At 38.3% G+C, this 144,179-nt stretch overlaps 2 protein-coding genes and 1 long non-coding RNA gene across 4 annotated transcripts; all 3 read left to right on the plus strand.

Annotated features, from left to right (window-relative positions):
• Nucleotides 1-21,332: 21,332 nt before the first annotated feature.
• On the plus strand, nucleotides 21,333-29,057 carry LSM8 (LSM8 homolog, U6 small nuclear RNA associated; the record flags this gene model as incomplete). Its single annotated transcript, XM_061415364.1, has 4 exons — nucleotides 21,333-21,501; nucleotides 22,683-22,723; nucleotides 25,684-25,811; nucleotides 28,394-29,057. Coding segments are annotated over 4 exons (429 nt in total), but the record flags the coding sequence as incomplete, so codon positions are not given.
• A 68-nt stretch (nucleotides 29,058-29,125) lies between these two features.
• On the plus strand, nucleotides 29,126-61,058 carry LOC133246334 (uncharacterized). 2 transcript variants are annotated; one of them, XR_009736013.1, is made up of 2 exons: nucleotides 29,126-31,342; nucleotides 59,616-61,058. It is a non-coding gene; the product is annotated as an uncharacterized LOC133246334 (long non-coding RNA). The 2 variants fall into 2 exon arrangements; XR_009736012.1 differs by lacking the exon at nucleotides 29,126-31,342 and adding an exon at nucleotides 31,350-36,068.
• ANKRD7 (ankyrin repeat domain 7) lies at nucleotides 37,036-50,175 on the plus strand. The gene is given in 6 exon segments (XM_061414522.1): nucleotides 37,036-38,071; nucleotides 47,283-47,396; nucleotides 47,554-47,731; nucleotides 48,952-49,058; nucleotides 50,038-50,060; nucleotides 50,063-50,175. Coding segments are annotated over 6 exon segments (768 nt in total). The 5' UTR covers nucleotides 37,036-37,838.
• Nucleotides 61,059-144,179: the final 83,121 nt, after the last annotated feature.

The following is a 144,179-nucleotide window of genomic DNA, read 5'->3' on the forward strand; positions in this document are numbered from 1 at the left end:
TGGGATGATGGTAGTGATGATGGATCTTTTCTATTCAATCTTGTACCTGATCTTTTACACCTTTCTCTCCCAGCAGGTGTCCCTGTCCATATTTTATTGAGAAGATGGAACAGAGCAAAAAGATGCAAATCAGAAAAGGCTACAGGCTATATTAATCAAACTATATTATCTTCTAATCAAAAGACAAAACTATGGAAACAGTAAAAAGATCAGTGGTTTCCAGGGGTTTGGCTTGAGGAAGGGATGAGCAGGATGAACACAGAGGATTTTCAGGGCAGTGAAACTATTCCATACCATAATGGTGGATACACATCATTATACATTTTCCAAGTCCATAGAACATACAACACCCAAAGTGCATGGTGATATAAACTATGGGCTTTGTATGACTAAGAAAATTAGAGATACCAAGGGAACATTTCATGCAAAGATGGGCTCGATAAAGGACAGAAATTGTATGGACCTAACAGAAGCAGAAGATATTAAGAAGAGGTGGCAAGAATACACAGAAGACTGTACAAAAAAGATATTCATGGCCCAGATAATTACGATGATGTGATCACTGACCTAAAGCCAGACATCCTGGAATGTGAAGTCAAGTGGGCCTTAGAAAGCATCACTATGAACAAAGCTAGTGGAGGTGATGGAATTCTAGTTGAGCTATTTCAAATCCTGAAAGATGATGCCATGAAAGTGCTACACTCAATATGCCAGCAAATTTGGAAGACTCAGCAGTGGCCACAGGACTGGAAAAGGTCACTTTTTATTCCAATCCCAAAGAAAGGCAATGCCAAAGAATGCTCAAACTACTGCACAATTGCACTCATCTCACACGCTAGTGAAGTAATGCTCAAAATTCTCCAAGCCAGGCTTCAGCAATACGTGAACCATGAACTTCCTGATGTTCAAGCTGGTTTTAGAAAAGGCAGAGGAACCAGAGATCAAATTGCCAACATCTGCTGGATCATGGAAAAAGCAAGAGAGTTCCAGAAAAACATCTATTTCTGCTTTATTGACTATGACAAAGCCTTTGACTGGGTGGATCACAATAAACTGTGGAAAATTCTGAAAGAGATGGGAATACCAGACCACCTGACCTGCCTCTTGAGAAATCTGTATGCAGGTCAGGAAGCAACAGTTAGAACTGGACATGGAACAACTGACTGGTTCCAAATAGGAAAAGGAGTTCATCAAGGCTGAATATTGTCACCCTGCTTATTTAACTTCTATGCAGAGTACATCATGAGAAACGCTGGACTGGAAGAAACACAAGCTGGAATCAAGATTGCCGGGAGAAATATCAATAACCTCAGATATGCAGATGACACCACCCTTATGGCAGAAAGTGAAGAGGAACTCAAAAGCCTCTTGATGAAAGTGAAAGTGGAGAGTGAAAAAGTTGGCTTAAAGCTCAACATTCAGAAAACGAAGATCATGGCATCTGGTCCCATCACTTCATGGGAAATAGATGGGAAAACAGTGGAAACAGTGTCAGACTTTATTTTTTTGGACTCCAAAATCACTGCAGATGGTGACTGCAGCCATGAAATTAAAAGATGCTTACTCCTTGGAAGGAAAGTTATGACCAACCTAGATAGCATATTGAAAAGCAGAGACATTACTTTGCCAACAAAGGTCCATCTAGTCAAGGCTATGGTTTTTCCTGTGGTCATGTATGGATGTGAAAGTTGGACTGTGAAGAAGGCTGAGCGCTGAAGAATTGACGCTTTTGAACTGTGGTGTTCAAAACTGAGAATCCCTTGGACAGCAAGGAGGTCCAACCAGTCCATTCTGAAGGAGATGAGTCCTGGGATTTCTTTGGAAGGAATGATGCTAAAGCTGAAACTCCAGTACTTTGGCCACCTCATGCGAAGAGCTGACTCTTTGGAAAAGACTCTGATGCTGGGAGGGATTGGAGGCAAGAGGAGAAGGGGACGACAGAGGATGAGATGGCTGGATGGCATCACTGACTCGATGGACGTGAGTCTGGGTGAACTCCGGGAGTTGGTGATGGACAGGGAGGCCTGGCGTGCTGCGATTCATGGGGTCACAAAGAGTCGGACACGACTGAGTGACTGAACTGAACTGAACTGAACTGATGTGTCAATGTAGGTTCATCAACTATAACAAATGTAACTCTGTTGGGAGATGTGGATAATGGAGGATGTTAGGCATGTGTTGGAGAAGGCAATGGCACCCCACTCCAGTACGCTTGCCTGGAAAATCCCATGGATGGAGGAGTCTGGTAGGCTGTGGTCCATGAGGTAGCCTAGAGTCGGACACAACTGAGCGACTTCACTTTCACTTTTCACTTTCATGCATTGGAGAAGGAAATGGCAACCCACTCCAGTGTTCTTGCCTGGAGAATCCCAGGGGTTGGGGAGCCTGGTGGGCTAATGCCTATGGGGTCGCACAGAGTGGGACACGACTGAAGTGACTTAGCAGTAGCAGCAGGCATGTGTTGGTGGTAGACTGTATATGGGAAATCTCTTTCCCTTCAATTTTGCTGTGAACCTAATACTTCTCTGAAAACAGTCTTAATTTTAAGAGTCTGTATTTAAAGGGTAGTTGAAACTGACATTAATTCATAAACAGATTACATTAATTCATAAACAGAGAAATTAAAATGAATGAAATCTAGATACATCAAAACAGATAAATCTCAAATACATAAACTTCAGCAAAAGCAAGCTGCAGAGATTCTGTATATGTGAGTTTTAATACAAAGTAATATACACTGTATGCAGACACACAAATGTAGAAAAGTATATTAATGATAAAACAACTTCAGAATAGGAGAAATGAGAGGGAAAGAATAGGAGTGGTATATTAGCTTGATCTGCTGTTATATTTCTTTTAAAAAAATGCTTCCAGTAAAGATGCCAAAAAAGAGAGTATAAACTGAAAATGTGGGGAATGTTATAAAAAGGAAAATTAAACAGAGACAGTGGGTCCTAGACATCAAGAAAGGAAGGAGGTATATTTTCAAACAAAGGACATAAAACACAGCATCCAATTTTTACAGACAAGTGGAATGAGAATTAAGAAGCTCTGCCTATTATCAGTCATAATTTTTGAAGAAAGTTTCAGCAGAATACTGGGGGTACAAGCCAGATGGTGGGAGGTGGAGGAGAGACTTGGCACTAAAGAAGTGGAGGCAGTGAGAGCAAATTGCTCATTCAAGAAAGTTGGCAATGACGAAGAAAGGGGTAGAGAAAGATATACAGGAGTTGGAATGAGAAATTTTTGTCTGATGCTTCAGTTTTGGGCCAGGTGGGTTCTCAAATAACTCAACCATTTTGCAAAACATTAAGTCTTTATATTATCAAAAATAAAGGACAGAAATAAATATCTTTTTCCTTAAGGGAATATCTGAAAACTATCTTATCTGTTAATATAGCATAACATAACACTAGGAGCTTGGTTCAGTTGACAAAGAAAATGAATAACAGAGTTGGAAAAATTGAGACAAGAAGATCTGTGAGATCTAGAATTTCCTGGGTGTGATGCTAACACAGATAGATCTCCACAAAGTGGGCTTCTTGATATTGTTATCCAGTTGGGATCTGTCCTTCAGCCTTTCAAACTTAGAAATTTAACCTCATCAATGTGAATATAATTAGCAGTCTCAGGAAGCTGATTCCACTAAAGAAGCTCATCAGATCAAGTTGATTTGGGATGAGAGAAAAAAAAAAAAAAGACTTAATTTCTTTAAATTTTCATCAGAAATGTACTTATACAGATCAGAAATGGCATTAAATTATTCTATTCCTATAACTTTTCCTAACTGTAAAAGTGCCCCTTCTCTAATGATTTCCTTCGGGTAATTTTCTAAAAGAGAAAATATTGTTAGAGAATACAATGAAAGATCTCTATACTGCTAAATTAACCAGTGCTACTCTAGATTATCTGTCCAAATGTGTATGTTATTACATTTTTGGGTAATAAAAATATCTGAAAATTAAAAAAAAAAAAGCTTATCAGAGACTACTGTTTAAGCCACTTATTTATATGTATGCCAACGTTTACTATCGCAGCTTCTAAATTATGATGTATCTCAGTAAGGTCTAAAACAGCCCATGCCATCTTGGCCTGTTACTGAAGATTGCAAAAGTATTATCTTGTTGTAACATCAGCCCTGGTCTGATTCAGGAAACCCTGATATGAATGCTAGTTCAATCTTTAAAAGAAACTTAAAAAAAATAGACTATAGAAAATATGAGTTGTTTGTATGGAATATTCCTTAGTGTAATATCTTTAAAAAGAAACCAATTCTCCATGGAAATAAACTAGTGAGTCTTTCATATAATTCTATTAAAAAAAAAAAAAGTTCTGATGGCAAACTTAAAGAAGTCACGTTAAACTACTTACTCCTGTGTATGTGGTGAGTTTTAAACCATTTTCTCAGATATAAAAAGGTATAGTTCTTTTGGACCTACACCAAAATGTTTATTTTGCACAGGTCATTCTATTCAACGTGTAGCTTTGACTTGCAATGGTCCTGGGCAATGTTCTTTGTCCAGAAACTTTGTAAGCATGGGTCTCTGGAAAAAATTATTAGATTCTGAGCCATAAGATTTTAGGATTTCTCTCTGAAAGGATAGAAATGATAAGTGTCAGATATCTTTAAACCTTTATTTCCAAATTGAGGTTCATGGTTATATTTTAAAAACATCAAGCAAACTCATAAAGGAAAAAGACAGTTATCATATTTTAGATATGATAGCTATTATATACAGGGGCTATGATTCAGCTCAATATTAATTTATAAGCTACTTGGGCATCTTCATATTGGACCTTTGTTGCATCCTAAAGAAGAGTGGATACTTGTTGGCTTCTTCCACAGCATCCACTTCCCCTTTTTTCCCCTTGGACCTCATTTTCAACAGAACACCCCCATCCCCAGCACAAAGCAGCTGTGTGGTTTGAGAGGGTGGATCCCACCCCTGTGTTAAGTCCAGCAAAGCATGTTACACCTGATCACAGTGGCTAGTTCAGGGAAGGGCATGTATCACATTTTGACCAATGAAATATGAGACTTATTAAGTCCTCCAAGAAAGTTTCCTTGCTCTTCTGTAGGAGCTTCAGGGACTCGTAGACTATGTGAGAAGACTGTCCGGCCCCATAACGCTACCATGAGGAGATCTAGGGTATAAATGAGTCCAGCACCCAGAGGAGGACAGAGCTCCAAGAATCAAAATGAAGCTGGTGTTCATTTTGGCAACATGAACCTATAAATCAAGATTCCCACAAAGCCTAAAATTAGAAGAGTCTGTGGACAATTCAGTTACATTAATTGATATACACCTTTGCTTAGGCTGGTTGCGCTTTGCTTTCATTCACAGTGAGCTAGAAATCTGCCTCCCTCAGGCTTCCCAAGAGATGGGTGAATGTTATGGAAGCCCAAGTCCCTGTCCTAGGGTGAGGACAAAAATACATGGTGTCAACTCACACACTAACATTCCCTGTGGGTCAGACTGAAACTACCCTCGGTGAGACCTTACCTGGGAACTCATCCCTGCTTGCTCTCCCTCCCTTCCCCTCTTACTTCTTTCACTTCCTTACTGGTTTCACTTGGAAACACTTCCTTAGTACATCTGCTGCTGCTGCTGCTAAGTCGCTTCAGTCGTATCCGACTCTGCGAGACTCCATAGACGGCAGCCCACCAGGCTCCCCCGTCTCTGGGATTCTCCAGGCAAGAACACTGGAATGGGTTGCCATTTCCTTCTCCAATGCATGAAAGTGAAAAATGAAAGTGAAGTCACTCAGTCGTGTCCGACTCTAGCGACCCCATGGACTGCGGCCCACCAGGCTCCTCTGTTCATGGGATTCTCCAGGCAAAAGTACTGGAGTGGGGTGCCATTGCCTTCTCCGCCTTAGTACATCACTGACATACAAATAAATACTTGCTTCAAGCTGTGTTTCTGGGGACTCTGTCCTAAGACACTCTTCTAAACAGAAAGATCTATAGATTGCCAGACTCAGAGGGGTAATATGATAGGAACAATGTCACAAAAAGGTGGGTAAACTGTCACCATCCCAACATGATTTGAGGAAGGCTTTAGTTTAAGGATTTGATTGCCACTAGGACTGGAAATGCTTACATGAATGACTTCTCTGTAAACTTTGGGGCCTTACAAATTTACCATTCCACACCGTTATCCCAGGAAAGAGGCATGGGTAGCACAAATCTTGTTCTTCATGACCAAAATCACCAAGTTGAGTGTAGCCCAGGCTTCTGGATGCCACAACTAGATCACTATGGGGTTAGGGAAAGGAGGGCTCCTGAGGCACAGTCATAACGGGGTCATCCTTGTGCTTCATTTGTTGCTACATCATGGATTCTGACTGAAGTGTCAGGCAGCAGCCTGATTAAGGGACCAGAGATGGGTGTTTCAGTTGTTCAGGTGTTCAGACCAGTTCAGGTTGTTAAGTAACAACCCACTTTAAACAAACTTAGGTAGCAGCAGTGATTGCTTGCCCAGGGATATTTGAAAAGGCAAGGCAATGGCACCCCACTCCAGTACTTCTGCCTGGAAAATCCCATGGACAGAGGAGCCTGGTAGGCTGCAATCCATGGGGTCGCTGAGGGTTGGACACGACTGAGAGACTTCACTTTCACTTTTCACTTTCATGCATTGGAGAAGGAAATGGCAACCCACTCCAGTGTTCTTGCCTGGAGAATCCCAGGGACGGGGAGCCTGGTGGGCTGCCATCTATGGGGTCGCACAGAGTCTGACACGACTGAAGTGACTTAGCAGTAGCAATAGCAGTATAGACAGTGGGGTGGGGCAAAAGACCCATCTTATCCTTTGCATCATGTGAAAAAGAGATGGTCAGGTGAAATCAGACGATGACTAGGACTGCAGTTAGGGTATGGCTATCCTCAAACTGGAAAATTCTTAAAGAGATGGGAATGCCAGACCACCTTACCTGCCTCCTGAGAAATCAGTCTGTAGGTCAAGAAGCAACAGAAACAGACATGGAACAACAGACTGGTTCCAAATTGGGAAAGGAGTATGTCAAGGCTGTGTATTGTCACCTTGTTTATTTAACTTATATGCAGAGTACATCATGCGAAATGCCAGGCTGGATGAAGCACAAGCTGGAATCAATCAGATATGCAGATGACACCACCCTTATGACAGAAAGCAAAGAGGAACTAAAGAGCCTCTTGATGAAAGTGAAAGAGTGAAAAAGTTGGCTTAAAACTCAACATTCAAAAAACAAAGATCATGGCATCTGGTCCCATTACTTCATGGGAAATAGATGGGGAAACAATGGAAAGTGACAGACTTTATTTTCTTGGGCTCCAAAATCACTGCAGATGGTGACTGCAGCCATGAAATTAAAAGATGCTCGCTCCTTGGGAAAAAAGCTAAGACCAACCTAGACAGCATCTTAAAAAGCAGAGACATTACTTTGTCAACAAAGGTCCATCTAGTCAAAGCTATGGTTTTTCCAGTAGTCATGTATGGATAAGAGAGTTGGACTATAAAAAAGCTGAGTGCCAAAGAATTGATGCTCTTGAACTGTGGTTTTGGAGAAGACTCTTGAGAGTCTCTTGGACTGCAGGGAGATCCAACCAGTCAATCCTAAAGGAATAGTCCTGAATATTCATTGGAAGGACTGATACTGAAGCTCCAATACTTTGGCCAACTGATGAGAAGAACTGACTCATTGGAAAATACCCTGATGCTGGGAAAGATTGAAAGCAGCAGAAGGGATCAACAGAGGATGAGATGGTTGGATGGCACAAGCTCTGGGAGTTGTTGATGGACAGGGAGGCCTGGAGTGGTGCTTGCTATTTAAATGGGGTCTCAAAGAGTGAGAGACAACTGAATGACTAAACTGAACTGAACTGAACTGATCCTCAAACTCAGATAAGATATAGGCTTTGTTGAAAGGAAGTATTCATGACATCTAGCTTAGTCTGTGTTGCCCCAAAGGTAGACCCTGAGGCAAGAATTCCAGTGCAGTTAGTTTATTGGGGGAAGCCAGTACTGGAGTGAGAAGCATTACAAGGAAGGCAGGCAGTGAAAAGTGCAGTATACGCTGGCTAAGACATTGAGTGACTGGAGATAACCATCTGAAGTATCCCACCTGGTTGATGACTGGTATCTACAAACCCTTCTTGACAGTCACTGACTGAAGACTACTTTCTGGGGGTGTTAATTCCCCAGCATTTCCAACCTGCCACACATACGTAAAAAAAATAAAAAAAAAAAAGCCCTCAGAGAAGCACATATCAACAACTCCAAGTGACCGGTGCACACTGAAACAGTTTTGAAAGAATTAAAAATGGTTATTATATACTACCTTCCTAGAAGTTGAGCTGAACAGGGTGTACAATTAGCTCAGGTTTAAAAAAAAAAAGTGACCAAGACCTCACATTCACAGAACATCCAGAAAAGATGTGCATGGATTTTCAGAGTTCATGATAGATTAACTTTCCAACAGTTTTCACGGAATGCATGGTAACATTTTTTTTTTAAGTGAAAATAAAATCAGTTGATGCGTTTTATAAGTGTGGGTTTTGGTAAAAACTTTAAATCTGCAACTCCAAGGTTTAAAAGAATAAATCTTTTAAAACACAAACAAAATACTATGTGACAGGAATTATATCCTTTATAATTAATAAATTTATAATGCAAAAACTTAGGATTTTAAAGTAAGTTTGTATAATGCTGCTGGTGCTGCTAACTCGCTTCAGTCGTGTCTGACTCTGTGCGACCCCATAGATGGCAGCCCACCAGGCTCCCCCATCCCTGGGATTCTCCAGGCAAGAACACTGGAGTGGGTTGCTACTTCCTTCTCCAATGCATGAAAGTGAAAAGTGAAAGTGAAGTCACTCAGTTGTGTCCGACTCTTAGCGACCCCATGGACTGCAGCCTACCAGGCTCCTCCATCCATGGGATTTTCCAAGCAAGAGTACTGGAGTGAGGTGCCATTGCCTTCTCCGTTGTATAATGAGGTTTTGGTTTAAACTTTTTTTTAAAGTGTTTGAAGATCATTGTAGACCACTTCTAACACAACACTTCCAGAAGTTTCTGGATTCAGAATTCCTAGTTGCCAACTTGACACCAGAAACCAACTTGAGCTGATTCAAGTAGGAAGGGAAGTAACTGATGGATATGCAGGAACTCACATAACTGTGGGACAGGCTGGAGGACAAGATCCAGAAGTTACATAACCATGTAGCATGTCCCAAACACATAGCAAAGCTGGGTTAGTACCCTGTGGACAGCACTGCAAAACAATACAGACTCGGGCTTGCACATCAAAATACTGCTGGTGTGACCACATGCTCTGGATGCCACCAGGAACATCAACGCATGGCTCCTTTATGAATTTGCTCTTGCTGAAGGTGTATGACCACAAGAGGGTGTTCTCCTTAGGTCAGGTAGTCATAAACCTGAGTCTAGGTCTCTCTTGTTATAAGAAACAGCAAAAAAAAAAAAAAAAAAGGCACTGATATAACGAGTTATATGTCCCACTCAAACTCACAAAGTAGGAAATTCTCAAGAAATGAGAGCTCTGCTGTTGAACAGCTGGAAAACAAAGATAAATACCCCTTAAAAATGGTTGTTTTTCATTTGAATTACTACCTTCTGCTTTCCAAAACAACTGTATGCTTAGAATTTCTTTTAATCCACTGTGCTATGACATGTCTGTGGTTTTTAATTGAATTTCTGATGCATATGTTAAAAAGCAGATCATTATTTTCTATCATTATTCTTATGCATGAAAAAATCCCATTACAGGAGTTATCACATGGGGTAATGACTTGGAAAACATTTCTCTGATTCCAGAGTGACAATTTAACAATAGGAAGAAAGGGAGAGAGGGAGGAGACACCACAGACATTCTTCTGAAGTCTTATATCTGAGTTTTGGTTTGTTTGTTATTCATGATGTGAATTGTTAAATTCAGAAAAATGGAGGGACCATATCTCAAAGCTGGTCAAAATGGGCATTAGGGTCATATCTGAGGCTGACCAGGATGATGAATTAGCTTACTTCCCTGATGGGAGAATGCGTGTGCCAACTTTGTAGAGACAATTTGGCAATATGGATATAAATGGTAATATGGATATTTAGAAATCTCATTTGCTGAAATTAGAGAACAGAGGTCTGCAAATTTTCTGTTAAGAGCCAGATACTCATTATTTTGTGGACCATATGGTTTCTGTCACAGCCACCCATTGTCATCCCAAAGCAGCCAGCATACATAACACATACACTAACATGTGTGACTGTGTTCCAACAAAACTTTCTAAAAAAATTTGGTCTGTGGGCTGGTTAGAGATGTTTAACATTAACAATGCAGATGCCTACTACTGAAGAAAAATAAATGTACCAGAGGCATTTATTACTGAATAAAATATTTAAAATTGTTGAATTTGCCTCTTTGTAATAGTCCTCAACAAGAATCTGAAGGAAAACTCACAGTGCCCACATCTGGGCCAGTAACTTCACATGACCTCTTGTTTACATCACGGTCTTTGTCATTCTATTGGGCATATCTCTGGGACGATAGTGTTAAGATTGCAGTGCAGTGCTTGACCACTTAGGTTCAAAAACTGGCTTTGTCATTTACTAACAAAATGACTTTGAAGAAGATAAAATCCAGAATAGAAACCAGCAGAACCACAGACACCTTCGTAAGTGAGATGGAGGCTAAGAAGAATACAATGGAGTAATTCATCAAGATTTAAGATTTCAGTGAAGGTTGAACACATACCACTCCTCCTTGCCCTGGCAGTAGAGCCTAAACCTTATAACACCAGTATAATGAGTAAGAAACATACATGAAGTAAATGGCAATCTAGGTTGAAGAAACCAATGCTTACACCTAAAAATTCTGGGGAGACGCTTAGAATTTAGAAGGACTCTGTGCCTCAGAGAAAGATGGTCATGAGCAATAGTACTTACATTGTTTATAAAGGGTCAAATATGCTCCAATTCTCCTTCTATCTGATAGTACAGTTACTTTTCTCAATGAGTTTCTTTAGTCAAAATCCACAAAGATAATAATTAAGTGGTTGTGCATCTCCATTAATTTTTTATTGCTGCCATAACAAATTATCTCAAATTTCATGGCTTCAACAAAAAAACTTTATCACTTTAAACACTGTAAGGTCAGAAGTCTGGTATGGGTCTGACTGGACTAAAATCCAAGGTGTTAGCAGAATGTCTTCCTTTCTGGAGGCTCTAAAGGAGAATGCATTTCCTGTTCACTTGTTTTTTGGGCAGAATCAGGTATGCTTCTCTTCCTGGAACCAAGATACTTGTTTTCTTCCTGGCTGAACACTAAGGGCTGTTCTCAGCAAGAAACCAGCACAGTCCTTGGCTCCCAGCTGCCTCCTTCTTCTCCAACTTCAAAGCCACCAGCAGCAGAACCAGATCTCATGTAGGACTCTCAGACCCACTCTCTTGCCTCCCTCTTCCAATTTTAAGGATTCAAGTGATTAGAGTCAGGCCCACTCAGATAATTCAGAATATTCTCTGCACCAAACATCCTTAATAATAACTACATTAGAAAAACCCATTTTTGCCATATAAGGTAGTAGTCACAGATTTCAGGACATCCCTGGGTGGGTAGGGGGGCATGCATTATTCTGCCTACCGCAATCAGATCAGATCAGTCACTCAGTCGTGTCCGACTCTTTGCAACCCCATGAATCGCAGCACGCCAGGCCTCCCTGTCCATCACCAACTCCCGGAGTTCACCCAGACTCACGTCCATCGAGTCGGTGATGCCATCCAGCCATCTCATTCTCTGTCGTCCCCTTCTCCTCCTGCCCCCAACCCTTCCCAGCATCAGAATCTTTTCCAATGAGTCAACTCTTCGAATGAGGTGGCCAAAGTACTGGAGTTTCAGCTTTAGCATCATTCCTTCCAAAGAAATCCAGGGCTGATCTCCTTCAGAATGGATTCCTTGGATCTCCTTGCAGTCCAAGGGACTCTCAAGAGTCTTCTCCAACACCACAGTTCAAAAGCATCAATTCTTTGGCGCTCAGCCTTCTTCACAGTCCAACTTTCACATCCATACATGACCACAGGAAAAACCATAGTCTTGACTAGATGAACCTTTGTTGGCAAAGTAACGTCTGTGCTTTTGAACATGCTATCTAGGTTGGTCATAACTTTCCTTCCAAGGAGGAAGCGTCTTTTAATTTCATGGCTGCAGTCACCATCTGCAGTGATTTTGGAGCCCAGGAAAATAAAATCTGACACTGTTTCCACTGTTTCCCTATCTATTTCCCATGAAGTGATGGGACCGGATGCCATGATCTTCGTTTTCTGAATGTTGAGCTTTAAGCCAACTTTTTCACTCTCCACTTTCACTTTCATCAAAAGACTTTTGAGTTCCTCTTCACTTTCTGCCTTAAGGGTGGTGTCATCTGCATATCTGAGGTTATTGATATTTCTCCCGGCAATCTTGATTCCAGCTTGTGCTTCTTCCAGTCCAGCGTTTCTCATGATGTACTCTGCATATCTGCTTCTCCTACTCTTCCCAGTGGGATTGACATCTGAAAAATGTTGAGCTGCCTTTGTTTATTCTTGGATATCAATTCCTTCTGATCTTTGAAAAAGTCTACCTTACAAGGGCACACAGTGATATATCCATGGACGTGCTGCTGATCATCTGTAGGTACAGACTCAAATTTTGTCTTGTGAGTAAAAATTACTTTATTTCTAATTACTGTAAAGAGTACTGAACTAGAATCAAGAAGGCGTTCACTGTTGGCTCTGCTATGTGACCCTCAGAGACTCTCAGCTTCTCTGGGACTCAGTTTCCTATCCACCAAGAGAGAGAAGTGAACTTGGAAATTCCTAGATTTCCTTCTAGCTCTTAAAGTCTAAATGAATGGTTTTGGGGAAAAAAAGGCAGCAGAGGTTGGAGAGCAATTATAGGTAAAAAATCAAACAACTCCAGCAAAACTTATAAAATGAAAAATTTTCCAGAAAAGCATCTTGCAGAAAAACCCAAATTAACTTTTTGACCAATCCAATAGTAAGGTAAAGCTTTGACTTTTTCTTTTAACTCCATACATATTTTAATGTAATTTTAGGCATTTGCTTTCCATTAGTGACTCAAGGTAACTTGGTTTTGTCAAGACAGTTCTTATATGCTTCATGCTACCACTCCATTTTTAAGAGCTCTCCCTTGTGGCTCAGAGGGTAAAGAATCTGCCTACAATGTGGGAGACCCAGGTTCAATCATTGGGTTGGGAAGATCCCCTGGAGAAGGGAATGGTAATCCACTCCAGTGTTTTTGCCTAGAGAATTCCATGGACAGATGAACCTGGTGGGCTACAGTCCATGGGGTCCCAAAGAGTTGGACATGACTCAGCAACTACACTTTCTTCCTTTCACCACTCCATTTATCTTTCTATACTTTCTCACATTATTCATACCTCATAGGCTAACCTCAGTATATCAATGAATTAGCTTTGATCTCTCTCACAACATTATGTCTGCAACAAATCTAAATCAATCTATGCTTTCAGTGTGGATTATAACATCAGAAGCAAGTTTAGGTTGAAGATCGCAGATGTAAGTCAAGTAGTTTCTGCCATCAACATCATTTTTCAAGTCCATCATGCTAAAATCACAGTGAAAAGATAGGATAATTTTATCTGTACTGCAATCCAAGCTGCTAAAGACAGTTATATTTAAAAGACAAGCAAAAATTACAAAAAGGTAAGCACTCAGCTTAAAAGAATGTTCCTTAATCTACCTTGTAATAGTGATTACACAAAAATAGTTGTTTACACACACAAACAAAGGATATTGAAAAGGCGCAAGTCTGGGTGCTCCATTTAGATTAGTCGCACTCTTGACTTGCTATTTAAATCAAGTTACCCCAAGTTGTATGAATCAAGCACGCTCTCAGGCCAAGGTCAGAGGAGGCATAAGACCAACCTGCCTGGTGGCTCAGTGGTAAAGAATCTGCCTGCAATACAGAACATGTGGGTTTGATCCCTGGATTGGGAAGATCCCCTGGAGAAGGAAATGGCAGCCCATTCCAGTATTTTTGCTTGGAAAATTCCATGAACACAGGAGTGTGGCAGGCTATGGTCTAAAGAGTCAGACATGAGTAAAGCGACTGAGCACACAGCCCCAGCCACAGGAGATTAGTAAAATATGGGCAGGTTAACCAAAGTCAAAGACCAGATATGCAGTGGAATAGTAGTAGTCTGCTGTCCTAGAACACTGTTTTGTGTGGTATAAATTAGCTCACATGAGATTGTTAAATAGGGGAGTGATGTTAGAATAGTGCAGAAAGCAGGTTGGTATCCAGGTAATTTTTCCAAGCACTTTAATGTCCCGTGCTACCAAGAACCAACAGCTAAAAGTCACATGGCTGACTGATGGATTACTCCTGGCCTGGAAGAACATGGTACCCAAATAACACTTTTTCACTCTGGCATCCCGCTGTCCCCTCAGCTTAGCTCAGCCATGTACTCCATTTTGATAGTGCTTATTTTGCATTTCTCCTAGATCTGCACAAAAGCAACAACAGACAACAGGTCAGAGCCATCTGTCTCTGGCATCTCTAATTTTGTGCAAAGTCTGCAACTTCTGAGGGCGATGCTCTTCTGCCCTTGCTTCATCACTTAGCAGTGTCTCTCTTCCATAAACTGTCGTTTGTCAAGATACCTCCAACTTTTTTTAAAGGTACAGCTCTCTAAGTTACTATAGCATCTCATTGCATGCATGCTCAGTTGCTTCAGTCATGTTCAACTCTTTGCAATCCAACTGACCATAGACTGCCAGGCTCCTCTGTCCATGGGATTCTCCTGGCAAGAACATTGGAGTGGGTTGCCATGCCCTCCTCCACAGGATCTTCCCAACCCAGGGATGAACTTGCTGTCTCTTGCATCTCCTGCATTGGCAGGAGGGTTCTTTATCACTAGCGCCATTTGGGAAGCCCTAGCATTTCTTTACTTGTAAGGAATTTCACATATCATGTCCTTTTAAATGTGTTCTTGTTTGGACTGTTATTGTCTCTGTTAATGCTGTCCACTGGTTCTCAAACTTCGCTTCCTGTTACCATCACTTGTGGACCTTTTAGAATCCAGATGCCTGGGCTCTCCCCTCATATCATTTAATTAGAATGTCTGGGGGTGGAAGCCAGGGCATTAGTAGTTTTTAAATATTCCCCATGTGTTTTCAATGAGCAGCAAAATTTGAGAACCACTGCTCTAGTTCAGTTGTTCAGAGTTTGAGTGGTCTTTCCTAGACCCATGTTTTCCTTAAGGTCTGTTATTTTAAGTGAGCTTTTTTTTTGAACATGAGGATTTTCAGGAATGTACATGTCACACTCGGAGAAGGCAATGGCACCCCACTCCAGTACTCTTGCCTGGAAAATCCCATGGACGGAGGGGCCTGGTAGGCTGCAGTCCATGGGGTCGCTAGGAGTCGGACATGACTGAGCGACTTCATTTTCACTTTTCACTTTCATGCATTGGAGAAGGAAATGGCAACCCACTCCAGTGTTCTTGGCTGGAGAATCCCAGGGACGGAGAGCCTGGTGGGCTGCCGTCTATGGGGTCGCACAGAGTCGGATATGACTGAAGCGACTTAGCAGTAGCACATGTCACACTGTAGCCAAAATGTTTTGTTTTACCATTTCAAATTTCCAAAATATAAATAATTTAAATAATTCATAAAAGTATCTTTAAGCATTTATTAATATGCACTATTGAAGATCCTCTGGAGAAGGAAATGACAACCCACTCCAGTATTCTTGCCTGGAAAACCCCATGAACAGAGCAGCCTGAGAGTCTATAGTCCGTGGGGTCACAGAGTCAGACACAACTTAGCGACTGAACAACACACAATAATCTATAAATGACACAGTGGGTCTCCTGAGATAGACTGGCTCTCCAGATCTTTAGGATAAAGTGTATGCCACAGCTGGTGTACCCGGTATGTTCAGTGACCTCACCACTGGCTGGGGCACAGTGTGTGTCACACCTACACAGGTCTACAACTTGGCCCCCCTCTACTTTATTTACAAGCAGCCCTGTCTTTTCCTGGGTCTCCCTACTCTTGCCATTCTTCCAATTCACCAACACTATCATTATGCTGCTCTTGATTTGCTGGCTGCCTCTCCGCCTGTCTTAACCATTATCTTTGAATCACATGTTTTCGGCCTTTCTACTCCTGCTGCTACAAATCAGAAACTCACATCTGGAGTCTTGCTAGTCTTCTAATCCTCGCTTTCTACCTCCACTAAATAATGAAAGTCAGATTAATTTTCCTAAAGTGCATCTGTACTTTTCCTCAAGCTACAACTTAACTCTTGGCTTTTTCATAAAATGGTCCAAGATTCTAACACATATCCACCTTCTTCTTCCTGAATCAATTAAAATGCATACTGCTCTCTTTGTCCAATCAGAAAAAAAGAGACAGTGAGCAAAATACTTTAGTAGTACAAGCCCTGGGACTGAGTAAAAGGTTACTTGTGATATAATCTATGTCCATGAGCAATAAGAACTGACATTAATAGAGTGCTTATTACATCTCAGGTTTTATAAGAATTTTAATCTGCCAACAATTTGATAAAATAAGATATTTTACAGATAAGAAAACTGAGGTAAGAAGGTTAAGTAATCCACTCAGAGCCTCACTGGATCCAAATCCAAACAGGCTAGCTCCTGAGGTAGTGTTCTTAATCAAAACCCTATACTGCTTCTCAAGTAGCAAGTTAGTTAAATATAATTCTTCCCAAATCTTAAAAAATGGCATAAAAAATGCCTGCTCTAATACCTAAAAGGAAAAAACCCATAATATTTGAAAAAACACTTTGTAATTTACACTATTAAATGAACTAATGTTTTCCCATCAATTATCTTTCTTTATAATTTGGGATATTTATTATTTTTCCGTACACTAATTATTTCATGCTTATAATTAAAGCTCTGTACCTATTCAGGAATTTCTTTGTAAGGAGAAATCAGGGTTTATTTATGTCCTTTTTGGCCTTGGAAAATCCTAGAAAGATCTATTTAATATACATTGCTAATTGGTTGACACTTTTGGAACTTGTAGGAATACAAATTGATATAAATAAAAGCTACATAATATTAGATTAAAAGTAATATTTTAATTTTCTATTATTGTCATTTTTTTCCTATGAACCATTCTAATTCAGTTTCCTCAGAATCTACCATGAGTCTGATTCTTTGGGTTAATGAAAGAGAACAGGATACAAAGGGAAATGAGTTATGTCCTGCCTCTCAAGGGAATTAACCAGAGCGAGACTGATTTTATATACTTTGGTTTCTACTAATGGAAAGTAAGTTCAGGAAAGTCAGATATCTAGCAAACTCCTTTCTACCCTTTCCCATTTCTTTTCTGCCCTATTCTTGATATATCTTGATTGCAGTTCTAGATACATGTAGTTGGATTACTAGTGAGAGACAGATTCATGAATGGGTTGGCAGAGATAAAATATTGAGCCAATCTTAACTGAACTAAATATAAAAGAAAAAGATTTCTGCTCAAAGTTTGAATTCAGAACTAATGGACTAAAACGAGTGCTCTTAGTAAAATAAAAAGCATTCCAGCATACTTTGATGTTTTAACAGTGACAGAGTTTCATTCAAATGAGTAGTACTTTGAGATATTTTATTTTAAGTTCAAAATTTCATTGTGCCCCTTGGTAAAGAAACCACCTGCCAATACAGGAGATGTAAAAGACATGGGTTTGACCCCTGGGTCAGGAAGATCCCCTGGAGAAGGGCATGGCAACGCACTCCAGTATCCTTGCCTGGAGAATCCCATGGACAGGGAGTCGGATACAACTTGGAGACTGAACTTGTAGTTTAGGTATGTAGTTTATGATGAAATTAGTTCTGTAAGTTACTATACAATGTTAATAAACATTGTCACATATAAATACACTCTAAGAGATGAAACACTACATGGGTTATCCATTTTAAATACTTAGTATAATTTGCTGCTGTTGTTCAGTCGCTCATCCTATAGGACCCCATGGACTGCAGCATGCCAGGCTTCCCTGGCCTTCACTATCTCCGGGAGTTTGCCCAAACTTAGCACAATACTTTTTAAAAACTCCTTACTAATGATACTACATTTATCACTAGATAGTACTTTGGTTTTCTTTTAGTTCAGTATCTAACATCTGCACATCACATGATAGCTTCATTTTTCTTTTAATTTACGGAAGATACTGCACTTGCATTTACCACCACCACCATCCCCCCAAACAAACAAAAAACTGGGACATGCACCACCTAATTCCTCACTACATGTGGTTCAAACAGGTCAAAGTAAGTTTCAGTATATAAAATACTAAACATTTGGGAATGATCTGTAGGTAATTTTGTGAGTATGCTGTAATGAAAACAGATGCTTTTCAGAAGAAAACTGCTGACATCGCAAGAGTTTTTAAACCTTCAGTTAAGAAACAGCACACCTGTGAAAATGACTATATACTACCAAACGCAATCTACAAATTCAATATGATCCTTATCAAATTACCAATGGCGTTTTTCACAGAACTAGAACAAAAATTTCACAATTCATATGGAAACACAAAAGACCCTGAATAGCTAAAGATAGTCTTGAGAAAAAAGAATGGAGCTGGAGGAATCAACCTTCCTGACTTCAGAGTATACTACAAAGCTACAGCCATCAAGACAGTATGGTACCAGCACAAAAACATAAATATAGACCAGTGGAACAAGACAGAAAGCCCAGAAATAAACCCATGCACCTATGGGTACCTTATTTTTGACAAAGGAGGCAAGAATATACAATGTGGCAAAGCAGCCTCTTCAATAAATAGTGCTGGGAAAATTGGACAACTACATGTAATAGAATGAAATTACACTTCCTAACACTACACAAAGACAAACTCAAAATGAATTAAAGACCTAAATTTAAGACCAGAAACTATAAATCTTTTAGAGGAAAACATGGCAGAACACTCGATGACATAGATCAAAGCAAGATCCTCTATGACCAACCTCCTAGAGTAATGGAAATAAAAACAAAAGTAACAAGTGGGACGTGATTAAAATTAAAAGCTTTTGCTCAGAAAAGGAAAATAGAAGGTAAAAAGACAACCCTCAGAATGGGAGAAAATAGCAAATGAAACAAATGACAAAGGATTAATTTCCAAAATACACAAGCAGCTCATACAACTCATTGCCAGAAAAACAATCAATCTAATCAGAAAGTGGGAAAAAGACCTAAACAGACATTTCTCCAAAGAAAACATACAGATGGCTAACAAACACATGAAAAGATGCCCAACACTACTCATTATTATAGAAATACAAATCAAAACTACAATGACCTATCACCTCACACTGGTCAGAATGGCCATCATCAAAAAGTCTACAAACAATAAGTGCTGGAGAGGGTGTGGAGAAAAGGGAACCCTCTTGCACTGTTTGTTAGTGGGAATGTAAATTGATATAGCCACTATGGAAGACAGTGGCCTTAAAAAACTAGGAATAAAACCACCATATAACCCAGCAATCCCACTCCTAGGCATATACCCTGAGGAAACCAAAATTGAAAAAGACACATATATACCATTGTTCATTGCAGCACTATTTACAATAGCTAGAACATGGAAGCAACTTAGATGTCCACTGACAGATGAATGGATGAAATTGTGGTACATATACACTATGGAATATTATTCAGCCATAAAAGGAACACATTTGAGTCAGTGCTAATGAGGTGGATGAACCTAGACCCTATTACACAGAGTCAAGTAAGTCAGAAAAAGATACATATCATATACTAATGCACATATACAGAATCTAGAAACAAGGTACTGAAGAATTTATTTGCAGGGCAGCAATGGAAAAACAGACATAGAGAATAGACTTATGGACATGGGGAGAGGGGAGGAGAGGGTGAGATGTATGAAGAGAGTAACATGTAAACTTACATTACCATATGTAAAATAGACAGCCAACAAGGAATTTGCTTTATGTCTCAGGAAACTCAAATATGTGCTCTGTATCAATCTAGAGGGGTGGGATGGTGAGGGAGATGGGCGGGAGGAAAAAAAAGAAACAGCACCCCTAACTGACATCATAAGGCAATTTTGTACAAAGGAAAAATAACTCTGGTATTTTGTACATGGATTTTTTTTTTTCTAACTTCAAGTCCTTTGAATCTAAATACCACAGTAAAATAAATATGTTTTGTAGTAACACACATAAATATCCAAAATGATAAATGGGGTAGAATTTAAGGAAACTGCGGCCCAGATGAGCTGATGTCACTTGTGCAAGGATACACAATTTCATTAGCACAGCAGGACTAGAATCCAGTCTGCTGCTTATTTAGCAAGCTCTTCCAGAATCAGTCCTTTCCAGGAATAAGCAGCGGACCTGCCAGCCTTTTAAAAGTAACTGATTTTATAACCTGAGGGGAGGGAGACTTTGTGGTGGGGTAAAAGACTGTTTCCTAAGGGAGACTCACATTCTACCATTTGGATTCAGTCCCTGGTAGCTCAGACGGTCGAGTCTGCCTACAATGTGGGAAACCTGGTTTTCATCCCTGGGTCCGGAAGATCCTCTGGAGAAGGAAACGGCAACCCATTCCAGAACTCTTGCCTGGAAAATCCCATGGACGGAGGACCGTGGTAGGCTACAGTCCAGGGGGTCGCAAAGACTCGGACACGAACGAGCGACAAAATAAATGAGTGACAAAGCCGCCGCGATGCACATTTTTTTTTTTTTTAACAACAAAAACATTTGTATTGGGGCATAGCCCATTAACAATGATTAGCAATGTTTGACAGTTGCAGGTGAACACGAAGCAGCACTTTTAGAAGTAAATGCAAACTGCGAACATGCTTTTAACTATTGACTTCTCCAGATATATGTACCATACAGTTACAACTTGTGGAACTTTGTCCGGGGTCGTTTAGCTTCTAAAAGGTTAATTTTCGGCCTCTGTAGCACAAAATTAGGGATTCCACATCCCAGCGTCTACACTTCATACCAGAACAGCACTCATCTCTCTACTTCACTTGTGACAACACCACCTTATTCGGTTTTCTCCTGCCGTCCCCATCTTCTCTCAACATTTCCCCATAGTAACTTCTGCCACTAAAGCCTCCCATTCAGCTATGAAACGCGCTCGCCCACCTTCTCCCCATCTTCAGGGAGCTTCTTTCTTTCTTCCACTGCCCACTCTCCTTAGTTCTCTCCGGCTTCCAATACCACCCGCAAGAAACACTGCAGAAACATACTGCACACGCGCATTAAGGTCGTCGTCGCTTTGCATCTCGGGAATGCTTGGCCGGTTTCTATCAGTCTCTGATTCGTGGAGCCTCCCTGCGGTAGTTCTCGCGGTATTTGCTGCCGCCAGTCTGCGGGAGAGGTTGCTGTTTCCTGGCGGTCCGTTCTAGCTCATCTGGTCGCCGCGGCTGTTGTGTTTCCAGTTGCCAGGTCGCGTATCATGACGTCCGCCTTGGAGAACTACATCAACCGTATCCTTCAGCCGGCTGCCGCGGGCATTAGCAAAGGCCTTGGTGAGGCCCACGTCTGCCCGGAGTGGACCAGTGCTGGAAAAGCCAGGGTTCGGGATCGGCGGAAGGTTGGGGCACCGGGCCACTGACGGGCTTGGGGCCCGGGGTGAGGATACAGAGATTAAGGATCTGAGACCCATCAGGCTCACCCCCGGGACTGGAACTCGGAGCTCCTGCGGGCCCAAGGCGTCTTTTAACTTGAGAGAAAAACCGAGCAAAACCGACATGATTATTCCGAACTTTTCCGTGTCTCTAGAAATCAATTATTGATTCACCCTTTCCATTTCCCTCGGGCCTATACGTTCACGTTTGGGAATAAGATAAACAGTTTTACCAGCTGCGGCGGTGGACTCGTAAATCTATGTGTTTGTTTTATTCATAGGCTTTGCTCAGTCTTCGAGGATAGCAAAAACTTTACAGATAATGCAAAAATTGAATATCTGCCCCTTTACCAGTTGAAATCTCAACTTTATTGTTGATGGAATTAAACTAATGCTTGCTGTTGTAATAGTTCGCCTTATGGGGCAAATAACTTTAAAAAGCCCCTGTAATAGTACTGTATGCACCATTTTAAAGTCTCGGGACAGAACCATTACGTTGTGCTCTCATGTACAAATTTGGGACAAAAGTGGAATGCTAAAGCTTTTTCTTTTTAAATGATGCAAGCATTATTGGTACTTCTGACATTGATTATAGTTTCTTTTGAATTCCAGAAGGCAGGTCCTGGAAGACAGTGTCTTAACGTACATTAAATCATTTGACATGGAATAGTTTAGCACTGATCCAATTTTCGTTTCAGAGATGAAGAAACAGGATTAAGAAAAGGAAAAATATCTTGCGCAGTTTTCGTATTTGCAATATTCCCCCATTAAAAATGAGTACCAAACATCCCAGCTGTTTTAAGATAGAATACACTGATCTCATAAAAAGGATGTTCTTTTTCTATTTTTCCTTTTTTTAGATTGTGTAGTTGTCACAGAGAATTAAGAACATACAGTTTTATGTTGTAAATGTGGCTGTGTTAAATAGTTGTATTTTAATTCTGTCACCTTTTTTCCTAGTAATTTAAACCATTTCCTTACCAGATTTTAAGTTTTCAGTTTGCATTCCCTCAGAAATGCTTTCCTTGATTCAGTTGTCAGGAACTGTTGCTGTCATTACTTCTGATGGGAGAATGATTGTGGTAAGTATTTGGCGTATTCATTCTCTGCTTTCTTTTAGGCTTTTCTGCCTGCAATGCTCAGTTGTCCCAGACTTTTTTGTGACCTCATGAAGTGTAGCCCGCCAGGCTCCTCTGTCCATGAACTTTTCCAGGCAAGAATACTGGAGTGGGTTGCCATTTCCTACTCCAGAGGATTGTCCCAACTCAGAGATCAAACCTGGATCTCCTGCATCTCTTGCATTGGCAGGTGGATTCTTGACTGTGGTGCCAACTGGGAAGCCCACTCTTTCAGGCTTATTGGTTGTAAATTTTTATGTACAACCTCTGATCTTCAGTGCCTAGGCATCAGAGTACACCTGCATTGCAGGTTTCTTATGATTCAACTCTTTATCTCTTTGATAAATAGCTGCCAATCCGTTTTTGTTTTTTTTTCATTAATAAACATTGACTGTAAGTTACATACAAGGCTTCTTCTGGAAGCTGGGATGAATAACAGAATCTGCCCTCAGAGAACTTCTGGTCTAGTCTGCAGATATCTGTCTATATTTTGTATTTATCTTCCTTCATCTTTTATTTCCTTCCCCATTCAGTGCTCTGACATCTACTACATGAATCATACAATTTTTTTTTTTTAATTGTGTGTGTGTGCTTCATGGAAACTTTTTTTAAGATTTAGGTACTACCTCTATAAAATGAACATTTAAGACATGTACAGTGTTAATCTTCAGATATTCTTAGGTTGTAGTATCTTGTGCTTCTGTAGAATAAATTATGATGAATATCTAAGTTTATTCATCTCATTTTTCCTTTTATCACTGTATCCCATTTTAATTCCAGGAAAGTCTTGGATTTTATTCCATGATTTTTGGCTGCTTAATTTCATTTATATTCATGAGTGTTAACTTTCAAAAAAGTTTTAAGGCTGCTAAACTTTATTGTCTTATATAATTCATAGAATTTGTTCTTCTATCTTCCCACTCTGCAATTGCTGTTTTTGTTTTCTTTTTAATCCTTGGGATTTTTCTCAGTGGGTCCTTAAGTGGCAATTACCAAGTGTCAGACTTTGCCATTTATTAAACATATGTCATGTACCACGAATGTCACATGTGTTATATCACTTAATACTAGTACAACTCTGTGAAGAAGAATTAGCCCTGCATTCTAAGCTAAGTACCTGGATCAGAAAAAGAGTCACTTTCCCAAAGTCATATGAATGTATGTGGCAGAACCAAACTGGGATTTAAACTGGATTTGACTCCAAAGCCTAAGGCTAGTGGTCTTGCTTCCTTCTTAATCAGTAGAGCTGTCATGGTTTTGTTTATTTTTTTAAGGTACCTCACATTGTATTTTGTCAAATTAAGAGAGTTTGAAATATGTTAATCTCATCTTTGAGAAGCCTATCGCTATTAAGAAATATTTGTAAATAGGTTTTTAGTTTGTGGAATACTCTAGTTAAAATTTTTTTTTTTTACAGGATAGATGATAAATTGGAAACTTGTTTTAACTTTATAGAAAGAAAGCCATTTAAAAAGAACATTTTGAGAACTAAAGTTCAGCAGTTCTGTATTCCTTTGACACATAGTTCACTTAATAGAATTTGTTGAGTTGCTAAGTTATGTCCGACTCTTTTTGACCCCATGGACTGTAGCCCACCAGGCTCCTCTGTCCATGGGATTTCCCAGGCAAGAATACTGGAGTGAGCTGCCATTTCCTTCTCCAGGGGATCTCCCCAACCCAGGAATTGAACCCACATATACTGCATTGGCAGGCAAATTCTTTGATGCTGAGCCACCGGGATAGCCCACTTGATAGAACGTGTGTGTCTACTCAGTTGTGTCCAATTCTTTGCAACCCTGTGGATTGTAGTCTACCAGACTCCTCTGTCCATTGAAACTTGATTAAATAGTTACTTGTAAGATGAAGCCAAGAAGCTATGTATGAGTGTGGTAACAACTATTTGCTAACTAGTTTAGTATAGTAAATACTCCACATTTTGCTTCTTTTCCAAATTTTAAGTTAACATTTTCTCTTTATCTTGGTCTAATTTTACATATTTTGAGTTTTAAAACATGAAACTGTAATAAGAGATTTAACCAACCAAAGCCATCAGTATAAGTTGATGTTCTTCAGAAACTGAAATAGCATGAGATACTATGTTGTAATATGCCCATGTCTTCCTTTATTAGGAGCCATGATTCTTCTGTAAAACTCTATTTCCTTCAAGTTGTAGAACTTTCCAGTTGTTGTGATCATATTTATGTCTACTGTTATTGTGTTATTAGGGGGATTAAATAAGTAAATCCATATGCAGCCCATAGAACACTTTGGCAAGTACTAAGTTCTCATCTAGCCTTAGCTATTACTACTACCAGTTGAAGCTTGTGTATGTTTATGGGATTGATTTGAATCTCTGAAAAGTGGTAAATTATATTTGTTTGTTCATAGTAGTGTAATGTAGAAGTTCAGTGGTCTGGCTTTGAAGCTAGCCTTTCATGGTTTGGATTCTAGCTCTGCTAATACATATAATATCTACTACAAAGGGTAGAGATTGGTTGAGATAATGTGTGTAGCATGTTTACTGGCATGTAACATGTGTGATACTGTTACATTACTATAGCTGTTGTGTATAGGAGTATTTCCCTTAAGTTTTCCTTGTTTTAGTTTGTATCTTTAGAATATTCGCTTCTGGACAGCCTGAAGTTTTATACTACTTCCTTGGAAGTAAACTAGTACATGGGGTCCTTTGTAATTCTCAACAGCTCTGAGCACTAGCAGAAGCTTGGTGCCCCCCTCCCCCTTAAAAAACCAAGAGGTAAGTTTTGTGCCAAGAGTACTCTTGGTCATAAAGAGATATTTTATAGTAAACTTGTATGTATATTAAAATAGGTCCTCCTATTGGAATACCTGGCAGCTAAAATGGTGTGGTTGAATTTACACATTCAGATAATTTGTCTTTTTTCTCTTGAATATTTTCTTTACAGGGAACACTGAAAGGTTTTGACCAGACCATTAATTTGATACTGGATGAAAGCCATGAACGAGTGTTCAGCTCTTCACAGGGAGTAGAACAAGTGGTACTAGGGTTATACATCGTAAGAGGCGACAATGTGTAAGTAAAATGTCTTTTTTAAGGCAAGTAGCTCAGACTGTAAAAGCATCTACCTGCAATGCAGGAAACATGGGTTCAATCCCAGAGTCAGGAAGATCCCCTGGAGAAGGAAATGGGAACCCACTCCAGTATTCTTGCCTGGAGAATTCCATGGATAGAGGAGCCTGGTGGGCTACAGCCCATGGGGTCGCAAAGAACTGGACACTACTGAGAGACTAACACACAGCAATATACAATAGATGCACTGCTTTGCTGTGTGGAGAAGAGGTTTCTATCTACTGAGATTTGTCCATATTTCTCATAGTTAAATAGCCTGAATAGGGTCCAGAAAGAGCCCTGTCTTAACACTGGATACTTCACTGGAGGAGGTTCTTAAAATGTTTTTCCAAAATACCCCTAATTTCAGAGGAACATAAATACACCTCCGGGCTAGAGTTTGAAAATGTCTTTGAAATCTCTTGTGTGAACAGTTTTAAATAATGCTTTATAACATAGCTGAATTTATCCATTTTTTCTTTTAATTGTTAGTGTAATTGGCACACTTAAGCTGTCCCATGTTTATGTCGTGGCCTCTGTTAACTTGTGACACTGATAATGGCAGTTTGAGAAGATATATTTTAGTGGTGACAGTATAAGAAAAGTGCAACAGTGTAGAGCAATACTGTCCAGTACAGTTTTAGGGGATGATGGAATGTTACATATCTGTTGTATATCTGCATTGTCCACTGTAGTAGGTACTAACCAAGTGTGTGGCCACTGGGTACTTGAAAAGTAGCTGGTGTGACTGAAGAAATGAATTTTAGGTTTTACTTAATTGTACTTAATTTTAATAGTCACATGTGGCTAGAAGCTGCTGTATTTGTACAGTTATAGAGACTGGAAGATTGTTGAATCACTTTACTAGTGAGTACTGTTTAAAATTAAAACGGCTGGAAGGCAGCGAAAGATATATTAGCATCTCAGATTACTTTGTTGGACAAGTAGAATATGGAAGAAAATCACCTTTAGATGGATAAATTATTTGATCTTTAATCAAAACCAGAGGTTTATAAAATAATCCTATAGAGATAATATTTAGGTGAAGTGAGCTGTAAAGAATGGCAGGTAGAGCCCAGGTCTCCTGACCAGAACACACTGATTGTATTGGGACTCTGCATAATAATTGAGTTTAAGACGATTTCTCTTACTTTAATTTTAAAAAATTTTCTTTTTGAACTTCATTTTTAAAAAATTTAAAACATTGCTGTAGACCCAGTGATATGCTAGAGCCATCTTATACTGCTCACCAAAGCAGATTTTTATATTTTGGGAAATTTTGCAAGCTGATTGATTGACATCTTGTTGGTAGCTTAAAATTGGTTGTAGTAGGATTATTTTGCACTATGGCTATCAGTCAACACTGTGGATCAGCCTACCCCTTTTCCTTGGAGAACTGGTTTTAAAACATTTTTCAGCACTGTACTCTCCATAAGGATTTTAAATGACACTAGATTTTTAAAGATGGAACTGAGGTCTTGATTTGTTTCATATTGAGGAAACTGAACATATTCTTCTACAGTTTGGTATTTCTCTTTTATTAAAGAACTGAAGACTTTATATAGGTTCAAGCAAAATCAGGCAAATTCTGTGTAACATATTTATCTGTAGAACTTACTTTCAGGAAAGCCAGACAAATTTGAACAACCAGTCTCTTATGGAATAATGTTTCAAATATGTCCCCTGGTCTGAATGTAACAATACCTATATCCAGCTAGAGATATTGGCTACCTAGCATGGCATTATGAAATTAATGTTATACGTATTACGTTAGTGTTGAATCAAGGAAAAAATTTGCTGACTTTTAACCCTAGTCAGTCACAAGTCATTCACATCAAAAATCATTTGTTAGATACCTAAATATCTGTTTTGTCATCTTTGTGTGGAAGAATTGCACTTCTTTTTATTGTTGGGTTTACACTGAGTAGATTGAGAAACCATGAAAGGGAAACTAATAGATATTATATTGATGGATTTAGTTCATTGAAGTTACTCAAATAGACACTTTTATTTGCTTATTTAGTAGTGATTTAGATTTTTGATCCTCCCCCAACCCCACCGCACCTCGCCCATTCCCAGAATAGTCCTTCGGTTCAGTTCAGTCACTCAGTCGTGTCTGACTCTTTGCGACTTCGTGAACTGCAGCATGCCAGGCTTCCCTGTCCATCACCAACTCCTGGAGCTTGCTCAAACTCATGTCCATCGAGTCGTTGATGCCATCTAGCCATCTCGTCCTCTGTCATCCCCTTCTCCAATAGTCCCTGGATTCAGTGAAAATCAGGATTGAAACTCTGGGGTTTTATACCATTATCTATCCCATATGTGGTTTTTTTTTTCCTTTAAAGACTTGTGACTTTCCTTTAAAGACCAGTCACACTATGCAGTTCATCCTTTAATCTTCATTCCTGTAACAGTGTTGCCTTCAATTTGAGTTTTGTGACTTAAATATGAAAATGTTTTTTCACTTAACTAGTAGTTCTCTTTATTATCTCCTCTCAGTTTGTCAGAAATGAGATTGTTCTGATTTTTTTTTTTTCCCTTAACAGTGCAGTCATTGGAGAAATTGATGAAGAGACAGATTCTGCACTTGATTTGGGGAATATTCGAGCAGAACCTTTGAACTCTGTAGCACACTGAGGAAAAACTACATATATCAGACAGCTGTAAATCTTTGTACAGAAACTGATTATTCTGAGATTGATGGTCAGAATTTTTAGGAATGTGTAATTGTGGATTTTGACTCCATGTTGATTCATTGTAATATGATATGTAAATTAAAATATTTCTACATTTTCTTGAAAAAAACTTTTTTTTGGCCTAAATAATACACTTGGTAGCTTGGTTTTTATTTTTTTATTAAATATTAATAGTAAAGAAATCTAATGATTATTTTGAGAACTTTTAGAAAAGATATTCTACTATTTTAATATTTATGGAAAATTAGTTGAAAAGAGAAATTCATGTACTATATAAATTAAACATACAAATCAATAGTGAAGGATACATATTTTTTTTCCCTGGTTTTTTAAGTCATGGAAGGGTAAATCTTGTCTTGTGCAGCTATCTGAACCATCCCCATTTATCACACTGCCCTGCTGGTTGCTCTGTAGCACTTTAGAAATGTGGATAAAAGTGTATTTGATTGAGAAAAGGAAAAATGCTAACACAGTTGTGTATATTACCTGACAAAAATTTATTCCATATAGTCTTTTTATTTTTTTCCAGAAAAACATCTATTTCTGCTTTCTTGACTATGCCAAAGCCTTTGACTGTCCATATAGTCTTAAAAACCATCTTACCTTTTAAGAATTGGGGAATTTCTAGTATTAAAGGAAATTTTTTGTTATTTATAAATGTGAGTAAATATATTTTGAGGCAGTGCTTGCTATTATTATCAACAGCTTTTCATGACTCCCTAGTTCCGTAAACCTATTTTAAAAAGATGTAAACATGTTTTCTCCAAGCTTGTCAGGCCTATTCTTTGGTTGATTCTTGGAGTGAGTCAATTAAATTGATAAATATTCCTTCTTTGCTCAACTGGTTGTGTATACTTTTTAAAGGATCCCTAGAAACAGAGCTATAAGCGGTGTTTAGATACCCAAGCTAGTCTGCAAAAATTCTCAAGTCATATGTAGGCCAAAGTGCATAACTTTGTGGTAAGAATAGAAAAGTATTTATTTTCTTGTAATTCAAAATTTCAGTAGTTTCTTTTTAATGAAAGTATTTAAAGTAGAAGTTGCCAAGCCTTTTTTGTTAAGATGCAGGTAATATTTTAAGCTTTGAGGGCTGTATGGTCTCTGTCACAGTTACTTAAGTTTGTTGTTACAGCATGAAGATAGCCAAAGATAATACATAATAGATGATAGTTGTAGCTGTGTTCCAATGTTTCAACAGAACTTTATTTACGATAACAGGTGGCAAGCTGGATTTGGCCTGTAGGCCACAGTTATTGATCCTTGGCTCAAAATGAAAAATTCAGGCTCAATAGGAAGAGATGGTGACTGATTTGTATAAATTCTGGAAAGGGTTTCTGGAATGGATCCTTTCAGAGTTCAGAGGTGGATTTTATTGTATTTATTTTGTAATATTGAAATCCCTACTTATTAAACATGGTAGTTCTTTTGGTTCACAAATAAAACATTTTCCAGAGGAAAATATCTTCACATTTTCACAAAACCAAGACCTGTAAGGAGAGAACTGTTAGAAAGTTTTCTCCCTTGGTCATGAAGCACCAATACCCAGAATAACTTGGTTGATGTTCTGAAGTTCAGGGCTGTCTCTGGGAGGATTAGAGGAAGGTTAGGTAGTATTGGCTATCCATAGATATTTGGCTTTTGTAGTATAAGGTTTTATAATCAATTTAGTTATAAAATGAAAACAATGCAAAGTGGGTAAAGCAAATAGGCCACTTTAGTTAGGGATTGTAAACCAGATGTTCTGTTTAAATATATAATGTATTTTAAATTGGTCAACTAATTCCAAAAGGAAGGAATACAGCTCATTCAATGGCTAAGTAAAATGTATTCCAAGTATAAATGATGTCCAGAATCTGATGCTTTCTCCACAAACTTGACCTAACACAAATAACACACATACCATAATCCCTCTCCCTCATAGTAACAATTTTCCTCTATATGATGTGTCCTGGGGGTAGCAGGGGATAAGATGGTTAGATAGCATTACTGACTCAACATGAATTTGAGCAAACTCTGGGAGATAGTGAAGGATAGAGGAGTCTGGTGTGCTGCAGTCTATGGGGTCACAAAGAGTTGGACACAGTGACTGAACAACAACCTTTTGAAATCTAAAATGCCTCATAAAGATGTATTTTCCTAATTGATGCCAGAATAATCATTCCCAAAATATAAATTGAATGTCTTTATTAATGCTTGGTAGGGGAAGTGAATGAAAACACACAAGTGAAGTGAAGTCACTCAGTTGTGTCTGACTCTTTGCGACCCCATGGACTATAGCCTATCAGGTTCCTCCGTCCATGGGATTTTCCAGGCAAGAGTGGATTGCCATTTCCTTCTCCAGGGGATCTTCCCAACCCAGGAATTGAACCTGGGTCTCCCACATTGCGGGCAGACGCTTTACCGTCTGAGCCACCAGGGAAGCCCAAAACACAAAAACACAAAAGGGTACACGTAATTCTTCATTCCTGGGTGCACATGGTGGGCCTTTTATGCTCAACAAATTCAAGTTGGATTTCATATTGCATGAACATTGTAAGGGAGCCACAATTATGAGTGCCAACTTGATTAATATGTGGTGTCAAGTCTTATATTCATAAATAGGACTTTATAATTTCTTTATAAAAAGGCTGAAATCAATTTAACCTGCAATTGTCTCTGTGCTTTGACTCAGACTAAGTTGAACTTAATAATGAAACAAGGAAATTCGGGGCAAGATATTTTCACTGAAGTTTTTTGTAAAGGGCAATTAACTGCAAAAAGAACTTGTTTTTTAACTGAAAAGATACCAACAGTTTAAAGGTAATCTTATTAATACTTGCTTTACTTAAACATGTATTTAGCACCTTTATAAAATTCTGGATTTTTAATGTGAAGTAGAAGTATGACAAAAACAGCTTATAAGTAGTATTCATTACACAAATGTAGGCTGTCTTTGTCAACATTTTTCTCAGATGTGTAACATGGAAGGTTTACCATGTAGATGAGAGAGTATAGTGTCCCTTTATAATGTGAATGTACTTGTAGTCACAGTTAAGAAGCAATCTGTAACTGGCAATATAGTGTATTCTGGGCCTTCACTTTTGAAATTAGTAGGGAGCATTTACTGAGTGCATAGCATGGACTAGGCATGATACCAAGTGTTTACATTACAGATCATTTTACATGTGGAGAAACAGACTCAACAGGGTTAAGTGTGTGAGGTCATACTTGTAATAGGCTTTTAATTGAAGCAGGTTTTTTGTATTCCTTATATACCCTCTCAGCAGCAAGTATAATCTCCAGGTCTCTGCTGTCTAGTGTCTCTCAGAAGCCTGGAGGAAACAGAAATATTTCCTGGAGGAAATAGAACTAAGGCAGTTCCCAAGGCTGCGTGTGCACCATTTTCATTTGGTTACATGGGATGCTTTAAGTACTCTTGGGCCCTACTCTTGCTGATTGTGGCTCAGTAGATCTGAAATGGGGCAAAAAGGAATACTAAAAAGCTAAATCATGAAATTGTGGTGGGATTAAAAGACCTAGCACTTGTCATAAGCCAGATGAATCCCCAGTTATACCTCAGAACCCTTACCTTGAAGACAGTGATAATACCTATCTTCCAGGATTGTGACAAGTGAAATTAGACTGCATTTAAAACACTTGGTATGATGTGCTAGCTATAACAGTACACTATTCTAGGTATCCAAAGACCAATGTGGAAAAGTTATAAACATGGGTCATATCACCTTAGTTTTTCAGAGTCCCACTGGCTATCATATCTCTATAAGAGATATCTCAGTATATAAATTAGGATTTCAGGTTTAATAATAATAATGTATAATAAATTTACATTGTTTTAACACATATACAGGAAGATTGATTTGTTTTATGAGGAGCCCTATGCCAAAGAAAACCTTTTCCATTTAATTGCATTTTTTGTTTGTTTTTCAAGCCATTTAAAAAGCTATCCATTGATCTTTTATAATAGAATGTTGTAGCGTGACTTAACAGCCTTGAAAATTTAACAGAGGTTAAAGTAAGACAATATAGACATTACTCCCAAAGTAGAAGCATACGAAAATACAGAACACAATATTAAATGTATATTTAGGTAAGAAAAAGACTTTTTAAATACTCCAATATTAGAGCAATATCAGTACACCTAAAAGGCACAAGAATTATTTGTTAAGTTAGCGAATGAAAACTATGTTTTTCTTAGGAAAGGATTTTTGAAAAACCACAGAAATTATGAGTACCTTGTTGACTAAAACTACATCTATTCCATGCTTCTATTTTTGACATCTAATAAAATGCCTCATTTATGTAAGGGCATTTTATAAATTTATAAATTTTTAACTACTATTTTAACCTAATGGTGGCCTCAGGTCATGCATTACACAAGTTACCACCTTTAAGGGGAACCGTTTTCATTGCAGCATTTTTGCTTTTGTGACATATTTTTCTACTTCTATCAAAACTCTGAATTAGGTCCAGAGATGGGCTATTTGTAAACTATTATACAAACATAACTCCTCTGCTTGATGGCAGTTAAGTATCTTGTTCTAACAAAATCAGTAAACATTGTGGACTGGATCAGACACGACTGAGTGACTAAACCACCACCATGGACCGGATGGTGTGTCCCTCCAAAATTCATGTGTTGAAACCCTAATTTCAATGTGATGGTATTTGGAGGTGGGAACTTTGGGAAGTAATTAAATCATAGGAGCCCTCATGAATGGGTTTAGTGCTCTTATATGAAAAGGCCAGAGATAGCTTCCTCTTTCAGCCACATACGGACACAGCAATTAAACCAGAAAGGGCTCTCACCAAGAACCCGCTCATGCAGATGCTCTGATCTTAGACTTCCAGTCTCTGGAATTGTTCTAACAAATGTTTATTGTTTGAGCTACCTAGTCTATAGTAATTTGTTACAGCAGTCTAAACTGATTAAGTAAATCATGATGATTAGCCAACAAACAGAAGAAAAGTATTTTCTTCTAAGAGGAGCAAAACATTCTCTTCAAATTATGAAAGAAAGATCGATAATAGATTAATATAACCACATATAAAATAACTTGTGATTCTCAAAAAAGAATTGCTTTAATAACATCTATACTGATTTTCAAAAGTAAATTAAAATGTAATATTAGTATACACCATCTAAACCTGACATTTCTTTTGCAGTTCATATAATTTTGTTTAAAGTCCCAGTTTAAAGAGACAGGTGTTTTTTTTACAAATAAATGACTCTGTAGATTTTTACAAATGATTATCATATAATAATCATTTATTAGAAATAATGTTATAAAAATAATGAACTCATTATATAATAAATCCAAATTGTAATTATAGAGAAACAAATGACATACTTCTAGTTTGTACAAAGGTACCATATGGGTTTAATGAACTTAGTGAACTTTTGAAACTAAATATAAATCTCTCTTCAGACATTATTATTTCAGAATTTCAGTTACCTTCTTAAAGAATCACAAATTGTAGAATTTCAAGAAAGAAATGCTAATGACAACATTTATATATTGATCTTTAAACAGCTCTTTTGTTATCAAAACTTTCATAAGCCCACTCTCTGTATCTTTGGCAGGACCACCAACAGAAAATCCACTGTGAAAAGTCTTAACTTGATAGGTACATTTGAGATCAAGGATATTTGGATGTCTTTTATTATTTTTCCTAAGAAATTACATGGGGGTTGTTATATAGAAAAAAATATAAATAACATTGCTATTTTAATACTGATATAGGTACCAACCATGTTACATAATACTCATGTGTCTGATAATAGAAGAGACAGCAGCTCATAACCTATTGATAAAAATTATATAAAATTAGCATACAATTATTCATATCCGTCAAATTTCTGAGCTCTATTAGCTTTATCTTAACATTTAAGGGAAAAATTGTTCTCAAGTCATCCTGAATTGAAGGGGACACAGCTCATTAAATTAACCAGAGATAGCATGATATGAGAAGTGTCCTGAAGCTTATCAGTTCCTGTCCCAGTTCTAACACAAAGCTTTTTTCCTTGGTCAAGTAATGAAAATGAGAGAGATGATGTTGGCCTGGACTACAGTGATGGCCATGGTCAAATTCTGTATGTATTTGGAAGCACTTCATACAGTTTTTGCTAACTGATCATATGTGGCCTTTGAAAAAGAAGGAAGTCAAGGATGACAGTAAAACTTTTGACCTGAGCAACATGAAGAACGGAATTACCTGCCCTTAAGTAAGAAAGACAGTGACAGATTGGAATGTCAGGAGAGCACTTGAAAAATGTTAAGTTTGAGATGCCTATAGAAGCTATAGACAACTGGATATATCAGTCTGGAGTTTAGCAGAGGGAACCAGACTAGAACTCCCAAATTTGGCGTTGACTGTCTAGATATGTTAAAGTTTTGGAACTGAATGAGATCAACCCAGAAGGGGATATAGATGGTGGAAGAAATCAAATGGATTCTGGACATATTGTGTAGTTAGACTTGACAGAATTTGCTGTTAGTTAAATGTAGGTGTAAAAGGTAAGATTCAAGAATGGCTCCAAGGGTTTGGAGGGAAAAAAATGAAGCTATGGATTGACTGATCCTGAGACTCTCCATTATTGGAGATAAAGAGGAATCAGGGAACTAAACAGTAGGACTGGTTAGAAAGGAAGGAATGAAACCAGAAATGGAAAATGTCTTGGAAACCAAGTGAAGTGTGTTTTGAAGAATAAGCAATGAATTGACTTGGATTTACATGAAAAGTGAGAAATGACCCTTGGGTTTCATGTGATGGAGATCACAGTCAATCATATTTAAAGTAGTGCAGATTGAGCAAAATTGGAAAACAGGGTAACTATGGCAGTTGCTTTCAAGTGAGAACAGAGGAAGAAAAATTACAGAGATTACAAGATTATAGATGATTCTAAGGCTTTTGCTGTAAATGAGAGAAATGAGGCAATGATTGCAGGGGGAGGTGTGGTCAATTTTTTGTTTTTAGGATGGATACTAGCACGTATTTATGTCAATAATGTCATCAGAGAGAGAAACTAAAGACATGAGAAAGCAGGGGAAAGGTTGATGAAGCAATACAGAAGATGGGGTTCTAGAAAATAAGAGAAGTGCTGGCCTTTGCTAGAAACATGGACATATTAGCATATGAATAGAAGAGAAGGTAAAATATTTTTTTGGCAAGGTGTAGATAAGTGGATGGGCTTCCCAGGTGACTCAGTGGGATAAGAATCTGCCTGCCAATGCAGGAACCCTAGGAGACACGGGTTTGATCCCTGAGTCAGGAAGATCCCCTAGAGTAGGAAATGGCAATCCACTCCAGTATTCTTGCCAGGATAATTCCATGGACAAAAGAGCCTGGAAGACCACAGTTCACAGCATCACAAAAAGTCAGACACGACTGAGCAACACAGCACAGTGGAGAGATGTCCTGGTAGCCGATAGAATTGCTTTTCTGATTCTTTTCTCAGTGAATCAAAAGCCAGGTCATCAATCAAGAAGTTTGAAGACAGAGAAGATATGAAATATTCAAGGAAAGTGTAAGTATGAATGGATGAGGGAAATACCTAAGAATTGCTGGGAAGTATAATCCATTTTGGAGAAGTCAATGGCAACCCACTCCAGTACTGTTGCCTGGAAAATCCCATGGATAGAGGAGCCTGGTAGGCTGCAGTCCATGGGGTCGCTAAGAGTCAGACACAAGTGATCGACTTCACTTTCACCTTCCACTTTCATGCATTGGAGAAGGAAATGGCAACCCACTCCAGTGTTCTTGCCTGGAGAATCCCATGGATGGAGAAGCCTGGTAGGCTGCAGTCCATGGGGTCGCTAAGAGTCGGACACGACTGAAGCGACTTAGCAGCAGCAGCAGTAGCATAATCCATTTCAAGTGAAATCCATTTCAGGGTTTTCATGAACTGAAAATGAGAAAAGACATCACAACTGTGTATTTTCCTTTAGTCACATCCAGTGACTCAGGGCTAGACAAATTTAGATAAGAATTTTACTATTTATTTATGCATGTACTTATGTATTTATTTGACATTAAATTTATGTATTTATGTATTTATTTATTGTTGCAGCATGTGGGATCTTTAGTTGCAGCATGCAGGATTTAATTACATGACCAGGTGTCCAGCCTCAGCTCCTTTCATTGGGAATGCAGAGTCTTAGCCACTGGACCACCAAGGAAGTCCCTAGATGGGAGTTTTAAATGTAACTAGGTCTATGATTCGGAGAAGGCAATGGCACCCCACTCCAGTACTCTTGCCTGGAAAATCCCATGGACAGAGGAGCCTGGTAGGCTGCAGTCCATGGGGTCTCTAGGAGTTGGAAACGACTGAGCGACTTCACTTTTACTTTTCACTTTTATGCATTGGAGAAGGAAATGGCAACTCACTCCAGTCTTGCCTGGAGAATCCCAGGGACGGGGGAGCCTGGTGGGCTGCCGTCTATGGGGTCGCACAGAGTCGGACACGACTGAAGCGACTTAGCAGCAGCAGCAGCAGCAGCAGGTCTATGATTTAGGCAGACAAGTAAGAAAAGGAATAGGGGCAAACTTATTGTAGGTGTATGCATGGGAGTGATAATCATTAACTGTGGAATTTAATCTAGTTATGCAGAGAAGTGAGAACACAGAGTGGGGTGGTCAAGGTCACTGAAAGGTGGCAGAATTAATGGGACTGTGGGTGTAAAGAATTAGAAGGATTTTTGGAGTTTTGTGATGAGTGAGTTGAAATGAGAGGTGGTGTTCAAACGTATGTTTGAAATTGATATTAGGAAGGGATTTCAGTTATTATTAAAGGCTAGTTGTATCATGTGAATCATGTTAGAGAGGCAGGGTGTAGGCTGGAGGCAAGGTCTCTGGAGGAGGTTCATCTCCACCAGGAAGAAAGTAAATCTTGGTTTATAAGAGTTCAAGCCATTAGGTCTATCTTTCGAGGAAAAGGGATTATTTGTAAGGAAGTTGGTAGATTTCTACCCAAAGGCTCTCGATCTAATAGGAAGACTGAGAGTGTTTCAGTTAATCTAAGATCTTGGGGGAAGAATCTGGATTTGGGGAACACTGGGTGCCAAGGCCCTGCGTGTTGCTAGGCAACTGAGAAAAGCTGCCCAGCCTAGTTCTGGTCTTTGGTGCACTTCCTGCCTGCGACACACTTCAGAGCTCTGGTCGCTTTGACTCCAGCGTTATGGGGGAGGATCTGGCCAGAGGGGTCTGCAAGCCAGAGGCTCAGGGCCGAGAGGTAGGTGGGGCAGTTAGGAGTTCCAGGACTTCCTGGTCCCACTGAAGGGCTGCCTCCTGCACCGCCATGAAGAAGCTTTTTACCTTACCAAGAAGTAAGGATGAGCCCCGCTGTTCCTGCTCACCCCTGCTTGTAGGCAGATGGGCCAGTATTGGTCTCCTTGCCCAATCAGGCTACACCCTTCGAGATAAGAATTTAAAGAAACTTCACAGAGCTGCCTCAGTTGGGGATTTAGAGAAGGTGAAGGAGTGTCTTCAGCTCAAGAAGCATGATGTAAACATGTGGGACAGAGAACTCAGGTGATCAGAGTGACTGAAGGGCAGCACGGTGGGGAAGCTGGGGCCACTGGGTCCTCTAACCAGAATCATGACTTGTCTGGGCCCCCCAGTGCTTGTCACTCCATGTTTCCCACAGCAGAGAGGTCTGGTAACCATTGGCAAAGGGTCACACCCCCAACTTTCAGCTTCTTCCCTTTAGAAAGGCTCTTCTGGATATCTGAGGGCATTTGCCTTAATCTCCACTGCTTACTCCACCCTCTCCCTGACCTACAGTTTGTCCCTGTGGCACATCTTGTCCCTAGCCACTAAGATTTTCCATGTTCCTAACGTACTAATAGAAAAAGAGTAGAGGCAATGTTTCAGAAGAGTAGTTGTTAAGATTTTAAGACTCTGAAAGAACAAAACTTTTTAATATAGATATCCTATGAAAAAACTTTTTTTTTTTTGAGTTATAGAGGATCTTCAAAAAGCTCATCAGCAACCACTTACTGCAAAAAACAAAACTAATTTTATAAAGAAATGAAGAAGTTATGTATTTGACATTAATAACAGAAAATGTGTTCTATATGTGCCACCCTTAAATCTCGTGGGGAGTTTTCAGGTCATTGAGTGTGTAAAATGTCATGTTTCATCACTATGGTTAGAGGATTTGTGTTAACTTATGGATACGTTTACCTCCTCTTTTAATAAAATCAGAGTTATCTAATTTATCTGACTTTTATCCTGTACCACTGCTTTGAATTTCTTTACAAGGTCATGAATAACCTCAGCATGACTTTATTCAGTGGTCAGTTCTCAGTCTTACCTGGTAGGCATCTCAGCCAAGTCTCTTACTTCCTTATCAATAGTATTTGAAATACTGTATTGTCTTGCAGGACAACTGGTTTGCCTGGCGTTTGTCCTACTTTTGTGTTCAGTTCTTTTTAGACTCTTTTGCTGGTTTTGTTCATCTTCCTGACTGGTAAATATTTGAAGCCTCAGACCTTGAAATGATTCTCTTTCTCTTAATCCTCACTTGACTGGTGAAGAGAGATCATCTGTATCTGATTTCCCATGCTTCCCAACTTTTTATCTCCAGCTGGGTGTCCCCCTGAACCCTAGACTCAAATATACAAATGCGTAGAGAGATCATCTGTATCTGATTTCCCATGCTTCCCAACTTTTTATCTCCAGCTGGGTGTCCCCCTGAACCCTAGACTCAAATATACAAATGCCTACACTATCACTTGGATATCTAATAGACTGTGGTGTGCTTGTAAATGTTAAATAACAGGCTTTTGAGTCGGGATAGGGGTGAGGAGAAGGGAAGAGAAGCCCTGATTTCAAGCTACAAATGTGATATCAGTTGGCTTGAATAATTCCTGAGAATTTAACAATCAGCTTGTGAGAGCCACTAGCTCCACTCCATCACTGCTTTGGGATCTCACAGATCCCCATACTGCACTCCTGTTACTTCTCAGATCTGCTCTTCTCTTCCTATAAATGCCAAATCCTTTCTTTCAGTTGTTTAGACCAGAACCCCTAGAGTCATTCTTGACTAATCTCATTCTTTCACATCCTCCATTTCTTTCGACAGGAAATCTTGGTTTTGCCTTCAAAATAGATCTAAAATCTAGCCATTTCTTGCCAGCTTCACAGTTACCACCCTAATCAAAACCACCATCCTACTTCACCGCAGTGGCCTCCCAGGTAGTCTTCTGTCTTCTAACATTTTCAGTTTATTCTCCACACATTAGCCAGAATGATCCTCTAAAGTGTAAGTGAAGTGATGCTTTCCTTGCCTAAACAACATCCATTGGCTTTTCTTCTCATTAGGGGTAAAAGCCAAAGTCCTTCCAAGGCTCATAAGCCCTACACAACATTCACCCCCACTTCTTGGTATCTCTCTGATCTTGCCTCCCACAACTCTCCCTTTCATTCGTCTCCAGTTCCCCCTTGCCTTTTTAGTGTTCCACAGAAATGCCAGACATGTAGTTAGAGCCTTTGGACTTGCTGGTTTCTTTATCTGGGGTACTTTTCCCTCCCAGATAGTCACATGGCTTGGTCTCGCTTCCTTCGGGTTTGTCACCATATCAGTGAAGGCTTCCCTAGCTACACTACCTGCAATTGAACCCCCTCTCCATGCTGACATTTTCTATTCCTCTTCTCTGCCTGATTTTTCCCTTTAGCACTTAATACTGTCTGTTGTACCTTGTATTTTTTTTTTTGTTGACCTCTTCAACTAGCCAGGTATGATTCATAAGGTCAGGTATTTTTGTTTTGTTTGCTGCTGTGTCTTCATCACCTACAACCTTGCCTAAGCCATCAGATCAGATCAGATCAGTCTCTCAGTCATGTCCGACTCTTTGCGACCCCATGAATCGCAGCACGCCAGGCCTCCCTCTCCATCACCAACTCCCGGAGTTCACTCAGACTCACATCCATCAAGTCAGTGATGCCATCCAGCCATCTCATCCTCTGTCATCCCCTTCTCCTCCTGCCCCCAATCCCTCCCAACATCAGAGTCTTTTCCAATGAGTCAACTCTTTGCCTGAGGTGGCCAAAGTACTGGAGTTTCAGCTTTAGCATCATTCCTTCCAAAGAAATTCCAGGGCTGATCTCCTTCAGAATGGACTGGTTAGATCTCCTTGCAGTCCAAGGGTCTCTCAAGAGTCTTCTTCAACACCACAGTTCAAAAGCATCAATTCTTCGGTGCTCAGCCTTCTTCACAGTCCAACTCTTACATCCATACATGACCACAGGAAAAACCATAGCCTTGACTAGACGAACCTTTGTTGGCAAAGTAATGTCTCTGCTTTTGAATATGCTATCTAGATTGGTCATAACTTTCCTTCCAAGGAGTAAGCGTCTTTTAATTTCATGGCTGCAGTCACCATCTGCAGTGATTTTGGAGCCCAGAAAAATAAAGTCTGACACTGTTTCCACTGTTTCCCCATCTATTTCCCATGAAGTGATGGGACCGGATGCCATGATCTTCGTTTTCTGAATGTTGAGCTTTAAGCCAACTTTTTCACTCTCCCCTTTCACTTTCATCAAGAGACTTTTGAGTTCCTCTTCACTTTCTGCCATAAGGGTGGTGTCATCTGCATATCTGAGGTGATTGAGATTTCTCCCGGCAATCTTGATTCCAGATTGTGCTTCTTCCAGTCCAGCATTTCTCAAGATGTACTCTGCATAGAAGTTAAATAAACAGGGTGCCAATATACAGCCTTGACGAACTCCTTTTCCTATTTGGAACCAGTCTGTTGTTCCATGTCCAATTGTAAGTGTTGCTTCCTGACCTCCATACAAATTTCTCAAGAGGCAGGTCAGGTGGTCTGGTATTCCCATTTCTTTCAGAATTTTCCACAGTTTTTTGTGATCCACACAGTCAAAGGCTTTGGCATAGACAATAAAGCAGAAATAGATGTTTTCTGGAACTCTCTTGCTTTTTCCATGATCCAGCGTATGTTGGTAATTTGATCTCTGGTTCCTCTACCTTTTCTAAAACCAGCTTGCACATCAGGAAATTCACAGTTCACATATTGCTGAAGCCTGGCTTGGAGAATTTTGAGCATTACTTTACTAGCATGTGAGATGAGTGGAATTGTGCGGTAGTTTGAGCATTCTTTGGCATTGCCTTTCTTTGGGATTGGAATGAAAAGTGACCTTTTCCAGTCCTGTGGCCACTGCTGAGTTTTCCAAATTTGCTGGCATATTGAGTGCAGCATTTCACAGCATCATCTTTCAGGATTTGGAATAGCTCAACTGGAATTCCATCACCTCCACTAGCTTTGTTCATAGTGATGCTTTCTAAGGCCCACTTGACTGCACATTCTAGGATGTCTGGCTTTAGGTCAGTGATCACACCATCGTGATCATCTGGGTTGTGAAGATCTTTTTTGTACTGTTCTTCTGTGTATTCTTGCCATCTCTTCTTAATATCTTCTGCTTCTGTTAGGTCCATACCATTTCTGTCCTTTATCGAGCTCATCTTTGCATGAAATGTTCCTTTGGTATCTCTGATTTTCTTGAAGAGATCCCTAGTCTTTCCCATTCTGTTGTTTTCCTCTATTTCTTTGCATTGATCGCTGAAGAAGGCTTTCTTGTCTCTTCTTGCTATTCTTTGGAACTCTGCATTCAGATGTTTATATCTTTCCTTTTCTCCTTTGCTTTTCACTTCTCTTCTTTTCACAGCTATTTGTAAGGCCTCCCCAGATAGCCATTTTGCTTTTTTGCATTTCTTTTCTATGGGAATGGTCTTGATTCCTGTCTCCTGTACAATGTCACGAACCTCATTCCATAGTTCATCAGGTACTCTATCTATCAGATCTAGGCCCTTAAATCTATTTCTCACTTCCACTGTATAATCATAAGGGATTTGATTTAATTAATATTTTTGATGAATGAATACATACATATATATATCCATGCAGATAAATATAATTTAAAGATATTACTCAGCAATAAAATGATATCTCATTAATATAAGAAATGAAATTACTGATACATGCAGCAACATGGATGAATCTCAAAAGTGTCATGCTAAGTCAAAGAAATCAGATGATAAAGACTATATATCAAGTGACTCCTTTTCTATGAAATTCTCAAAAGGCAAAAGTATAGCCAAGGAAAGCAAATCAGTAGTTACCAGGTGCTTCATACAGGGACTGGAGGAATTAGATTTATTATAAAGGGATATGAGTGATAGAAACATTCTTTATCATGTTTATGGTGGCAGTTATATGACTATATATTGGTCAAAACTCATAAAATTGTACATTTAAACTTTTTGTATATTATACTTGAATAAAGCTGAATAAAAAAGTCTCAAACGGTATATTCTATTTGAATATTTGTGTGTGTGTAGAAAGACTGAGAATGGGATAAAGTATGAGTGGATACATACTAAACTTAAAATCACTATTTCTGAAGAGTAGATGAGATTTGGATAGGGGAAGTAGAGAGAGTAAGAATGGTTATGGGAGACATGCCTTGTGCTGTTTAATTTTGTTAAGTGATTTATAGTTATTTATATAATGCTGCATAAACTCATTTTAGAAGCATTATGCTAAAGGTCTCCGATGCCTCATGTAGGTATATGTACATATAAATAATGGCCTTAGGAAGTAATATTCTATATATGTTTTCTAGTAAACATAATGATACTACAAGTGGAAGTTTCTGGTTAGGAGAGAACAAGAGAAACACCATGACAGTTAATGAGCAGGTTGTTATGAAGGCCATAGTAACCCAGTAGGAAGAACATTGTTTTGGGAAAAAAATTCTGAATTTGCAGCCTGTCCTGCATTTGTATGACCTTAACCCTAAATCTCATCTTGTCAAATCAGAACTATTACTAGATAAATGTTTTTTAAACCAAGATCTGCAAGCCCTGTTGCAAACTATTTTTTATTAAACCAGAAGACCTCCTTATTAATGTCCTTTGTTTATTTGGCTTATATTTATGTTTTTATTTTAAAAGAAATGTACCTAATAAGTATAAAAATGAATGGAAGATGTCTAATATCTCTCCCAGCAATAAAAATAAATTACCTTCTGTGTGTTTGTTTGTTTTTTTTTTTTAAAGTCCCTCAGATCTGTAGATAGCCTGGTCAGTGAAGGCTCAATTACAAATGAACACTTTCTACCATACTACTCAAACCCAGATTAGCTCTAAAGTGCTGGTTTACAGTTGAAAGTAGTGATCTAGTGTGAGGTAGCTTCCTTGGTTACTTCTTCACTCACCCTGAATTCTAAGTTATCATCAAGAGCCCAAGTCAGTTGATAAGGGGGGTGTTCTCACGATGACCTAATTTAAGACAGCAGCTGTATTCTGGTCTTGCACCCTGTGCAGCAGGTAGCACTTCTCTTCAGTTTCTGGAATAGTGACTCTTCATACCCATCTGAGTCACTCCTTTTGCTAAAGTTCAGTTAAAGATTTCTGGGATCTGATAATTCTTCATTTGGCCACAATCTCTGCTGACAGTTCTTTCACTGGTATATGAGAGAGTGAGAGACTGGGAGGAAACAAAACTTGAATCAAACAGTAGGATACCAGCTTACCTAAAACCGTAGAAACCAGCACTAGGCCTTGCAGGGATTTAAATTTCTTGTAAGTACCATGAGTTAAAAGGTAACAATATAAATCAGAGTCTTCACTTCGCAATATGGTACACTAATAAGAGTTGTGTATTTTTGAGAAATGGAATAATACACTTGGTTTTAAAGTGTGTAGCTAAGATATTTGTAAATACATGTTTTGCATTCAGCTATTTCAAAAAATAGGATGGTTTTTGACATTAGGTGAAAAAGTATTGATATTGTAGAAGCTCTTGTATGTGTAAACATTTGGTAAATGATCATAACAAAGGCATTACTTGCTGCATATTTCAATATTCCATATTCTTAATTATCTGAAATTAAGACTAGTTAATCTAAAACTTGAAATGGAGGCAATCTGTATATTCTTGAGACTTTTTGTCTTTTCAAGCCAGGATGACTCATTTGAAAGGACTCCAAATATTCTGAGAAAAAAATCTTTTTAAGACTATTTTGAAGGTTGATTAATATTATAACCTTTGTAAGGTTTCATGCCTACTCAGGATAGATTAGTCTTGTTTTCAAATTTTGTGTAAAAGACCATAGGACTATATTTCGCTCAATGCTTCCTTAAGAAACTGAAGCTTTCATAGCTATTTTATTTTATTGACTCTGTGGTTGATTTCCTGTGTTCCTTGGGGCATATAGATGTGCTCTGTGATCTTTATAAAAGTTTCATTGTCATGTAGGGTTTAGACTTAAATTGGAAGAGTGAAATATTCAGCAGGCATGCATCGGCTACTTTTGGAAAACCTACTGGGAATTACCCAAATGCCATTTACTTTCTCTCAGAGAAAGAGAAATTGGCATTGTTTTTGCTTGTTTTCATGAAAAAAGGAAATCAGAGCTGGAGAGAGAGGTAGATCTAAAGGCTGAGTAAAAACCACCTAAGTTCCTTGAGACTAAATTTTTGAAATAGGTGTAACAGTAGGTGAAAGAGACAGATCAATATATCTGTTAAGATTTGCTATGCTATCACAAGGAGTTATTTTAGGTCAGCTTAAAGCCTTTTGGCCCTATATATTTGGGTTGAAGACTGGAGAAATTTCCTATTACATAAGAAAGTTTACCATTAAGCCAAATTATGGATGGCAACAAAAAGGCTGATCAGTGCTTTTACTGTTTTGTAATTCCTGAGAAATCAAATTAGTTATCAGAAGTTTGTTTGGTAAGGATGGAATCACAGCAAACAAGGTAGATCATTTTGAGGGATATTTTCATCTAGATCATGACGTCTGAGGAATCATTTTTGTTCTACACAAAAACAAAGTAATCCTTTCCAATGACTGGGAAATGTGGGTTCCTTAAATTCACATTTTCTTTACCATGGAGGATGTTAATCACGAATAACTTCTGGTTTCCGTCTATTACCTAGCTGACTATCCTCTTTCTGATTATAGTCTTTCTTCAGATAGGATAATATAATTGGTTAGGTTTCTGTTCTTTTGTATTATACTTAGTCTTGCCTTCCAGAGATTATATTCAGATAACTTTGATTGGAGTTTGTGTATTTCCAAATTGTTCAAAATTATTTTTATTTTCTCCCATAAATGGTAAAGTATAACATCATCTATAGATTTTATGTCTAACTCTTTGGAAGTTACCTTATTTTCAAGTCCTTATGGGCTACCTTTTGCTCCTCTTAGTATAAATACAAGTACTGTTTAGGTACATACCCATAAAGTACTTTTGAGAATCTAAAATAAAGTGGAAAATGGTGTCTAAAATCTTTTGTTTAGGACCTGAGCTATCTATATATAGATTTTATATTATAAAATTATCTTTGCTGCTGCTGCTGCCAAGTCGCTTCAGTTGTGTCAGACTCTGTGCGACCCCATAGATGGCAGCCCACCAGGCTCCCCCGTCCCTGGGATTCTCCAGGCAAGAACACTGGAGTGGGTTGCCATTTCCTTCTCCAATGCATGAAAGTGGAAAGTGAAGTCATTCAGTCATGTTTGACTCTTCGTGACCCCATGGATTATAGCCTACCAGGCTCCTCTCTCCATGGGATTTTCAAGGCAAGAGTACTGGAGTTGGGTGCCATCGCCTTCTCCAAAAAGTACCTTTAGTAAGAATATAATGATATCACCGTCACAAATAAATAAAAGATTATTGATGTCCAGTTCAGGCTAAAAACTACAAATTTTAAAAGGAGTCATTAGTACCTGTTATGTTATACTTCATGAATATGTGCTTGATTTCTTGGAGGCCACATAGAATATGGCTTTTTGAGAAGAAAAAAATATTTTAATAATTAAAAATTAGGCTGAGATCTACAACTTAAAGAGAACCCTTAGGCTTTTCACCTTTGTGTTTACTTCTTAGAGCAAATATCAACTTTAATAGCTAAGCAGAGAGAAATACACACAACTTAGGTGTAGCATGCTGTGGAACAGGGGTTCCAAGCATAGGCAATGTCCCTTCTTCCTATTAGCTGGAACAAATATCTTAGGTTTTAGAGATCATTTCTAGATTTTTTTTGGATATCTAATTTTATCATTCATTCCAAGGCTTAGACTCACTTTGGTGTTTGAAAAAAGCTATTTTTTTTCCAACATAAATTCTCTTGGAAGTGAAACCAGTTAAATAAGTATCTTCAGGGCATTTATATGGGCCTTTTAATTCAGTAAAATTAATTATAATTAATATGAATTTTATGTAAATATAAGTAAGCATATGAAGCAAATACCTTAACAATATATGATCCAGCATGTTCTTGGGCATAGTAGGTAACTTATCAAACTAAGACTTATCTCTACTTCTGTAAAAAGTAGTTATAATTAATATGAATTTGGTGTAAATATAAGTAAGCATATGAAGCAAATCAGTCAGCTCAATTGCTAAGTCATGTCCAATTCTTTGCGACCTCATGGACCCCTCACTAGGCCTCCTTGTCAATCACCAACTCCTGGAGCTTGCCCAAGCTCATGTCCATCAAGTTGGTAATGCCATTCAACTATCTCATTCTCTGTCATCCCTTTCTTCTCCTGCCTTCAGTCTTTCCCAGCATCAGGGTCTTTTCTAGTGAGTCATCTGAATGTATATGAAGCAAATACCTTAACAATATATGATCTGGCATGTTCTTTGGCATAGTAGGTAACTTCTCAAACTAAGCCTTATCTCTAACTTGTGCTTCATTATGTTGATACAGAACACCTTTGCACCTGGTCTGTGCTAATGGATATTCAAATACTGTCTCTCTTTTAACTGAGAAACTGGGCAAAGTAAATGTCTGGGATGGTGAAAACAGATCTCCATTGACTAAGGGGTGTTGATTTTTCTTTTTTGATTGAATTGCATTTGAATTCTTCTCCTAGTTAACCTTTGTTATATTTCATATTTTAAAACATAGTATTAAATATTAGTTTAATATATTAGATCCTAAGTAGTAAATTTGTTGGCCATCTATCGCTTTTGTGTTGACAGGCAGTACCATGTGACAAGGAGAGTTGTGCTACTGTTCTTCTAGAACACAGTGCAGACCCCAATCTGGTGGGTTTAGATGGCAACACTGCTCTTCATTATGCTTTCTGTTGTCGAAGTGTCTCATTAGCTGAAAAACTGCTGAAACACAAAGCTAACCTTGAGGCTCAAAATACGGTAGCCTTCTATTAAAAATGATACATGATATTTTAGAAAGCAGTAAAAGACGATATTCATTGCAGATAATTTATATCAGTTGAGACATATGTTATATAAGGCATGAGTTTTACAAAATGAAATTAGGGAGAAGGGGAGGAAAATGAGATTATCAAATACTGACAAGTTTTCTTTTTATAAAAAACGTTCTCTATTTCATTTTAGATTATAATCCTGACCTCCAAAGCAACATTATGTTTAACAATTAAAATTGTTCAAAGGACCACATCAAATGAGAAATACTTGATTTCACTATAAATGAACATTGATTAGAAATCATAAAGACTATATCTTTTTCTATTTATATGCTCATGAATAAGTATAAGAATAGAGTAAAATTAGAAAGGCACTTGTTATACTAAAAGTAATCCAAGTCCCCTATTAAGATATTATGGATAATTGATGAGCATACCTTTTTAAGCTTCCTAACACTTCAGTTCACTGATATTTTATCCTCATGAGAGGCCAAAATAAGTGCCAGCCTTGCAAGTTTAAAAGAAACCCTAGCAAACCAACTGTGTATTGTGAATTAATGTTTTGTAATATTTATATATATTCTAGGTGCTCATTAATTAAATGTTCCATACTGGTCTGCCCACAATTTGAATTAAGCCTGAAGTAGAAACTTTAATTTTATTTTTTAACTGGTTAGCAATATTTTATGTTTTTATTATTTTATTTATTTGTGTGTGTATGTGTTAGTAGCTCAGTTGTGTCTGACTCTTTGCGACCCCATGGACTATAGCCCACCAGGCTCCTCTGTCCATGGAATTTTCCAGGCAAGAATACTAGAGTGGGTTGCCATGCCCTCTTCCAGGGGATCTTTCCAACCCAGGGATCAAACCCACATATTTTACATCTCCCGCATTGGCAGGCAGATTTTTTAGTACTAGTGCTTCTTGAGAAGCCCTGGCATACATATTTATAAATATATTCATGTATGTGTGTGTTAGTCCCTCAGTTGTTTCTGACTCTTTGCAGCCCATACACTGTAGCCCACCAGACTCCTCTGTCTATGTATACATTCTTTTCTAGATTCTTTTTCATTTTAAGCTTTTCATTATAAGATATGACAGAGGTTTCTTATAAGCACACTAATTTTTTTAAATTGAACTTAAATCTAAAAGGCATGTAATGTTGGTACAGTATTTAAAGTAATCATTTTGAAATAGTTTTTCCAGGATGGGTTTATTCCACTTCTACTTGCCATTACTGAAAATAATGCAGAAATAGTAGAATTTCTTTTGAAGAGTGGGGCAGATGTGAATGTTTCAGATAAGAATCGAAGGTATAATTAATGCTAAATAAGATCATTTAACCATAGTTCAGAGAAGGCAATGGCAAGCCACTCCAGTACTCTTGCCTGGAAAATCTCATGAACAGAGGAGCTTGGTAGGCTGCAGTCCATGGGGTCGCTACGAGTCAGACACAACTGAGGGACTTCACTTTCACTTTTCACTTTCACACATTGGAGGAGGAAATGGCAACCCACTCCAGTGTTCTTGCCTGGAGAATCCCAGGGATGGTGGAGCCTGATGGGCTGCCATCTATGGGGTCGCACAGATTCAGACACGACTGAAGCGACTCAGCAGCGGCAGCAGCAGCAACCATAGTCATCTAATAGGAATACACACACACACACACACACACACACACGTGTGTGTGTTAAATGCTAGGTGTTCATTTCTTAAATATACCAGGCTGCTCTTGTCCACAATTTGAATTAAGCCTATATTATATATGTATATATGACATATATCTGATATTGAAAAGATTTGGCCATAGGATTTTGGACAAATTATCTAGATTCCAGGATCTATCTTTCTATCTGTAAAATCAGTTGGGCCAGATTTTTAGGTTATTGTTACTCTTTTTTTAAAAAGTAACGTTAGAATCTTCTACAGAAACCCTATCTATAAATCCCATATGCTAGTTAAATAGAGATGGGGACTCAGAGTCCCAGACACTCCTCTCCATAGAATTTTTAACACATTTTCTGGAAAACATTACAGTTCTCTGGAGCAGGGATTGAAAACCACTAAACTAGTTGCTTCTAGGGACTCTTATTTTCAGACTCCATAATATGTATGGTCTGTGATTACCACACCTTTTTGAGAAGATTTGCCCCACATTTTACATTCTTGCCCTCTTTTCCTGATCATACATTTGAACAGTAAATTTAGAAGATTTAGAAGACTAACTTAAAAAAAAATAAAAGACATTGTTAAGATTCATAAATGGACATATATTTATATCTCTTCCTCCAGAACAGCCCTTATGATTGCTCCAGTGATGAACCCACAAGTTTAGTCAGTCTTCTTCCGCAAGAAGTGGACCTATCTTGCCAAGATATTTATGGATTCATAGCTGAGGAATATGCGTCTTTCAATGGTTTTACTATGTAAGTGATATTGTGTATCTTTTAACAATTGTGTGGAATTTGAGCATAAGGAAAGAAACAGTAGCCCCAAAGTACAAAGCCCACAGTAGGGGTAAACACATGATGAACTCTGGACACAAGCATCTGGGGATGCTTGATTTCCCCATCAGTGTAAGAACCACAGGTTCTTCTATTGAGGGGAATAGAGACTTCTCTCTTAAAGGGCACACACAAAATCTCACACTCTCCAGGACCCAGGGCAGAAGCCGTAACTTGAAAGGAGCTTAAGTCAGACCAACTGCTGTTCTTGGAGAACCTCCAGGAGAGGCAGGAGGCAATCAGAGGTCACCGTGGGGACACAGACACTGGGGCAATCATTTTGGGGAGCTCATTCTATCACCTGGACACTGGTGCTGGCAAGCACCATTTTGGAATTCTCCCTCTGGCTTATTAGCCCCAGGACCAGGGCAGCCCTGGCCCAGTGGTCTGCAGGCACCAGTGCTGGATGCCTCAGGTCAAGCAACTAACTGGGCTGGGACACAGCCCCACCCACACCAGACAGGCTACTTTAAGGCCTCCAGATATATAGATGCAGATATACCATATCGATTACAGTGTATAAGCAAACTCTTCTTTCTTGAGATTTTAACAAAATAACTTATTCATATATTCCTTATGGAATAAATAATTAAAATGAACAAGAGAAAAAAAAAAAAAAGCCAAAGACACCCCTGAGCCCACAGCTGCCCCTAGACAGGGCCATGCCCACAGAAAGCACAGACTCAGACCCGCACTCCAGTGCATAGGTACTAGACCTGGGATTCTCCAGAGCCCTCCAGCCAGAGATCCTGGGACCCAGCTCCACCCACCAGTGGGTAGACACCAGCTGCAAGACAGCACCAGCCCTGCAGCCTGCAGCCCAGGTCCACCTACTAGCCAGCATGCTCTAGCTTGGGGACAGACCTCACCCATCAGCATGCAGACAACAGCCATAAGACAACCTCAGCCCTGCAGCCTATCAATCTGGCCCCTCTATCTGCAGGTTAACAGAAGCCTGAGGACAACCTGGGCCCTGTGGCCAACTATGTCAGGAAGTGGCCCCACCCACCACCCATCATGAGCCAAGTGATTTAATACCAGCTCTGGGACTCCTGGACCCTGCAACCAGGCCCCAGGATCCAACTCTGCCCACCAGTAGACTGGCACTTGCCCCAGGATCTGGCTTTACCCACCAGCAGGCAGGCAAGAGCCCTGGGGTCTTCTGAACCCTGACTTTACCCGCAGGGCCCCCCAGAGTTCATTAGTCAGCTACCTCATAGCATGGCCCTGCCAACTAATGAGGCAGGGCCTGGCGACTAACCAGGCCAGGAGCCAACCAAGTCCACCAGACTGCCCATAGTAATCAGTCTGCCACAACAGAAGGACCCATACACTCCACATTGGGGGAGGGGCTACCCCTAGAGCATAAGCAGCTCTGGTGCTAAGAGGGGAGTGCACTGCTGGGGTGCACAGGCCTACGAAAGGCCACTTATCAAAAGAAATGTAACCAAACTACCAAATACATAAAAATAAAAACAGCAAGTTATGCAAAATGAGGTAAAGGAACATATTCCAAGTGAAGGAACAGGATAAAACCTCAGAAGAGGAACTACGTGAAGTAGACGGGGAATCTACCTGAGAAAGAGTTCAGGGTAGTGATCGTAACAGTGATCCAAGAACCTAGGAGAAGGATGCATGGACTAGGCAGTTAGAAGTTTTTAACAAGGAGTTAGAAAATACAGAACAACCAAACAGAGCTGAAGAATACAGTGAATAAATTTAAAAATCCAGTAGAAGGAAATAATAGTAGACTAAATGTTGCAGGTAGGTGAGCTGGAAAATAGAGTTGAAGAAATCACTGATTCTGAACAGGAAAAAAAAGAGAGAGAGAGAAAAGAAATGACAATTTTAAGAGATCTCTGGGAGAATATTAAGCACACTAATATTCACATTAAAGGGGTGCCAGAAAGAGAAGAGAGAGAGACTAAGAGGCTGAGAACATATTTGAAGACATAATAGCTTAAAACTTACCTAACCTGGGAAAGGAAACAGCATCCAAGTCAAGGAAGGGCAGAGTGTCCCATACAGGATTAACCCAAACAGGAACATACCAAAACAGCTTAGTGAAAATCATTTAGTTGTGTCTCTTTGTGACCCCATGGACTATACAGTCCATGGAATTCTCCAGGCCAGAATACTGGAGCGGGTAGCCTTTCCCTTCTTCAGGGGATCTTCCCAACGCAGGGATCAAACCCAGATCTCCCACATTGCAGGCGGATTCTTTACCAGCTGAGCCACAAGGGAAGCTCCAAGACAGACTATAATTAAAATGGCAAAACTAAAGATAAAGGATAGTGGTGGTTGTTTAGTTGCTAAGTCGTGACTGACTTTTGTAAACCCATAGACTGTAGCCTGCCAGGCTCCTCTGTCTATGGGATTCTCCAGGCAAGAACACTGGAGTGGTTTGCCATTTCCTTCTCCAGGGTATCTTTCTGACCCAGGGATTGAACCTGCATCTCCTGCATTGCAGGTAGATTCTACCTCTGAGCCACCAGGGAAGCCCAAAGATAAAGAATATTTAAAAAACCGCAAGGGAATAGCAACAAATTATATACCAGGGGACTCCCATAAGGTTATCAAATGACTATTCAGCAGAAACTCTGCAGGCCAGAAGGGAGTGGCACAATATATTTAAAGTGATGAAAGGGAAAAATCTACAACCAAGATTACACAGTAAGGCTCTCATTCAGATTTGATGGAGAGATCAAAAGTTTTATAAACAAGCAAAAGGTAGAAGAGTTCAGCACCACTAAACAGTTTTACAAGAAATGTTAAAGGAGCTTCTCTAAACGAAAAAGAAGAGCCTGCAACTAGAAACATGAAAACTATGAAAGGAAAAAGAACATCAGTAATTTAAGTGTAAATAAATGACTATGGAATTTTTATCATCTCAATACTACTTTATTATTTTTAGTGTTGAAAATTATAAAAGCATTATATTATTGTTCTTTTTCCAAAAAGGTAAGAGGGGAGAGAGATAACTTCCTAATGACTAAGCAGTTACCTTTAGGATATGAGAACTATCAAAATCTATTAAAAAATGCAAATAACTTTAAACTTCAATCTAATGCCTCTATCCTCTTTTTTGTTTATGCCTTTCTTTTGTGATGGGAACTAAGCTTTTTGTAATTGTGACTGTTGCTGGGTAGCAGCTATTGCCTATCTACAATCTCTGCTTTTTATTATCATTTGTTAGCTCGCTTTCCTGGTATATCAGTTCAGTTCAGTTCAGTTCACTCGTTCAGTCGTGTCTGACTCTTTGCGACCCCATGAACCGCAGCACGCCAGGCCTCCCTGTCCATCACCAACTCCTGCTGCTGCCGCTGCTAAGTCGTTTCAGTCGTGTCCGACTCTGTGAGACCCCATAGACGGCACCCCACCAGGCTCCCCTGTCCCTGGGATTCTCCAGGCAAGAACACTGGAGTGGGTTGCCATTTCCTTCTCCAATGCATGAAGGTGAAAAGTGAAAGTGAAGTCGCTCAGTCGTGTCCGACTCTTAGCAACCTCATGGACTGCAGCCTACCAGGCTCCTCCGTCCATGGGATTTTCCAGGCAAGGGTACTGGAGTGGGGTGCCACCAACTCCTGGGGTCCACCCAAACCCATGTCCATCGAGTTGGTGATGCCATCCAACCATCTCATCCTCTGTCATCCCCTTCTCTGGCCTTCAATCTTTCCTGGTACATAGGGTCTATTATTTGGTAAGAGTGGAAGCCTAGAATAGGCTTTTTAAAAAATAAAGGAAACCATCTCAAATGAGGGAATTATATTTAGATATTTGTTTTACAGTTAGCTTTAACCCATACATTGCCTCATTCCTTTCACTGAAATTCTGAAATCATATGCCTATTAATGAGTGGCTAGAATGGGCTCTTTTCAGGCATGGAGACAAGGTTTCTTCTTTGCTAGATATGGTTTATTGGGGTGGGCCCTAATCCTATCTGACTGGTGTCCTTATAGAAGGAGATTAGGAATGCAGAGGTACACAGAGGACAGTTATCTACTAGCCAAGGAGAGAGGCCTGTAACTGTTACAGCCTTCCTGTATGGCCCTCAGGAAACCAACCGTGCTGACACCTTGATCTTGGACTTCCAGTCTCCAGAATTGTGAGAAAATAAATTTCTGTTGTTTAAGCTACCCAGTCTGTGGTATTTTGTTACAACAGCCCTAAAATCTATATACCAACCTATATACCAAGTATAACCTAAAGCCCCTTTTTCTACCTTGTGAGTGTTTTTTTGTGGTTACAGGAATAAAAGAAGTGCCAAGAATGGGAATATCTAAAACAAAAATGGTGTCTATTGATGCAGTTGACTTGAGAGGAGGTTGTGTCAGCAGTTGAGTGTGTGATGTAATTGGGAAGGCATTATTAGCTAACATCCATGGTTTTCACTTGAGAATTATGTATTATGAATTGAACTGAATATTTATGAACGTTGGAATTCATATATTTAATATATTTTCTCTTTATGGAGTGATATCATCAATTAATTGTTAATAATGAAAAGGAAAAAAAATTTAAAACAGATATCTAACTCTATGAACACAACTTTGGGTACTATATTTGATACAGAAGAGCTGCAGGAAGGTAAGAATATACAGATTGAACAAGTAGTTTTCCTTGTTGATTTTTATTTGTTTGGTTTTTAGGAAGGGACACTGCTTTTGCAAATAATATATAAATTTGAAATTTTCTCCTATTTTGAAATGCTAAATATCTTAAACACTATCCTTAAGAATATTAGTGATTAAAACATTCTGACACTGTTGAGTGAAATGTAATATAAAAACATACTGAATGATTAAGACATTTTTATTCATTGTCTTGAATAGTTTAAAAAAACACATTTTTGCAGGCAATGGCAACCCACTCCGGTACTCTTGCCTGGAAAATCCCATGGACGGAGAAGCCTGGTAGGCTGTAGTCCATGGGGTCCCTAAGAGTCGGACACGACTGAGCGACTTCACTTTCACTTTTCACTTTCATGCATTGGAGAAGGAAATGGCATCCCACTCTAGTGTTCTTGCCTGGAGAATCCCAGGGACGGGGGAGCCTGGTGGGCTGCCGTCTATGGGATCGCAGAGTCGGACACCACTGAAGCCACTTAGCAGCAGTAGAGATTTCCAAAGATAAAAAACTATTAGTATATTTTTTATTTTATTCTAAAATCACTTCACATAAATACATATGCTATCAATTAATGGGATTGCAAGGAGTTTGTCACGACTCAGTCACTAAACTACTACTAATATAACATATCATGAACTCCTTATTGCCAAATTCAGACTGAAATTGAAGAAAGTAGGGAAAACCACTAGACCATTCAGGTATGACCTAAATCAAATCCCTTATGATTATACAGTGGAAGTGAGAAATAGATTTAAGGGACTAGATCTGATAGATAGAGTGCCTGATGAACTATGGATGGCGGTTCGTGACATTGTACAGGAGACAGGGATCAAGACCATCCCCATGGAAAAGAAATGCAAAATAGCAAAATGGCTATCTGGGGAGGCCTTATAAATAGCTGTAAAAAGAAGAGAAGAGAAAAGCAAAGGAGAAAAGGAAAGATATAAGCATCTGAATGCAGAGTTCCAAAGAATAGCAAGAAGAAATAAGAAAGCCTTCTTCAGCAATCAATGCAAAGAAATAGAGGAAAACAACAGAATGGGAGAATAGAGATCTCTTCAAGAAAATTAGAGATACCAAGGGAATATTTCATGCAAAGATGGGCTTGATAAAGGACAGAAATGGTATGGACCTAACAGAAGCAGAAGATATTAAGAAGAGGTGGCAAGAATACACAGAAGAACTGTACAAAAAAGATCTTCGTGACCCAGATAATCACGATGGTGTGATCATTCATCTAGAGCCAGACATCCTGGAATGTGAAGTCAAGTGGGCCTTAGAAAGCATCACTATGAACAAAACTAGTGGAGGTGATGGAATTCCAGTTGCCCTATTCCAAATCCTGAAAGATGATGCTGTGAAATGCTGCACTCAATATGCCAGCAAATTTGGAAAACTCCACAGTGGCCACTGGACTGGAAAAGGTCAGTTTTCATTCCAATCCCAAAGAAAGGCAATGCCAAAGAATGCTCAAACTACTGCACAATTGCACTCATCTCACACACTAGTAAAGTAATGCTTAAAATTCTCCAAGCCAGGCTTCAGCAATACGTGAACTGTGAACTTCCAGATGTTCAAGCTGGTTTTAGAAAACACAGAGGAACCAGTGATCAAATTGCCAACATCTGCTGGATCATGGAAAAAGCAAGAGAGTTCCAGAAAAGCATCTATTTCTGCTTTATTGACTATGCCAAAGCCTTTGACTGTGTGGATCACAATCAACTGTGGAAAATTCTGGAAGAGATGGAATACCAGACCACCTGACCTGCCTCTTGCGAAACCTGTATGCAGGTCAGGAAGCAACAGTTAGAACTGGCTGTGGAATAACAGACTGGTTCCAAATAGGAAAAGGAATTCGTCAAGGCTGTATATTGGCACCCTGTTTATTTAACTTATATGCAGAGTACATCATGAGAAACGCTGGACTGGAAGAAGCACAAGCTGGAATCAAGATTGCTGGGAGAAATATCAATAACCTCAGACATGCAGATGACAGCACCCTTATGGCAGAAAGTGAAGAGGAACTCAAAAGCATCTTGATGAAAGTGAAAGAGGAGATTGAAAAAGTTGGCTTAAAGCTCAGCATTCAGAAAACAAAGATCATGGCATCTGGTCCCATCACTTCATGGCAAATAGATGGGAAAACAGTGGAAACAGTGTCAGACTTTATTTTTTTGGGCTCCAAAATCACTGCAGATGGTGAGTACAGCCATGAAATTAAAAGATGGTTACTCATTGGAAGGAAAATTATGACCAACCTAGATAGCATATTCAAAGGCAGAGACATTACTTTGCCAACAAAGGTTCGTCTAGTCAAGGCTATGGTTTTTCCTGTGGTCATGTATGGATGTGAGAGTTGGACTGTGAAGAAGGCTGAGCGCCGAAGAATTGATGCTTTTGAACTGTGGTGTTGGAGAAGACTCTTGAGAGTCCCTTGGACTGCAAGGAGATCCAACCAGTCCATTCTGAAGGAGATCAGCCCTGGATTTCTTTGGAGGCAATGATGCTGAAGCTGAAACTCCAGTACTTTGGCCACCTCATGCGAAGAGCTGACTCATTGGAAAAGACTCTGATGCTTCGAGGGATAGGGGACAGGAGGAAAAAGGGACGACAGAGGATGAGATGGCTGAATGGCATCACTGACCCGATGGATGTGAGGCCTGGTGTGCTGCGATTCATGGGGTCGCAAAGAGTTGGACACAACTGAGCAACTGAACTGAACGAACTGAATCATCTTTTTGTGTTTTGTCTAGTCTTCTATTGTTAAAAGAGTTACTTCCTATGCTCATTGATTCCACTCATAGCCCCTCTGCTCCTTAGTGTTTCAACTTTTCTTAATACTACATTCCTGAATTACCATCACAGAACACAAACTATAGGAACTTTTGTAAGAATCTTAATCTTAACATTTCTGAACTTGTTTCCTCATCTGAAAAACTTACTGTGAAAGTAAATGAGAATGAAAGTATTCAGCACAGTAGCTGATAAAGAGTTGTTGCTGATAAAAATGTTAGTTTACTTTCCTTTTACTTTGGGTTGAATAAATAAAGCTGTAACCGCTTTTTTTTTTTTCCTCCTGCTGCTGGTTTTCATATTTTCCTGGGCCTACTTTTCCAGTTCTGTGCAGACCTTAATATAAAACTCACTATACACTCTGGCTTTCACCAAATTTCATGTGATATCAGATTTTTCATTATTTTCCTACTTCGACTATAGTTCTATAGCATATTATGTAGTAGATTGTAGAGCTTCCCTGGTGGCTCAGTGGTAAAGAATCCACCTGCCAATGCAGGAGACTCACATTTGATTCCGGGTCAGGATCCCTAGAGAAGGGAATGACAACGTACTTCAGTATTCTTGCTTGGGAAATTCCATGGACAGAGGAGCCTGGTGGAATATAGTTCATGGGGTTGCAAAAAGAGTTGGACACAATTTAGCAACTAAACAAGCAATAGTAGATTGTAATATTGTTCAGCAAATATCCACTCTTTCTCCCTGACCCTATTTCCTTTCAAACTGACTTGGTTTGACCATGTGACTTCCATGGATGGGAATGACAGGTTGCCTTTTTCTTGCAGAAGCCCATCACCCTCTTTCACTCTTATCATCCTCCATCAGAACATCATGATTAGATAGCAGTTACCTCTTCAGCCTGGGTCCCAGCATGAGACACAGTGCGGATCTGCACTAAAGCCCAGCTGATGCCAGGAACCCAGGTAGGCCCAGTAGGGCCACAGCCAACATTCAGAAGTGAGAAATAACTGTTCATTTTTCAGGCCACTGGGACTTTGGGATTATTTATTATCCCAGAAAAAAGTTGACTAATAAACCATAGGGAAAGGGTCATAACATGTAGCTCCTGGCGTTTCATTCACACAGGCCCCAGGACATGTACTCTGTGTCCTATTCCTGGATTCCACATCCCGTCTCCCCCAATTGTCCCATAGAAGCTCAGTCTTGCATCCCCTCATTGATCTCTTTTATTACGCAGGATTATTTTTTTCTTGCCAGTGAAACTTGGAAAAGACTTGTTACTTCCACAGTGTATATCCCTAGGAAAGACTGAAGGCACAAGGAGAAGCGAGTGGCAGAGGATGAGATGGTTGGATGGCATCATCAACTTAATGGGAATGAATTTGAGCAAACTCTGGGAGATAGTGGAGGACAGAGGAGCCTGGTGTGCGGCAGTCCATGGGGTCGCACAGAGTGGGACACGACTTAGTGACTGAACTACAATAGCAATGTGCTTATCCAACTAGGTGTGTGTTGCATGCTAAGTTGCTTCAGTCGTGTTTGACTCTGTGTAACCCTTGGACTGCAGCCTGCCAGGCTCCTCTGTCCATGGGATTCTCCAGGCTAGAGTACTGGAGTGGGTTGTCATGCCCTCCTCTTTCAAGGGATCGTGTCAACCCAGGGATCAAACCTGTGTCTTTTACGTCTCCTGCATTGGCAGGCGGGTTCTTTACCCCTAGTGCTCCAGGCCTTTCTCCACAAGCAATTATTTTACCAGTTACAAGGAATTTCCACTATGTGTAACGTCAGATGAATGCTTTTATCTTGCAATCTTTTCTGAGATACAAGTGAATCTTACTCAGGTTTAGGTAATTACCATCTCGCTTTAAAATAAATACCGGATATTTCTTTTCTAAGGAGTTGTATTAATTTCTTATTGTTGCAGCAAATTACCACAAATACAGTGGCTTAAAACACCACAGATTTTTTTTTTTTGTCCTACAGTTCTGGAGGTCCGAAGTCCAGATGGATTTCACGAGGCTAAAAGCAAGGTAACAGAATGTACTCCTTCCTGGAGGTTTGAGCGGAGAATCTGTTCCCTTGTCTTTCTACCTTTCAGGTGCTGCCCACGTTTCTTGGTTCCTGACTGCCAGAAATCGAATTAATCTGTCCTCTGCTTATATCTCACATCTGACTCTCCTGCCTCCCTGTATGAACCTGTGTATTTGCTTTGGGTCCAATCTTGTGGAGAACTACTTTTTGATGATAGCCATTCTAACAGTTGTGAAGTGATATCTCATTTTGATCTGCATTTTCCTGATTCTTAATGATATAAAGCCTCTCCTCATGTACCTGATGGCCATTGATATGTTCTTTGAAAAACTGTCTATTCAGTTCCTGTGCCCATTTTTTACTCAGGTTGTTAGGTTTTTTACTGTTGAGTTGGATAAGTTCTTCATCTGTTAACTCATCAGATATATGATTTATAAATATATTGTCCCATTCATTTTGTCGATCATTTCTTTTGCTGTGCAGAAGATTTTTCGTTTGATGCATTCCCACTTGTTTATTGATTTGCATGAATATCTGAAATATGAAGACCACTGACTGATTATTTGTCACCGTATTGCATATATGCAGAGTATGCAGATACTTTTAATTTGTTTCAATGGATCTTATGTCAGTGATTCTTTGTAGTAATTGACTCTACCCCTAATAATATATTAATCCTTCACTGAACTATTGTTATTTGAATATTTTCTCTTATGATCATTGATATTTCCCCTGTATGCAAAGTTTTTACTTATAAAGTGATTCTAGTGTTTTAAAATCTAGACAATTTTACTCATAGCGGGGCTCATGTACATTTCTATTTTATTTATTACTACTTCAAAGATTAATAATTATGAACTTATTGCTTAGTCCCCATGACTGGGAAACATTTCTTTTATATAACCATTCTATTTATTTTTGTTTGTTTCTGATTCATAAATAATTATAAGGGAATAGGAATTTGGAAGGATTTTTTTCCTGGATAAAAATTTTAGGTGGTTTTAGGATATTTTATTTTGTACTTACTTCATTTTTAAGACACAGAAACTCTGTCTTTTGTTTATAATAAGATATATAATTTTAAAGGAAATCAACCCTGAATATTCATTGAAAGGACTGATGCTAAAGCTAAAGTTCCAACACTTTGGCCAGGTGATGCAAAGAGCCAACTCACTGGAAAAGACCTTGATGTTGGGAAAGACTGAAAGCAAAAGGAGAAGGCGGCAGGAGAGGATGAGATGGTTAAATAGCATAATCAACACGATGGACATGAATCTGAGCAAACACCAGGAGATAGTGAAGGACAGGGGAGCCTGGTGTGCTGCAGTCCATGGGTTCACAAAGAGTCCGACAAGACAGTGACTGAACAACAACAATAAAGATAATTTTATAAAATGTTTTCTGTTGTCTATCTCTTCATAAAATTGTTTGCCATCTAGTGGACAATCTAAATACTGCTTAGTTTTGTAAGACAGGATTCTATGTAGAGTATCTAGAGAGAGAGAGAAGGAAATTAATCAGAGGTATTCTGTGGCAAAATCTCAATAAATGAAAAGATGTAATATGTTTATAGATGGAAAGACTCAACATAGTAAAAATGAAAGTTCTCTTGAAGTAGATGCAGGTTTAGTGCAATCTAAGCAATATCCAAGTGAGGTTTTTTTATAGGTATAGACAAGATTCTAAAATTTATATGGAAAGGCAAAGGAAGTAGAATAGCTAAAACAATTTTTCCAGAAGAATAAAGTGTGAAGAATCAGTCCACCTGATTTAAGGACTTTTTATATAGCTACAGTAATCAAGAATCTGTGGTACTGATGGAGAGAGAAATACAGAGCAATGGAAGAGAAGAGAGAACAGAAATATAGACCCACACGAATATGGTTGACTTTTGACAAAGTTGTAAAAGCAATGCAATGGATAACCTTTTAAAAAAATGGTACTGGACCAACTGGACATCCATAGGCAAAAAAATAAATACTGCCTTAAGTTTCACACTTTATATGAAAATAAACTAAAAAATAGGTAATGAATTAAATATAAGATGTAAAGCATAAACATTTTAGGAGGAAAAAAAAAGAGGAGAAAAACTTTGTTCTCTAGGACTAGATAGAATTCTTAGACCTGACACCAAAAGCATGGTATATAAAAGGAAAAATTGATAAATTAGACTTCATAAAAGTTTCAAACTTTTGCTCTGTGTAAGACTCTTCTTTAATCTCTGTTTAGGACTAAAGTAAGCTACAATCTGGAGGAAAATATTTACAAACTTCATATCTGACAAAACACTATTGTATCTAGAATTTATATAGAACTCCTCTATCTCTACAGTTTTTTTTTTTTTAAGAAAAGCAATTCAGTCAGAAAAAAGGATGAAATACATGAAAAAAAAAAAAACTCACTAAAGAGGAGATACAGATGGGAAGTAAACACATGAAAATATTTTCAACATTGTTGCTGCTGCTGCTGCTAAGTCACTTCAGTCGTGTCCGACTCTGTGTCACCCCATAGACCGCAGCCCACCAGGCTCCCCCGTCCCTGGGATTCTCCAGGCAAGATCACTGGAGTGGGTTGCCATTTCCTTCTTCAATGCATGAAAGTGAAAAGTGTTAGGGAAATGCAAATTTAAACTACAATGAGATACCATTACACATGTATCCGAATGGCTAAAATAAAAAACAGTCAATGTCAAGCGCTGGTTAGGATACAGAGAAATTGGATCACTCATACATTGCTACTGGGAATGTAGAATGGAAGAGCCATTCTGGAAAATAACTTAGTTGTTTCCTTAAATACTAAACATGTAACTACTATACAAACCAGCAATAGCACTCCTGGGCATTTATCCCAGAGAAGTTGAAACTTATGTTCACACCAAAATCTGTACACAAATGTTCATACAGCTTTATTTGTGATAGCTCCAAACTGGGAACAACCTAGGTGTCCTTCAAGGGGTAGGGTGAATGGTTAAATAAATTGTGATACATCCATATCAAGGGATACTATTCAGTGGTAAAACAGAATGAACTGTTGACATATGTATATACTACAATCTGGGTGAATTTCCGGAGAATTATGCTGACTGAAAAAGCCAGTCCTCCAAGATTGCATACTGTATGATTCCATTTATATAACATTCTTTAAATGCAAACTTATACAAATAAAGAACAGGTTGCAAGAAGTTAAGGAGATACTGGGGGCATGTGAAGAAAGTGGGTGTGGATTTTTATAGTCACATTTTTATATGCTACATAAGGTATCTGTGATGATGAAAATGTTTTATACCTTGCTGATATCAATGTCTTGGTTATTAAAGTATAGTTTTGCATGTGGGAAACCAGAGTACAGGATAAATAAGACCTCTCTATTATTTTTTACAACTGCATTATTTTTTATGAATGATGATGATCTGCAAATTAAAAGTTTAATTAAAATATATACATATAAAAATAATTCCTAGGGCAAAATGCACTATTTTGAAGGTATGAGTACTTAAGGAATCATTGTTTATTTCTTAAGGAATCAAGATCTCTTCTTATCTCATATAAATTTGATTCACTGAAGTTTTTATGTCCTTGAAACCTCTAACTATTCTATACACTTGAAGAGTTGGGCTCTGTTCAGTATGTACAATATTCACATTTCTCCACAGACATATAATTGTTACTAACATAATATCCTTAGTCAGAATAGAATTCTGACAAAGATGTATTTATTTTTCTAAACAATAGGTGGCATATGAGTTTTGCAAATAAAACTGATGATTCATCCTCTTCTAGCAGGAAATGTAATTTTATCTTTCAAACTAATTTAAGTTTAATTTACACACAGGTACACCTCAGAGATATTGGGGATTCAGTTCCAGACCACCTCAACAAAGCAAATATTGCAATTAAGCAAATCACACAACTTAATTTCCCAGTATAGAAAAAATTAAATTTATACTTTACTCTATGAAGAGTACAATAGCATTATGTCTAAAAAAATGTATGTGCCTTAATTTAAAAAATAATTTATTGCTAAAAAAAATGCTAACCATCATCTGAGCCTTCAGTACATCAAAGACCACTGATCACAGGTCACGATAATGAGTAAAATGATAATGAAAAAGCTTGAAATATTGTGAGAATTACCTAAATGTGATGCAGATACATGAAGTGAGCATATGTTGTTGGAAAAATGGTTCCAATAGATTTGACAGAGGGTTGACATAAACCTTTCATTTAAAAAATGAATCATCTGCAAAGTATAAGAAAAGAGGTATCCCCCAAATATGCTAAAAAATCACTAATTATTAGAGAAATACAAATCAAAACTACAATGAGGTATCACCTCACACTGGTCAGAATCAGTATAGTTCAGTTGACTCTTTGCAACCCCATGGACTGCAGCATGCCAGGCTTTCCTGTCCATCACCAACTCCTGGAGCTTGTTCAAACCAATGTCCATTGAGTGCATGATGCCACCCAACCATCTTGTCCTCTGTTGTCCCCTTCTCCTCCTGCCTTCAATCTTTCCCAGTATCAGGGTCTTTTCTAATGAGTCAGCCTTTCACATCAGGTGGCAAAAATATTGGAGCTTCAGCATCAATATTTCCAATGAATATTCAGGACTGATTTCCTTTAGGATTGACTGGTTTGATCTCCTTGCTGTCCAGAGGACTCTCAAGAGTCTTCTCCAACACCACACTTCAAAAGCATCAATTCTTCCGTGCTCAGCTTTCTTTATGATCCACCTCTCATGTCCAAACATGACTACTGGAAAAAACATAACTTTGACTAGATGGAACTTTGTCAGCAAAGTAATGTCTCTGCTTTTTAATATGCTGTCTAGGTCATAACTTTTCTTTCAAGGAGCAAGTGTCTTTTAAATTCATGGCTGCAGTCACCATATGAAGTAATTTTGGAGACCAAGAAAAAGTCTGTCACTGTTTCCATTGTTTCTCCATCTATTTGCCATGAAGTGATGGGACCAGATGCCATGATCTTTGTTTTTTGAATGTTGAGTTTTAATCCAGCTTTTTCTCTCTCCTCTTTCACTTTCATCAAGAGGCTCTTTAGTTCTTTGCTTTCTGTCATAAGGATGGTGTCATTTGCATATCTAAGGTTATTTATATTTCTCCTGGCAATCTTGATTGCGGCTTGTGCTTCATCCACTCCAGAATTTCACATGATGTAATCTGCATACAAGTTAAATAAACAGGGTGACAATATACAGCTTTGGCATACTCCTTTCCCAGGTTGGAACCAGTTTGTTGTTCCATGTCCGGTTCTAACTGTTGCTTCTTGACCTGCATACAGATTTCTCAGTAGGCAGGTAAGGTGGTCTGGCATTCCCATCTCTTTAGGAATTTTCCACAGTTTGTTGTGATCCACACAGTCAAAGGCTTTAGTGTAGTCAGTGAAACAGATGTTTTTCTGGAATGCTCTTGCTGTTTCTATGATCTAAATAGTTGGAATGGCCATCATCAAAAATCTACAAACAATAAATACTGGATAGGGTATGAAGAAAAGGGAACCCTCCTATGCCTATTGGTTGGAATGCTAACTGGCACAGTCACTATGGAGAACATAGTGGAGGTTCCTTAAACAACTAAGAATAGAGGTACCATATTATCCAGCAATTCCATTTCTGAGCATATACCTGGAGAAAAGCATAATTAAAAAGGATACATGCACCCCAATATTCTTGCAGCACTATTTACAATGGCCAGGACATGAAAGCAATCTAAATGTCCACTGATAGATGATTGACTAAAGAAGATGTGGTACATATATACAGTGGAATATTATTCAGCCATAAAAAGAAGGAAATAATACCTTTTGCAGCAACATGAATGGATATGGAGATTATCATACTGAGTGAAGTAAGTCAGATGAAGGCAAATATCATATGGTATCACTTATATGTGGAATCCAATAAAAGTGTACAAATGACCTTATCTATAAAGCAGAAATAGTTACAGATGTAGAAAATCACAAACATGGGGGTAAGCAGGTGGAGGGAGGAAGGGATAAATTGAAACATTGGGATTGACATACACTATTATATATAAAATTAATAACTAATAATGACCTACTGTATAGCACAGGGAATATACTCAATACTCTGTAATGGTGTCTATGGGAAAAGAATCTTAAAAAAAGAGTGGATATATGAATATGCATAGCTGATTAACTTTGCTATACACCTGAAACTAACCCTACATTGTAAATCAACTACACTCCAATAACATTTTTTTTTAGATTGCTAAAAGCACAATAAAAAGGGGTATGCTAGTACATAGTTCTCCTCATAGCTTATAATACACTTAAAAATATCAGTTAACTGACTGAAAGAAGACACCTATTTTTTCCAAAATTAATTCTTGGAATTTTGCTACTTCTTTGGGGAAAAATATGAAAATAACCTCTAGACTTCATAATGCAATATTCTGTTCCTTTGAATATATTATAGTTTATACATTGTATGAGAATACTCTTTTTCTCTCAAAATCATACTGGAAGTTTTAACTAAAGTCTAGTAAATTCTAATGCATATCAAATGTTAACTTTTCTAATTGTAGTTAATATTATTCAGATATATAGAAAAATTTCAAGCAAGTATTCAATATATGAATAATACATCAATTTATTTTCTAATAAAATTTACATTATGAACTTTGACTACTTTGTTATATCGTAGGCAGCAAATGTTTTCTTCCCTTAGGAGTTGAAACTTACTTGGGGGCTATTTTAAGCCTGAGGAACCACTGGTAGGTGAGATTAATCATTTCCTACTGCCTTCAGGTGTTCAGTATTCGGCTACTTATACTCCAGTTTAAAAAAAAGCCTAGCGGCCTCTTTGTTATTTGTTAGCTGTAAACTCACAGATGTATTGAGAGCTGTCAACTTTATTCTTTCCTAAGAACCCCAGCCTATATTGTTCTAAATATATTTGTATTTTATGTTGTCATTCTTTCATGGTACCTGCTTGCACATAACCATTCATGGGAGGCCACGGAGAAAGTCACCTTCCAGCCTCACTATGAGTATTTGGGTCCTGGCCTTCAGCATAACAGGATAAAAGCCTAAACCCTGACAATGAGAGGTAGAAGCGATCTGAGGTTTTCCACTGAGAGACTGGGTTTGAATGCATGTCCTTCCATTTTTGAGCTCTGAAACCAAAATTAGGTCTCTAAAGCTAAGCCTCAATTTCATCTACAACAAGATCTGTTGTAAGAATTAAAGTTAAATAACATATACGTAAGCGATTCTATAACAGGAGCCTTATTTTTTGATGTTCATTAGAAAATAAAAATTTTTTAAATGAATTCAACTTATAAACTCAAGCTTTTTTTAGAGGAGTATTAACTATAAATTTATAGTAATATGTAGCTAGCAGTTGTCAATTACAGGAAATTTAAAAAGAAAGGCACAAAAAAGGTGGAAGAAAAAAATTTTTTTTCCCACTTTAGAAGTTAGTGCTCCGGGTAGAACATGTTCTGTATTGTCACCCTGCCTGATCCAAATATTGCTGTAAGATCTCTGAGTTGGGAAAAGCAGAAGCTGTCATGAAGAGGGCTTATTTTCCCAAGAGAAGGTGGAGACAGACTTCAGGAGAGATAAGCAGTGATGGAAGGGCTTTGGCATTCTGGGCAGTGTGTTGAGGGAGAGGGCCTATCAATACTTCAAGGATGTGAATGCATGACTTAAAAAGTTAAACTGAGACATCATCTCACAGCAATACACTATCATATCATAGTCAAATAGTGTCAGTTATTTAATCATTTTTGAGGGGTTATATGAATACATCTTATCTCTGGAAGGACAGCTTTTTGAATAGTGGTGTTTTATATTTTAATGTCTCATAGAGTCTCTAGTACTATAACATAAAATATGATTCTATAATAGGTAATATATAATGACTGAAATTAGCCTTTTCATCTGTAAAAATAAATTCTTAAACTATGCATCTAGATTACAAAATGGTTTTTATTTAACTCTGAAGTTCTATTTTATTTCAGGTTTTACTTTTATGTCCTTCAAGAATTTATTGTCACTAAAACTTTTATCGAGTTATTTGTTTTCTATAAATTCAATGCAGTATAATACAAAGATAGGGAGACCCCTAACTGTATTTTCTACTTGAGGTGGCTGGTATTTTTAAGATATATTTGTAGAGGGGGTGGTCCCAAGATGGTGGAGTAATAGGACGGGGAGACCACTTTCTCCCCCACAAATTCATCAAAAGATCATTTGGATGCTAAGCAACTTCCACAAAACAACTTCTGAACACTGGCAGAGGACACTAAGCACCCAGTACTGTAGCCCATTCTCTTTGAAAGGAGGTAGGACAAAATATAAAAGACAAAAAGAGAGACAAAAGAATTAGGGATGGAGTCCCATCCTGGGAAGGGAGTCATGAAGGAGGAGAAGTTTCTAAACAGCAGGAAACCCTCTCACTGGTAGGTCTGTGGGGAGTTTTGGAATCTCAGAGGGCAACATAACCGGGGGTGGGGATGTGGGGGTGTGGTGTGGAAACCCACAGAATATGTGCCTAACTGCAACTCCTAGTGGAGAAGTAGCCCAGACACTCATGTCCACCACCAGGGGATGAACAGAGAGGCGAGAGAGAACTTTCCTGCAAAAGGTTCTAACCTAACGTGTAGCCTGGCCTGCTCACAGAACAAAGGATTGAAAGAAAACCAAAGGAGAGCTAGCTGGCTGCATACAGGGCCCTCCCCCGCACTGGAGGCAGAGAAGCATGCATGCGACAGCCAGAGATGGCAGGCAAGGGGCAATCTCAGCCCCAGAGACTGGCATCCTCCACCAAACTGTGAGCAGGCTCCCAGTTGCTAACCACATCTTCCTGGGATCCTGGATGGCTGACATCTGCCAGGAGGGTCGCAGCCTGAGATCAGCTCCCTAGGGGAGACACAAGGCACACCTGAGACAGTGCTCTCGTGGCCTCCTGGGAAACTGAACAGCCAGGATTGGGGAGGTGATTAAGACACACGGTCCACCTGGGACCGTGCGCTTGCCAAGCACCTGGTTGCCTGAGCTGGGAAGGGCATAAAACGCACGCCCCACTTAGTCTGTGCCCCATGAGGAGTGCCCGAGAACATGAATGTGAGCATCTTAGAACTGGGAAGTGCACAAAATGCAGGGCCTGCTTTGGACAGTACCACTGCAGAGCAACCTGGAGTCTGAGCAGTGTAGATATGGAAAGCACATGCTGCTGTGAGCTGGGGCAAACCCAGTGTGGACCATACACTGTGAGCACTCCCCACACATGCCAGTGATATTTGTTTGCAGTGTTCCTTCTGCCCCACAACATAACTGAACAAGTGAGTCTTAAGTGACTACCTTTGCCCCCCTTTTGTGAGGGCAGAAATTAGACACTAAAGAGACTTGCAAACAGAGGAAGCCAAAATTAACAAAGAAGAGGAAATGTTCTGGAAGTGACAAGTGCAACAGATTAAAACCCTGTAGTTAACATTGACTAAGCATTTGAAGGGGCTTATAGACCTTGAGAAGAAGTATAAGCTGGAACAAGGAACTATCTGAAACTAAATTGACCCCACACTGCCCACAACAGCTCCAGAGAAATTCCTAGATATATCTTTAGTATTATCATTTAAATTTTTTAAAAGTTCTTTATTACTCCTTTAATTTTCATTTTTATAACCTATTATTACCTTGCAAAAAAAGACCCTATTTTTAAAGCAAATTTCACATATATACTTTTTATAATTTTTGTGATTGATTTTGTTTTGTATTTTTAATATTGTATTTTTGAGAGTCAAACCTCTACTCTAGATTTTTAATCTTTGCTTTTTGGTATTTTGTTATCAATTTTGTACCTTTAAGAATCTAATCTTCAGTATCCATGTTCACTTAGGTGTGTGATTACTGGCTTGATTGCTCTCTCCCCTTTTGACTCCCCCTCTTCTCCTTCTGGTAACCTCTATCTCCCTCCTCCCTCTTTTCTTCTCCATGTAACTCTGTGAACCTCTCTGGGTGTCCCACACTGTAGAGAATATTTTCACCATTAACCTAGATGTTTTATCATCTGTGCTGTATGGATGGAGAAGTCTTGAGGCTACTGTAAGGACAAGATTGAAAGCCAGAGGCAGGAAGCTTAAATCCAAAACTTGAGAACACTAGAGAACTCCTGATTCCCGGGAACATTAGTAGACAAGAACTCATCCAAAAGCCTCCATACCTACACGAAACTAAGCTCCATCCAAGAGCCAACAAGTTCCAGAGAAAGACATACCATGCTAATTCTCCAGTAATGCAGGAACACAGCCCTGAGCATTAAAATACAGGCTGCCCAAAGCCATAGAAAACTCATAGACACCTCAAAACTCACTACTGGACACTTCATTGCACTCCAGAGAGAAGACATCCAGCTCCACCCACCAGAACACAAATGCAAGCTCGCCTAACCAGGAAACCTTGACAAGCCACTAATACAACACCACCCACAGGAAGCAAGCTCCACAATAAAGAGGATTCACAAACTTCCAGCCTACAGAAAGGCCACCCCAAACACAGCAATCAAACAAAATGAAAAGGCAGAGAAATATTCAGCAGGTAAAGGAACATGATAAATGCCCATCAAACCAAACAAAAGAGGAGGATATAGGGGGTCTACCTGAAAAATAATTGAGAATAATGATAGTAAAGATGATCCAAAATCTTGAAAACAAAATGGAGTTACAGATAAATAAACTAGAGACAAGGATTGAGAAGATGCAAGAAATGTTTAACAAGGACCTAGAAGAAATAAAAAGGAGTCAATCAATCATGAATAATGCAATAAATGAGATCAAAAACACTCTGGAGGGAACCAACAGTACAATAACTGAGGCAGAAGATAGGATAAGTGAGGTGGGAGATAGAATGGTGGAAATGAAGCAGAGAGGGAAAAATAAACATGAATGAAAGGAAATGAGGACAACATCAGAGACCTTTGGGACAATGTTAAATGCCCCCAACATTCGGATCATAGGAGTCCCAGAAGAAGACAAAAGAAAGGGCATGAGAACATACTTGAGGAGATAATAGTTAAAAACTTCCCTATAATGGGGAAGAAAATAGCCACCTAAGTCCAAGAAACCCAGAGAATCCCAAACAGGATAAACCCAATGTGAAACTCCCCAAGACACATATTAATCAAATTAATGAAGATCAAACACAAATGACAAATATTAAAAACAGCAAGGGAAAAATAACAAATAACACACAAGGGGATTCCCATAAGGATAACAGCTGATCTTTCAATAGAAACTCTTTAGGCCAGAAGAGAATGGCAGGACATACTTAAAGTGATGAAAGAAAATAACCTACAACTCAGGTTACTATATCCAGCAAGGATCTCATTCAAATATGAAGGAGAAATCAAAAGCTTTATAGATAAGCAAAAGCTGAGAGAATTCAGCACCACCAAACCAGTTCTTCAACAAATGCTAAAGGATGTTCTCTAGACAGGAAACACAGGAAATGTTTATAAACTCAAACCCAAAACAACAAAGTAAATGGCAATGGGACCATACTTATTAATAATTACCTTAAATGTAAATAAGTTGAATGCCCCAACCAAAAGACATAGACTGGGTGAATGGATACAAAAACAAGACCCCTATATATGCTGTCTACAAGAGACCCACCTCAAACACAGCAACCAATGTTTAACCAGTGTGGACCATACACTGTGAGCACTCCCCACACACGCCAGTGATATTTGTTTGCAGTGTTCCTTCTGCCCCACAACATAACTGAACAAGTGAGTATAAATAAGTGACCACCTTTGCCCCCTTTTGTCGGGGCAGAAATTAGACACTGAAGAGACTTGCAAACAGAGGAAGCCAAAATTAACAAAGAAGAGGAAATGCAGACTGAAAGTGATGGGCTGGAAAAAGATATTTCATGCAAATGGAGACCAAAAGAAAGCAGGAGTAGCAATACTCATATCAGATAAAATAGACTTTGAAATAAAGGCTGTGAAAAGAGACAAGAAGGACACTACATAATGATCAAAGGATCAATTTAAGAAGAAGATATAACAATTTTAAATATATATGCACCCAACATAGGAGTACCTCAATATATAAGGCAAATGCTAACAAGTATGAAAGGGGAAATTAACAGTAACACAATAATAGTGGGAGACTTTAATATCCCACTCACACCTATGGACAAATCAACCAAACAGAAAATTAGCAAGGAAACACAAACTTTAAATGATACAATGATCCAGTTAGACCTAATTGATATCTATAGGACATTTCACCCCCAAACAATGAATTTCACCTTTTTCTCAAGTGCACACAGAACATTCTCCAGGATATATCACATCCTGGGCCATAAATCTAACCTTGGTAAATTTAAAAAATTTGAAATCATTTCAAGCATCTTTTCTGATCACAATGTGGTAAGATTAGATGTCAACTACTGGAAAAAAAACTATTAAAAATAAAAACATATGGAGGCTAAACAACATGCTACTGAATAACCAACAAATCACAGAAGAAATAAAAAAGGTAATCAAACTATGCATAGAAACAAATGAAAATGAAAACATGACAACCCAAAGCCTATGGGATTCAGTAAAAGCAATGCTAAGGGGAAGGTTCATAGCAATACAAGCTTACCTCAAGAAACAAGAGAAAAATCAAATAAATAACTTTACACCTAAAGCAACTAGAAAAAGGAGAAATGAACCCCAGGGTTAGTAGAAGGAAAGAAATCATAAAAACTAGGGCACAAATACATGAAAAAGAAACAGAGGAGACTATAGCAAAAATCAACAAAACTAAAACGTGGTTCTTTGAGAAGATGAATAAAATAGACAAACCACTATCAAGACTCATCAATAAAAAAATTAATGAAAATGGAGAAATCACAACAGATGACACAGAAATACAAAGGATCATAAGAGACTACTATCAGCAACTATATGACAATAAAACGGACAACGTGGAAGAAATGGATGAATTCTTAGAAATGTATAACCTTCCAAAAGTGAACTAGGAAGAAATGTAAAATCTTAACAGACCCATCACAAGCATAGAAATCAAACTGTAATCAAAAATTTCCAACAAACAAAAGCCCAGGACCAGATGGCTTCACAGGTGAATTCTACCAAAAATTTAGAGAAGAGCTAAAGCCTATCCTACTCAAACTCTTTCAGAAAATTGCAGAGGAAGGTAAACTACCAAACTCATTCTATGAGGCCACCATCACCTTAATACCAAAACCAAATACCTAATACCAAAAGATGCCACACACACAAAACAGAAAATTACAGGCCAATATCACTGATGTGGGGGGTGAACATAGATGCAAAAATCCTCAATGAAATTTTAGCAAACAGAATCCAACAACATATTAAAAAGACCATACATAATGACCAAGTGGGCTTTATCCCAGGAATGCAGGGATTCTTCAGTATCCACAAATCAATCAATGTGATACACCTCAAGAAACAAGGTTAACAAATTGCAAGATAACAAATTGAAAGACAAAACCAAAAAAAGATATGATTATCTCAATAGATGCAGAGAAAACCTTTGACAAAATTCAACATCCATTCATGATAAAAACCCTCCAGAAAGCAGCAATAGGAGGAACATACCTCAACAGAATCAAAGCCTTATATGATAAACCCACAGTAAACATTATCCTCAATGGTGAAAATGGAAAGCATTTCCCCTAAAGTCAGGAACAAGACAAGGGTGCCCACTCTCACCTCTACTATTCAACATAGTTTTGAAGTAATCAGAGAAGACAAAGAAATAAAAGGAATGCAGATTGGAAAAGAAGAAGTAAAAGTTTCACTGTTTGCAGATGACATGATCCTCTACATAGAAAACCCTAAAGACTCCACCAGAAAATTACTAGAGCTAATCAATGAATATAGTAAATTTACAAGATACAAAATTAATACACGGAAATCCCTTGCATTCCTATATACTAACAATGAGAAAACAAAGAGAAATTAAGGAAACAATTCCATTCACCATTGCAACGAAAAGAATAAAACACTTAGGAATAAATCTACCTAAAGAAACAAAAGACCTATATATCAGTTCAGTTCAGTCGCTCAGTCGTGTCCGACTCTTTGTGACCCCATGAACAGCACGCCAGGACAGCACGCCAGGCCTCCCTGTCCATCACCAACTCCCGGAGTTCACTCAAACTCATGTCCGTTGACTCAGTGATGCCATCCAGCCATCTCATCCTCTGTCGTCCCCTTCTCGTCCTGCCCACAATCCCTCCCAGCATCAGGGTCTTTTCCAATGAGTCAACTCTTCGCATGAGGTGGCCAAAGTATTGGAGTTTCAGCTTCAGCATCAATCCTTCCAAAGAACACCCAGGACTGATCTCCTTTAGGATGGACTGGTTGAATCTCCTTGGAGTTCAAGAGACTCTCAAGAGTCTTCTCCAACACCACAGTTCAAAAGCATCAATTCTTTGGTGCTCCACTTTCTTCACAGTCCAACTCTCACATCCATACCTATATATAGAAAACTATAAAACACTGATGAAAGAAATCAAAGATGACACAAATAGTTGGAGAAATATACCGTGTTCATGGATCAGAAGAATCAATATAGTGAAAATGAGTATATTACCCAAAGAAATATATAGATTCAATGCAATCCGTTTCAAGCTACTAATGATATTTTTCATAGAACTAGAACAAATAATTTCACAGTTTGTATAGAAATAAAAAAACCTCGAATAGCCAAAGCAATCTTGAGAAAGAAGAATGGAACTGGAGGAATCAACCTGCTTGACTTCAGACTATACTACAAAGCTACAGTCATCAAGACAGTATGGTACTGGCACAAAGACAGAAATATAGATCAATGAAACAAAATAGAAAGCCCAGAGATAACTACATGAACCTATAGACACCTTATCTTTGACAAAGGAAACAAGAATATACAATGGAGAAAAGATAATCTCTTTAACAAATGGTGCTGGGAAAACTGGTCAACCACGAGTAAAAGAATGAAACTAGAACACTTTCTAACACCATACACAAAAATAAACTCAAAATGGATTAAAGATCTAAATGTAAGACCAGAAACTATAAAACTCCCAGAGGAAAACATAGGCAAAACGCTCTCTGATATAAATCACAGCAGGATCCTCTATGACCCACCTCCCAGAGTAATGGAAATAAAAGCAAAATAGGACCTAATTAAACTTAAAAGCTTTTGCACAATGAAGGAAACTATAAGCAAGGTGAAAAGACAGCCTTCAGAATGGGAGAAAATACTAGTAAAAATGAAACAACTGACAAAGAATTAATCTCAAAAGTATACAAGCAGCTCATGAAGCTCAATACCAGAAAAATAAACGACCCAATCAAAAAAATGGGCTAAAGAACTAAACAGACAGTTCTCCAAAGTAGATATACAGATGGCTAACAAACACATGAAAAGATGCTCAGCATCACTCATTATCAGAGAAATGCAAATCAAAACCACAATGATGTACCATCTCATGCCAGTCAGAATGGCTACTTATCAAAAAGTCTACAAACAATAAATGCTGGAGAAGGTGTGGAGAAAAGGGAACCCTCTTATACTGTTGGTGGGAATGCAAACTAGTACAGCCACCTTGGAGAACAGTGTGGAGATTCCTTAAAATGACCCAGTAATCCCACTGCTGGGCATATACACTGAGGAAACCAGAATTGAAAGAGATATCGCAATGTTCATTGCAGCACCGTTTACAATAGCTAGGACATGGAAGCAACCTAGATGTCCATCAGCAGATGAATGGATAAGAAAGTTGTGGTACATATACACAATGGAATGTTACTCAGCTATTAAAAAGAACTCATTTGAATCAGTTCTAATGAGGTGGATGAAACTGGAGCCTATTATACAGAGTGAAGTAAGTCAGAAAGAAAAACACCAATAAAGTATATTAACGCATATATATGGAATTTAGAAAGATGGTAACGATGACCCTATATGTGAGACAGCAAAAGAGACACAGACTTTTGGACTCTGTGGGAGAAGGTGAGGGTGGGATGATTTGAGAGAATAGCACTGAAACATGTATATTACCATATGTGAAATAGATTGCCAGTCCAGGCTCAATGCATGAGACAGGGAGCTCAGGCCTGGTGCACTGGGATGACCCAGAGGGATGGGATGGGGAGGGAAGTGGGAGAGGGGTTCAGGATGGGGGACACATGTACACCTATGGCTGATTCATATCAACATATGGCAAAAACCACTACAATAGTATAAATTAATTAGCTTCCAATTAAAATAAATAAGTTAATAAAAATAAAAATATATTTGTAGATGCCAGATCTAGATAATGAAGTGAATATTTTGTCTAAGACCTTGCACATAACTAGCATATAAGTGAAAAAAATCCTTAAAGCAGTGGAGGTAATACAATTACTTTTTTGAGCAGTCTCTCAGAATTTACTATGAATTTGACTTATGTAAGATAAATTTAAGTTCCATAAGGAATCATGTCTCAACAATTTTAAATTTTACTCTGAAAGTATGTGTCTATATTATGAATAGATACTTACAAATGATAATAAATAGTATGCAGACTTTTAAAAAAGTAAGCCACATTAACTTGTTTAAAATTTGGATTTCATACCAAAGGGGTTGTGTAAGTCTTTTTTGCCCTAAGGCGGTGACAAAACTCCACACTGGAGAGAACATGGTTGAAACTTAAATATATGGATTGCTCATAATATGATTCTTTTTTCTTGACTTACTTTTGCAGGCACTATAGTTGTAATTAACCAAATCAGATTAAACCTACTGAATTTAGAGCAAAGATGACCTTTGTGCTCAGAGCTGAAAGGTTCATTCACCAACTGTCAGCAAATTCTACGAACATTCAATTCCCCTGCCATGTGTGTAGCAGAACCTTTCTCCACCGCGTGGATGCTCAGGAGGAGAGGAGTCACAGAGGAGGGCACTGTCATGGCCTGTCACTTTTTATTTATAGCAACACGGTTCCCATCTCATCTGCAGTGTGTAAGAATGCAGTAGCACATTGCAAACGCATTTACTGTTCACTTATCTGTGGAAAATTGTTTACATGAGCAAATTTAAATAAGTAAGAAATATGCTTAGATTTTTTTCTGTAGAACAAACACTGCCCTCATACAATATTTCTTTCAGCTTGCTAACACTGCTGAGATCAGCATAACCTGTGGGTGCAGTAAACTGTCTAATAAATCTTCATCCCTGCTATATATTGAAAATACCACAGTGATATGACAGACACATCAGGAGTGGAAATGACTGTTCAAATGAAATGATCTAGCGCTAAGATTAGTTTAATTCTATTGGTATTAGTGAACGTTCTATATTACAGAAAGTTTTAAGGAGATTTTGTTATTCATGTTTCCTATTAATCTTTGTGATATGGAAGGTAATCCTTTAACTGCTAAACTGTAGCTGCTTTAGTGTTTTTGAGGTGGGTGGCAGTGAGTTGTCTCCTTTACTGGTCCTCTTCTGATAAGCACTGTTTATGCAGAATTTCATCTACTATCAGAACTTGAAAAGAATGATTGGAGTGATTTAAAAAACACATGTAATATGTGTAATGTGTAGAACATTCATTGTTACAATCAAGGTTCCAGAAAGATCAAACTCAGATGATGTAAGAGACTTTAATGAATAAAGAATTTAAGGCATTATTAAATTCCAAGATTAAGGAAAGATTGAGAAAATAAGCAGGATTAAGGAAATCAACAAATGTAGGAGTTTAGGGATTAGCAATATAGAAATGCCATTGCTACACCAATGAAACTGGAGTTTGTAGACAAGGAGTACAAAAAAGAAACTAGTTGTAGAGGAATTCAAAACACTATCAGAAACACATCTTAGAGAACTTGGGAATGGGTAATACACAAACCTCTTTATCCTTGCAGCTTCTAATTTCCCCATGTCTCCAACTGGCTGAATACAAATGGGAGCCAGTTGGCAATGTGCAGCCCATGGGGCTGGACATCTTGGAATACAGAGCAGGGCACAAAGAAAGGCTAAGAATGAATCTAGGGCAAGGTCGGTGGACAAAAGGTGAATAACTGACAAAAATGTTAAAATAACCTTCTGTAGTGGCTACAGTCCCAGTGATTGCAAACGTGGTGCTGCTTTTGTCCACTTTTTAAAAAGTGGAGTATAATTGCTTTACAGTGTTGTGTTAGTTTTTGCTATACAACAAAGCGAAGCAGCTATATGTACACTTTGATTTAGTGGATTTCCAGCTTCACTAGGCAACAGTTTCTGAAGTGCAACAGCAAAGAAAATGATGGTGGAATTCCAGATTCCACTCTAGAGCTCAGTTATCACTATTGTGCGACGGTGAAATCAGTTCTGACTTGTTAACACGGGCACACACAGGATTGGAGTTCTTTGACCAAGACTGACTGTCCCATAGCCTCTCAGGTTGTTAATTCTAACACTGAGATTTGAATGTTGATATGACTATATCTTCATTTACCACTTGGTGGCGCTTTTACACTGAAGTTGTAGCTCTTACTGATAAACTATGTATAAAAAGATACCTGGTTACGTAGATAACGTCACTGACACAATGGCATGAACCCAGACGTAGTGGAGGACAGAGGAGCCTGGCGTGCTGCAGTCCATGGGCTCACAAAGAGTCAGACACAACTTAGCGGGACTGCAGAACAATGTATTTAAAAAAAATCTACTAAAATGTGTTCTCCCTATAGTTTTCCTTTCTTCTCAGTGTAAGCAGGTTACTAAGCTTGATCATATCCTGCCTTAGAAACTGCAGAAATTGGAAAGCAGAAGAGTCTGAATGCAAAGCCTATTCTCTCTTTGACAACAGCTTAAGTTGTTTGAAGAGGAAACTTTTAGAGGGAGAAGGATACTTAACACAGAGAGATGGGAATATTTCTCAGGGATTGGGAGGGGCAGATGTCTGTGGGTTTGGGAATGGTTCATTTTTCCATGTGGGGATTGCAGAGAGGCATCAGGTCCTTATGACTAGGGTTCCCATCATCCCTGAAGGTTCCCAAATCCCAAATGTGGTGTGGATGAAGCAGAGGCCAGAGGAGTAGGCTAACTGGAAGAATAATTATCAATACAGGTTAATTGATAAATGACAATGGCCTATGTGCACCTCTGTACAACCTTGCAGTGAGGAAGGAGCACCACTCTAATTGAGTTGAATTTCTTATCAGCAAGATCAACAGGTTTCCAGAGTTGAATTAGCTTACATACAATGTTGAAATAGTTTTTGCTGTGCTGAGTGTGTGGACTGAGATTCCTTAACCTTACCAATGATTCCTATTACAAGGGCTTTTTCCTATCAGTTTCTCACAAATCTTTTTGATTAGAATCCGGTTAAAAGTTTTAGCCATGTGGCCAAGGGAGTCAGTCTTCTTTGTTCTTGTCCAAGTTGGATTCCTCTTTTTTTCTACCGCGGGTCATAGGATTCTTCATGTCATTGTTTAGGACCTTTGCTCTCAGTTTCCACATATTCACCTACAAAAACATGTCTCTAATCAAAGCCTTTATCTAGTGATTCTTATGAAACCTTGCCTACTTAGTATACTCTGGAAAAATGCTGAGTATCCGCTCTACTTGTTTACTTGAGGTCCAATCCCAGTCTATATCTGAAAGTTTTCAATAAATAGCTCCTCCTGTGGCTACTTAACTATGGTAAAACTCACTACAGCCACCTTTTCTTTGGCTCAATGGAATCCTCATTCTACCCTGTACTCCACACCTCTCCTCCGATTGCTGCCTAACCTTTCCATGATTCTTAACTGTATTTGCTCTGCATCTTCTTTGAATTTCTCATTGTTCATTTATTTGAATTTGGAAGTACAATTCTAGGCTTCTTTTTCTGAGATGCAAGACATAATGGGACTCAACCTCACACTGCAATTCAAGGCTATAGTAAACAAAACAGTATGGTATTGGCATGCTGCTGCTGCTGCTGCTAAGTCACTTCAGCTGTGTCCAACTCTGTGCAACCCCATAGACGGCAGCCCACCAGGCTCTGCCATCCCTGGGATTCTCCAGGCAAGAACACTGGAGTGGGTTACCATTTCCTTCTCCAATGCATGAAAGTGAAAAGTGAAAGTGGAGTCACTCAGTCATGTCCGACTCTTCGAGACCCCATGGACTGCAGCCTACCAGGCTCCTCCAGGGATTTTCCCGGCAGGAGTACTGGAGTGGGTTGCCATTGCCTTCTCCGTAGTATTGGCATAAGACACAGATATTAATGGAACAGAATACAGAGCTTACAAATAAACAATAAACCCATGTATATAACATCATTTACAATAAAGGCACCAATAATATGCAGTAGGTAAAGGATAGTATCTTCAATAAATAGTGTTGGGAAAACTGGATATTCACATGCAAAGAATGAAATTTGACCCCTATCTTGCAACATACACAACAAAAACCAACTCAAAAGGGAATAAAGGTTTGAATCTAAGAGCTGAAGCTATAAAACTCCTAGAAGAAAACAGTGTGGATTAGCTCCTGATATTGGTCTTGGCAATGATGTTTTGGATTTGGCATCAAAAGCACAAAAGTAAAAATAAACAAGCAGAATTACCTTAGGCTAAAAATGTTCAGCACAGCAAAGGAAACCAACAAAAAGGTAAGCTTTAGAACTTGAGAAAATATTTGCAAACCATGTGCTTGATAAGGGGTTAAAATCCAAAATATATAAGGAACTCATATAAATCAATACCAAAAAAAAAACAACCCAATTTAAAAATGGGAAAAAGAATTGAATAGAAATTTTTCCAAAGAAGACATACAAATGGCCAAATGATGAAATGGTACATGAAAAGATGCTCAACATTACTAATCATCAGGGAAATGTAAATCAAATTCACAATGATCAAAAATGTTAGTATGCTGCTGCTGCTGCTAAGTCGCTTCAGTCATGTCCGACCCTGTGCGACCCCATAGACGGCAGCCCACCAGGCTCCCTCATCCCTGGGATTCTCCAGGCATGAACACTGGCGTGGGTTGCCATTTCCTTCTCCAATGCATTAAAGTGAAAGGTGAAAGTGAAGTCGCTCAGTCGTGACCGACTCTTAGTGACCCCATGGACTGCAGCCTACCAGGCTCCTCTGTCCATGGGATTCTCCAGGCAAGAGTACTGGAGTGGGATGCCATTGCCTTCTCCAAAATGTTAGTATGGTTATTATCAAAAAGAAAAGAGATAAATGCTGGCAAGGATATGTTAACTGGAAAATTCATTATGAAAAATAGTATGGAGGTTCCTCAAGAAATTAAAAATAGAACTCACCATATGATCCAGGAGTCCCACTTCTGTAGATACATACATATATCTCAAGAAAATGAAATCATTGTCTCAAAGAGATGTCTGTATATACCTATATTCATTGAACCATTATTCACAATAGACAAGGTATGGAAACAACCTAAATGTCTGTCAGCAGATGAATGGATAAAGTGTGAGGTATAACTCATAGATATAATGCATTTTTGAATACTATTTAACCCTAACAAGGAAAAAAATCCTGCCATTTACAACAACATGAATAAGTCTGGAGGACATGTTCCTAAGTGAACTAAGTTAGAGAAAGACAAATACTGCTTGGTATCACTTATATGTGTAAAATATTAAAAAGAAAAAATACAGTTTAGCTCATTAAACAGGAGAGTAGAATGATGGTTGGGAAATACTGAGTGAGGAATAGTGGGTAATGGTTGGTCGAAGAAATAGGGTATAGTGCATGGTGAAAATGGATAATGGTTGGTCGAAAAGTACAACACAAACTTTCTGTCAGATGAATAATTTCTGAGGATATAATGCATGCTGCTAAGTCGCTTTAGTCGTGTCTGACTCTGTGCGACCCCATAGACGGCAGCCCACCAGGCCCTGCCGTCCCTGGGATTCTCCAGGCAAGAACACGGGAGTGGGTTGCCATTTCCTCCTCCAATGCATGAAAGTGAAAAGTGAAAGTGAAGTCGCTCAGTCGTGTCTGACTCCTAGCGACCCCATGGACTGCAGCCTACCAGGCTCCTCTGTCCACGGGATTTTCCAGGCAAGAGTACTGGAGTGGGTTGCCATTGCCTTCTCCAATATAATGTATAGCATAATGCTAAAGTTAATCATACTGTACTGTATAATTGAAATTTGCTAAAAGAATAGATCTTATGCATTCCCATTCTCCCCCGCAAAAAGGGTAATTAAGTGATGGATGTGTCAACTTGAATCCTTTCACAATGTATATATATGTTAAATCACATAGTACATTTAAGTAATTACTCAAAATTCTATTTGTTAATTATGTCACAATGAAGCTGGGGAAAAAATGATATAAATGGAATTGTCTTAGGCTTCATAACAAAGCGCTTGATCCAACACAGCACTTTGATACCATTATCATCTGTCTATTCTCCACTAGTACCTCAGTTCAGTTCAGTTCAGTTCAGTCACTCAGTCATGTCCAACTCTTTGCGACCCCATGAATTGCAGCATGCCAGGCCTCCCTGTCCATCAACAACTCCCGGAGTTCACTCAAATTAACGTCCATCAAGTCAGTGATACCGTCCAGCCATCTCATCCTCTGTCATCCCCTTTACCTCCTGCCCCTAATCCCTCCCAGCATCAGAGTCTTTTCCAGTGAGTCAACTCTTCGCATGAGGTGGCCAGCTTTAGCATCATTCCTTCCAAAGAACGCCCAGGGCTGATCTCCTTTAGGATGGACTGGTTGGATCTTCTTGCAGTCCAAGGGACTCTCAAGGGTCTTCTCCAACACCACAGTTCAAAAGCATCAATTCTTCGGTGCTCAGCTTTCTTCACAGTCCAACTCTTACATCCATACATGACCACTGGAAAAACCATAGCCTTGACTAGACGGACCTTTGTTGGCAAAGTAATGTCTCTGCTGTTCAATATGCTATCTAGGTTGGTTGTAACTTTCTCAAGGAGTAAGCGTCTTTTAATTTCATGGCTGCAGTCACCATCTGCAGTGATTCTGGAGCCCAGAAAAATAAAGTCTGACACTGTTTCCACTGTTTCCCCATCTATTTCCCATGAAGTGATGGGACCGGATGCCATGATCTTCGTTTTCTGAATGTTGAGCTTTAAGCCAACTTTTTCACTCTCCTCTTTAATTTTCATCAAGAGGCTTTTGAGTTCCTCTTCACTTTCTGCCATAAGGGTCGTGTCATCTGCATATCTGAGGTTATTGATATTTCTCCCGACAATCTTGATTCCAGCTTGTGCTTCCTCTAGCCCAGTGTTTCTCATGATGTACTCTGCATAGAAGTTAAATAAGCAGGGTGACAATATACAGCCTTGACGTACTCCTTTTCCTATTTGGAACCAGTCTGTTGTTCCATGTGCAGTTCTAACTGTTGCTTCCTGACCTGCATACAGGTTTCTCAAGAGGCAGGTCAGGTGGTCTGGTATTCCCATCTCTTTCAGAATTTTCCACAGTTTATTGTGATCCACACAATCCAAGGCTTTGGCATAGTCAATAAAGCAGAAATAGATGTTTCTCTGGAACTCTGTTGCTTTGTTAATTATCCAGCGGATGTTGGCAATTTGATGTGTGGTTCCTCTGCCTTTTCTAAAACCAGCTTGAACATCTGGAAGTTCACAGTTCATGTATTGCTGAAGCCTGGCTTGGAGAATTTTGAGCATTACTTTACTAGCGTGTGAGATGAGTGCAATTGTGCGGTAGTTTGAGCATTCTTTGGCATTGACTTTCTTTGCCCCTTACCTAATCCAGAGAGATTTGTGAATACAAAGAAAGTTTATTTCTGACCGTTGTCTAATGTTCCTCCTCTCTGCCTTGCCTTGCATTCTTTGATGACTGTAGTGAGTGGGTGAACTTTTATGACCACTAGTAGTCCATGCAGAATCTCTAAGGAAATGGCTAAAAAAGGCTTGCTGTCTGGATGTATACATCTCCACAGCACAGCCTTTGCTCTGACTGGATACCATTCTGCAAGTGGAGCCTGGGTGGGTTTTCGAGAAGGAAATGGCAACCCACTCCAGTATTCTTGCCTGGAGAATTCCATGGACAGAAGAACCTGGCGGGCCTCAGTCCATGGGGTTGCAAAGAGTCAGATACAACTGAGTAACTAACATACACCTCAGTCAGGTGAATTTGTGCCAAACTCTACCACATCTTAGGTGAGAAAAGTTTGTTTCTAATTTGGGATGGAACAATAGCAGCCCTGTTTGTCCTTTTTGTTATGGTATCTTGTTTTCATAAGATATGCCTTGTCTTTATGACAAGGAAGGAGCACTAACATTTTCTATAAGCAACACGACTCAGCTCCTTGTTTTATCAGTCAAAGAAACCTACGAACTAAAGTGAGATTGGGGAGGCTTATGCAGGCCTCTATCAACACTATTTTATCTGTACTGTTATTTACATTGCCACCTTCATCAATTGTTTTAATTTTCTATATTTGATGGATCATACAGGTTTTGGAATTTGAGTTACTAATTTTCTATATTTGATGGATCATATAGGTTTTGGAATTTGAGTTACTATCCTCCTATATAACACTGTTGACATCTTGGGATGGATAATTCTTTGTTTTTGGAGACTGTCCTGGACATTGTAGGATGTCCAGCAGCATCCTTGGCCTCTATCCACTTCATGCTAGTAAGCCTCTCCCCACATCATGACAATAAAAAAAGAAAAATGTCTCTAGCCATTGCCAAATATCCCTTGGAAGTGCAAAATAACCTCTAGTTGAGAACTGGTGTTCTAGAAGAGGTTTGTATGATAACTCATTGTTAAATAGTCTTTTTGGATAGCTTATTAATATGCACAACATATACTGAAAGTTTTGTGTTCCTTTTCTTTCCTTTCTTTTGTTTATATGAAGAGTCATTTAGCATCAGAAAAAGTGCATGGACAGTGTTCTGTATTACTGCAATTTCTCTTAGCTCTACAGATATAAACCTTGGGGGAAGGATCTTTTAAGAGGGAAACCTTTAGATTAAGCATAAATGCATACAAATGTAGCTTATTCTTGTATATTTTTATATGATTATGTTCATCTATAAATTTATTGTTCTATTATAGCTGAGAATAGAAATTCAAATGAATAGTGAAGCTTAGCTTAAAAAACAAAACTGGAGAAATGGTGTTTTAGTTTTTCAGCACTAAAAAAAGGAAGAGAGAGGTTAAAAATTGTAGTAAAATTCAAAATGTCAGCATTTTGAAGTAGCTGTTTTAGATATAGAGAAATCAGATTTTCTCAAAGGTAATATTTTAAAAGATGTACCCAAACACAATTCTCCTGTGTTTTAAGATAATAAGCTTTATATTCAACAATTTAATTAGCATTTAATAAAAACTATTAATAAAAAACTAATTAAACTAAGAAAAAACATTTAATAAAAACTGTTCATTCTTAAGAAATTCCTGAAAGTCATACTATTAAAAAAATGCTGTTATTTCCCCAAAGGCTTCCTTCCAAAAGATAAGCTAGATGAAATTTAAACATTCTTTATGATAGTGTTAAGTACATCTATTATAGTACTTTTTGCTATAAAATCTCTTCTGATAGAAAGAGCAAAAATTAAATCTGTGTTCTGCATGCCAAATCTTCAGTGTTTCCCAGCTGTGTTGGCATTTCAAGGCAGGCTCTTTCTCTTCACAGTCAGTGTAATGAGCTATAATTAATGGTAGCAATGATGATGACAAAGCATGAAGTGAGCATTTCTCATGTAAGCTCATTCAAATTTTCTGAAATCACAACCATATCATAGTCTTTTAAGTTTTTATAGTGAATTAACAAAATTATCTTAAAAAGCCCTCTATTTTGAACCTGACAATTTTTTTTTTTTTGGATTTTTTGTTGTTGTCGTCTTCTGATGGCCCATAAATCTCAAAGTTCTTTCCTTTTTTTGGAGGTTTAAAAGTGGAATATTTTCCAGAGCTTGAGTTTCCTTCATCCTATCAAAGATTTCTTCTTCAAAGGGCTTATGAGAATTTGTATAATATTGAGAAGAAAATTTATCAATTAAGTACAAGATTAGAAAATATACTTCCTATGTTCTTTTGAGGGGTGCTATAGATTTGCTGTGAATTTTCAAAGTTGTGTGTAGCTTGTTATGTTATTAGAGAGGAGAAGGGGTATAGCATTAAACTCAGTAATGTCCTGATGAATAAGTTGTGCACATAAATAAAGAAAAATAAATATAGTGGCTTTTTACAAAAAAATAATTTTTTTTATTTTTTTAACTGAAAAAAAATTTCAGTTAGGAATCACTGACTTGTCCAAACATGAAATCCTGGAGTTTAAAGAGACCAGCAGAGGTCTCCAAGTTCAAATATTCAAACTCACTGCAAAAATCTTTTCCAAAAGCAGGGTGATCTCTGGAATGATACTTGATGAGAAATTTCAAGGGATGATGAGGAGTTTAAAACTGTCTAAAAGCTGGTATCCTATCCTGATTTAACATCTTTACAACGTTGTAACCTAAATGTCAGTATTTTCATTCTGCAGAATATGAAATCTTAGCTGAAGACAGCAATTTGCTGAGGAGTTCACAGATGGAAGTAGTTGAATTGTCATTTGAACTTCAGTTTCTTCTGAATTTAAGGCCAAAGCTTTGTCTGCCTAATCACATTTCTGTAAGTACCCATTTTTACTCTAACATATTTGAGAGAAATTTTTAAACACCGAGAAAATTTGAAAAAATTTATGTATACCTTCTAAGTTCTTATGTTCTGTATTTGTATTATCACATTATCTATCCATCCAATCCTCTATCCATCCATCAGTTCATCTTTTAATTGCTGTATTTCAAATTAAGACATAGATATCAGTGCATTTCTCCTCAAATACTTCAGCATGCATATTATCAAACTTCAGTAGCTTTGAGCATACAATAACATGCTCAAATCTCAAGAACATATTGAGATTTGCACCCACAAATGCAAATATCTGTGCAATCCCTATCAAGATATAGAACATTACTTAAGAAGATTCTCTCATGGTCTGTTCCCAGTAAATCCCCTTCCTCTCTATCAAAATTATTTTGATTTTTTTCTACCCTAGATTAGTTTTGCTTATTCTAGAATTTTAAATACAGTGATTTATATTAAAACTTTATATAAAAAATTTGGGGAGATAAAAACGTTCTTTAATTCAATGTATTGTTTTGAGATTCATCAGTGTTATTGGATGTATTACTACTTTTTCCCTTTCCTTATTGAACAGTATTCCTTTATAGAATATGCTAAAGTTTTTAAATCCATTTTTCTATTAATAGACAACTGAACAGTTTCCAGTTTTTTAGGTATCAAGAATCAACTGCTGACTTCTAGTGTTTGGTTTGGCATGCATGGAGCTTCAGTTCAGTTCAGTTCAGTCGCTCAGTCATGTCCGACTCTTTGCAGCCCCATGAATTGCAGCATGCCAGGCCTCCCTGTCCATCACCAACTCCCGGAGTTCACTCAAACTCACATCCATCGAGTCAGTGATGCCATCCAGCCATCTCATCCTCTGTCATTCCCTTTTCCTCCTGCCCCCAATCCCTCCCAGCATCAGAGTCTTTTCCAATGAGTCAACTCTTTGCATGAGGTGGCCAAAGTACTGGGGTTTCAGCTTTAGCATCACTCCTTCCAAAGAAATCCCAGGGCTGATCTCCTTTAGAATGGATTGGTTGGATCTCCTTGGAGTCCAAGGGACTCTCAAGAGTCTTCTCCAACATCACAGTTCAAAAGCATCAATTCTTCAGCGCTCAGCCTTCTTCACAGTCCAACTCTCACATCCATACATGACCACAGGAAAAACCATAGCCTTGACTAGACCGACCTTTGTTGGCAAAGTAATGTCTCTGCTTTTCAATATGCTATCTAGGTTGGGCATAACTTTCCTTCCAAGGAGTAAGCGTCTTTTAATTTCATGGCTACAGTCACCATCTGCCGTGATTTTGGAGCCGAAAAAAATAAAGTCTGACATTGTTTCCACTGTTTCCCCAACTATTTGCCATGAAGTGATCAGGCCAGATGCCATGATCTTCGTTTTCTGAATGTTGAGCTTTAAGCCAACTTTTTCACTCTCCTCTTTCACTTTCATCAAGTTCCTCTTCACTTTCTGCCATAAGGGTGGTGTCATCTGCATATCTGAGGTTATTGATATTTCTCCTGGCAATCTTGATTCCAGCTTGTTCTTCTTCCAGCCCAGCATTTCTCATGATGTACTCTGCATAGATGTTAAATAAGTAGGGTGACGTACTCCTTTTCCTATTTGGAACCAGTCTGTTGTTCCATGTGCAGTTCTAACTGTTGCTTCCTGACCTGCATATAGGTTTCTCAAGAGGCAGGTCAGGTGGTCTGGTATTCCCATCTCTTTCAGAATTTTCCACAGTTTATTGTGATCCACACATTATGCATGGAGCTTAGAAGTCATCAATCTGTCCTAACAAGTAAAAAGACTGCAGAGATAGACAAATTCAGGAAGTCATGACTTACCAGAGCAGAGACTCACAAGCAGAAACTGTGGGAAAGAGTGCCCAGGTGGGATAACCTGAACTGTAATTGATGAGTTGCTGGTGACTCAGCGTGGCCAAGTCTGAGAGTTAAAAACTCCAAAGGGACCCAGTGATAGGGGATCCCCTGCAATACTGTGAAATTTATCTCCAAGAAGTCAACCAGAGAACCCCTCTCATGCTTCTGAGAGAGGAAAGGGAAACGATCCATTTTGAAACCTGCCAGAGCACTTCGTTCTTAACAAGGCCTACCCTCAAGATAAACTGATTAACCTGAGCCTATCCTGTTGGGGTATTATATCAGAGCCTAACTGACTTGCAGGAAGGGAAATACCCAACTCCAGCCCACTCTAATCATCTCGTCCCACCTAAGCAGGGAGAAGAAAACTAACACTTGTGAAGTCCACAGTCCAGGGGCAAGGCTCACTAAAAGACTGAGATCTAATCATAGGGCTGTAGAACACCCGCTCCTGCCTCCCCATCTTACCACACCACCGAAGGCCTGTATACAGCACAGCCTTTTACTTGGAAAAAGGCAAAAAGGACACAATTTGAAGAAACAGAGAAAGCATCAGAACAACATGTCAGTTGTTGGAATTATCAGACTGGAAATTTAGAATAACTATGATAAATATGCAAAGTGAAAGTGAAGTCGCTCAGTCGTGTCTGACTCTTTGCGACCCCAGGGACTGTAGCCCACCAGGCTCCTCGGTCCGTGGGATTTTCCAGGCATGAATACTGCAGTGGGTTGCCATTTCCTTCTCCAGGGGATCTTCCCGACCCAGGGATCGGACCGGGGTCTCCCACATTGTTGGCAGACGCTTTACCATCTGAGCTACCAGGGAAGTAAATAAATATGCTAAAGGCTCTAACAAATAAAGTAGCATGCAAGAGTAGTCACAATGTAAGCAGAAAGACGGAAGTCCTAAGGAAGAACCAAAACTAAGTGTGAAACATTTTTGTTATGAAGATAATTCCTCAGAGTTGACAGAAGTAATGGATATCAAATAAATAACAGAAAATAAGCCTTTGTGAAATGATGCTACTTGAGAAATAATCTAATACAGAGAAGATAAATGATTATATAAAGTTATTATCAGCATCCATTTTCTGACTTTGAAAGCACATTCGTTATTTTTTCTAAAGTTTGTAACGTTAACATCCAGCCCTCACTATTAAAATCATATCCTAAACTGTTGTTTTCTTTGGCTATCATCATCATTCTTTTTTTGGGGGGGGGGTGGGGGGCACGTCAAGCAGCATGTGGTAATCTTAGTTGTCTGACCAGGGTTCGAACCCATGCCCCCTGCATCAGCAGCATGGAATCTTAACCATTGGACCACCAGGGAAGTCTCTATAATCATCATTCTTGACAGGAAAAGTATAGGTATGTCAAGACCCAAATTTGGAAAAGAAAATCATTTTAAAAGTAGCTACCAATTTTCTAAGAAATCTGCAGCTTGCCATATCCAGAAAAAATTGTAGTTTTTGTTAAGATAATAGATTAGACACTCCCAGTTAAGGCCAATTGCCTTAATACCTAGCCTGCTTTTATATACTATTACAGTAAAAACTCATTATTTTGGGGTGTGGTTGGAAAGATTCATGTTTTAGAATGAAGTTAAATGTGTAAATTAAGGAATCATACAAAAGAGAACATTTTTAGTTTTAAGCACATGCAGTAACTTAATTGCTAACATAGTTCTAGATTGAAAACTCAGTGGATTTGCTCTAATAAACAGAGTGATGAACTACATTTGTAAATAGTTGCATCTATTTTGGTTTAAGTATTGTCTTCTAAAGGTCAACACACAAAAATTTATTTTAGAATTTTAATGCTAAAAATGACTGCAGATATTTTATCAATTAGGGAAATTATTTAATTTACTTAGCAAACCCATTCTTTATAAGAGAGTGCAATGGTATTTTTCAGTCGAACTCCATTTGAATGATGAAATATCCAAGATTATACTGTGCTACTCAAGATTCAAATATAGCAAATATATGATTCTGTTTAATTCTTGACACAGAAAATTCAGTATATCAACAAGGAGGAATTTAACTTACAGTTAAAGATAATTTCATAGTAACAAAGTATTAATTTTAGCCAAAATAAAGATGTAGTATGGTTCTTCCTGCAACATTTAAGTACCCATATTTATGGTTAAAATGGTATTTTTACATAATTAAAGAGACTTCTATTTTTTTTTACATTAGTAAAAGGTTTCAGGAGTCTTGGAAACTTGAGTTTTTAATGTTTTTCCTTGAAAATATATTTTAGTTACACGATACTCATATACTTAGGAACCATAATATTAATAGTTAATTTAGATTTTAGTAATTCTGCATAATTTTTAGTATAATTATTATTCAGTTAGCCAAAATTTATTTAACAGAATTCCAAATTTAATAATTTTAAACTTAATTTAATAATTAAGTTACATATTTACTGTAAAGAACATTTCCTCTTCATCTATGTATTCTTATGCCTACCATCTATTGCTGTTTCAATAGAACTTTCTGCAGTGATAGAAATATTCTATATCTGTGTTCTCTAATAGGATAGCCACAAGCCATATGTGGCTATGGAATGCTTGCTATATGGGTAGTGTGAATGGGGAAATGAATTCGTAAATTATGTTTAATTTTAGTTAATCAGAAAGTGAAAGTGATAGTCAGTCATATCTGACTTTTTGTGATCCCATGGATTCTACCTCTGTCCATGAAATTCACAAGAATACTGGAGTGGGTTGCCATTCCCTTCTCCAGGGGAATCTTCTTGACCCAGGGATCAAACCCTGGGTCTCTTGCATTGCAGGAAGATTCATTACCTTCTGAGCCATCAGAGTAGCCCTAATTAAAATTTAAATAATTACATATTGTTAGTGGCTACTCTTTTAGCACCTATTCCAGACTTTCATGTTCCTAGATGAAAATTGCATTTTTTTTTGTCATGAAGTTCAGCTGATATATAGCTATTGTCCAAGTTTGACTTTTCCCAGGTATTTTTAAGTTTCAGCAACTATTTTACATTCCAGTATTCCTTCATTATGACACTGTGCGTTTGCGTGTGCTAAGTCACTTGTTATACCAACTGTTTGGATTCTCCACATTATGACACTACTATTTGTTAAATGAATACCTGGGCTAGAAACTGATGAGCCACACAAAACAGTCTACTAATTTCCTAACCATTGTTAGGTTTTCATCAATTGCTAGGTACTTAAATGCTTCCATAAACATTTGACAAAAATCATTGTTTATAAATGAGGACTGACCACCACTCTATTCATTAATTTGATGTGTTCTTTCTTCCTCTCAAACAAGAAAAAATAAAGCATTAAAAGATGTGAAATATTTAAGGTGTACAAAAATAACAAAGCTAAAAATAAAAGAACCCTCCAACCTGTTTCTGAGGAGAACCAGGATCCAGTCTGGGGGTGGGCAGGGTCCACGAGTGTCCTTGGTCCTATGGTGACTGAAGATATATACAATAAAAGATCAAATGGCAAGTATTTACTGAGCTTTTTCTTTGTGCCCATCATTAATTTAGGTATTGTGGTAGAAACAAGGAAATTCAAGATGTTATTTATTCTCTGAATGGATTCACAATTTAGTGGAAATAGATAAAAATGATCGAATTTTGGAATATGCACATGGGAAATAATAATAAATCCAGATGACTGAGTAAGAGAAGTTAGTAAAAGATGCACAGCTGTAAGGGTGGATGGCCAAAGACTTTAGAAAAAATAGGATGATTTGTGTGATCACCATCCTGAATTAGTCACATTGTTTCTAATCTGAATATTATATGATGATGATTATATTGTTATAAGGATTATAAACATTTGTTTTTCAGTTAGAAAGACTTCCGGTAATTAACAAAAGCAGAAATGTGATTGTTGGCATACATTGTGTAACTGGTGTATAGGGCAGTATATCATTTTGTGGGGTTTATTACTAAATAGAGGAAAGTATGAGATATGATTGATGGATGCCTAAGAGTAGAGTCAAAGCTGATTTCTTTTCAGCTTTTAGTATCTTACTCTTTAAAAATTACATACTGCATTATTCACTAATTTGGGCATTCAGTTCTATAAATTTTAACACATGCATAGATTTTTGTAAATACCATGTCTACCAGTTATACCACAATTGCAACATATTAGGTAATTCCTTATTGTTGACTCTTTTAATCAGATCTTCTTCCCTAATGTTACCCCTAGTAACCACTGATTTGTTCCCTATTCCAATATTTTTTCAGGTTGTCATATTAATGGAATCATATGATATGTAACCTTTGAGACTTGTTTTTTTTTTTTACCTAGCAAACACTTTGAGGTTCAAGTAGTGTAGAGCAGTACTTCAATCATTTTCATTGATGAATAGAATTGCTCTGTATAGATGTACCATAGTTTGTTTATTCATCATTCATTTAAGTATATTTGGGTTATATCAATTTGAGGAAATTGTAAATTATGCTGATGTAAACATTCATGTACATGCTGGAATTTAAAATGTTTTCTATGAAAGGAACAGGTGAGAGAATGAAAGGACAAGCCACAGACAAGGAGAAAATATTTGAAAAATCACATTGTATCCAGAACATAGAAAGTTGAATCCTGAATTATATTAGAAAGGTTTTGCCTGGAAACAAGAAGATAATGTTAGAGAAACTGAATGGTAATGTTGTTGTCAGCAAGGATTACATTTTGTTCTGAAATGAAACAATAATAGGAGCATTACAATATGGATATGACAGTAATGTAAAATTATATGGAAATTGGCAAGATGCCTAAATACAGGAAGGCTAGGCTTTGGTATTATAGATGTGTATCTTTGAAAAACTGAAAAAGATATAAGATATATAGCACAAAATTTTAACAGGGGAAGAAAGAGGTCATTGCATTTATAGGGCGATAGCACATATGTAAAATATGAGCACATCTGAGCATGAGCCCTGGCATTTCGAGAGTTTCAGATGTGGAAAGTCAGGTCACAGAAGTGATCAACCAAAATGCCATTATTCACAAAATAAGTGGGAGGAAGGGACACGTGATCTTCTGGTTGTCTTAAGGCTGAACATATTAATGGAAACCAGAGGATGGAATGGAAATTTGAGCAGAATTAAATCATAAATCACCGGGAGCGTATAAGGGCAGGTGATGTTAAAGGCTCTGGGAAACAAGCATAAAAGGATCTGCTGGGAGAACTGTGAATGAGAAGGCATTTATTAAGGAGGTGGGAAGAAAGGACAGGTAGGTGGTAAACGAAGAAAAATGTACAAGTGGCAGCTTGTGGCTGTGGGTGTTCTAGAGATGGCAGTTCTGTTTCGGACTGCTCACCTAAGGACAAAGATATATACCACAAGGATAGCAGCAGCTGTGCATATAGAAATAAAAAGACAGAAGGAACTGTCTTGGGGAAATTGAATGCTGGTTATCACATTTCTTTTCCAGATGTTTTCTGAAATTAAACTATGTTCAGTCTCTGGTTTTTTTGTTTGTTTGATTTTATTTTGATATACTCCTGGAAATCACAAAGTGAAGAAGAGACTTCTGAAAAGAATAGCATTTCTCCCGGAGGATATGTTATAATTAGTGATTTCAAATAACTCGTGCATGACAAACAATATGTAGTAAAAACAAAATAATAGGAAGTGACAGACAATGAGATTTCATAATCAACTGTTACATGCTGTTATGGATCTAAGCACTTTGTAAACTCCAGTTATATTTAAAATAGTAAAACATGTCCCAGTAGAGGTTATAGTAGAAGGAAGAGGTAATCTGCAATCCTCTGTACTTTAGGTTACAGATCACTCAACTTTTAAAAATATGAATAGAAAATTAATTTTACTGTGGTGCTGAGAAGACACCTGAGAGTCCCTGGGACTACAAGGAGATCTAACTAGTCAATACTAAAGGAAATCAACCCTGAATATTCATTGGAAGGATTGATGCTGAAGCTGAAGCTCCAATACTTTGGCCACCTGATGCAAAGAGCTGACTCATTGGAAAAGACCTTAATGCTGGGAAATATTGAAGGCACAAGGAGAAGGGGACAGTAGAGAGGATAAGATGGTTAGATAGCATCACCAACTAAATGGACATGAATTTGAGCAAACTCTGGGAGACACTGGACAGGGAAGCCTGGTGTGCTGCAGTCCATGGGGTCACAAAGAGTGGGACATGACTTAGCAACTGAACAACAACAATTTATCTTAATTGATACATATCTCTACCTTTCAATTATACATGTATATATACATACATATCGGAGAAGGCAATGGCACCCCACTCCAGTACTCTTGCCTGGAAAATCCCATGGACAGAGGAGCCTGGTAGGCTGCAGTCCATGGGGTCGCTAAGAGTCAGACACGACTGAATGACTTCACTTTGACTTTTCACTTTCATGCATTGGAGAAGGCAATGGCAACCCACTCCAGTGTTCTTGCCTGGAGAATCCCAGGGACGGGGGAGCCTGGTGGGCTGCCGTCTATGGGGTTGCACAGAGTTGGACACGACTGAAGCGACTTAGCAGCAGCATACATACATATGTATATACACATACTGGAGAAGGCGATGGCACCCCACTCCAGTATTCTTGCCTGGAAAATCCCATGGATGGAGGAGCCTGGTAGGCTGCAGTCCATGGGTTCACAAAGAGTCAGACATGACTGAGCAACTTCACTTTCACTTTTCACTTTCATGCATTGGAGAAGGAAATGACAACCCGATCCAATGTTTTTGCCTGGAGAATCCCAGGGACAGGGGAGCCTGGTGGGCTGCCGTCCATGGGGTTGCACAGAGTTGGACAGGACTGAAGTGACTTAGCAGCAGCAGCATACACATACATATCATACATATGTGTTTGTACATGTATATATATTTTAAAGCAAAACAGGAGGAAAAGACCTTGAATGAAGGACTGTTACAAAAAAAGGACTGGTGGAAAAAGCATTGGCTGTTTAAAAGAGCATCAGGCTGATCTTTTTGAATCAGTTATATTGATATAATCTTAAAGAGACTCTATTTTCTCATCTGTAACATTAGGGTGAAAATACCTACTTTTTAATTTGTTCTGAAGCACTGAGTGACACAGCAGTGTAAGTGCCTCACACAAATAGTTTCTTGGAAAACTGCAGATGCTGTTCTTCTTCCCTGGATTGGTAGTACCAATTGTTGCATTCCTTCTTGACCTTAGAAACTAAACGTTATAACTTTATGTTTCCATTCACTGAATAATCTTATAAATCACCTGAATCCATAATTATAAATTTAAATTGGCATCTTTGGCAGATGTACTTCTTCAAACTACCCATACTTCAAAAATTATGGGCTACTCTCTTTCAGAGGAAGAGCCTCAAAAAAACCTTCCACTCCCACCCCATTGAAAATCACTCATTTCATGACACAGAAGATTTGGAACTCAGAGAATGGCATTAGTGTCCTATGAACCTCTCATTTATTCCTCTGAGGCATAATAAGTGTCTCCCTGTTGAGTTCACCTAGAAATCATGCCCTTCCTTCCATCTCTCCATGTTTTATCTCATCTTCAGATAGCTGATCAAAGACCCTTTCTCTATGAAGCATCTCATTACCGTATGATACGTATCATAGAATTGCTACCTTATTTCTACCATACAGTCAGTTCAACATAGCCCAGCATGCACGCACACATATGTCGTTTATTCGTGCAGCTGGATCCAACTGAAGTTTGCACAGACTTTGGTTTTTTTACTGAAGTAAAAAGTAAAATGAATATACATTGAGATTAACTGTCAAAGTCAAGTGTTAACAGTTTATAGAGTTCTCCCTGTACCATAAGATAGGTGAGTGATACAATTCTCATTGTTGTTCTTCAGTCATGTATGACTCTTTGAGACCCTATGGACTTTAGCCCACCAGGCTCCTTTGTCCATGGGATTTCCCAGGCAAGAATATTGGAGTGGGTTTTCATTTCCTTCTCCAGGGGATATTCCTGACCCAGGGATTGAACCCACATTTCCTCCTTGGCAGGCAGATTCATTACCACTCAGTAACCAGTTCTACTCATCAGATCAGATCAGATCAGTCGTTCAGTCGTGTCCGACTCTTTGCGACCCCATGAATCACAGCACGCCAGGCCTCCCTGTCCATCACCAACTCCCGGAGTTCACTGAGACTCACGTCCATCGAGTCAGTGATGCCATTCAGCCATCTCATCCTCTGTCGTCCCCTTCTCCTCCTGCCCCCAATCCCTCCCAGCATCAGAGTCTTTTCCAATGAGTCAACTCTTCGCATGAGGTGGCCAAAGTACTGGAGTTTCAGCTTTAGCATCATTCCTTCCAAAGAAATCCCAGGGCTGATCTCCTTCAGAATAGACTGGTTGGATCTCCTTGCAGTCCAAGGGACTCTCAAGAGTCTTCTCCAACACCACAGTTCAAAAGCATCAATTCTTCAGCGCTCAGCCTTCTTCACAGTCCAATTCTCACATCCATACATGACCACAGGAAAAACCATGGCCTTGACTAGACGGACCTTTGTTGGCAAAGTAATGTCTCTGCTTTTGAATATGCTATCTAGGTTGGTCATAACTTTCCTTCCAAGGAGTAAGCGTCTTTTAATTTCATGGCTGCAGTCACCATCTGCAGTGATTTTGGAGCCCAGAAAAATAAAGTCTGACACTGATTCCACTGTTTCCCCATCTATTTCCCATGAAGTGATGGGACCAGATGCCATGATCTTCGTTTTCTGAATGTTGAGCTTTAAGCCAACTTTTTCACTCTCCACTTTCACTTTCATCAAGAGGCTTTTGAGTTCCTCTTCACTTTCTGCCATAAGGGTGGTATCATCTGCATATCTGAGGTTATTGATATTTCTCCCGGCAATCTTGATTCCAGCTTGTGTTTCTTCCAGTCCAGCGTTTCTCATAATGTACTCTGCATATAAGTTAAATAAACAGGGTGACAATATACAGCCTTGACGAACTCCTTTTCCTATTTGGAACCAGTCTGTTGTTCCATGCCCAGTTCTAACTGTTGCTTCCTGACCTGCATACAAATTTCTCAAGAGGCAGGTCAGGTGGTCTGGTATTCCCATCTCTTTCAGAATTTTCCACAGTTTATTGTGATCCACACAGTCAAAGGCTTTGGCATAGTCAATAGATGTTTTTCTGGAACTCTCTTGCTTTGTCGATGATCCAGTGGATGTTGGCAATTTGATCTCTGGTTCCTCTGCCTTTTCTAAAACCAGCTTGAACATCAGGAAGTTCACGGTTCACATATTGCTGAAGCCTGGCTTGGAGAATTTTGAGCATTACTTTACTAGCATGTGAGATGAGTGCAATTGTGTGGTAGTTTGAGCATTCTTTGGCATTGCCTTTCTTTGGGATTGGAATGAAAACTGACCTTTTCCAGTCCTAGCAGTAAATAAAAGCAGAACCAAATTTCTTTAGAGAAGAAAGCAATTATTTACAAATTTGAAGGAAAAATGCAGTTCAGGTTAGTTGATCCCAATTTAGCTTCATTCTGTGTGTTTGATATACGGAGACTTTCAAGGGATAGCCTGGTGGCAGAAGGGCTGAAATGGTGACACAACATGGTCTGTACTTAATGCATGTCTCACAGCTATCCTTATTTCACATTACCTTAGGATTTCAGGGCTTCCCTGATGGTTCAATGGGTAAAGAATCTACTTGCCATGCAGGAGACATAGGAGATGTGGGTTCGATCCCTGGGTTGGGAAGATCCCCTGGAGAAGGAACTGGCAACCCACTCCAGTATTCTTGCCTGGGAAATCCCATGAACAGAGGTTCCTGGTGGGCTACAGTCCATGGGGTCAGAAGAGTGCCTTAGTGACTAAACAACAGCAGACATCCAGTTTGTTGTAGGCCTTTTTAGACACCTGGAAATCTTCAATAGCTTTATCACTTTATTTCTCAAGAGAAAAACAGCCTGCATTAATGATGAGGAAATATCCACTTTTATTGCCTGTATAATCATTTTGTAAACACAATTGACTTTGATTTCTGAGTCTTCCATTATTTAAAATTTATACATAAAGATCTTTAGTGCCCTTCTTAGCCTCACTATGACCAATCATGACTTATCTGAGGATCGATAGAAGTGGACTTAGAATTGCCCAATCTAGATTTTTTCCATAGGAAAAAGACTTTCTTTCCTTACAATGTTATGGCCATACAAAAATAAATCTCTCTATATATAACATTTATAACACTGTGGCTACATTCCCCATAAGTATTGACCATTTGTTGTAACAGAAACTTTTAAAATTTAGGGTAAATAAATTAGAACAATCCAACTCTTTTCCTGGGCTTTCCAGGCGGCACTAGTGGTAAAGAACCCACCTGTCAATGCAGGAGACATAAGAGACATTGGTTGAATTCCTGGGTCTGAAAGATCCCCTGGAGGATGGCATGGCAACCCACTCCAGTATTCTTGCCTGGAGAATCCCACAGACAGAGGAGCCTGGCAGGCTACAGTCCATAGGGTCACAAAGAGTCCAACACGATTGAAGTGACTTTGCATGCATGCAAGCAACTCTTTTTCCACCAGTTCTCCTTAGTGATGTAATTTCAGGAAACTTTATTTCTTTTGAAAAAAAGAAAGCCAACATGTTGATATCAAAACCATTGTATTTCTGTGTTTTCTCTAATCAAAGTTCGGTTCCCTGTGACTTACAGATGTAACTGTGCTTAAGTCTTTGATTATTGTGAATTTTTAGATTTTATTTCTGACAGAATATAAAATATAGAGCTTTGAAAATAAATCTTCCTGACTTAAAAAAATTATGGTAGGTAATAATACTCTGTGACTTTTTTCTAATAATGTTTTCAATATGTAAAGTGCAGTTAGAACACATTAATTTTACTCTGTAAAGTTTTATCACCTTCTGTTACTGTGTTGGCTCTTACTTCTTTGGATAATAATTTTTGTTTGATGAACATCTGTATTTAGTTGGAACTCTGAGTACTTAAAATGTCAGTCGCCTTAGTCAGGAAAATTATATCTCTAGCTAGAAAATTCACACATTTTGGATACCTATTAATGGTTGTTTTTACATGATTTTCCAATTTTTTTTTCACAACAGTAGATCTGAAGTAGGTATTGTTTTCATACGCAACAGTGAGCAAAACCCAGAGTCAAGAGATAATGTGACTTAAGCAAGCTGAGTGACAGAGACTGGATTCAAGGTCACATATGCTGATTTCAAGTCCAGTGTTCTAGATTGGAAGCTCGTGGTTGTTTCAAGCCATACACTTTTAGAAGAACGGTGATTAAATTCTCCAGGGAGAATCTTCTTTCAATTGTTTTTGAGAGACTAAAACCATAAGGGAATATTTTCTTTCACAACTTAATGAACATTTTATCGGAGAAAACTTTTCTGGTTGTGGAGTGTGAATCAAGGCAAGTAGGGGCAAATGATGCTCCTGAGAGCAAGAGGCAAGAGAATGTGGTAAAACATGACAAGGTAAAATGCCATGACCATGGGGAGTGTCACTGTCTAGGAAGGTAAGATTGAGACATTGTAGCCAATGTACAAAACAAGCATCTTTTGCTAAAACCTTGAGGGTTACCCTGACTTAAACTGACATACCTTCAATCTTGAGAGATGATTAGTATGCAGAATAGATTTTCACCTAATTTTCCCCAAAGCTACCCTAGAACCAGTTATAGAAATCTCAATGAATTCAGGGGGAATGTGGCTTCTTTGCCAAATGAACTTTGTGACATCATCCCACAATATAACACAGCAATTAAAAAAATAAATCATGGTAGGTACATGTCTCTGAGTTCATGAATCCTCCCTGAACCCTCTCTGCAGACATAGGTTTGTGGCTCTAATGGACTCCTGCTGAAAAGGAACTGAAAAGCTAGTGAAAACTGTATCATTTTCAATCTTTTAAATGGCTTTTAGGTCTATGCTAATAAATTTTGAATCCACGGTTCATAATTTTTGGTTCAAACACATAATTCTTCTTATTTTGTTTACAGTCTCAAGAGTCTTGGCATAAAATGCTATTTTCATCATTTTAGATCCTTTAGAAAAATTACCTGTCAGTTTGAATTAAAGGTAGCTTTTTGAAAAATACTTTAAGAAAAACCTTATTGTTTGTAAGTGCTAAACAAGTGACAAACTTTTTGTTCAGAAACTTTTAAAACATACGTGAGAGGATTAAAAAAATAGAGTTACATTTAAACTATTTTGTACTCTAATTCTATGTTACTGCATGGACCATTTTGTTATAAATCATGCTATAGGGATCATGTAAAACATTCAGGAAGCTATTACAGCTTATATAGTGAAAAGTACATGCACTAGATTCAGTATGTCTATGTTTATTTCTGTTTCTTAATTGTGCAAACTTGACTGAGTTATTCAATCTTTGAGTTTCACATTTCTTTCTATGAGTGGGGATAATATTTGCCTTCCACACATTACTGGGTGATTGAGTTATATCCCACATATTTCTGAAAATCATATGTAGGAACCTCATGGCACTGATTACATAGCTCTTTGTCTTGATCGAGACCACTGCTAGGTAATGCAGTGACTTATGTTGAGTAATGAAAGGTATTTTTCCTTTTTTTTTTTTTTTGTAGTTGAAAATAACAGGAGTTCATTGTCCACAGGGAAGGCAGGCTTATAGCATCTCAACTCCACACTGGACAGACCTCACCAGGGCATTTTGTTCCATGCTCATTGCCTAGCCATGTAGGTTCTTCAATTTGCTCAAAAGACTCATTGGTTTTGGATCACTTTCTGGGGGTGGATATGAGAGAAGTGGATATGAGAGATATTTTTCTTTGAGAATGAAAAAATTAGGAACTTATAACTGTCTTTGATTAGCTGTGGGATGGTCATGTGTAGAGAGATTTGGACTAATTTTATAAAGCTCTAGGGGGCAGGACCAAGCTGAATAGGTAGAAATTATGGAAGGGAACCTTTGACTTTACATAAAATAATTTCTAACTATTAGACTAAACCTCAAAATAGATTGAGGTAATGAATTTCTCAATACTATTAGTGTTAAATCAGAGTCTAGATAATGCTTTGGAGAACTTCTGTAAATAATTAGCTTGCTGCTAAGTCGATTCAGTCGTTTCCGACTCTGTGCGACCCCATAGACGGCAGCCCACCAGGCTCCCCTGTCCCTGGGATTCTCCAGGCAAGAACACTGGAGTGGGTTGCCATTTCCTTCTCCAATGCATGAAAGTGAAAAGTGAAAGTGAAGTCGCTCAGTCATGTCTGACTCCTAGCTACCCCATGGACTGCAGCCTACCAGGCTCCTCTGTCCATGGGATTTCCCAGGCAAGCGTACTGGAGTGGAGTGCCATTGCCTTCTCCAGAATAATTAGCTTAGATTACATCTATTATATTATAGAATGCCCATTATATAATGGAGTCTCTTCTAGGCAAATAAAACAGTGAACCAACCAAAAAAAAAAATATATATATATATATTATAGAAGTATATTTAATGAAAAACCTCACTCTTTTCTGTAAATTTTGTTACTAAACCAGAGTCTTCATCTTGAAATATTATAATTATCATTTATATGAGTGTAAGACTGCATTTCTTTAAATTAAGCTTCATCTTGAAATACATAGTATATTATTTTAAGATTCTGAGATTTTTATGGAATTTTGATTCCATTATCAAGTGCTTTTAAATAACTTGGCTGTATGAGCAAAAATGATAAAATCAGTATCTTTAGTCACATCATGAATTCAAATATTGAAAGGGAAAATGCTAAAAATAGAGCCATGTGGCACTGACTACAAAACTGGAATGATGCATAAGAGATTATTCAGTAATCTTTAGTGCATGTGTGCTCAGTCATGTCTGACTCTTTGTGACCCCATGGTCTGTAGCCAGTCAGGCTCCTCTGTCCTTGGAATGTTTCAGGCAGGAATACTGGAGTGGATTGCCATGCCTTTCTCCAGGGGATCTTCCCCACCCAAGGATCAAACCTGCATCTCTGTGTCTCCTGCATTGGCAGGCAAATTCTTTAACACTGTGCCACCTGGCAAGCCCTCAGTACACTTTGGGTATGAAAAATTAACTCTGTGTTTGTCCACTTGCTCGTACCTACATCTAACATTGCTGCCTTTGTGTTTGTGTGTGTGAGTGATGATGTCTGAAAAGGCTTTCCTAATGCCAGAAATGGTATGGACATAACAGAAGCAGAAGATATTAAGAAGAGATGGCAGGAATACACAGAAGAACTGTACAAAAAAGATCTTCATGACCCAGATAATCACAATGGCATGATCACTCACCTAGAGCCAGACATCCTGGAATGTGAACTCAAGTGGGCCTTAGAAAGCATCACTATGAACAAAGCTAGTGGAGGTGATGGAATTCCAGTTGAGCTATTTCAAACCCTGAAAGATGATGCTGTGAAAGTGCTGCACTCAATATGCCAGTAAATCTGGAAAACTCAGCAGTGGCCACAGGACTGGAAAAGGTCAGTTTTCATCCCAATCCCAAAGAAAGGCAATGCCAAAGAATGCTCAAACTACCACACAATTTCACTCATCTCACACGCTAGTAAAGTAATGCTCAAAATTCTCCAAGCCAGGCTTCAGCAATACATGAACTGTGAACTTCCAGATGTTCAAGCTGGTTTTAGAAAAAGCAGAGGAACCAGAGATCAAATTGCCAACATCCGCTGGATCATCGACAAAGCAAGAGAGTTCCAGAAAAACATCTATTTCTGCTTTATTGACTATGCCAAAGCCTTTGACTGTGTGGATCACAATAAACTGTGGGAAATTCTACAAGAGATGGGAATACCAGACCACCTGACCTGCCTCTTGAGAAATTTGTATGCAGGTCAGGAAGCAACAGTTAGAACCGCACATGGAACAACAGACTGGTTCCAAATAGGAAAAGGAGTACGTCAAGGCTGTATACTGTCACCCTGTTTATTTAACTTATATGTAGAGTACATCATGAGAAACGCTGGACTGGAAGAAACACAAGCTGGAATCAAGATTGTCAGGAGAAATATCAATAACCCAAGATATGCAGATGACAGCACCCTATGGCAGAAAGTGAAGAGGAACTCAAAAGCCTCTTGATGAAAGTGAAAGTGGAGAGTGAAAAAGTTGGCTTAAAGCTCAACATTCAGAAAACGAAGATCATGGCATCTGGTCCCATCACTTCATGGGAAATAGATGGGGAAACAGTGGAAACAGTGTCAGACTTTATTTTTCTGGGCTCCAAAATCACTGCATATGGTGACTGCAGCCAGGAAATTAAAAGATGCTTACTCCTTGGAAGGAAAGTTATGACCAACCTAGATAGCATATTCAAAGCAGAGACATTACCTTGCCAACAAAGGTTCGTCTCATCAAGGCTATGGTTTTTCCTGTGGTCATATATGGATGTGAGAGTTGGACTGTGAAGAAGGCTGAGCACCGAAGAATTGATGCTTTTGAACTGTGGTGTTGGAGAAGACTCTTGAGAGTCCCTTGGACTGCAAGGAGATCCAACCAGTCTATTCTGAAGGAGATCAGCCCTGGGATTTCTTTGGAAGGAATGATGCTAAAGCTGAAACTCCAGTACTTTGGCCAACTCATGTGTAGAATTGACTCATTGGAAAAGACTCTGATGCTGGGAGGGATTGGGGGCAGGAGGAGAAGGGAATGACAGAGGATGAGATGGCTGGATGGCATCACTGACTTGACGGACGTGAGTCCGGGAGTTGGTGATGGACAGGGAGGCCTGGAGTGCTGCAATTCATTGGGTTGCAAAGAGTTGGACACGACTGAGAGACTGAACTGAACTGAATGCCTTGTTGAAGGCTGTATTTTCAAATTTTGAGACAACATCATTGTTAAACATAATGCTCTGTGTTTGTTGCAGCTCAGAGCTGGTGGGTCAAGAGGATAAAGGAAGGAGGAAGTGGTTTTGTTCCTTGTCTCAAGAGGTGAACATAAACTAATCTGAGTATAGTCACTGACTCCGGAAAGGAACAAGGCCTGACAGGCTGGTTGTCTAAGAGACTATCAGCTCAGCTTTATTGTAGTTATAGCTGGTATTCAATATTAAATCAGGTGAATGGAGCATCATGACAGAGATGAAACCCAGGCAGTGGTCAGTTCTTGAGAGTCAGAGGAGTGGGCAGAGGGAACTCTAATTTTCTATCGGGCTTCCTAACCTAGGAGGAAGGATAGTATGAGTGAGAATATAAGAGGGGCTTGTGTTCTCTAGATTGGTGTTTAGAGTGGTGCACAAAGGTCACCAATTAAATCTAAGGAGCTCTGTATAAGAAGAAACAGTTACTATTTCTTCTTATACACAGGCTACAATATTGTAGCCTGGTTCAACTCAGGAGCAAAGGGGGGAGATAAAGTGGAGAGTTGCCCCTAAGTGAGGTGGTAGGGGCTACTATAAGAAGCCTTAGGATACAAAGCAACTTTGGTCTTCAGATCCAAAGTCTTAGAGTATGGGGCTAAGTATTTCAATTTGATTTATTTGATTTGATTTATTTATTAAGGTCATTGAAGAGGAATCATAGTCCCTACACTTGCGGCAGTAGAGAAGACTTAAATGTGAACATATTACTATAATGTGATACAAATGCTACACAGTACTGTCTCTATAAGATCTATCAGAAGGTTTTAAGTAGGGATGGAATGGGGCAACAGTTGTATTATAAAAATAGTTGCTGACATCATGGAAGATGAAGTAGAGGAAAAGGTTCTGGAGGCATTTTGATTTGTGTCTTAAATATTTTTATTCCCAACAAATGAAACTTAACAGCGATTTTGGGAAAAGACTCATGTAAATGAGTCAGCTCTGGTATCACTTGTCAGCTTGATGAGCATGTCATCTGAAATAAAAAGAAAATCTAACATCTTACACAGTTCCTGGGTGTTAGAGGTCTGGGAGAGAGAGGCTTAGCTGGAGTGGTCTGTCTCAGAGTCTCTCATTATGCTGCAAGCAAAATGTTGGCCAGGACTTCAATCATCTTAAGGCTTGCCTGGGGCTGGAGAATCAATTTCTAAGAAGGTTTATCCATACATCTTTGGTTGATGGACTTAGTTCCGCATTAAATGTTGACTGAAGGCCTTAATTTCTGCCACAGGGACCTCTTCTAACAGTACGATAACTAGCTTCCTCAAGAGAAAGTGGGGGAGGTATGTGTGGGGAGAGAAAACAGGAGCTTCATGGTTTTAAATAAATATGGCTAATGAGCTCAGCTTCGTTCCAATAATACTTCATTAAAAAATTAACCAGCTGTATTTCTCCTGTGGGGCAGTTTGTGACCTCTTCTCTGCATTCATCCCAGTTCTTTGACTTGCTAGTATAGAGTTTTCTCAAAGAAGGAATTAAAGTAGAGTGTACATAATTTGTTTTAAGGGACGACAAATTTTGCACATCACTGAGACTGAGCCTGCTTGTCTGCAGAATCTATTTGGTTAGTTGAAAAGCTTTTTGTTCAGATTTTCTTTTGGGCATCTATACTGTTCTTGAGAATTGATGTTAGGAATATGGCATGTTACTGGTGAATTCTTTTAGTACTCTGAAATATGCTGTACCACTACCTGTGAACTTTATGTCATTTAGAAAATCTAGATCTCTCTTATAATCTCTTTTCTTCACATAGACCTCAGTTCCTTTTTTCCCCATTATTTTAAGCTTCTGTATTTCAAATTTATATTCAAAGGTGGGTTGGGAAGAGCTCTGTGTTCGGTCCCACTATTCTTATGGGCATAAACAGGACTCAGGGCACACATACCTCACTAGTTACTGGTCTTTTCTTCTCCTCTAATAGCTTAGTTTCTTTTAAGAAGCACTTTTTACACATTGGCTCCACTATCTCATCTACCTTTATTTTTTCCTTTTGTCAATGAAATAGCACAGTGCTTCCTTAACTACTGTTGCTGCTGCTAAGTTGCTTCAGTCGTGTCTGACTCTGTGCAGCCCCATAGACGGCAGCCCACCAGGCTTCCCCATCCCTGGGATTTTCCAGGCAAGAATACTGGAGTGGGTTGACTTTTCCTTCTCCAATGCATGAAAGTGAAAAGTGAACGTGAATTTGCTCAGTTGTGTCCGACTGCTAGCGACCCCATGGACTGCAGCCTACCAGGGTCCTCCATCCATGGGATTTGCCAGGCAAGAGTACTGAAGTGGGTTGTCGTTGCCTTCTCCGTCATTAACTGAAGCTGCTCCTATTGACAAAGACTGAATGCATTTTTGAAGACTATTTATCTGGAGACTAGCCTGACCAAAATTTCCCAACTTTAGGTGCAGATCTATCCTCAACATGCACCTCACTCAAACAATGATCTTGTCATTGTTTCTTTCTGTTATTGTGGACAGAGGAATGTTACCCTCTAATATTTACAAGCTCAATATTTTTGAGGGATAATCAAAAATAGGTGACTCAGTAATAGTTCCACAGTTGGAAACAAGTCTTCTCACTTGAGACCCAAGAAGAATTCAATATAAAATTATTTAAATTAGCTATTGGAGAAGAAAATGGCAACCCACTCCAGGATTTTTACCTGGGAAATCCTAAGGACAGAGGAGCCTGGTAAGCTACACTCTATGGGCTCCCAAGAGTTGGACATGATTTAGTGACTAAACCACCACTACTACCAACTTAGCTATATCTATACTTGCCTTCTTGTTTTACAATTCTAGTTATTCTAGTTGTATCTTCTAAACTGAGTTGGCAGCATATTAGATCAAGGAGAAGGGGATGGCAGTTAAGTATTTAAAAAAATCAATATCTTTATATTTAGGAGTTAAAATGTATGTGACTATTGTATTGTTTTCTTTGAACATTAAATTTTAACATTTACATTAAAATTTTAAATACTCCCATTTTTGTTTGTTAAAATATAAATGCTAGTTCAGTTCAAAAATTTCTGAGAAATAGTTCTGACCAAAAGTATTTTGGAATGCTTTTTCACAAACAGCTGCTCTGACTCTTCTGATTAGATAAAGAAGCTATTTATTCTGCCTTGCCAATATTCCAAATATTGCAAGCAGCTTGCAATGAAAACCTTGTAAATACCTCACAATGCTAATGTTAAAACTGCTACACATCAAATTGTACTTTGAAATTTTATTTATTAGAATATTAGAAGTACTTAAGAGCATACTATCTATTAAATTTACATTTTTATTGCTGTTGGTTATTTACTTTAGGTGCAGATAGGTAATTCATTTTTAAAATGTAGAGATACTGTTAAATTTTTTCTGCTGCTGTGAAAATCATGTTTTATAATGCTATCACCTTGATTTTAAAATTAAGATGTGATATGAAAAATTGTGACACTTTTTTTTAAAGATAATGGATAGTTAATATAATTTTGAAATTTGCTTTTGAAATATGGTGCCTGGAATCTTAGAGAAAAGTGACTATTATTATGAAATTAGTTGGGGAACCCCCCAAATATGTTATCATTTGATACTTAAGCTTTCAGTTCAGTTCAGGGGCTCAGTCCTGTCCAACTCTTCGCGACCCCATGAATCCCAGCACACCAGGCCTCCCTGTCCATCACCAACTCCCGGAGTTCACTCAGACTCACATCCATCAAGTCAGTGATGCCATCCAGCGATCTCATCCTCTGTCGTCCCCTTCTCCTCCTGCCCTCAATCCCTCCCAGCATCAGAGTCTTTTCCAATGAGTCAACTCTTCCCATCAGGTGGCCAAAGCACTGGAGTTTCAGCTTTAGCATGATTCCCTCCAAAGAAATCCCAGGGCTGATCTCCTTCAGAATAGACTGGTTGAATCTCCTTGCAGTCCAAGGAACTCTCAAGAGTCTTCTCCAACACCACAGTTCAAAAGCATCAATTCTTCGGCGCTCAGCCTTCTTCACAGTCCAACTCTCACATCCATACATGACCACAGGAAAAACCATAGCCTTGACTAGACGGACCTTTGTTGGCAAAGTAATGTCTCTGCTTTGGAATATGCTATCTAGGTTGGTCATAACTTTCCTTCCAAGGAGTAAGCGTCTTTTAATTTCATGGCTGCAGTCACCATCTGCAATGATTTTGCAGCCCCAAAAAATAAAGTCTGACACTGTTTCCCCATCTATTTCCCATGAAGTGGTGGGACCGGATGCCATGATCTTCATTTTCTGAATGTTGAGCTTTAAGCCAACTTTTTCACTCTCCACTTTCACTTTCATCAAGAGGCTTTTTAGTTCCTCTTCACTTTCTGCAATAAGGGTGGTGTCATCTGCATATCTGAGGTTATTGATATTTCTCCCGGCAATCTTGATTCCAGCTTGTATTTCTTCCAGTCCAGCGTTTCTCATGATGTACTCTGCATAGAAGTTAAATAAGCAGGGTGACAATATATAGCCTTGATGTACTCCTTTTCCTATTTGGAACCAGTCTGTTGTTCCATGTTCAGTTGTAACTGTTGCTTCCTGACCTGCATACAAATTTTTCAAGAGGCAGGTCAGGTGGTCTGGTATTCCCATCTCTTTCAGAATTTTCCACAGTTTATTGTGATCCACACAGTCAAAGGCTTTGGCATAGTCAATAGATGTTTTTCTGGAACTCTCTTGCTTTTTCCATGATCCAGCAGATGTTGGCAATTTGATCTCTGGTTTCTCTGCCTTATCTAAAGCCAGCTCGAACATCAGGATGTTCACGATTCACATATTGCTGAAGCCTGGCTTGGAGAATTTTGAGCATTACTTTACTAGCGTGTAAGATGAGTGCAATTGTGTGGTAGTTTGAGCATTCTTTGGCATTGCCTTTCTTTGGGATTGGGATGAAAACTGACCTTTTCCAGTCCTGTGGCCACTGCTGAGGTTTCCAAATTTGCTGGCATATTGAGTGCAGCACTTTCACAGCATCATCTTTCAGGATTTGAAATAGCTCAACTGGAATTCCATCAGCTCCACTAGCTTTGTTCGTAGTGATGCTTTCTAAGGCCCACTTGACTTCACATTCCAGGATGTCTGGCTCTAGATGAGTGATCACACCATCGTGATTATCTGGGTTGTGAAGATCTTTTTTTGTACAGTTCTTCTGTGTATTCGTACTTAAGCTTATAAGCACCTATTTGGGGGAGGGGGTCCCACAAAGATTCCTACTAGGACTATTACATCTCTCAGAATGGCAGAGATGAGGGGATGAAGATCAATTCAGTCATTCAGTTGTGTCCAACTCTTTGCAACCCCACGGACTGCAGGATGCTGAGCTTCCCAGTCCATCACCAATTCCTGGAGTTTGCTCAAACTCAAGTCCATCAATTCAGTGATGCCATCCAATCATTTCACCCTCTGTCATCCCCTTCTCCTCCTGCTTTCAATCTTTCCCAGGTTCAAGGTCTTTTCCAATGAGTCCGTTATTCATATCAGGTGGTGGAAATATTGGAGCTTCAGCTTTAGCATCAGTCCTTCCAATGCATATTCAGGACTGATTTCCTTTAGGATTGACTGATTTGATCTCCTTGCAGTCCAAGAGACTCTCAACAGTCTTCTTCAATACCACAGTTCAAAAGCATCAATTCTTCAGTGCTCAGCCATCTTTGTGGTCCAACTCTCACATCCATACATGACTACTGGAATAAAGATAGCTTTGACTAGACAGACCTATGTTGACAAAGTAATGTCTCTGCTTTTTAATATGCTGTCTAAATGTTCAAATAATTATGTTGGAATATTGTGTACAATATTGTGTACAATAATAAGTCAGCAGTTTTTCTGCTGAACAATTAAATAGGTTATTAACAAGCAAATTTTCAGAAAACTGAGAATAGAAAATGATTACAAGAAACTTTTTAATGCCAAAACAAAATTTTAATTCTATAAATAAAAATCTATATGCTCAGTGGTTGGGACCTGTCTCCTTCAAAGAAAATGTCAAAGAGAGTGTTGTAAAAGAGAGTGTAAAAGTTGGCTTAAAACTCAACATTCAAAAAACTAAGATCATGGCATCTGGTCCCATCACTTCATGAGAAATAGATGGGGAAACAATGGAAACAGTGACAGACTTACTTTTTGTCTTAGCTTCTCTTTCCAAATCACACCTTGTACAATAGTTGAGGTATAAATATGGCAGTTATCTTTCATGCTCGAAGAGGCACACCAAGGCATTTTTCTAGACAAAAAAAGACAAGAGAAAACACCTTCTCAGATTAATATTAACATTTACCTTAAAACCAAAGTCTCTGCACTCAGTGAATCTTAAACTTATTCCCAGACTCTATACAAGCAACAATGCCTATTTGATAACCTAGGAAAGAATAAGTTCTTTCCAGAGCAATGAACCTATGGGAGTGTTCTGAGCTGTCTATACTTTTTGATCTGTGTGATTGAAGGAAATTTATATTATAGACAACAGGAACAAAATGAACCCTAATAGTAACACAAGGAACTTGGGGGTTAGAGATGAGCTATTTCTAGTACCATGTGACTTACAGAGAGATGCTTTTGAATTTTATGAATTCCATTGCTTGGGAGCAGCTCTTTTTAATTAGGTGGCTTCCATAACTGTTTTCCTTTCCTTCTACTTGAGGAACAATTTATACAGAATTTTTCTGCAGTAAAAAACATACGATGAATTTTTTTTCATCATAACTGTGAGTTGTCATTGTTCACATTTTACAATTAAATAAACAAGAATGCAGAATAATGAAGTGACTCTCCACTCACATTTCATGATTGGCACAGTTGACAGATAAGGTCAATGAACCCTGATTTCTGATTCACTGTTTTCATCTTGGGTAAAGCTCATTCTCTCAAGTATGCAGGGAACTTAAGCTATTTTTTTCTTTATCATGGCAAAGAAATTTATGTGGTATAAGGGCTAAGATGTCTTAAAAACAGGCATGTAATCTGGGTCAGTTCAATGATGAGTGAAATTTCTCTGTGTTTATATATCCTCTATTGTCTGAAGTCTTGCCAACTGTACATTGTTAACTAACTTCCCACTCTTGTTTTTGAAGTCTTTAGGCTATCATTTCTTATCAGTCAAATAGTCAGGAAAATGTACATAATAAATTAGTTTAAGTTGAAGGAACTGGTCATGGATTGAGATTAATGATATTACTTAGTTTTGCATCATCTTGCCAAAACCATGGGGAGTAACACAGTTAAACAGAGCAAGAGAATAAACTGTGACTGAAAAGAATAATAAGTATGAGCTGTCTATCACCAAATAAAAGTGTCTATGGTAATTATGGCCTCAAGTCTTCTTGCACCATAAACTACGGAAAAATATCTTCTCCCAGCTTCAGTGGAGTTGAGAGATATAGTCTCATCATAGTTACAGTGTGAGAGCTCTTAAATGAGATAACATATGTAAAAACACCTTGAACAGTTCCTGGCATATAAAGGAGCAAAAAACCCTGAATTTTCCTTTACTATTCCTTATGAGGTTTTTAAACAAGTAATAAAAGAACACTTTTCATGAGGATTGCAGAACAATAATAATGCCTATGAAAACTTTGAGAAAAATTTCAGGATAAAATGCTTTGATAAATTAGTTGGTTTTACTGTGCTATTTATATTATTCAACTAAGGTGACACTGAATAAGTTATCTCTTGAGTCAATATTTTTTACCTTTTAGGCACTGATATGGGTAAAATGTTAAATGCTAAAGTGAAAGTCGCTCAGTCGTGTCTGACTCTTTGTGACCCCATGGACTATACAGACTGCAGAATTCTCCAGGCCAGAATACTGGAGTGGGCAGCCTTTCCCTTCTCCAGGAGATTTTCCCAACCCAGGGATTGAACCCAGGTCTCCTGCATTACAGGAGGATTCTTTACCAGCTGAGCCACCAGGGAAGCCCTAAATGCTAAAACTATCTATTAAATCCCAAACCTCAAAATGTTTTGTCCCAGGTGTTGCCAACTGGATTAAGTATTTGTGTCCAAATAAGTATAAATATGCATGGTCCTTGTTAGCATATCTGATGTTTTTTTCAACCTTCCTATCTGCATGACTTTTCCAGTTGCTCTGTGTACCCTTGTTCCTGGGGAATTTTTCCAGATATTTGATCACTTTCCCTGATTCCTTCCTGCTCTTCTTTCTGGCAAATAATCCAATTCTTTCTCCATACTTTTACTGGCTGCTGTAAGGATTTGCTTGCTTCATTTCTGATTCATATTCACTCTGATATCACACTTAGATTCTAAAATGTTATGTACTAGAATCCCATGTTCTTTATGGTCTTTAGGGTCTCCTCATCACTATGAGGAGTTTGATAAACAGTTGTAGATTTGATTTCCTGACACTTCAGGTCCTTGATTCATATGAATTTCCTACTACTGCTTCTAGGGTGTGACAGGTTGTATTTATGTAATTAGTAATAAACACACACACACAAAAGACAGGGAGATTTTATCCAGTGCTTTGCTGATATCATAATTATTTATTGATAATTATGTACTGGGACCATCCCCGTCCCTGATTTGGAGTTAGTGAGTATATAGTACACACAGCAAATAGTAATATTTTAACTAGAGAATGAAAAACTCAGTCCACCAACTGGGCATTTTATCTCAGAAGCAAAAAATCTATTATTATAATCTATATTGTTAACCATGTGGAAACATTAAACTAGTAGATATTCTATTTGGCATGCTTATTCTCCAGTGACATAAAATATTAAAGAATCTTAGTAGAAGGAGTTATATATGGGAAATAGAAATAATAATTTAAGACAAGCAATAAATATAGGCATTAAAACATCAATTTATCCAAAATTAAATAACTGTGTAGTTACCTTTTTCTGTTAATAATATTTTTAAAGTCATGAAAAATCCATATACGCTTAGGTAGAATTATATTTATAAAAATGAATAACTTCAAATAATTTTTATTCTGTCATAAATAGAAATGAAACATTTATACTTAGTTACTCCAGGCAAAGCTGATGTTTTTAAAAACCAAACTCTTTAGGAAGAATTCACTCAAGAATTCTTACATTGTTAATGGAAATTTGGCTATCATGAGTGAAATGGCACAGAAATAAATGAATAAAATATAGTTTTTCTCCACAAGCTTTTTTTTTAACTTTAATAGAGTCATGTGCTGTGTTTAGCTGCTCAGTAATGTCTGATTGTTTGCGACTACTAGGACTGTAGCCCACCAGGCTCCTCTGTCCATGGAGATTCTCCAGGCAAGAATACTGAAGTGGGTTGCCATGCCCTCCTCCAGGGGATCTTCCCAACCAAGGGATTGAACCCAGGTCTCCCACATTGCAGGCGGATTCTTTACCATCGGAGCCACCAAGAAAGCCCTTAACAGAGTCCTGAGATGCTCTTAATGTCTAAGCAGGTTTAGAATTTCAACAGCAAAGAGGTGCTCTGTTGTTGCAGCATTTCTGTGTTTTTAATTTCAAGGCCTCTGTTATGGCATTCACATACTGACTAAAGACATTAGTTTTTTCATTTTTCTGCTAATCTTCTAAGCCACAACTTGACTGATCAAATGGAGATAGTAAATATAAATATTTAATATGCATAATTTTGTGTAATCATTTGTATTTATCTAGCACTTTGCTTCCAACTCACTTTCATATTGTTAGTTATTCATCCACTATCCTTGTGCATACAAGCTCACGAGCTTTGTTCTTGTAGAGGAGGCAGGGACTATCATTGAGATGAGAGATTGGGGAATTGGGCATGTGGACTTTCTTCTTTTCTCCTTGATCTTGAAATATGATAAAAGGCAAACCTAACATAAGCAAGACCATATATTTCAAATATTTTGCTTATTTGAAAGAATCACCTAATCCCTATGCTGGATTTAGGACATGCTGCCTGGGAGCAGGGGGTAGAAATAAATGATATTTAGATAGTGGGATTATTTATTAAAGGCTGGGTTACTTAAGGGAGAAGTATAACACTTTAACATATACTTAGCACTTATGTGTTAGGGGACAAACATGAAAGTTAAGAGTGCTGTCTTCTAATGCTGGCCCAACTCCACTCTCATCTACCTTTTCAGTTGTACCCACTCAAATCATTCCCCACATTCCAACATACCAGCTGTTAAGCAGATATCTCTTAATTCTGTTGTTTATACCCTGTTAAAAATCTTTGAAAGGCTCTTTGTGGTCCATAAGAAGGAGGTCAAGTATCCAAAGTACCTGTAGCCAACTGGGGCCTCTAGCCTCACTAGTCACTTCACAGTTCACATAATGAGTAATGAGGAATGAGATACCTCCACAGTCTTGCTCTCTTTTCCTACTTTCTGGAATGTCTTCTTACCAGAAAACCTTTCCTGAACCCCTGTGATGTTCAGTGCTCCTGCTTTATGTTTCCATACAGTGTCCTTCTGATTGGCAGGACAGCATGACTGATAGTCCTGGCTTCAGATTGAGTTTGATCTTATAATCTCCCTTTTACTATCTGGGTAAACTGAATTTCCCAAACTACTCATCCCTCTTCAGCAAAATGAGATATTTATGATAATAATAGTAGTACTTATCTTACAGGAAATTCAGTGAGATGATATAAATCACTTTAGCATAGTGTTTTGTACATACTAAGTATGTAATGACGGTTACAATTACATGTTTATACTATTTACCATTATCAGTAACTATCATTGCTATAGAATCTTCTGCATTGCTTTGACATTATTTCTCCTGAGTGTCTACTTCTCTACTAGATTACCTGCTCCTACAAGGCAGCTGTCATCCTGTAGTCATCTCCGACACCTCAGGGCTGTGCATTGGTTCATAATGTTAATAGGAAGTCATTAAATATTAGATGTTTACCAGATTCTAAGTTTAAAGTCTAAATTAATATTAAACACCACAGCCTGGACTTTATAGAATGGCTAAAGAGCTATTGTTCATAAGCTAGAAGGCAAGAGAATATGTTCATGTACCTTTCCAGTTTCTTTGGTGTAGCCACTATGAGTATTCTTGGGTTTCTCAAAGCCATTCTCTGCTTTTTCTGCAGGGACAACATCAGCATCTTGGGTTCTTTATGTTCTTCTGCATTTACAAAGTGATTCAACATTTAACTGTTGCTTTTTAAGTTTAGGATAAATAATATGATTATTCTATTGCATGCAAAGCTGATTGTTTTTATGTCCATTTTTAAACTCTGAAAATAGAATGCCAGATGGCAGATTTTTGACCTGTGAGCTCTTCTATGATAACTTCTTAATTTCAAATGTTAATAGAAGTGATTTTTTTCCCCAAATTTTCATTTTTAAGGATTTCAAAATTTGTGCATTTTACTTAAATGCAATATTTTTAGAGTAAATGTATTTATTTAAATAAACTTTTAGTAGCTTGTCTTCAATATTACCATATTTTCTGTAGTCAAGTTACAAGTGGTCTTGAGTGGCAAATAATTTCTTTTTTTGGTCTTGTTAAGACTTGTCAGTTTTGTTGGCATAAATATAAGATTTTAAATTTAAAAACCAAGATTATTTACTAGATGTGGAAGGAGATTGACTATAGAATTGTATTAGCTAAGACTTCTAGGAGATGAATATATTTTTGGTTGTTATTCATACTCCCCTGTTTCTTTTACAGTTTTCACTCTTCTTCATTTCTTAATGCTTTATTTTTCTCCCCTTTCTTTTGAGGAATATTCATTATATAATATTGGAATGTACAACCTATGATGCATGTTTATGCCTCATTTTTCATAGGAGTGATTAATTATAAAGGGTCCACCTTTTTTGTTTTTTGCAGTATCTAATACATATCTATATGTACATATAGATATATATAGATATATACTTTGAAGTTATTTAGAGGGAATGTTAATTTGCAAATAAAAGCTCTTACTATCTTTTTTATTCTTATTCTAACGTTTTTTCGAGCATAGTTCATGCATATGACCGCCACCCCCCCCGCCCCGCCCCCCCCGTTTTTTTTCTTCTAGACTCACAGTGACCTTAAAAGAAAGTGTGGACATATGGAAGGTTGCTGCCTTGGAGAATTTATTCATACTACTAGTCTCAATGCTGCTGCTGCTGCTGCTGCTAAGTCGCTTTAGTCGTGTTGGACTCTGTGCGACCCCATAGACGGCAGCCCACCAGGCTCCCCCATCCCTGGGATTTTCCAGGCAAGAACACTGGAGTGGGTTGCCATTTCCTTCTCCAATGCATCAAAGTGAAAAGTGAAAGTGAAGTCGCTCAGTCGTGTCTGACTCTTCGAGACCCCATAGACTGCAGCCTACCAGGTTCCTCCGTTCATGGGATTTTCCAGGCAAGCGTACTGGAGTGGGTTGCCATTTCCTTCTCTACACTAGTCCCAATAAATGGCACATATTTGGGAACTCTCAGGGAGGGGGATATTTCCTTCTCTACCTCTCTGGAGTTCTTGGGGCTAGACTAGTAATAAAATTGACACAAATTAGATTAACAGGAGAAAAAGAAACAAATTTTAATTCATGTGCATGGAGGTATCATAAAAATGGTACCTAAGAAATAGCCAAAGCAGGCAGTTTTTATACTTTTTAGATAAAGAAATAATAAATTTGAGAGTAATTGACAGAACAAAGAAACCTAGGCTTTGGGTGCTTACTTAGTGAAGAATTTAAACAGAGTCGGCTTGGGGCGGTGGGCTTGGGGCGGTAAAATACAAAAGTAACGAGGTTTGTTATAAAGGGTTCTGTACTCAAATTCCTGTCTCTGGAGATAAGTGTGTCCTTCTGCCTCCAGATGCAGAAGTACACCTTTCACATGAGTGATTTATTTCCTGCTTTCAGGGAGACAGAAAGGAGGATCAGAGGGTCTCTCTTGCATTGGTTATTTCTCAATTGACTTTAATTAAATACAATTAATGTGCCATTGTGTCATATTTTGGGATGGCCCACCCTGAGATTATCAGCTTTCCAGGAGGTGCAGTGGTAAAGAATCTGCCTGTCAATGTAGGAGGCACAAAAGATGTGGCTTTGATCCCTGTTTCAGGAAGATCCCTTGGAGGAGGAAATGGCAACCCATGCCAGTATTCTTACCTGGAAAATTGCATGGACAGAGGAGCCTGGTGGGCTACAGTCTATGGGGTGTAAAGAGTCAGGCACAACTGAGTGCTGAGCAGCAGCAGCAATTCTGAGATTATATATATAATCTATGCATGTGTGTGTATATGTGTGTGTGTGTGTGTGTGTGTGTATAAATGAAAGGGAAAGTGTTGCTCAGTCATGTCCGACTCAATCTGCCTGCAATGCAGAAGATCTTGGTTCCATTCCTAGGCTGGAAAGGTCCCCTGGAGAAGGGATAGGCTATCCACTCCAGTATTCTTGGGCTTCTCTGGTGGCTCAGCCTGTAAAGAATCTGCCTGCAATGCAGGAGACCTGGGTTCGATCCCTGGGTTGGGAAGACCTCCTGGAGAAGGGACCGACTACCCACTCCAGTATTCTGACCTGGAGAATTCCATGGACTGTATAGTCCATGGGATCGCAGAGTCTGACATGACTGAGCAACCTTCACTTTCACTTTCACCTACCACATTGGATGGTTGTGAGTAATGCTTCAGAAGTTGTTGCTCTATGTGGCCCTTGAAATTTCATTCAAGATTTTAGAGTTTTAGCAAAGATTTCATTTTAACCAACCCTATCTCATTTACAGAGATTAATTTGAAAAGATGGGAGGGGGCTTTCCTGGTTGCTACAGAGGGAGAGAGACTTGCATTCATCATTAGTTCCAACAGGTTCTCACCCTTAATTACAGCAGGACAGCCTCGTGGTCTGATGTCTTCAAGAGAGGAATGACTTGTTTATTATCATCCCTTCTTGGGATCATGACTTTACTGTGTTTGCTACTTCTCTAGAAACCTGACTAATTGCTTGGCTTGCTTGTATGGTCTCAGGATCTCACCTAAACAGGAAGGTGAGCTAACGGCTGCAGCCTCAGTTCCCGACCAGGTTCGCACATTATTCCTTATCCTTTCATCTTGTTTATCTGAAAGAGAGTCAAAATCATGTTAGAAATGGAACTTTCATTGATTTTTTTTTCTTTAAAGAAGAAAGAATACATTATTGGCTCAGCTTTTAAATCTCATTTATGCAGACCAAACTTAGGACTATCCTAAACTGACACTTTTTTCTTTGTAGCTAGGTCTTATGGAGAAGGAAATGGCAACCCACTCCAGTATCCTTGCCTGGAAAATCTCATGGACTGGGCTGCAGCCCATGGGGTTCCAAAGAGTCAGGCACGACTGAGTGACTAACACAACACACACATAGATTTATCTCTAGTATTGAGTGTACTAACCTCAAGTCTTACCAAAACATAACATCTAAACTTAAAAACAGTATGATTCTCAATTTCTTTTTTTCCAAGGAAGGATGTCACTATATATTTTGGAAATTCCCCAAACAGATTGTGAAAAAGCCTACCAAATGTTTGCTGTGTAGCAGTTAAATCAATGTCATACATATTTTCCTCCTGGGGAATTTTCTTCATTCATACTGAATTGGTCTCAGTTTCAAGTCCTAAGGAAAAGCCCATTTTCTTAGAGAGTAAATCATATTATAGTCAAGCTATCACTTTCAAGACAATTTGACTGAACAGCTGAAAATTTATATTAATTTATAAATATATATTAAAGCACTATATTTTTACCTTAATAATAGTGGAGATGAAGATGGTTTGCATACTACATGGTCTTATTGAGGAAGCAAGTGGGATTTATTTATTAGTGGATTGCAAAAAGAAATATCACCACTCAATTGTTTGAGAACTAGAAATCAGTCCTGAATTATAAATGAAAATATTAATTAAACATGATATTTATTAAGATTTACTTTTACTTTGAAACTATATAGAATCTATTTAACTTTCTTGTTACATATACAGAATATTGAGAAAACGAGCAAAACTTATGACTATACTCATGAGATTTCACTTGTTATTAATAATAAAACTGTTTTAATATGTAAAATATTAATGTATTTAAGTAAAATAGGCTTAGATATGCAGATAATTCAGTGTCACTGGCATTAATAATACATTTTGAAGTATTATTATAGACAAAACTTTTATGTTTAAGCCAAACATAATAAAATATCATAAAAGTTATTTTTTACTACAAACATTTTGGCCTCAGACAATTATACTAGAAGTTCTTTTTCTGTTTCTCATTTTTCTTCCTTTCCTAGTCTGAACACTTTTCCTATTTTTCATTACTTTCATATAGTAAACTTTCAAACTATTCATTCTTAGGAGATATTACCTAACAAGAAAAATGTCATAAATGAAAAGCATGATGACTTCAGGCTGAAGACTGTCTTGTGTTACTGTCCTCTAAGGGAGGATAAATCCAAGCATCTTAACAATCTAGATTTCTGTTGATTCACTACAGGGATGTCTTAGAATGTCTCAGAGTATAGTGATTTTGTGATAACCAGTGGAAGAAGTTATGGCCTGTCACAATTTCTACTTTAAGTAAATTCCAATTACTCATGTAGTATGTGTAGCAGGAGCAAATGTTTTGATACTTGATAGTAGTATCAAAAACATACAGGAATATGCACTTCTTCTCTAGTGTCTAGATGGGATCATCATTTTTCTTTCCAGTCTCTGGAACCCTTGAAAAAACATGTCAAGAAGCCCTGGTGACCATAAGTTCATTCTCTAAGTCTCTGAGTCTATTCTTATTTTGTAAATAAATTCACTTTATTAAAAAAATTATTTTTTTAGATTCCACATAAAACCAATGTCATATGACATTTGAACTAATGGTTACTGGGGAGGAATTGTAGGGAGAAGGAATTGGAAGTTTGGGATGGACATTTACACACTGCTGTATCTAAAACAGATAACCAACAAGGACCTCCTGTATAGCACAGGGAACTCTGCTCAATATTCTGTAATAACCTAAATGGGAAAAGAACTTGAAAAGAATAGATACATGTATGTGTATATCTGATTCACTTTGCTGTATACTTGAAACTAACATCTAACACAACATTGTTAATCAAGTATACTCTCATATACAAATTTTTAAAAGCTCTTGTGTTTCCACCCCATGTGTTAGGGTGGGTACAAAGAAGACACTGAACACTGGAGGGGCTTATCATCTACTTGGGGAAATACGCTAGGTTATTCTGGTGGCTAGAAATAGATTCATGACTCTTACCTGAAATAGTAACATTGTGGCTACTGTACATGAAAATGAGGATGAGAATAGTCTCATGGGAACCCAGGAATGGGCTAGAGATCATAGAAACTAGAAAATAGTTTAGGCTCTAGGAAAATCCAGTTAAGCTTTAGCTCTCATCAGCAGGAGACCCTCCATCCCCTGCTACTGAAAAATACACATTTCCTTGTTTCTGCTTTTACAATAAACATTTGCTTCACTTTCTATTATGAGCATCTTTTATCTACCGTTTCAACGTGGAGAAGGCAATGGCACCCCCCTCCAGTACTCTTGCTTGGAAAATCCCATGGACGGAGGAGCCTGGTAGGCTGTAGTCCATGGGTTTGCTAAGAGTCAGACACGACTGAGCAACTTCACTTTCACTTTCATGCATTGGAGAAGGAAATGGCAACCCACTCCAGTGTTCTTGCCTGGAGAATCCCAGGGACGGGGAGCCTGGTGGGCTGCCCTCTATGGGGTTGCACAGAGTCGGACATGACTGAAGCGACTTAGCAGCAGTAGCAGCAGCAGTTTCAACTTACTTTAACATACACATAAACATAATCATATGTTTTCTTGCAGCCCATTCTGAAATGTGAAGCTTCATGACCATCCCTACTGTGTATATTTTCTGCTCCTGCTCTGCTACCAACTCTTCATCTCCTACAGCTCATGTTTAGATTCCTAAGAAAGGAATTTGAATAAGTTCTATAATTACTGTTATGCATATTTGGTTAGAGATTTAGTGCTGGCCAACCTATAGATTTGCTTTTTTTTTTTTTTTTTGGTCTGTTGCTATTCCCTGATCCACATCCTAAATGGTAGGACCCTGTAATACAGAATGTGGCCTCTTCGAGCTAATGAACTGCTTGAAGTTACTCCCTTATCCTGCTTTAAATTTTTATGCACATGAAAAATTTTCTTAGAAAACAACTGTGTAAGTGGAAGACATGGTTAAACTGTCTAGTATAGGAGGAAATGCATAATAATAATTGTGTTTGCTATGTAAGTTAGGTGACAAAATATAAAAACTTTGACCAATGAAACTGAAATAATGGCTCAAGGATCCAGAACCTCATTGAAGACAACAAAATAAAGAGATCAGTGACTTAGAATAATAAATTTTTGAAGTGAAAAGGATCTTAATAATTATCATGGCAAGCTACCCAATACAAGAAGAATGAGATACAGATTGAGATGGATATTAGAATGTAAGTTTACTGACCCAGAGCCCATTGCTCTTTTCATTCTGTTCCACTGCCTACTTATGTAAACATGAAAAGAAGAAAGTATTTGCAACATAACAGTTTCCAAAGGAAATGTTATGCCTTGCTTCATATTTCAAAGTCTTTCATATTATATATCTATTTCTTGGGGACTCCATTTATGGTAAGGTCAAAAGGAAAAAAAGACAAAGAACTAACATCTCTGATTTGATGAGTAATAAACACAAATTACTATATTTCATATTAAAATTCATCCCTGAAAATACAAGTTTTTAAATTTAATCATAAAAACTTTTAGCTTTGGTTCAAGATGATTGATTGCATGTATTTAACACTTTTGTTTTTCAAGAAATCACAAAAGTAATAAAAATATTTTAGAAGACATATAAACCTACAAAAAATGTACATGGGATCTGACAGATGAAACAGTACTAAGAAAACCACACCTTAGAATATGTTCAGGTATGTATCTGCTTATCTGCTTAGTGGAGAAGCGATGCTGTGGAGGTGGAAAACAGGAAGATTAATGTCTATATGAAGAATATTCATCCTCCCAACTGCCTTTCTAGTAAATGAGGGACAAACCATATTTGTTTCATCCATATTGGATTCTATCAGCATAAGGTGGATTCTATCAGCATAAGGTATAGTCTGGTGCCCCTCACTCTCATGCTCAAGTGGGGACTGCCATCTACAAGCCCCCTCCCCACACTCAGGTATGCAGTAAACATTTCCATTTATTCATTCTTAAATGCATACATGTTGGAATATAGAATGAATATGAGTGAGCCTAAAAATAGTGAGAAGAAATGTTAGAACCAGAGAACAAATCACAGGATACGTGAAATCTGCATTCTATTACATGTTTTTCCTCCATGAACCCTGCAAGGCAGTCACAGCAAAGATCTGCAGAATCCTGAGAAGTCTCTCTCAGGGCGAAAAACTGGGTAGGGATGAGTGCCACTGAGGAAAGGGCAGTAAACTCCATCAGGACACGTTTTCTCTATCTTCTCTTTGAAACAGGAGCCTTAATTTGTGGGGAGAGGGGAAACAAACACACTTGCTCTTAGAACACTAGTGAGCAAATTGCAGCTGGAGAAGAGAACCAGAAAAATCTGTATCTAGTTGAGGGGCAGGGAAGTATTTGGATTATCAAGAGGGCCAAATGTGAGGTATTGGGACAGCAATTAGATTTAAAAAAAAAAATCAATGGGCCCAAAATTTCAGGAATAGCAGAATATTTGCATTGTCTCAAAGTATCTCCACTAAATATTATTTGTCAAGGGTTAAAAAGTAGCTTTATAATGAAAAGAAAAAAAGAAAAAAAGGAAAACATTGCCTAAACCAAATGACTAAAATTGACATTGTTAGTAATAATATGTATCTACATCATGTACTCCCTGAAATTGTGCACTAAGAGAATATCACCTGTTATCTCAAAAATCCATAACTTCATTCTAATTACAAAGATATGTCAGACAAACTTAAAATTGAGAATTGTCTACAGAATATCTGACAATTACTCTTAGAAAGTGAAAGTGAAAGTGAAAGTCACTCAGTCATGTCCTACTCTTTGTGACCCCATCTAGAGTCCATGGAATTCTCCAGGCCAGTATACTGGCGTGGGTCACCTTTCCCTTTTCCAGGGAATCTCTCCAACCCAGGGGATTGAACCAAGGCCTCCTGCATTGCAGGCGGATTCTTTACCAACTGAGCCACAAGGGGAGCCCAAGAATACTGCAATGGGTAGCCTATCCCTTTTCCAGCGGATCTTCCCAACCCAGGAATTGAACTGGGGTCTTCTGAATCCAAAATGTGTCAAAGACCTGAAAGACAAGGAAAATCTCAGAAAGTATTATAAATTAGAAGAGAATTATGACAATTAAAGGCTATGCTGGATCCTAGATTGGATCCTGGAACAGAAAAAGGACACTTTTGGTAAAACTGGTAAAACTTAATGTTTCCAGCTTGGTAAATAATATTGACCAGTGTTAATTTCTTAATATTAATTGTAGCACATTGATAAGGGTAGGAGATTCTACCTGAAGGATATAAAGGAACTCACTATTTTTAAAACTCTTTAAAATTCTAAATTTAAAATACCTATTTAATATATAAAGGTATTTCAAAATTAGAAGCTAATTGTATGTCAATTATACCCAAAAATGGTCAAAAATGTTAGAATTTGAAAAGGACTCTAAGGAATCTAGGAGATAATAAGATAAGTACCAAGAAAAGTGGTGGAAGGTCAGAAAATTTTTGGAAAGAGTTGTACAGAGATGAAGATTCAATAGAATATATAATGATTGAGAGTTTAGAAAAATATCCTAGTTAAAATAGAGCCATAAAAATGGATAATACATTTAAATTTCATTATGAAAACTTTCCCTTTGCAGGGCAATCATAACTTTGGACTTAGAGAGTAGGCAATGTCATTCTAGGATTCTTGGATAGTGGGAGAACTTAGGTCATTATCATTATCAATCTCTACCAACCCTTATAGGTGTCCTCAGCTTATATAACATGAAGTCAAGAGATACTGGCTATGGACTGTGAACTAAGACAAGTAGGTTTAAATAAAGTCTTTGAATAGCTGACTAATCAGAGCAGTGATTAAACACTATTAGCAGAAGGAGTGGATGAGGAGGTGTAAGGGAGCTCATGCTTATTGATCACATTAGGAAGTCAGTAGCTGCAATGCAAAGTGGATTGCACAATAAAATGAAGATGCAGGAACATTATTTGGAGAAGAGAATTTAGTCATCCAAAGAACTGAAACAGAAAAAGAAAAGTGTGAAAAAATTTGAGAGAGTGCATGGATTATCAAGTAAAGGGAAAGTTTGAGACAGGGGCTTATAGTTCTGCATTGTAAACCTTTTTATTACCTTTAATCGCATATTTGAATATATTGCTTTCCTTTGGACTGACTTATCAATATAGTCAATAATATGTTCCAGCCATAAAACTATGACCAAAGTAAAAGTGTGTATTATTTTTTCTTTTATATGTTTATGTAAATATACACATATATGAAAGAGAATCTTATCCATTCCATATTATAAATGACAAAAGGTAAAGTTCAATTACCAATCATAATTTCTATCAATAGATTCAGAAATTCACGTGGCAGCTGTGTTCAAGTTAATTATTAAAGCAGTGCCATTTTTTTTCTAAACTATAGAGACAACAAATTGGTAGCACTTTTTCTTAAATTGAAAATCACCCCGGTCTGATGTCTAGAGCTTACTTGAACACAATTAACAGGTTTATTTATTTAAAAGTACCTTGAGAATCACTTGTTTTATTGAAAACCCATAAATTTATAATTGAAAAGCAATCCAAAGGAGTGATTATTTTAGGAGTAGATAGTGATAAACATTTGGGATAATCTGACCTGAAAGTTAATTGTATAATTCTCTTTGTGTGTGTTAGTCACTCAGTCATGTCCAACTCTTTGTGACCCCATGGACTGTAGCTGGCCAGACTTCCCTGTTCATGGAATTCTCCAGGCAGGAATACTGGAGTGGGTAGCCATTCCCTTCTCTTGGGGATCTTCCTGATCCAGAGATTGAACCTGGGTGTCCTATATTGAAGGCAGATTTTTTACCATCTGAGCCACCAGGGAAGCCCAGTATAATTCTCTAGGTACATTGTAAATGCATATCAACTGTCTTAAGAAAATATTGAGTGGATTGAATGTTTTGAAGAAGTTAGTTTATATCACAGTATTGTATAATTGAGTAAAAAATAAGTTTACATAATTGCTTTCTTAAATAGGTTCAGGTCAAATGCCTTTGCACACATCTAATATGTTGGTGGCAAATGATATTCTTAGGAAAGAAGTCATTGATTTTCAGAACTTAACCTGGATGCTGCTTGACAGGATTTCACTGTGGACAGAAGATTCTGACAAATATTTTAGCTAACAGTAAGAAGAGTTCGGCACTAAAACTACATCTCATGTAACTCCTTAGGGAAGTATGGCAGCCCATGCTTTTGTCGTTCAGTTGCTAAGTTGTGTCTGGTTCTTTGTAACCCCATGGACTACAGCATGCCAGCCTTCTCTGTCCACTACTATTTCCTGGAGTTTGCTCAAACTCATGTCCATTGAGTTGGTGACATTATCTAACCATTTCTTCCTCTGTTGTCCCCTTCTTCTTCTGCCCTCAATCTTTCCCAGAATTAGGATCTTTTCCAATGAGTTGGCTGTTCACAGCAGGTGGCCAAAGAACTGGACCTTTAGCTTCAGCATCAGTCCTTCCAATGAATATTCAGTGTTGATTTCCTTTAGGATTGACTGGTTTGATCTCGTTGAATTCCAAAAGACTCTCAAGAGTCTTCTCCAGCACCACAGTTGGAAAGCATCGATTCTTCAGTGCTCAGTCTTCTTTATGGCTGCCCATAATTGAGCATTAAATGGGTCTGCATGATTTTATGACTCTCATCCAACCTGAGGCCCAGCTGCTGCTGCCTCTGACATTTATTCAGAGGTCCTCTTGCCCAGCTGTCCATATTATCCTGGCTCTGACCATTTACTAGGCTACAGGTAGGAACTCTGTAATTTCCTTATTCTGATGATCTGTTCTTGACATATACCTCAGTGTGTTGACCCTCAGTAATCCTTCTCAGAAATGGTCTGTTCAATCCCATCCTGGCTTCACGCATCATTTTTGTGAGTCAAAGACCTTTCCCTTCCACCAGCCTTCCAACTGGGAAGAAAAATGGCAACATTGTGCCTGGGCTAGAAGTGCCTGACCACTCACAATCACACACATACCTCTGGCCCCACATTTACTCTTTTCAAAAAGAATAATAGCATGAGTGTTGGAGCCAGATTTTTTCAAGTCCCAAATCCACTACCTTGCCATGTGTCTTTAAATGCACACGTGCCTTTAGAGGTTTCTTCTTTCCAAGTTTCAGTTTCCTCATCTATACAGTGTACATAATAATTGCATTTCTCCATAAGATTCTTGCTATGAATAAATGACATTTTGCATGCAGTGTGCTTAGTTAGTATGGTGCTCACTATACAGCTGACACTCCATGAATGCTAATTATTATCATTTTATCTCTTCTTCCTCTCTGCTGCCCAAAATATTTAGTAGAATGTGATATGAGGACAACTGATAAATAAGTCAAGAGGGAATACTGACAATCTAAGCCTGAAAACTGTCCAAAATAAGTAACTAGAATTGAAGACGTGACTGACCTACTCTAAAATTGAGAAAATGAAGAGATTTTACCTTTGAGGTAGTCTATGCTGCTTAACTCTATATGAAAATGCATATATATATATATATATTTTTTTTGGTGAGCGAGGCCCATAACTTTATTTTCTTTTTTTTTAAATTTTATTTTATTTTTAAACTTTACAATATTGTATTAGTTTTGCCAAATATCGAAATGAATCCGCCACAGGTATACCTGTGTTCTCCATCCTGAAGCCTCCTCCCTCCTCCCTCCCCATACCCTCCCTCTGGGTCGTCCCAGTGCACCAGCCCCAAGCATCCAGTATCGTGCATTGAACCTGGACTGGCGACTCGTTTGATACATGATATTATACATGTTTCAATGCCATTTTCCCAAATCTCCCCACCCTCTCCCTCTCCCACAGAGTCCATAAGTCTGATCTATACATCAGTATCTCTTTTGCTGTCACGTACAGGGCTATTGTTACCATCTTTCTAAATTCCATATATATGCATTAGTATATGTATTGGTGTTTCTCTTTCTGGCTTACTTCACTCTGTATAATAGGTTCCAGTTTCATCCATCTCATTAGAACTGATTCAAATGTATTCTTTTTAATGGCTGAGTAATACTCTATTGTGCATATGTACCACAGCTTTCTTATCCATTCATCGGCTGATGGGCATCTAGGTTGCTTCCATGTCCTGGCTATTATAAACAGTGCTGCGATGAACATTATTTTAAAATGCAACTTTTGAAATATCTGTCATGATAGGGATTATCGCTATGGTTTTTCCTGTGGTCATGTATGGATGTGAGAGTTGGACTGTGAAGAAGGCTGAGGACCAAAGAATTGATGCTTTTGAACTGTGGTATTGGGGAAGACTCTTGAGAGTCCCTTGGACTGCAAGGAGATCCAACCAGTCCATTCTGAAGGAGATCAGCCCTGGGATTTCTTTGGAAGGAATGATGCTAAAGCTGAAACTCCAGTACTTTGGCCACCTGCTGCAAAGAGTTGACTCATTGGAAAAGACTCTGATGCTGGGAGGGATTGGGGGCAGGCGGAGAAGGGGATGACAGAGGATGAGATGGCTGGATGGCATCACTGACTCAATGGACATGAGTCTGAGTGAACTCCGGGAGTTGGTGATGGACAGGGAGGCCTGGCATGCTGCGATTCATGGGGTCGCAAAGAGTCGGACATGACTGAGCAACTGATCTGATCTGATCATTTTTGATACAATCATCTGGCAGAACCGGTGAGGAGGGAGATATAATATTGTCTTGTACTTGAAAATAAAAGCAGGAGCTTATGGGTTCTGTTCTGCTTCCTGAGACAGACAAATTTCTTTCCTATACTTTTTGAGAAAGTCCTTCCCAGTGAAGTTCAATCTCTGCCATTGATCTAGAAAAAACTGCTAACTAGCATTCAATAGTTAAATTGTTTTCTGAAAACTATGATGATTATACTGAGGCCAAATTTGGTAGTGTTTTTTTTTTTTTTTCTTCAAGTGATTTTTGTCTAAACGTGCTTTCAATAGCCACTTTGAGAGCAATTAAAATGCTGTCACAGTGCGCCCTAAGATGCTGTCAGCATAATTTTATAGTAAATAACATTATAATGTCAATGCATAACCAAGAAGGTGATGTGATGTCAAGGATATGCTCTGCATGGCTATATCATAAATTCAATGGAAAATGCATATTGATGCAGACCTTAAGATGTCAAAATTGAGTCATACAAATATTATATTGCTGAGAAAAAAGAAATCAAGCCAGAAAACTTGGTTAAGTTTATGTAAATTCTACTGAATATAGGTAATTTCAAGCCATGGCAGTCAAGGTGCCTTCAAATTACATGGTGCTATCATATTTCCTGTGACAATTTAAGGGAATTTCCTTATCACAATGACAATGCCTCTAGTCCTTGGACTTGGAGTGGGGAAGGTTGATATGGAAGTAATTCACAAATTCTCTCACCATGATCTGCTGGTAGTATTAGGTATTAGGTAGTATTAGTATTATGATATACTCTAATTCCAAGGCCTACTCTTGTGATGACTTTCTTTCTTATAGCTTGCAATACTAAATACAGGAAATGTTTTCGTATTGGAACAATAGAACTGAGGTCTTTGAACTATTGAGGGCATCAGTAGGTGGAAAAGTGTGGCATCTGTGTACACTAAGATGAGTTCTGGATTTCTTCTATTGTAAATGCATTCATTTGGATTAGGATTTTACAACATCACTGCCACTAGGAAGAGAAGCACATTCAACTCTGTCCATGTTTACTGAAATGTTTTTTAAAGTATGGTCAAGGAACAGCATGGCATTTTAATTCCCTGGGATATTTGTGGAAGCAACAAATTTCTTCGGACTTTCTCTCAGCTGTCCAGAGTCAGAATATCTGAGTATTAATATTTCTCTTTTCCTTTCAGCATATCCTGAAAAGGGAAGCCATCAAAAGGAGTACCTTTCTTCTGGGCTAAGAAAAACCTAGTCATTAATCATCCTGATTCCAGATCTAGCACTTATTTCTTTGCCTGGTTTTCAGAGTACTGTCTCTCTGTCTTGAGAAGTGTCTGCTACTCAGTATTTTTCCAAAGATCCTTTGTAAAGGGCATTACATAAAGATCTTTGTTTCTCCTTTTTACCAGCTCACTCATACTCTTGCCCAGAAAGACTGGTAAGCAGTATGCTTCACAGCTTGCAGATATTTTGTATTTCATTCTTACAAGTAAGAAACATGGGCATATAATTTATTGTCCCAATTGAGGCACTTCTAAGAGAGAAAGGGAGCACTATTAATTATAATGCTGAGCTACAGGAGAAAATCAAGACTCTTCCAGACAAACTAGCATATGCTCATCTTAACTCTACTTGCTTAAAACATTAATAGCAATTAAACTTTACCAATCAATTTTAAGTTACCAACTACAGCTTTTAAATCAATTTTTTTCTGACAGAATTATAACTTAATGCCTCTTAGTCTATGAGGCTAATTATAATTCTCCTAGTGTCCTCTATTTCTTCCTGAATCTTTTTTTTTTTTTTAAATTTCAGGTATACACGTGCTCCCCATCCTGAACCCTCCTCCCTCCCCCATCCCCATACCATCCCCCTGGGCCATCCCAGCGCACCAGCCCCAAGCATCCAGCATCGTGCACTGAACCTGGACTGGCATCTCGTTTCATACATGACATTTCACATGTTTCAATGCCATTCTCCCAAATCTTCCCACCCTCTCCCTCTCCCATAGAGTCCATAAGACTGTTCTATACATTAGTGTCTCTTTTGCTGTCTTGCATACAGGGTTATCGTTACCATCTTTCTAAATTCCATATATATGCGTTAGTATACTGTATTTATGTTTTTCCTTCTGGCTTACTTCACTCTGTATAATAGGCTCCAGTTTCATCCACCTCATTAGAACTGATTCAAATGTATTCTTTTTAATGGCTGAGTAATACTCCATTGTGTATATGTACCACGGCTTTCTTATCCATTCATCTGCTGATGGACATCTAGGTTGCTTCCATGTCCTGGCTATTATAAACAGTGCTGCGATGAACATTGGGGTACACGTGTCTCTTTCCCTTCTGGTTTCCTCAGTGTGTATGCCCAGCAGTGGGATTGCTGGATCATAAGGCAGTTCTATTTCCAGTTTTTTAAGGAATCTCCACACTGTTCTCCATAGTGGCTGTACTAGTTTGCATTCCCACCAACAGTGTAAGAGGGTTCCCTTTTCTCCACACCCTCTCCAGCATTTATTATTTGTAGACTTTTGGATCGCAGCCATTCTGACTGGTGTGAAATGGTACCTCATAGTGGTTTTGATTTGCATTTCTCTGATAATGAGTGATGTTGAGCATCTTTTCATGTGTTTGTTAGCCATCTGTATGTCGTCTTTGGAGAAATGTCTATTTAGATCTTTGGCCCATTTTTTGATTGGGTCATTTATTTTTCTGGAGTTGAGCTGTAGGAGTTGCTTGTATATTTTTGAGATTAGTTGTTTGTCGGTTGCTTCATTTGCTATTATTTTCTCCCATTCTGAAGGCTGTCTTTTCACCTTGCTAATAGTTTCCTTTGATGTGCAGAAGCTTTTAAGTTTAATTAGGTCCCATTTGTTTATTTTTGCTTTTATTTCCAATATTCTGGGAGGTGGGTCATAGAGGATCCTGCTGTGATGTATGTCAGAGAGTGTTTTGCCTATGTTCTCCTCTAGGAGTTTTATAGTTTCTGGTCTTACATTGAGATCTTTAATCCATTTTGAGTTTATTTTTGTATATGGTGTTAGAAAGTGTTCTAGTTTCATTCTTTTACAAGTGGTTGACCAGATTTCCCAGCACCACTTGTTAAAGAGATTGTCTTTAATCCACTGTATATTCTTACCTCCTTTGTCAAAGATAAGGTGTCCATATGTGCGTGGATTTATCTCTGGGCTTTCTATTTTGTTCCATTGATCTATATTTCTGTCTTTGTGCCAGTACCATACTGTCTTGATAACTGTGGCTTTGTAGTAGAGCCTGAAGTCAGGTAGGTTGATTCCTCCAGTTCCATTTTTCTTTCTCAAGATCGCTTTGGCTATTCGAGGTTTTTTGTATTTCCATACAAATTGTGAAATTATTTGTTCTAGCTCTGTGAAGAATACTGTTGGTAGCTTGATAGGAATTGCATTGAATCTATAAATTGCTTTGGGTAGTATACTCATTTTCACTATATTGATTCTTTCAATCCATGAACGTGGTATATTTCTCCATCTATTAGTGTCCTCTTTGATTTCTTTCACCAGTGTTTTATAGTTTTCTATATATAGGTCTTTAGTTTCTTTAGGTAGATATATTCCTAAGTATTTTATTCTTTTCGTTGCAATGGTGAATGGAATTGTTTCCTTAATTTCTCTTTCTGTTTTCTCATTATTAGTGTATAGGAATGCAAGGGATTTCTGTGTGTTGATTTTATATCCTGCAACTTTACTATAATCATTGATTAGTTCTAGTAATTTTCTGGTGGAGTCTTTAGGGTTTTCTATGTAGAGGATCATGTCATCTGCAAATAGAATCTTTTTCCTACCTTCCACTCTCTTAAGCCTGTGGTTTTCTACATAAGGTCCTTGGCCAGAAGAATCAGCAGGATTTGAGAATTAGTTGAACATTCTTGGCCACACCTTTGATCTTATTGATTCAGAACTTGGGGATGGAGGCCAGTAATCAATATTAACAGGGCCTCCAAGTGATTCTGATGCACACTAAAGTTTGAAAATCATACCTTAATCAAAAGTCTTCTGTTAGGTTTATTACTGCCATAATAGAGAAGCACTTCCCTGGTTACTCAGATGGTAAAGAATCTGCCTGCAGTGCAGGAGACCTGGGTTTGATCTCTGGGTCAGGAAGCTTCCCTGTGGAAGGGAATGGCTACCCACTCCAGTGTTCTTCCTGGAGAATCCCATGGACAGAGGAGCCTGGTGGGCTATAGTTCATGGGGTCAGAAACAGGTGGACATGACTGAGCAACTAAGCACACACACCTTAAGTTAGGGCCCTTGCTAAAACCTCTACTCAGTTAAAATTCTTTTCCTTCTATTCAATTCTCCCCCACTCTTTTCTCCTCTGTTTCCTTCTACATGATTAAACTTATGATGTTATTAATTCTATTCTTCTACTGTCACTGGTGAAATTGAAAGTGGAAGAACTAAGGGATCTAATGTTTAACTTGAATCTGTTTTTATTAACTTGTTAGACCATTTGTGAGTGTTTAATATGTGCTAGCAAGAGAGTTCCAGAGAAACATCTATTTCTGCTTTATTGACTATGCCAAAGCCTTTGACTGTGTGGATCACAATAAACTGTGGAAAATTCTGAAAGAGATGGGGATACCAGACCACCTGATCTGCCTCTTGAGAAATTTGTATGCAGGTCAGGAAGCAACAGTTAGAACTGGACATGGAACAACAGACTGGTTCCAAATAGGAAAAGGAGTACGTCAAGGCTGTATATTGTCACCCTGCTTATTTAACTTCTATGCAGAGTACATCATGAGAAATGCTGACTGGAAGAAGCACAAACTGGAATCAAGATTGCTGGGAGAAATATCAATAACCTCAGATATGCAGATGATACCACCCTTATGACAGAAAGTGAAGAGGAACTCAAAAGCCTCTTGATGAAAGTGAAAGTGGAGAGTGAAAAAGTTGGCTTAAAGCTCAACATTCAGAAAACGAAGATCATGGCGTCCGGTCGCATCACTTCATGGGAAATAGATGGGGAAACAGTGGAAACAGTGTCAGACTTTATTATTTTGGGCTCCAAAATCACTGCAGATGGTGACTGCAGCCATGAAATTAAAAGACTCTTAACTCCTTGGAAGAAAAGTTATGACCAACCTAGATAGCATATTCAAAAGCAGAGACATTACTTTGCCTACAAAGGTCTGTCTAGTCAAGGCTATGGTTTTTCCTGTGGTCATGTATGGATGTGAGAGTTGGACTGTGAAGAAGGCTGAGCACCCCAGAACTGATGCTTTTGAAGTGTGGTGTTGGAGAAGACTCTTGAGAGCCCCTTGGACTGCAAGGAGATCCTACCAGTCCATTCTGAAGGAGATCAGCCCTGGGATTTCTTTGGAAGGAATGATTCTAAAGCTGAAACTCCAGTACTTTGGCCACCTGCTGCAAAGAGTTGACTCATTGGAAAAGACTCTGATGCTGGGAGGGATTGGGGGCAGGCAGAGAAGGGGACAACAGAGGATGAGATGGCTGGACGGCATCACTGACTCAATGGACGTGAGTCTGAGTGAACTCCGGGAGTTGGTGATGGACAGGGAGGCTTGGCATGCTGCAGTTCACGGGGTTGCAAAGAGTCGGACATGGCTGAGTGACTGAACTGAACTGAGGCATTGATAATATGAATGAAAATTAGGTTCAAATTCTGCTCTCAGAGCTACAAGCTGTCTGGTAGAGACACAGAAATGTTAACTAACAGTTATAAGGAGGGAAGCGCTATAGAGCTCAGTGTGTGACCAAGGTTTTTTTATAGGGAAATCTCTGAGAATTCTCATAGAGGTTCACTCACATCCCTCTGCAATAGGGAGCTGGAACACCTTTGAACCTCTAGGCTGCCCATCCACCTTCCTCCATGAGGCTACCTGGTCTTTCATCTCTATTTCTGTGAGTCTGTTCCTTCCTCTTCTCTCATTAACTTATTCTGACTTCTTCACTTTGTATAAGTTCTTCATTATCACCTCTCAGCACAACAGCTTCCCCCCATCTGTAGTGTCTCTTTATGATTTTCGGCTGACATTTTTAATAAACTGAACGAGAATGGATTCAATTCACCTCTCTTTTTTCTTTTTGAGGAATAACTCTCATGTCCATGGCCAGCCTGTGGTTTGTTTCCACTTGAACCATGGCTGGTTTTTAACCTGAATGGAAAGCTGGATCTGGCAAACAACTTAGTGCTGCTCAATTTGCTAAAACCTCTATTTATGGTCATGGTCATGCAAAATGCATTTGTTTCATTGTTTTAATATATTCTCATAATATTGTTCTCATATTTAACTGGCTACCACTCTTGCATATTTCATGTAAAATTTCTTTTGATTTTAAAAAGTTTCTGTAGCTTTAAAAATGTATCTATTTTTAAAAGAGAAATTGCTGAATTTGGATCTCCTTGAATTTTAATAGGTTTCACTAACATTAATAGTGTATAAAATTTTATATCAAATAACTTTGAATATTGCAAATTCAAAATTAATTTTGCTACATGTGAAAGACCACAATTTGCTACCTGGAGACTTTTTATTATTTCACTTAATTCTTACCGTTCATCTTGCACTATGTCTAAATTAGGTTTAATCCCCTTATCAGCATTTAGTCAACATTCCTATCACAAGTCTGAACACTGTCATAAGGTCAGATTTGATATATATTTACTCAAGATTTTTCATCTTTGAGTAGATCCATAAAATATTATGGGTTATCTTTTAATTGTTCTGATGAATGTCAGAGCTGGAGCTAGCATTAAGACAATTTCACCTGGTAAAAATTCAAACTAAAAGCCTCCATGGGGAAAATTCATGTTTTTATACCTTTTCCTCTACCAATAAACTAAGCCATTATCCAAGTGGCTAAAATTAAGAAGACTCATAATACTAATTGTTCACAAGGATGTGGAATAATCGAAAGGCTCATTTGCTTTCAGTATCCATCTAGTCTGAAAAACAAAAAGTCAGTGTTACATTCATGCATGTTCCTCTAGACATATTTATACAACTTAAAATAGTCATATTGTTTATTTTGCAAAAATTTTCCAGCTTCCATGTGAAAGTGTTGCATTTATTGCCCTAATTTGTGAATATCTCTGAAAACTCATTTTAGAAAAAATGAGACCTGTACGGGGATAAACTTTGCCAACCAAAATGTGTCTCTTTGGCATAAAAATTATTTCAAGCTGAAAACAATCAAGGTCCAATAAATTCAGGAAGAACCTTTGAACTTTCATCTAACTGCCTAAAATAATTTAAATAGATTTTCTCTTGCCAGAATAGAACTATCACCATTGATATCTGCAAAGTATGGGCTAATTTTTGTGCCTGTTGTGATGGGGGAAACTTAGCAGGGCATAGAGATCTGAGTCCATTGTGTCCCATTGTCTCTGCAGGGCGCAGCAAACATCTGCTTTTCCATCTCTAAGCCTGACCCCTTTGAAGTCCCAAGCCAGTACCCTCAGCATACTCTTTAGCTGAGGATAGTCCTGAAGGTGAGGGCTTTGGCCATTTAGTTTTCTTGGGTCTTCCGCATGCAGTTTTAAACTTTTGTTTTATTTTCTCCTGTTAATCTGCCTCATGTCAATTTAATTCTTAGACCAGCCTGAAGAATTTAGAAGGGTAGAATGACAGCGGGGCCTGCTGGGGTGCCGTCTATGGGGTCGCACAGAATCGGACACGACTGAAGTGACTTAGCAGCAGCAGCAGCAGCAGCAGCAGAGGATATTCTACCCCAACGGATGCAAGAAAATGGATACTTTAATTGGAAATATTAGTTACTCATTCAAGCTTTCTGTGGGGAAGGATTGAAAAGTTAACTAATTTGTTTTTCCTCTTTCATAAGTGTTTTACCACTCAAATCTTTCCCACTATTCAAGTTACTTTCTGATACCTATGTCAGCAATAGCACAATCCCTAAGCTTATGTTAATTGGACTCAGCTGCATTTGTTTTGAAGGTACAGATCAAGTGATGTGGAAATTTTTTTTGGGACTTGAGCAGTGTTTGTCATGAGAACACAATTAATTTTCCTCTAAACCAACCTGAACCCTGGAGTCTGATTGAGAATTATAGATAATCACTGTGTAATGTTCATTCTAGTATAAGAGCAGTTTATGCTAAATATTTTAAATGGCAGCTAAAATTCCATTATAAAACATGGCAATGTCCAGAAAATTTGTTTATAGGTAAGCTTTACTGTACTTCAGATTGTACTGAGTGTTGCTTAAAAGAAACAGCCTGCCAACTGGAGCTTTGGGTCATTAGAAAACAAAAACAAAACCTAGGCAAAGTATGAAAAACCACTTAGAACTGAACTTGCCACTTAGTTGTTGCTCAACATCTTTTGTTGTTGTTCATCACTAAGTTGTGTCCAACACTCTGTGGCCCCATGGACCGCACCACACCAGGCTCCTCTGTTCTATACTATCTACCAGAGTTTGCTCAAATTCATGTCCATTGAATTGGTGATGCTTTCTAACCATCTCAGCCTCTCTGCCGCCCCCCTCTTCTTTTCAATCCTTCCTGGCATCAGGGTTTTTCCAATGAACTGGCTCTTTGCATCAGGTGGCCAAAGTATTGGAGCTTCAGGATTAGCATCAGTCCTTCCAATGAATATTCAAGGCTGATTTCCTTTAAGATTGACTGATTTGATCTCCTTGCTGTCCCAGGGACTCCCAAGAGTCTTCTCCAGCACCACAGTTCGAAAGCATCAGTTCTTCAGTGCTCAGCCTTCTTTATGCTCTAACTCTCACATCTGTACACGACCGCAGGAAAAACCATAACTTTGACTATGTGGACATTTGTTGGCAAAGTGATGTCTCTACTTTTTAATATGCTCTCTAGATTTGTCATAGCTTTCCTTCCAAGGAGTAAGTGTCTTTGAATTTCATGGATACAGTCACTAACTTCAGTGATTTTGAAACCCAAGAAAATAAAATGTGACACTGCTTCTACTTTCTTCCCTTCTATTTGCCATGAAATGATGGGACTGGATGCCATGATCTTAGTTTCTTTAATATTGAGTTTCAAGCCAGATTTTTAGCTCTTTTTCACCTTCATCAAAGAGGCTCTTTAGTTATTCACTTTCTGCCATTGTACTGGTATAATCTGCATATCTGAGGTTATTGATATTGGTCCCAGCAATTGATACTAGCTTGTGATTCATTGAGCCCAGCATTTCTCATGAAGTACTCTGCATGTAAGTTAAATAAGCAAGGTGACAATATACAGCCTTGACATACTCCTTTCCCAATTTTGAGCCAATCAGTCTTGCCATGTTCTAACTATTGCTTTTTGATCCAAATACAGGTTTCTCAGGAGGCAGGTAAGGTGATCTGGTATTCCCATCTCTTTAATAATTTTCCACAATTTGTTGTAATCCCCACAGTCAAATGCTTTAGTATAGTCAATGAAGCAGAAGTAGATGTTCTTCTGGAACTCCTTTGCTTTCTCCATGATCCAGTGAATGCTGGCAATTTGATCTCAGGTTAAATTAGCCCAAATCTGAAACAGCAATTTTTGTATGGTAATACTTCTAATTTGGGCCTATTTTGAATCAGCTCATTGTTCTGCAATACTGAGACAAACATGATTGTACAGCTCAAGTAACATAAAAGCAAAACAAATATAGCATCCTTTGTCCTATAATCTAGGGATAATTTTTCAAGTAGATTAGAATTTTCAATAGGCAAAAATACTAAAAAATGACAAATTTAGTTTTTTTTTTTTTTTTTACTACTATGTTGATATTTACCTATGAGGAAACTGGCCAAAGATTAACAACCAGACTTTTGTTGGTGCAAATGTTTTTCATCAAAGTTATTTTTAAAAATTTGACATAAAATTTAGTCTGATTTTCTTAACTATCAGGTCAAAATCAGATTAACCTGTGAAAAACTGTACTTACTGATTATCTGAGAGCAGTTAAAATCAGCCAGAGCTGCTTTACTCTGTTGGAAAAGCTCACTGGGAGAGTGATTGTAGGTTCATGTATTTGCAGGTTTCCTAGGGATAAAAACAGCCTGTGGTTAATTTTTAGAAAACAGATAAAAAAATACCATGCTAGGGGCCAACACTTTTACATTTGATTAGCTGCAGGATAACTACTATCTTATCTTCTTACAGAATTAACTGTTATCAATTTCCAGTCTGAGAAAATTTTTCCATCAGAATAAATACTTCAAATACTTAGAAATAAAAATGCAATGAATGTATCTAGTTTGCTTTTAAAATAACCTTAGTCACCATTATTTAAAATTTCCTTCTGTCAGTTTTCTTATTTGCAAATTGGTATTAGAATAATAATGCCCTCTCTATAGGTCTGGAATGAGAATCAAGTTAGAATTATGCCAGGCACTTAGCACACACTCAATAAATAATATTGTTATTAATAAATTATTATTTTTAATATAAATTCATTTAAATTGGAGGCTAACTATTTAATTTTAAATAATTCTGTATGTTTAATGCAACAGTGCAAATGCTTCCTTATATAATACCTTTTAAAATTTCAGAGGCATATTTGAGGGGACATATGTAATATATTAAAACACCGATTCATAGAAAGTGTTAAGAGGCTCAGATACAGGCAGGCAAAGCAGGTTGATTAGATTAGATACAACAAGATGCAGTGAGAAAGTAAATGTCTTGATTAAGAGGAAATCAAGAAAATGGTTAGTTCTGTTTCAGAATCCATCAGTTAACTGATTGACATGCAGACATAAAACATGGTCATGATCTTGTTTGTTCACTTTTCAATTAATTTAAGAATTATAAAAACGTAATGACCACATGCTGTTAAAACTCCTTTTAGAAACTAGAAATTGGTTATGTGGCACTTTGCAATTCTTAAGTCTCTTCATTAGTACTGAGTGTAATCTAACCACACTTGCAGAGCTAAAACTATGCCTTGAGATTGGAGGGGTAGCCTGAAGCCAGGAGAATTGGTACTTCCTGATTGTCAGGGTTAAATATCGAGCTCTATTTAGCCTCTCAAGAGGGTTCTTCTTCAGTGATCTTAGAAGCTCATTCCAGACAAGGTGTTAATGGTTTGATAGTACTTCCCAAGAGTGTTGTTTGAAAGAAGAAATCTATAAACACAATAGTGGTATGAATAGCAATTCAGGGAGAATTTTAGCACTCTAGAGAAGACAATTTTGTTTTGGATGTTAAAGCTGCTTTCTCTCTTTCCCTCTTCATATATGAATACATACACACACATATATATATGTGTGTGTGAAGTTTCACATGTAAATATAGACACACATATATATGTGTGTGTGTATGTATATAGTCCTGGTCCTTCTAGGGGTGTTACTGAACACAGGTTCATGTGCTAGACACACAGAGAAGCCAAACAATACCAAAACTTCGGAGTTTGGAGCAGAGAAAGGTTTACTGCAGGGCCATGCAAGGAGACACAGGGCCAATGCGCCAAAAACCAAATTCTTCAAAATATTTCAGCAAAACATTTTTAAAGAGTTTAGGGAGGGGAAGGTGAGTGAGGGTCATGGTTGGTTGTTGCAAACTTCTTGGGGGTAGTAATCTTCTGTTCTTGCAGCTGTCCACCTAGATCAGGTAATGATGTTCCTGTAAACTTCCAACAAGACAAATGTTCTGTGACTTTTTATCTCTATATGAATGGAAAAGTGTTATACATTTAAAGGTCAGAGTCTTGAGAATGGGCCACCCTCTATTTCAGGATATAGGCAACATTCTTAACTCAAAGCAAAAGCAACAGAATACAAAGGTTAAGGTAAAAGTAACAGATTTAATCTGGAGTCAGATTTGTTCTTCCCTATTACAGGGATTTTGATGAATGTTTGTATGTCCTGGAGAATAAATGAAGACTCTCCATTCTGTGTGGCTAGAGATAGAACATCTGGAAATTGTTCAGTTTAGGGAATTGTTCAGTTTAGAAATCCCCTGACTGTTTTGCTCAGCTCTGGGAGTTTCACTCTATGCTTGTCCTGCTTCATCATGGGATAGTCTCCTTTAAAGTAATTAGAAATTATTACCATTATTATGTGCCTGCCTGTTTATCACTTCAGTTGGGTCCAACTCTGTGCAACTGATACAGCTAACACTCAGGGGATCGCTATGTAGAAGGCTGGTGATCTTCCACAGGGCTCTTCTTTCTGTGGAACTCTGCCGTGTGCCTTTCAGCTACCTCTGCCTCTCTGAACCCTGTGGGATCTGACATTTACCATCATTTTGCTGGTTGTATAATCATTGCTTCCTGCTAAGTGACTTTTTCTAAAAATTAGATTCTGCAAAGGAAATAAATATGCAGTTATTTTGCTCAAAGAAGTACCTTTACAGTTTAGTACAATCTCAAGATTCATAATACCTTTGTCAAAGACGAAATTAATAAGTTTTATTTGATCTATAATAGTTTGCCTTGATAAATAATAATAAAAAGGATTTGATTTATTTTATTTTTTAAAAATATTTTCTTTTTCCTTTTTTTTAAAAATTTTATTTTATTTTTAAACTTTATAATATTGTATTACTTTTGCCAAATATCGAAATGAATCCGCCACAGGTATACATGTGTTCCCCATCCTGAACCCTCCCCCTCCTCCCTCCCCATACCATCCCTCTGGGTCATCCCAGTGCACCATATTACACATACTTTAAGTTATAGCTGACTCATTCTAAGCATTAAAGTCAGGGGAAAAAATGGATTCTGCAAGTTAGCTCAAGATGTCTTCTAAGGAACTATCATTCAGATCATTTGAGTTTATTTTTAACATTAATTTCAGATAAATTTTTAAAAAGCACAAAACAAAACATGATTAATATACAACTTAGTGTTTCATCTCCTGGGCCTTAGGTTGGCATACCTTTATCCTTGGTATCTGAGTCCTTTTTCTTCTTTGTGCTTATGTTAGGGCAGGGAGTTTACCTTCCTTCATTATCCCCATCCTGCAGCATCTTCATATATCTTTCCTTATCCCACCTTTGCTCCCAAGACAGAGCATCTCTATTCCAGGGAGCAGAATCTGATATTAGTCTAAATCTTTGACGTATCTCAGTTTATGAAGATTCCACATCTTTCCAGACCTCCAGAAAGATCAACTCTTCAAGGGTTTCACCAAAGACTACTAAAGTGTATAGTTAGTAATATAATTTACTGTACACATTGGGTTTTTCTTGGCCTTCAACATTTTTCTGTACTAGAAAATTACTCTTTAATCTTACAATTTTATATATTTTAGATGGAAAACAACACAGTTATAATAGAAGCTCCTTCTATGTCTAATAACATACTCATTACAGACAGACACCATTCATTATAACATCTGTAAACAGGTCTTTCAAGTACAAGTGGCTTCTTAACTTAAAGGTTAATCCTTGAGGAAAAATTATGCTTTCATACTTAAAAACAGCACCAGGGAATTCTTTGGTGTTTAATGTTAATACTCATTTCATATTAAAAAGCAGAGACATTACTTTGCCAACAAACATCCATCTAGTCAAAGGCTATGGTTTTTCCAGTGGTCATGTATGGATGTGAGAGTTGGACTATAAAGAAAGCTGAGCACAGAAGAATTGATGCTTTTGAGCTGTGGTGCTGGAGAAGACTCTTGAGAGTCCCTTGGACTGCAAGGAGATCCAACCAGTCCATCCTAAAGGAGATCAGTCCTGAGTGTTCATTGGAAGGACTGATGTTGAAGCTGAAACTCCAATACTTTGACCACCTGATGTGAAGAGCTGACTCATTGGAAAAGACCCTGATGCTGGGAAAGATTGAGGACAGGAGGAGAAGGGGATGACAGAGGATGAGATGGTTGGATGACATCACTGACTCAATGGACATGGGTTTGGGTGGACTCCAGGAGTTAGTGATGGACTGGGAGGCCTGGCGTGCTGTGGTTCACGGGGTCACAAAGAGTCAGACACGACTGAGTGACTGAACTGAGCTGAAAAGAAAAATAAGGGCAGGTTCAAAAGTGATTCTCTTATGAATTAAGAGATGTTGTTGTTTTTGCTGTTCAGTTGCTAAGCTGGCTACAACTCTTTGTGACTCTGTGGACTACAGCACACTAGGCCTCCCTGTCCCTCATTATCTCCTGGAGTTTGCCCAAGTTCATGTCCATTGAATCACTGATGCTATCCAACCATCTCATCCTCAGACTCCCTATTCTCCTTTTGCCTTCAGTCTTTACCAGCATCAGGGTCTTTTCCAATGAGTTGGCTCTTCGCATCAGATAGCCAAAGTATTGGAGCTTCAGCTTCAGCTTCAGCATCAATCCTTCCAATAAGTATTCATGGTTGCCTTTAGGATTGACTAGCTTGATCGCCTTGCTGTCCAAGGGACTCTCAAGAGTCTTCTTCAGCACCACATTTTGAAAGCATCAATTCTTCAGCCCTCAGCTTTCTTTATGGTCTAACCCTCACATCCACACATGACTACTGGAAAGACCATAGGTTTGACTAGATGGACCTTTGTTGGTAAAGTGATCTCTTTTCTTTTTAAGAGATATTAATGCTATGGAAATCTTGTAAAAGAGATGTGTGGAAATATATGCAGAAAACCCAAATGAGAACAGAGGCAATTTAATCCGCACTTGCTACAGAAATGGAGTCAGTCGCAATCACTTGTGTTTGGCAGAGACCTAGAGGAAAGCAGCAGAGTGGGAAAACTTTAGAAAGAAAGAGAAGGTTTCAGGCATACTCTTCCTGGAGACTGTTGGCAGGGGGAAGCTGGAGGTGGGATAAGTAGAAGGGTGCCTTCTTATGTGACTGAAGTTTTATTTGACTTTATCTGTTGTGGGTTCTCTCCCCAGAGTGGTTGCTGTGGAGGTTGTCAATTAGAATTTTCTTGTCATATATGGTCTGGCCTTCGTTCGTGTGTATAGTCAGTCTTAAAGGTGTAATGACAGGGAATTTGCTTTAACAGATAGTACAAAATAAATAACAAAGACAAAATTATGAAGTGTTGAAATGGTTTAAAGATAGTTAAAACAATAGAACAAAATAGATAATCCAGAAGCTGACTTGAATTTGTATAGGAAATTAATTCTGAATGGAGGAAGACTCATATGTTAAATAAGAGTGAAAAGATATTTTGCAGTTTTCTGTTAACCAAATGACACTGAAAAAATTAGCAAACTATAACTCTACTTCCACAAGAAAGTATACTCCAAGGAAATTCTAAGTGAACTAAAGCATAAATATAAACACTGTAGCAAGTCTATGTAGATTAATATTTATTTAGTCTCTAGATAAATATTTTCTAAATATATAATAATTAATAATAAAAGAGAAATTAATAATTTCTCTTTTACCTCAAAGAGAAAAGTATATCTCTAAATACATAAAATTATTAAGCCTATGTGCATCAAAAAGGTAGTATTCTTGATATATAAAAGTTCATATAAATCATGATGAAAACCCCTAATGACAAAAAAGAAGGATAATTAAAAGTAAAGACAAATCATAAAATTTGAAATAAATATATAAAAAGTTTAACCTTAGATGTAACACAAAAATAAAAAAAATAACAGTAATACTGAATTTTTAAACAAATGATTAAAAACTTTAATATTCACTACTGAGGAGGTCATGCAGAGATGGATTCCTATGTACTGCTGGTAGAAGTTTAAACTGGAACAATCAAGTGTAATTAGAAAGCAATTTGTCAATGTTTATTAATTGCCTAAATATTATTACCCCTTTGTCCAAAAGGATCTAATTGCGAAGAAAGGGGCAGAGAAAGATATTCATTGCAGCATTATTTATGATAATGAAAATGTGGAGATAACTTGAATATTTAATATTAAAATGATATTAAGTAAATTATAGCACACCAACATAATGGACCATTATTGTTGTTGTTTAGTCTCCAAGTTGTTTCCAACTCTTTGTGACTCCATGGGCTGCAGCACGCTGGGCATCCCTATACCTCACCATCTCCTGAAGTTTGCCCAAGTTCATGTCCATTGAATAGGTGATACCATCCAACCATCTCATCCTCTGCTGTCCCCTTCTCCTTCTGCCTTCAATTCTTGCCAGCATCAGGGTCTTTTCCAATAAGTTGGCTCTTCACATCAGGTGTCCAAAGTATTGGAGCTTCAGCATCAGCATCAGTCCTTCCAATGAATATTCAGGGTTGATTTCCTTTAAGATTCACTGGTTTGATTTTGCTGTCCAAGGGACTCTCAAGAGTTTTCTCCAGTACCACAGTTCAAAAGCATCAATTCTTTGGTGCTCTGCCTTCTTTGGACTATATAATGGACTATTATACAGCCATTAAAATATATTTGAGGGATTTTTATAGGGATAGAAAATGTTCATGCT

This window comes from Bos javanicus, chromosome 4 (assembly GCF_032452875.1).
Source record: "Bos javanicus breed banteng chromosome 4, ARS-OSU_banteng_1.0, whole genome shotgun sequence".
Taxonomy (NCBI): Eukaryota; Metazoa; Chordata; class Mammalia; order Artiodactyla; family Bovidae; genus Bos; species Bos javanicus.